Source organism: Furipterus horrens, unplaced genomic scaffold, assembly GCF_987537825.1.
Source record: "Furipterus horrens unplaced genomic scaffold, mFurHor1.1.pri manual_scaffold_6, whole genome shotgun sequence".
Lineage (NCBI taxonomy): Eukaryota > Metazoa > Chordata > Mammalia > Chiroptera > Furipteridae > Furipterus > Furipterus horrens.
The window spans coordinates 125,551,024-125,658,663 of record NW_028327176.1 but is presented as its reverse complement, the minus strand read 5'-3'; the positions used below and the strand labels follow the sequence as shown (position 1 = coordinate 125,658,663).

Here is a 107,640-nt window from a genome sequence, read left to right as displayed (position 1 = left end):
AGGTCGTTTGTAACATGATCATGGCAAGCGCTGTGGTAGGACAGCTGTTGGGTTTCGCGCGTGTGTAGGAACCTTTACCTGTAGCTGTCACTTGGTAGCTCCAAAGCCGTTAGAATCCTCGCATTTCCAGCTCTGGTTAGCCATCCGGCCTGCCAGCAAGAAAGCCCTTGGTTACCCAATGCATCTTTACATCCCTGCTGGCTACGTATTTCGGCTGCAGCAGAGCAAAAATGATTGCCTAATCGCCACCTTTGCACCATTGCTTCTAACACTGCCCTTAGAAGGAATTTACCATTCCACAAATCTCGTTGATCTCTTTGGGGCCTGATTTCAAAACTTCCATTTTCCTGAAAATACCGTCGCTGAATAACTTCACCCTAACTTTTTCTCTCTTTTTTTGTACATTCACTCCTTTGGTGATCTCCAGTCTTACACCTTTAAGTACCATCTATATACTAATGACTCCCACATTTATGTCTCCAGCTGAATTCTTTCTCCTGAATTCCAGATTCATGTACCCATTGCCCATTTAACATCTCCTCTTAACTGTCTCATTCCTATCTTAAACTCTTCTTACAAAGTCTTCTCTGTAAAGGACTATTTCATTGTTCCATTTTTAAGCCAAAAACCTTGGTGACATTCCTGACCCCCCCACATCTAATCCATAAGCACATTGTTGTCAGGTCTAAAGAAAGATTCCTAAAATTCTACCACCTCCACTGCTACCACCTGAGTCCCAGGCGTCTTCGTCAGTTATCTGGATTCCTGCCATAGCCTCCTGGTTGCTCTCCTTGCTTCTGTGGTTGCCTCACCTCAATTTATTCTCCATCACAGCAGAGTGATCTTAAATCATTATGCCACTCCTTCCTTCAAAACCCTTCAGAGCTACCTGCCTCATTCATAATGAAAGCCCAAAGCCCTTAAATGGTCTAGAGCTGCAATGTTCAACAAGATAGCTATTGAACACTTGAAATGTGGCTAGTGCACCCAAGGAAATAAATTAATTTAATTAAGGCAATTATTGGAAGACTTTTAATTATATTTGGAAGAATCCAGATATGTGAATCTACTTTTTTCAAACGTAAATTTTGTAAGTGCAGATTAAATACTTCTTAAGAAAACATTTGAGTTTGATATATAATGTAAGTATAAATGCATACTAGATTTTGAAGATCTAGTATGAAAAAGTAACAAAATGTATTATAATTTAAAAATATTGATTACAGTTTGAAATTGTATTTTTGATATATTGTATTAAATATATTATTAAAATTAATATCCTATCACAGAACAGAGGAGACTAAAGAGACATGACAACTAAATGCAATGTGCTATCATAGATTGGATCCTGGAACAGAAAGAGGAGAAAGAGGACATTAATGAAAAAAAGTAATGAAATCTAAATAATAAGTAACAGATTTAGATAACAACGATGTACCTGTGTAGGTTTCTTTGATGCTACCAACTAAGCTACTGAAGAGTGTACCAGTGTAGGTTTCTTAACTTTGACAAATTACCACAGCAATGTAAGATCTTAACAGTATGTAAAGTGAGTGAAGGGTGTACGCCAACTATGTACTATCTTGGCAACTTTTCTGTAAATAAAAACTATTCCAATTCTGGAATAGATTATAAAATTGTTTTAAAGCAGAGATCTCCAAATACTAACATGATTCATTAAGAACAACCCATATAGGAATTGCTGGATTACATGTTCATTCTATGTTCGCGTCTCTATTTTGAAGACATTGGTTTAGAGAATGAAAGCAAGAATGGAACAAATAAATTGTATAATTTCAGGGCAGCAGTAGGGCCCAGCTGAGATTAGCAATCCTGAATTTAAAGTGAAATGAGCCAGCATGTTGTGTTATTTTATTCTAGCCACATTCAGCTGCACAGCTGCAGGAACAGGGTGGATGGAGTGTTGGATATAACCATGATTTTGGGTAGGCATGCCAGCATGTTAAAGCAATAAAAAAAATGCAATGGAGTTGAGAAAAAAAAAAAAAAAAAGAACAACCCATATAGAAGATTTCATTTTGATTTTCTTCTAAAATTGGGGAGGGTCATAAATATAGAACATTTTAACTTTAGCAAAGAAAGTTATAGACTTTTACTGTTTTGTGGAAAAGAAGGGCATGTAATCTCTATACTGTTATGTGAGATGATTCTGCAACTCTATAGAGCATTATTCTCAAAGAACATTACTTAATGGTTTGAGGAAAACTTCAGGTTGACCCCCCCTAGTGGAAGGCCTCAGAACTCTGTCCTTGGTCTTACTTTAAACTACACATTTTATCTGAATGACAAACATGTAGAGATAAATGCTTGTTAATTTTGCACATACAGATTAAAGCAAGAAAGACAAATGTCAGAAGAGAATTAAGCCCCATTATTAACAATATGAAATTTGTAACGACAAATGTAAAATCACACAGGTCTATAAAAATAAAATTCTCAGATATAATACATAATTAGAGTCCAGCCAATTGGAGAAACATAGTCCCGATTTATCCTCTGGAAACAACAACAAAAACTGCACAAAGAAAGCAAGCATTTCCCAGCATTAGGTATCAGGCAGCACAGGAACATCTTTAAGAGTAGAGGAACAAATGAGTGAGCCCTGAAATGGTCTCTAGATTATTTCTTGAAGTGTAGGAAGGGGGAACCTAAGCATTGCATGGCATTCTCCCTAAGTTAAGGAGGTAGAGCTTAGGGTTTGGGATGGCGAACACAGCTAAGGCTCATGGGGCAAGGTACCAGAGAAAAGATAGCAACACAGAACTCTGGGAATCTACAGAGAAGCCCCTGAGGCTCCAACTGAACACCGATGACTACAGGTGTCTCAGGAAACTACCCCACCACCAGAGGAAACTACTAGCTGAAAGGATCAAAGGGAATAATCCCTAGAGGTCATAAAGGGCAACGACTATTTCTTGTTCCTCAGTAGAGCAACAAGCAAAGGACATCTGATACTGTCTCCGTAGTCAGGCAAAATTAAACTTAGACTAAAGAATGCACTAGTCCAGCCTAATAAAGCTTAAGAACAAGCCTTAAAAGGATCAACTGTTTCCACATAATTTAACTGCATTCCATAACAAGAATTTTTATAGAAATACAAGAAAATTCAACCAGGTCACATTCATAATGTCTGGAATCTAATTGAAAACATAACCATGTACAGTATTCTAAGGAGCAGGAAAATTAACTCAGAAAAATGAAAGAGAAAAAAAGTTGATTGAGATAGACTCAAAAATGGCACAGAAGACAGAAAGTGTAGGTACAGACACTAAACAGTAATTATAACTGTATTCCATATGTTCTAGAAGTGAGGAAAATGTGAACATGCTAAGGAGAGATGTGGAATATATGAGAAGACCCAAGATGAACATCTAGAGATGTAAAAAAAAAAATCAAAACTATAATGAAAAACATTGGGTAAGATTAACAGCAGATTAGACAAGGGAGAACAAAAATTCAAAAACTTGAAAACGTAGCAATAAAAACTGCAAAATGAAACAAAATAAAAAGACACACAAACCCTGACTGGTGTGGCTCAGTTGGTTGGGCATCATTCCTCAAAGCAAAAGATCTCTGGTCCATTCCCAGTCAGGGCACATGCCTGGGTTGTGGAATCGGTCCCTTGTAGGAGCATGTGTGAGAGGCAACCAGTTGATGTTTCTCACTTGCATCAAAGTTTCTCCTCTCTTTCTCCCTCCCTTAGCCTCTCTCTAAAAAAATAAAATAATAAATAAAATTTTAAAACACACACACAAAGTAAATAAAATGTCTATAAGCTATAGGACAACTTGAAGTGAACTAATGTAGAGGTAATTGGAGTTTTCAAAAGAAAGAAGGGAGACCTGAAGAATATATTTGTAGAAAAATAGGCCAAAATTTGTCCATTTTAGTGAAAACTATAAGTCAACATATTGAAGAAAAATAAACCTCAAACACAAGAGGCTTAATAAAATTTACTCCTAGGTGCATAATTAAATTGCTCAAAACTTGTAATAAAGAGAAAATCCTAACAAGCACCCAGAGAGAAAAAGATATATCACCTAAAAAGGAGCCAACATAAGGCTGACAGTAGAAACAATGTAAGCCCAGAGACCATGGAGAAATATCTTTAAAATACTGGGGGAAAAAATCAACCTAGAATTGTATACTCTGTGAAAATATCTTTTACTATGAAGGAAAAATAAGGATGTTTTTAGACATACAAAAACTGAAAAAATTGATTACAAATAGACTTGCATTACAAGAAATATTAAAGGATGTTCTTCAGGCAGAAAAATTCTGAATTCACATGAAAAAGAACACTGAAAGTGGTAAATATGTGGGTACACAAAGAGACATTTTTTAATTATAAAAATCTAAAATATAACTGATTAAAGTAAAAACAATACTAACAATGTATTGTCAAATTTATAACATACAGAAGTAAAACATATGACAATAATGGCACTAAGACAAGGAGGAAGGAATTGTGAGTTTATTATAAAGTGGTATATTACTTGTGTTAAGTTAAAAATGCATTCTGCAAACCCCCATTGCCTATTATAACCAGTAGTTATAAGTAGATTTTGGGCATTGGAAATATTACTATTCCAAAAGGAAATGTGCTGTAAATGTAAAATACACATCACAGTACAAAGACATAGTGTGAAAATAACGTTAAATTTATTATTAATATTTTAATACTGTTACAGGTTAAGAAAATAATAATTCAGGTATATAGAATTAAATAAAAAATTATATCAAAATTCATTTCACCTGTTCCTTTAGCTTCTTTTAAATGTGACTGTTAGAAAAATTATAAGTTACATATGTGGCTCACATTTTATATCTTGGATAGTGTTGTTTGTTAGAAACTGTAAAGCAACCACTAAAAGGAAAAAAACAAAACAAACAAAAAAAACCCCATAAAAACAAAGGTTATAGCAAATTATTGAAAGGAGGAATAATTAAAGTAGTCAATCCAAAATGAAGCAGAAAATTACAAACGAGGAAAAAAGAACAGATAAGGAAAACAGAAAAAATAGAAAATGATTAATTAAAATTCAGCTGTATCAATAATCACATTAGTTGTACATGATCAAAACATCTCCTGAAAAGGATAGAGATAGTTTTTGATCATCTAGGTAAATGATCTTTCATCTCTATTCTAGGATATTTTTTTGAATGTGCCCTCAGACATGGATCCAGATTGAAAACTTGTCAGAAGTGTGTCTGCTGGAAATCTACATCAAATGCTTTCAGGTCCAGTCTTAGCGCAAGTATTTAGATAACAGTGAAAATAGTCATTGTTTCTCTCTGATGATCAAGAGTAGTTTTTGATACATTACATAGCAATGGATGGAACACAAAATCTATTAAAATAGTCTTAGACAGTTCCAAGACCCCCAGTGGATGTCAGAAACCATGGATAATATTGAACCCTATATACACAATGTTTTTCCTATACATATATACCTATGATAAAGTTTAATTTACAAATTAAGCACAGTAAGAGATTAACAACTAATAATTAACTATGACAATATATTATAATAAAAGTTATGTGAATGTAGTCTCTCTCGAAATACCTTATTATACTGTACTCATCCTTCTTCTTGTGATGATTTCAGATGAAGAAATGCTTATGTATTAAGAAGTGAGGTGATGATGTAAGCACTGTGACTTATTGTTAGGCTGCTATTGACCTGACTACATGTTAGAAGGAGGATCATCTTCTTGGGGTGGTCCTGGATCATTGAACCATGACAAGGTCAATGGTTGAATGTCAGGAGCATATGGTGTCCATGGGCAAACTTGTCAAAAGTCAATGATTGGGGAAATTTAATATTTTTTGGCCTTGGTTGACTGCAGGTAACTGGAACAGTGGAAAAGGAAACCATGGATGGGGGGGACTACTGTAGTTAACAAAAGCAGCATCCTCCATCTGCAAGTATGGAAACCTCCACCTAGCTCTGAATGACCCATTAAATGTTAGTGGTATGCAAATTTTCCCAAGACTTCACAAGCCCGCAGGTGCATTCAGAGTCACCTGAAGACTGCTAAGATTTCAGGACCTATTCCCCCTATCTGCATAATGCTGGTCCTCAGCTCCTGAGTTGTTACCTTTGGTATTTTTGAGAGCCTCAGGGGGCTTCTTACATGTGATCAGAAACAAACCTAGCTTCAGTGGATATCACGTTTTTCCTCCAAGGATTGCCACTGCACCCCCAAGACCCTGTTCTTCCAAGCATCTCATTCTTCCACAAACCCTATTGTTACTCCACTGAGCACAAAGGACTTTACCACACTCTGCATGGTTCTTAAAAGTTCTCAGTTGTAAACCTTGGTTGTCTGTGGCAAATTGGGTTTACCTGTCTCTCCTTTATAACTCTCAATTGGAGAAGTTAAAAGCAATGCAGTATGTGTCTGTACCTAAATGTTTTAGGGAGTGTTTAGTAAATGCTCTTTCAGTTTTTTGCTTATATCCCTCACTTACTTAGGACTCAGACATGAATGTATGGGAGCAGACTGAGCAAAGCTATACTCAGAATCTCTTTTCTTCTCTGATGACTGAGGGTGTGTTACGGGGGAGCTCAGTGTACCTCCCTCCTTCCACCCTTAGGATGAGTTATCTCCCAGGAGACTCTAGAACCCCCTTCAACTTGACTTCTATCAGAGTATCTTATAATTTACCCCAATTGCGTATTAACCCAAGCAGGAGACAAAGCACAAGTTCTTTCTCAAAGGTTCTTCAGGCCCCAGGAAATTAAGCGGGCTTCACAAATTCGCAGACATACTTGGACGGGCCTGAACCTGCAGGAATTGCAGCCCAGACTCAAACTGAAACTTTGCTATCCTGATGCACAAGAAAATCTTCAAATTAACTCAGCAGTGACAAACCTTCAAATCACATAAGCCACTCCACACCCTTAGCAATAAAGGCAGCCAGCAGTGACAAAGGCCATGACGTGGCAGCAAAAACAATGGAAAGGCCACTAAAGGGAACACAGAAGCCGGTCACCACACAGGATATTCTGCCAAGGGCAGGAAGGAATTTGATCATTCAATGATTCTGCTAAAATTACTCCATGATACTCCTCAAACTGGGGATACAGGTTGCTTGTTAATATGTAGATATATAGACTGGAATGATATAAATAGCACTAGAATAGTTGCTATTTTGCATTATGGAATTGTGGTATTTTTCTAAATAAAGTTTAGTTTTTATAATTCCTTTATCTATTTCCACAATTAAAAGACAAGGAAAAAAAATGAAGGTTGTTATATATCTGTTAGCCTAACTATTCTAAGATCATCAGTGCAACAACAACTCTCATTCAAACCAAGAATTAATCATTAATTATCTCTAATTCCTTGTTCAGTTTGTGAATATATATGGTAAAAGCCACAACATAGGAATAGCAGAAGCTCAGTTCACAAATTTGTCATATTTGCCTATAATCTATAAATCACTTGAAATCCAACATCATGCCCCATTCTTATAGGCTGGTGGGAAATTCAATAATAATTGAGGTTCCACCTACCCAAGGCTGTATCTTGTGTCTTGTGTATCACTAAGACCTTAGAGGGCTTCAGTCATTGATCATTTGCTCAACAGGTTACTACTAGGATATTTCCAGGAGATTTCCTGCGTTGGTCCACATACAGGTTCCTGGAATCATCAGTAAGACTGATAGTATCTGTGCTGAAGGTGCAGCCTTCTGAGTGCCCCTAGAAAGAATCCAGCTCCTCTAGGAGTCTTGCCACTTTTTGCTTCTAAGGCAATGAAATACTAAGGGACTAGCCACCTACTTGAAATAAATAATTTTTTTAAAGGCAGTAGACATTAATTTGTAAAGAACATTTATAACAACTTAGTAACACAGAGCTGTGATAATAAACATAATAAGCAGTATTCTGAAATTCTAAAATAGTTTCTGCAGATTAAATATAAGACGTGGAATGGTTAAGTTCTTTTTCTACCATCTATCTATCATCTACCTACTTACATACCTATCTACCTACCTACCTACATACCTACCTATCTTATTTGGTCTTTTTTTCCCCCTCAGGAAAGTGCAAACACAGTCCCTCACTACCACAAATTATGCAGTCAAGTTTCTCAAATTTGGGGAAATTGCTAGGCCAGCGTAACCGGAGTGCAATGGGTAAGCCTCACCCTGGGAAAAGTACCTTCTTGATCATGGTATCTTCCATGCCAGCTAAGTATTATCTTATCCTATCTAAAATGACCTTTTGCTTGTGTCTCCCTTGAGGGGCCTGAATTAACTTGTTATGTGAATATATAAAGTAGTTCAAGACCTTTCTTCAGTTAGTTGAGAAAAAATTTTAAGACGTTTTATTATAATATTCCAGGTCTGGAAATTTCCTTCTTAATATTATTAAATGTGCATCTTTTAGTGATAGAAACAATGTCTTAACATTTTCAGATTGTTTTTTATTTTAAAGCTTCTTAAGGTTTTCATTGACTCAGAGCACACAGATATGGTGAGGTGTTCCTCTGGGGATAAAGTCACCCACCCACAGCCTCTTGCACAACCACATGTGCACACAGGTCTGATTAGAGTTCTGCTTGCCCCATGGACATCGAGGATAGTGACTGCGGCACCTGTCAGAGGCTCACTCCCTTCTTTATCTGATAGAGCAAGGTTCCGCAGGGAGTGTCCAGCAGCCAGACCAGTCCTGTTGGAATGGAACACACAGATGCCTTAGGGGTGAAGAAGAGCTGCAAGATACCTTTCCTCTAAAAACAGTCAACATGAGAAAACTAAGAGGCTCCGTCCTTATTAACTCTGTAGATGAGTGCAGGAAAGAGAGACAGGTGGAAGACAGCCTCTTGCACAACCACGTGTGCACACAGGTCTGATTAGAGTTCTGCTTGCCCCATGGACATCGAGGATAGTGACTGCGGCACCTGTCAGAGGCTCACTCCCTGCTTTATCTGATAGAGCAAGGTTCCGCAGGGAGTGTCCAGCAGCCAGACCAGTCCTGTTGGAATGGAACACACAGATGCCTTAGGGGTGAAGAAGAGCTGCAAGATACCTTTCCTCTAAAAACAGTCAACATGAGAAAACTAAGAGGCTCCGTCCTTATTAACTCTGTAGATGAGTGCAGGAAAGAGAGACAGGTGGAAGAAAAGCAAGCATTGATAAAATGGTAATGTTTATTTTGACAATATAGGTATCCTATATTGAAAATAAGTCATCTGATTTTTTTAAATGGGAGGAGATGGAAAGAGAAATAGGAATTCAAGGGGAAGAATATGACACTCATATTAGTGAGTGGAATCAATTAGTTTAAAAAGTTTCTCTGAACTAGTACTTTAATATTTAATAGTTGGTGATTTAAAATACGAATTGTAGTCATTTGGGAAAACTAGTACTTTAATATTTAATAGTTGGTGATTTAAAATACGAATTGTAGTCATTTGGGAAAGCAAGACAGGGGTGGGCAAAAGTAGGTTTACAGTTGTGAATACAGAAAAGTTTATTCTTATATTAGTTAATCATTGTATTGTTTATTTGTATTAAAACTATAAACTTACTTTTGCCCACCCCTATATATTTTACTATATAATCACATCAATTAACCCCATATCAATATGTTCATAGTAATAACAGCAATCAACCCTAACTTCCTTAAGGAATATCAAGAGTAAAACAAAAAATGATAGTTTTATATTTGTCAGTAACTTTACAATTTTTTTTTAACTTTAAAATTTTTGAAGTGCTTTCACTTAAATGGTCTCAGTTGATCCTCATATCAGTTTATGAGATAGGGCAGCATGATTTTTTAAAATCATTTTTGCAGGTAGGAGATTAAAGTTTAGAACAGTTTAGTGACTTGCCCTGGGTTTTATGTCTGGAAAGTAGCAACACTGAGACCAGAACTCTGGGCGTTTGTTTTTGAGTTCATTTTTATTTCTGACAGAATGGTAATTCATAGCTCTATAGTTTCTGTCACCAAAAATAGCCATTAATTTCCAGAGTTGAGTAAAATTTGTCTATGGTTAGGTATAATTCACAGTACTTATCCATATTGGATTGATATCTTTTGTTTTTGTTCTTTTTTCACGTGCCGTGAAAATAGTATGTGAATCCAGCTCAATAAACAACTCAGCTTGCAAGCATCCTTTGGGTTCTCCACAAGCTTTAATCCTCATGATAGTTTAGTTGGCAGATGGTTGAGTGGACCATTTGAAATCATCACTTCCACCTACTCCACCCTTTGACCCAGTTTCTACCAAAAGTTGGCACCACAGCTATTATATTGCATATATTGCAGAAGTGTTGAGTTTCCTTAAGCCTGTCTCAGCAATTTTCAACCAGGCTGTTTAACTCACTCTGAAAAGGGCAGAAGTAGAAAGATATATAGGAAAGGACATTATCAGATTCATTCTGTTCCCTACTCAATTCCCAGATCTATCCCTTTCCACCCAGGCTCAAGAGTAAACATGCAAATGGTTAGGCTGGAGATTCTTTTGGGTCACACAGACCTTGTGAGGGACATGTACATGTTGTCAGCTCTGAAGGATCCCCTGTAGTCATGAAAGCTCCACCTGTGAGGCTATTCCACAGAGAATGCCCTGCTTCACTCAGAACTTTCTGGTTACTCTGGGTCCCCTTCATGGACAGAAAAGGTCCACCTAACATTTGTTAGCTCCAGTCAAGAGTATAAATAGAAGCCCACATACCTTATGTCTGAATATATAAAGGTTAGAGGTCAGGCTAACAAGCTGTAAAATGAAATATGTCCTCTCCTCTTACTACAACAACAGTATGTCCATAATAGTGAAATGCATGCTTAAAGCTAAGGCTTGTTTGTTACCAAGAGTTAGCAAATATAAAAGGCATTTGAATTTAATTATTACTCTACATTTTAGGCATTTTTGTTGATGGCCCAGCAATGTTTGGATGAGTAATAACAAAGTGTATAATTTATGTTACTTATAAATTGATTGATTTCATGAATTTATTCTCTTTTTATTAGAAAAAAATCACTTATCACATTGTTCTAATTAAGATTTTTATATACTTTGTGCTCTACTGACTGTAAAGAGCTAAGGAACTAAAAATTACTTGTAACTGTATTTATTCAAAGAGTATATATTTGAATACATTTTCATCAAAAATTAAAATAAATATGAAACTTAAAATTATTTTACACATAACTTTACAAAAAGTTATTTTCTTCTAAAATATTCAAAACTACATATTAAAATCAAGTCAACATACAAATTCTAATTGATGCATATAAAGTTTTTAATCAGAATTATTTAAATAAAATTGAATCTTTAAATTCATGTTTTAGAAAAAATTAAATCTTATTAGACATTTTCATAAAAATAAAATTATCCACAACTTTAGTATTGAATTGTGCTAAATAATGAATAAGTATTGCACTTTATACATATTATATCTAGACCAGCACTGTCTAATAGAAATAGTGCAAGCTACATACTTATAACTTTTAATTTTTTTTACATTAAAAGTTCTTCTAAGGCCCTGGCTGCTGTGGCTCAGTGGATTGAGCGTCGGCCTGCGAGCTAAGTGTTGCTGATTCGATTTCCAGGAAGGGCACATTACTTGGTTGCACGTCAGGTCCCCAGTTGGGGGCGCAAGTGAGAGGCAACCACACAGTGATGTTTCTCTCCCTCTCTTTCTCCTTTCCCCTCTCTCTAAAAAAATAAATAAATAAACAACTAAATAAATAAATTATTTTTTAAAAAGTTCTTCTACATTAAAAAATTAAAAAGTAAATACTTTAAAAATTGTTAAAAATAATTTTAATAATATCTTTAATTTAATTTAACAAATTACAATATTATTCCAACATGTAATCAGTATAACAATAATTAATGAGGTCTTTTAGATTCATTTTTCATACTAAGTCTTCAAACTTTGGTGTATAGTTACACTTAGAGTACTTCTCAGTTGGAGTAGCTACATTTCATATGCCCGATAGCCACATGTAGCTATAGCTACCATAGACAGTGAGTATTCCTTGGTTGCCATGTACACTGTTACAAATACCACATTAATTGGTGAGGTCCTTCAGAAACACAAAGAGAAGCAAGAAAGTGGATGCTCCATTCTGGTGGGAATGATGTTAAGAGGAAGAACTTAACATGTTAATTAATTTGTCTTTCTCTTACCCAAGGACTTCTACCACTCTAATCCTCTGAAGCAGTATCCATCTCCAGTCTAGGCAGTGGCACAACCCACAAACCTTCATGGGTGCAGGTGTCCTTTGTTTCAATGGACATAGGACAAGAGGTTTAGAGAACTCCTTAGGCTCTTCTTGGGGCCTGAATGTGGTTAAAAACAACAGTGGATGTTAAAGGCTTATAGATCACTCTGTGCAGTGCTAAGCACTAGACAATGAGTTAACAGAGAGATCCAATGTGTTTGTTAATAAATTTATTTGTTGGTGTGTTTATGAAAATTGAAGATCAGAGGAGGGGCTGCTCTTGCCTGGTATGAGGGAGGTACTAGATAGAGCAGCCCTCCACCTAGCAAGGCTTCCCAGGAGCACATCAGAATAAAAAAGGACAAAGTCAGACCTGGGATTTCAGGATGTGCTAGATAAGGGACTGTGAAACCAGAATCACACTAGTCTCGGAGTGCTGAGAGTTATTGAAGTGTTTGGCAAGAGGATACTCATTGGTATATATTTTCCTCTGTGTAATGCTTCTTGAAGCATTGGCTTCAATATCAAGATTAAACTTGAAAAAAGCAACATCTTAATAAATAACTGCTCACACAGTTTCCAGGTATTGTGTTAGTCACCAATGGAACAGAAGCATGTGATTTTAGGTTGAGGAGAAATCAGAGCTAATCAAGGCCTTTGCATTTATGACTCTCATTTCCCCCAACTCTTTCTTCAGGGGTCACTTACTTGGTAAGACATTTTCTAACTATCTATCATATTTTAAAAATTAAAAATGGAATTGCCTTATGACAAGTGATTCCACTTTGGGGAATTTATCTGAAGAAACCCAAAACACTAATTTGAAAGAACATGAGCACCCCTATGTTCATTGCAGCATTATTTACAATCGCCAAGATATGGAAGCAGCCCAAGTGTCCATCAGTAGATGAGTGGATAAAACAACTATGGGACATTTACACAATGGAATACTACTCAGCTGTAAAAAAGAAGAGAAAAGAAAAGAAAAAGAACATTCTACCCTTTGCAGCAGCATGGATAAACCTGGAGAACACTATGCTAAGTGAAATAAGTTGGTGAGAGAAATACAAATACCATATTATTTTACTCATATGTGGAATCTAATGAACAAACTGAACTAACAAGCAAAATAGAGACAGACTCATAGATAGAAAGTGGGCTGCCATTCTGGAGGGGATGGTTAGGGGGCGGAGGGCTCAAGCAAAAAGGAAAAGGATTCATGAACACAGAAACAGTATGGTGATTTTGGGGGAAGGAGGGTATAAGGGGAATAAATAGTAATGGAAAAATATAATAAAAATATTATTATTGTAAAAAAATTAAAAAGTATCAAATCTCCAGGTACTTCACCCTCACCCCAACTCCTGCACTTCCTATTTGCCTGTCCTGCTTCATTTCTCTCCACAGCATTTTTCAACACCTTAAACAGTGCAGACTTTACTTTTATAGTTTTTCATATTCTCCACTAAAATCCTCCACAACAATGAGAATTATTGCCCAATTTGTTTACTGCTATATCCATAGACCTTAAAACAGGGCCTAATATAACAGAAGCTACTGAGTGAATATTTATTGAATGAATGAATCAATGAGGTATATTGTCATGGCCTAAGTAGCAATCACCCTTTACTTTTGCCAACTAAAACTGAAACCAGAAAACACCTGTGAAAATAGCATAAACCTCTAAAATAGTCAGAAACATGATAAAAATAAGGCAGTGGAGAGGCAAAATTGAAAGAATGTATTGGACTTGTAGTTAGAAATCATTTTCATCTTATCTAAGTCACTACCAAACTGCTTTGTGGGGAAGTCAATTTACTTGCCTAATTTTTAACCCCTATCAGTTCTATATCTTTGTTTTAAATTAAATTTATTGGGTGACATTGGTTAATAATGAAAATTATAATTATGCAAATTTCAGGTATTCAACTTTATAATACAACATTTGTATAATCCATTGTGTGCTCACCACCCCGCCACCCAAACTCTAGTCTTCTTCCATTACCATATATTTGACCTCCTTTACCCTATTTGTCCTCCCTCCACCCTTCTTCCTCTCTGGTAACATTATTTTGATATTTGTATCTATGAGTTTGTTTGCTTGTTTTCCATTTTTTTCTTTTTCTTTCTATGTTTTATTGATTATGCTGTTACAGTTGTCCCAATTTCTTTTCCTTTTGCCCCCCTCCACACAGCACCCTCCTCCCTCCAGCGGTCTCACCCCTCTCAGTCCATGTCCATGGGTCATATGTATAAGCTCTTCTCTACATCCCCTGTCCATTCTGCACCCTCCTACTATGCTTCTTAATCCCTGCACTATTTCCATCCTTCCCCCTACCTTCCCCCTCCCAGCTGACACCCTTCCACATGCTTCCCATACCTATGATTCTGTTCCCACTCTGGTTGTCTGCTTAGTTTGTTTTTATTTTTTAGCTTCTGTTGTTGATAGTTGTGATTTTGTTGTCATTTTAATGTTCATAGTTTTGATCTTTTTCTTAAATAAGTTGCTTTAACATTTCATATAATAATGGCTTGGTGAAGATGAACTCCTTCAGCTTTACTTTGTCTAGGAAGCACTTTCTCTGTCCTTCCATTCTAAACGATAGCTTTGCTGGATAGAGTAGTCTTGGTTGTAGGTCCTTGCTTTTCATCACTTTGAATATTTCCTGCCTGTCCCTTCCTGTCTGCAAAGTTTCTTTTGAGAAATTAGCTGGCAGTCTTATAGGTACCCCTTTGTAGGTAGTTTCCTTATTTTCTCTTGTTGCTTTTATGATTCTCTCTTTATCCTTAACCTTTGGCATTTTGACTATGATACAGCTTAATGTGGTCCTCCCTGGGTCTAGTTTGTTTGGAATTCTCTGTGCTTCCTGGACCCATATGTTCATTTCCTTCTCCAAATTAGAGAAGTTTCCCTTCATTATTTTTTCACATAATTTTTCAGTTTCTTGCTCTTCCTTTTCTCCTTCTGACACCCCTATGATTTGGATGTTAAACCTATCCCAGAGGCTTCTAAGCCTCTCCTTATTTTTTAAAATTTTTGTTCTCTCCTTCTGCACTGGTTGACTATTTATTTCTTCCTTATGTTCTAACTCATTGACTTGAACACTGGTTTCCTTTCCTTCATCTCTAATTTCATGTAAATTTTCCTTCATTTTCTTAGACTAGCCTTCACGTCTTCCCTATCATGATTAAATTTTTTCTGTCAAGCCTGTGAGCATCTTTATCACCAGAACTTTGAACTCTGCATCTGTTAGGTTGGCTATCTCTTTGTCTCTTAGGTTCGCTATCTTTTCATCACTTAGTTCTGTCACTGGAACCTTGATTTGCCTCTGCTTTTGGGCTGAACCTCTCTGTCTCCTCATCTTGACAGCTTTCTGTGTTTGCTTCTGTGTTGTTTTCATGTTTTGGCTATGGTTAATAATGCTGCTATAAACATAGGGGTACATATATCTTTATGAATAATTGTTTTCAAATACTTCAGGTGCATAACCAAAAGACAGATTGCTGGGTGATTTGGTAGCTCTAGTCTTAATTTTTTGAGGCATCCGCATACTGTTTTCCATTGTGACTACACCAATTTACATTCCCACCAGTGTGGGTTTCCTTCTCTCCACATCCTCTCCAACACTTGTTATTTCTTGTCTTATTGATAATAGCCATTCTAATAGATGTGAGGTAGCATCTCATTGTGGTTTTGACTTGAATTTCCCTTATAATTAGTGATATTGAGCATCTTTTCATATATCTGTTGGTGATCTGTATGTCTTCCCTGGGAAAGTGTCTATTTAGGTCCTCTGTTCATTTTTTAAACAGATTATTCTTTTTGTTGTTGAGTTGTATAATTTATTTATATATTTTGAATATTAGCCCCTTACCAGGGATATTGTTTGCAAATATCTTCTCTCATTTCGTTGGTTGCTTTTTTGTTTTGTTGATGGTTTCTTTTGTTCTGTAGAAGCTTTTTAGTTTGATATAGTCCCATTCACTTAGTTTTGCTTTTACTTCCCTTGCCATTGGGGTCAAGTTCATAAAATCCCCTCTGAGACCAAGGTTCATAAGTTTAGTGCCTATGTTTTCTTCTATGTATTTTATTGTTTCAGGGCTTATATTCAAGTTTTTAATCCATTTTGAATTAATGTTGTGTATAGTGTAGCAGTTTAGTTTCACTCTTTCCCATGTGACTTCTTAGTTTTCTAAACACTTTATTGAGGAGATATTCCTTTCCCCATATATTTTTGGCTCCTTTGTCAAAAATTAGTTGCACATATATGTGGACTTATTTCTCAGCTCTCAATTCTGTTCCATTGTTCTGTGTGTCTGTTTTTCTGTCTGCCAATACCATACTGTTTTGATTATTATAGTTCTATAGTGTAGTTTGAAGTCAGGGAGTATGATACCTTTGGCTTTGTTCTGGTTCCATGCATAAAGACAACATATTTTAAGAAAAACAAAAACCAAAAGCAAGTGTATACTGTTTTGCAAAGTTTTCATGTTCCAAACTGGCAGAAAGATATTATCTATAATTTCAATGGTGGAATCTCTTGCATATAAAATTTATGTTTTATCTAATATATATATTGGTTATAAATCCTGTTTAATTTTTGTAAAAGTGATCAAAATTTTAAATCTGAAATAAAGTATTTTTAAGTTAAAAAAGAAAGCATGTATAGGAAACATAGAAAAGAACCAGTTAGAAATGAAGAATACAATAACTGAAATGAAGAATATATTAGATGGAATAAACACCAGATTAGATAAAGCAGAGGATCCTATCACTGAGTTGGAAGACAAAGTAGCAGAACACCCATGTAGAACAGCAAGAAAAAAAAAGAATTAAAAAAATGAGGATAGTTTAAGGGACTCTATTGCAGACACTCAAGGCCTGGCAGGTTCAATCTGGACTCAGGCAGCTGTAAGAAAAGATGAGGAATGGAGGGGATTTCTGACATACCTTTATTCTGGGCACTGCGACACTCAGCATTCATACTTGCTTGCTCCTACCAGTTGGGGTCCCACCCTCCCTATATAATATGCATAGACAAAGCCACTGCTTGCCAAAATATGACATCATTGGTTATATAACATCAAGTGCTCTGCTCATGCAATTCTAATTATTATCTCTAAGCTGCTCATGCCTAGACATCCAAGTGAGGGAGACTGACTCACTCCATTTTTCCCACAGGGACCCACCTCTGGGACAACATCAAGAGTAATGGTCTTTGAATTGTAGCATACTCAGAAGGATGAGAAAGAGAAAGAGATAGAAAACCTATTGAAAGAATGAATGGCTAAAAACAGACTTTGTAAAGAAATCAGACATCCATGCCCAGGAAGTGCAGAGTCCAAAACAAAACGAACCTAAAGAGGCCCACACCAAGACACATCATAATTAAAATGCCAAAAGTTAAATCAACAAGTACTTTTTTTTACTTCAAAGTTGTAAACAAACAGAAACAAATAAACTTAACAAAAAAAGAATATTTTAATTTATAGGTTTGTTCTATATAAGTTTGTTAAGAATACTTTAATTGACTGGTCATTCCATGTAAAGAACTCAGTTAACCTACAGATGAGAAGGAGAATAAGGAGGTGGAAGTAATCATCTGGTCTCTGGGTTCACGCATGTATCTATATTTCCTCACTCCACAGCGTCGAGGCTGGGCTCAGCTGAGAGGCTGAGATAGCTGACCTCTCTTTCCATGAGGTCTTTCATTCCCAAAGAAGCCAGCTGAGCTTCTTCATGGAATCACAGCAGCAGTCTGAGGATTTGATGAGTGCAAGGCCAAGTCTAAGAGCATGAGCACATGGATATGGGAGGCACATTGTGATGACCTGGAATGCAAATGCTCCATTAAGTGTTGCTAATGCTTGATTTTTTTACTAAGTAGCCAAATATCTAGATACAAAGATACAGATTCTTTTAATGATGATGATTATTATTTTGACTTGGCAGTTACAGATATTTGTGGCAGTTCAGTAAACTGGGCTATTTGGTGAACTAAAGCTCCAATATGCAAACCCTAATCAAACATCTCTATCACATTGGCTGATGTCTTACAGGCCAAAGCTGACACATGGCCAAATCCAGAGTCAGTCTGAAAGGGGAGCCACAACGGCATGGATCCCAGGAGAAATGATTCATGGGGCATTAATGTGACAATCTGCCACAAGATCACTGAAATTCGTAATATATAACTATCATAAATAATTATTTAAATGGGAGCATATTTTGTCAATTAAAGATTTCAAACTCAATACATAGATCTTATTTTACATATATAGTATTTGCATTAAATATATTATTTCCATTTATTATCAATATTATTTTGTGTTTCATTGAATTCATAGATTTTTAAAAATAGTATTGCTTCTTTTTTTTTAATTGGTTCTGGATTTCATTAAATTTAACAATTAATTTAACAATATAATTATAACAATTATTGAGTCAAATGTTTTAGTATTTAAAATTTTTTTTCTTTAGTAAAGAAAGTTAGGGGATCAAGGGGAGGTTAATATGTTAAAACTATTTTTATGAATGAAGTCCTAATTTTAAAATATCATATCCTAAAACAAAAAACAACAAAACTCCAACTGAATATGCCACACAAAACACATCAATATACTAAATTGAGCTCAAGAGCTATCAGCTTGCAAACTCTGGTTCAAAATAAAAGTAAATGGTAAAATTAGTATTTTAACATAAGCCTAATTTTTACTCCGTGATAAGTGGTCCAGATAGGCTTTAAGATAGTTAGAATGCTAATGTTTTCTACCATCTGTCATTTTCAAAATAAAATCCTCAAACTAATTCAGGGGAAAAAAATGATCAGCCATACAGCAGACTGTTACAGAATTATATACATACTCATTAATGAAAAACTAAAATCAGTTTAATTTAGTTTTACAGCTAAAATGCTAATTAAGAAAATGTGAATGCAAGTCTTTTAGCCAGAATGATTTCAATTGATGCCAAATGATAAAAGTTGGCTAAATCAGGCCTGTTTTATGATTACTGATAATCACTTTGTGCAGGCAGAAATGGGATGTATAGGACCCTGCTACTCACAGTGTAGTCTGCAGACCAATAACATCAGCATTACCTAGGAACTTTTTAGAAATACAGAATCTTAGGCACCATGCCAGACATACAGAATTGGAATCTGAAATTTAACAAGATTCCCTGGGGCTTCTGTGCACATTAAAGCTTAAGAAGCTCTGACCTAGGATATGTTTCGGTTAGAAGATGCCTTTTTCAAGGCACGTGAAGGACATCGTCAGTGAACTCTTGACGGCAGAAGTGAAGGATGAGCACTTGAAGCAAGGCACTGACTCTGGCCTTCATGAGAACAGAGATGTTTGAATTGGCCATTAAGCCCCATGGAAATTTTGCTATGGATCCCATGCAAATATATTATCTTACAACTTCTCAAGCAGTTGAGAACTCTTTTCATATAAATGCCATTTTTCTGAGAGGACACAGAATCTCCCAGATATACTTGCTGCCTATACATTTTGCTGAAACTGACTCCCAAAACTTTCACCAGCACTTTGTTTTTTGACTCAACTTAACAGTTCCCCTGAAAGCCTTTCTGCTTGCCTCACTTCAGGAGGCACATGACATCAGTTTGTCCTGCTATTGGTCATGTTAACTGGATCATTTGATTAAGATATTCTCTGCCAAATTTCCATGGTAAAACTTCCTTTTCCCTTTGTAATTAATGTGACCTGTGGAGTAATGTTTCAGATTATGTGAGTATCTTGTTAATTTTAGCCAATAAGTTTCACTTTCATTGAAATTCTAGCCAGAATCAAGTGTTATGGTAAGAAAAAAAATGTGCCTTTTTTACTCTTATCATTCCTTCTACATTTATTGGTGAGCATTTGTATCAAAAGATACAAAGATGTTGCTCATTTACATTACTTTTATGGAAGCTGTGAAAATTTTGTTTGGCACCTTCTGATGTAAGCTACTTTCATTTATATCTAATCATCATGTAATCATGTAAAGTATGTGGTATAGGAAGCACTAAGATGGAAATACCAAAATACTGGGTATTGTGGCATTAGCTTCTTCTTTTCTTACTACCCACTTGCAGTTTCATAGGATACATGCCATTCCTGCTGCATGAGATCGATGAGAACAGATGCTTTAACATTTATACTACATCAGTACATATAAAGGATATTTCAGAATTTATACATTTCAAGCAATCACTGACTGGTTCTAGTGTTTTGTAGTCACAGTGTCTGCTTATTCTTTTTGACTTTGTTTTTATTCAACTTTTTAGCTCCCACTTCCCTGCTTAGAGGAAATGTCTACTCATTTGCCTCTGTAGTGCTACACACTTTTAAGTAAAATTCTTACATTTCAATTATAGTCAATAGAGATTTTTATCAATATCCATCACACACTATAATCAACTATTTCTTAGCTAATAAACTAGTAAAGCTCAATGCATTGTAAATAGCAACCTTCATGGTGGTTTGGCTTATTTATTTTTGTGAAATGGCTATCAGGAAAGTGGTAATTGGTAATTGGACAAGAGATAGGATACCTAATGTGCATATGTATAGGTAGGTGCCTGGGGGTTATACCCAGCCTCACCCTCAATCCTGCCAAATTAACAGGCCTGAAAGAGACTGAGACACATGCTTTCATCTATATTTTCTAGACAAAGCTATTATATCTACTTATCCCTCCATCCATTTATCCATCCAACCAATCATCTATCCATCCATCCATCCATCCGTCCATCCATCTATACTGAACATCTACTCATTTCCAGGCGTTGTGCTTAGTACCACATATACAAAGATGAATAAGACACAATCCCTACCCTTAAATAACTCATTACTGTCTGGGAACAAATCCTTCTTTAAGGCCATCTCTTTTTTTCTTTCCCAGTTTTTTCTTCCAAAACGTGAACCCTGCTTGCATTTTTCTCCTCAATGCTGGTGCAGATCAAAGCTCCTTTTGAGGACTGTTCTGGGGAGCTGACAACTACTGTGCAATGCCTCTTAGGGTCTCCTTTTAAGCCCACTTGTTAGAGGAACTGTATCTTTCTCTCACCTGCGGGTAAATCACTGACTGCAAAACATGACACAGGGAGAAGAAGGCAAAGTACAATATTTATCAGGAGGAGACAGTTAAAATTTCTGAAGAAAATTATATTCTCCTTTCTCAGTATAATATTAACGCAATATCTAATTGGAGATTAAAGAATAAAGCTCATCATCCTTCTTAAGAACAATAAAAATGATTAAAAATTTTAAGTTATCTAAATTAAATTTGTGGTGGCTAAATTTTTTATAATCCTTTTAAATTATCTTGGTATTGGGGGAAGTTTTTCAATATGAGAATAAACTTACAGATTACTCATAGACTAATCTACTATAGAGTGCTATAATTTTTCCCTATGGAAAGAAATAGCAATGGCTATTTCCTTTTTGTACATACAAAGTTAATTTTAGAACATTATGTATGGTTACTTAATTCAATTATTAATGATGAGAGATATGTCACAATATCTTTTTAAAAATCTTTTCAATTTCCAGTGAAGAACTTATCCTCTTTAAAATAAATGTACTGGTAATGAACAATTTCAGTGGTAAAAATGACATGTTTTAAATATACTTTAATATCCACTGTCTCATTTGGCCCACATAACAATGATATGAAATAAATAAGGGATGAATTGTCTTCATTTATTAGATAAGAAGAACCATAAAGACACTCGTGACTTGCCCATGCCCACACATGTTGCAGTCAGAGATAAAAACAGAACTGAGGTCTCTGATTCCTGGTCTGGGGTGCTTTCCACTATAACATACTGTCTCCCTAGTTGCTCTTAAAATCTATGATCTGTTGCAGACAAAATGCCAAGGGAAAATTCTATCAGTAAGCAACCTATTAGTTAGAATCTAATAAAACATGCTCAAAATATATTGCTCTCCTTCAATCTTATCCTTATTTATCCTAGATCATTCATTTATTCATACATCATACATATATACATAAATGCATACCACCAGAAATTTACCAAATCAAATTATTTTAGAATTTTGTGGATTTTGTGCCCAATATTAGTTCATGCCATCCTTTATATGGAAATCTTTTGTATCACTCTGGACCAAAATATTACTAGTAATACAAGAAATGTTGCTGAATCTAATTTGTTGTTGGCAAGTAAACATTGGGAGCTTGCTGATTTGTTAAGTTAGCTCTGCCAGATAGACGTTATTACTTACAGACTTGATTTAGTTTCTCAGTAAAGTGATCTCAGCAAGGCAGAAGGGCATAATATTTCTCTCACTTTCTACTTTGACTTTATAACCAGGGAGAACTTTATGATCATGTAAGTTCTAGTCACTGCCAAACCCCTGTAATTTAATTCTATATGCACTCTGGCCAGGTCATACTTTCCAATTTACAAAAAAATTTCCCCCAAAGAATACCCATTGGACCCAGATATAAAGTGACTGATGTCAATTATTTTAAAGTAAAAAGGTAAAAGTTATAGAGGGCAGCTTGTGTGGTGAGGAAATCACTTATGGTCTGATTTTCAAATAATGATGGGGTAGTGTCTGACATACACAGCAGAAACTCAATGAATGTTTGTTGACTGAACATAAGTTAGTTAATATTTATTCATGACATATATCTTTGTTATTACCTTTTCTAGTAAGCCACTGACATCCCCAGCCTAAGTTAGGAGATCATCCACTATACTTCTGCACTCCACTGCACTCTATTATACTTCTGTCTTAATTTGTCAGCAGTATTGTCATTGAGGTTCATATAATCATTATTGCTACATTCACTGAGTGCCAGAGTAACATATTTTCTGAAGTTATATAATAAGGAAAGTCATTTGTCATCAATCTCTATACTTTATTATATTCGTCTTCTTACTTATTTCTCTACTATACTGTCAATTCTTTGAGAATTATGTTTGAGTAACAGTTAGCTTTGAATAATAATAATAGCAGCAATCAACACTTATTTATTATTCATACTACTTTAATATGGTTGACCTCATTTAAGTTTCACAGGTTTATGCTGTAGATACTACTATAAACCTATTTTACTATAAAGTACATAGTAGTTATTTCTTTAAGATACATTTCTAGAATTGAAATTGCCACAACTGGTCATAACAATTTTTCATTTATTTACCTTTGATTTTAAAAATAATCTTTTTAAAGCAAAAATAAATTTAATAATTCAAAATGAGTCAAATATTTTAACCACAGCTCTTATGTTTACATTAATTGATTCTTAAAATATTTTATTTTATTTTATAGTTGTTCAATTACAGTTGTCCCAATTTTTCCCTTATTGCTCTCCCCTACTCCCACAGTCAATACCCACTCTGTTGTCCATGTCCATCGGTCCTTTATACTTGTTCCCTGAATAGACCTTCTCCTTATTTCTCCTGTATACCTCTTCCTCCACCCCTGGTCACTGTCAGTTTGTTCCTTACTTCCATGTCTCTGGTTCTATTTTGCTCATTTGTTTGTTTTGTTCATTAGGTTCCACTTATAGGTGAGATCATATGGCATTTGTATTTCACCATCTGACTCATTTCACTTAGCATAATATTCTCAGTTCTATCCATGTTGTCATGAAGGGCAAGATATCTTTCTTTCTGCTGCATAGTATTCCATTTGTAAATGTACCACAGTTTTTTGATCCACTCATTTACTGATGTGCAGTTATGCTGTTCCCAGCATTCAGCTATTGTAAGTAGCACTGCTATGAACAAGGGAGTGCATAGGTATTTTTGAATTGGAGTTTCAGGATTCTTAGGGTATAATTCCAGCAGTGGAATCACTCAGTTAAAAAGTAGTTCCATTTTAGTTTTTTGAGGAAACTCCATCTTTTTCTTTTTTAAAAAGATTTTATTAATTTTTTTTAGAGAGAGGGGATAGGAGGGAGAAAGAGTGGGAGGGAAATATTGATGTGCAAGAAAAACAGCGATTGGTTACCTCTTGCATGCACTCAACTGGGGGCCTGGCCCACAACCCAGGCATGTGTCCTGACTGGGAAGCGAACACACAACCTTTTGGTTCATGGGCCAGCTCTCAACCCACTGAACTAACCAACTAAGGCTTAAAAAAAAAAAATCTTTATTTTTAGAACAGTTTGAATTTAAATAAAAAATTACAAAGCGAATACAGAGTTCCCATACACCCCACACTCAGTTTCCCTTACTATTTTTTTTTTTTCATTTAAGACAGGGAATACTTTATTCAAACCCTTCAGAGAAGTGGACTAGCTGGGTCTGTAACAAAGCTTCATGTTTTAAAGCATAGGCCAGTAATTGTATGACTATACACTGCTACATACAAGTTACCTGATCAGACCACAACTTCTCGTGTTTGAAACAGAATAAGCTTCCCTGTAAAAGCAGCACCATTGACGTTTTAACTTTAGTATTCCTCTCCTTCAACAGAATCCACACCAACCTCCTCATAATCCTTTTCTAGGGCAGCCATGTCCTCACGGGCCTCAGAAAACTCTCCTTCCTCCATGCCCTCACCCACGTACCAGTGGACAAAAGCATGCTTGGCGTATATCAGTCAAACTTGTGATCCAGGCAAGCCCAGGCCTCAGCAATAGCTGTGGTGTTGCTCAGCATGCACACAGCTCGCTGTACTTTGGCCAGGTCTCCACCAGGCACCACAGTGGGAGGCTGGTAATTAATGCCAACTTTGAAGCCAGTGGGGCACCAGTCCACAAACTGGATGGTACGCTTGGTCTTAATAGTGGCAATGGCAGCATTGACATCTTTGGGAGCCACATCACCATGGTACAATAGGCAGCAAGCCATGTATTTACTGTGACGAGGGTCATATTTCACCATCTGGTTTGCTGGCTCAAAGCACGCATTGGTGATCTCTGCTACAGAAAGCTGTTCATGGTAGGCTTTCTCAGCAGAGATGACAGGGGCATATGTGGCAAGAGGGAAGTGGATGCGGGGATAGGGCACCAGGTTGTTCTGGAATTCAGTCAGGTCGACATTCAGGGCTCCATCAAACCTGAGGGAAGCAGTGAAGGAGGACACAATTTGACCTATCAACCTATTCATGTTAGTGTAGGTTGGGCGCTCAATATCGAAGTTTCTACGACAGATGTCATAGATGGCCTCATTGTCAACCATGAAGGCACAATCAGAGTGCTCCAGGGTGGTGTGGGTGGTGAGGATGGAGTTGTAGGGTTCAACTACAGCTGTGGAAACCTGGGGGGTTGGGGAAATGGAGAACTCCAGCTTGGACTTCTTGCCATAATCGACAGAGAGACGCTCCATCAGCAAGGAGGTGAACCCAGAACCGGTTCCCCCACCAAAGCTGTGGAAAACTAAGAAGCCCTGAAGACCTGTGCACTGGTCAGCCAGTTTCCGAATTCGGTCCAGGACAAGGTCAATGATCTCCTTGCCAATGGTGTAGTGTCCATGGGCATAGTTATTGGCAGCATCTTCCTTGCCTGTGATCAGCTGCTCAGGGTGGAAGAGCTGGCGGTAGGTACCAGTGCGAACTTCATCAATGACTGTGGGTTCCAGGTCTACAAACACTGCCCTGGGCACGTGCTTGCCAGCACCTGTCTCACTGAAGAAGGTGTTGAAGGAGTCATCTCCCCCCCCGCCAATGGTCTTGTCACTTGGCATCTGGCCATCAGGCTGGATGCCATGTTCTAGGCAGTAGAGCTCCCAGCAGGCATTGCCGATCTGGACACCAGCCTGGCCAACGTGGATGGAGATACATTCACGCATGGTTGCTGCTTTGCGGCTGCCTAATGGATGACGGAGAGGAAGAAGAGAGGTTGTTGCTTCTTACAGCGCGACTCTTGAGCGGTCGATGTAAGAGAACCTAGTTTCCCTTACTATTAACGTGTTTCATTAGTATGGTACCTTTGTCATGATTACTGAACTAATATTGATGCAGTACTTTATTCATACTTCCTTAGTTTTTACCTAATGCTCTTTCTGTTCCAGAATCCCATCTAGGATACTATATTGCTTTTAGTTTTCATCTCTTCTTCTTCCCTCCTTCTTTCCATCTACCAGTTTCCTTTTATTCCTCACAAATCCTGAGTCAGGTGTTGTGGCTCCTACTCTGCAGACAAGTAGACTGAACCACAGGTTAAGGCACTAGTTAAGGTCACACAATTAGGAAGAGACGAAACAGGGATTTAAACTGAAGTTCAAATTGGCTCTTAACCCTTAGCTCTTATATGCTCTGCTGGGCTTCCTGGAGACAACATCCTGCTCCTTACCCACAGGGTTGGAAGGCTTTCCAGAGGGCAGACAGCTGAGTACACCACTGTGCTCCTACCACACTGTGCTCCTCTTCATAATTTCAATTCATGTCAAACACACAGGCCCAGGGCCCTCCCGGGGCTATACACCACTTGGAGTGGTCTTCTGTGGTATTGAAGGTGGAACCAGCTGGCCCAGGGAAGGCTATCTGGATCACTTCAAGCACTTGCTGAGCCCTGGAACCGTTGGAGGGCAGGATGCCACTAGAGTGTTGCCAGAACTGGACCCGTGGATTGCTGCCAAGGGCTTCCACCAACCAGCCAGAGTATAGGTAATCTCCAAACTTTCCAAATATGGCAAAGCTCTGGGAGATGGCCCCTGCCTTTGATGTGAGTGTTACACTGCTGTTACAGGGTCCGTGGTGAACACAGTCACCCCTGACCACTTCCATCAGGTCAGGTAATTTCCTGATGAAGACCCCTTCCAGTTTGTAGTCATAGAGCTGGGGGCAGGCGTAGTTCAGCTGTCTGCCAATCTTTGAGAACTGGTCAAGGGAAAATTGGTCATGGATTACATGTGGGTGGTAAGGGAAAAATAAAGTGTCAGTGATGACTTTGGCATGGAAATAGAGAAATATGAAGGAAGAATAGATATAGGTTCTAATAGGCTGAGATCTGATGCCTGAAATTCAGCTACATCAAAGAAAAAGTATCATACAAGCTGTGAGATAGATGAGCTTGAAAGAAATATCTAATCTAGAGATATACATTTGATAGTTACAAACAGATGGCAACCAAGGCCAAAAGAATGGATCAAATAATTTAGGCAGGAAGTATAAGGAAAAGAAAAGATTATCTAAAGCAACCAGAAAGAACTAACATCAAAGGCCAGGAAGGAGGTGAGCTGGTGAAGAAGAATGAGAAAGAGGGACCAGATATAAAGGTGATGCTATAGAAGCCAATATTTTCCCTCAGTTGTTGCCTTTTAGTTTTGTCTATGGATTCTTCAGGGTCAAAACTGCTTCTCCAAGTTTTGAGGGAGGTCATTCATTTTTTTCTTTTTTTAATTAAAAAAAATAATTTATTTGTTTGTTTGTTTTATTTTTAGAGAAAGGGGAACAGAGAAAGAGAGGAAGAGAAATATCACTGTGTGGTTGCCTCTCACTCACGCCCCCAACTGGGGACCTGATGTGTAACCTAGTTATGTGCCTGACTGGGAATCAAACCAGCGACACTTGGCTCGCAGGCTGATGCTCAATCCAAGGTCATTCATTTTTGTGTAGTCATTCATTTCATTGGAGTGTCCCACTGCACAGCTGCTTGACCCAAAACATTGCAGTTCATTACTAGTAAATTACTTTAAATTCATTCATGTTTAGCCATTTTCCTTATGATATTCCCAGAATATCAGAATGGTTGGTGAAAGATAGCTTCTGGGATCAGCTAAATGCTGGCTTAGAACCTAGAGTTGGGTTTGTATATTAAGTCCTTGAAATTCAGCCAGTTTCTTGCCTTTATCATGGTGAATTAATTTTTTCTCAGGCCCCTTTTGTCTTCCCTTAAAATGAAACCAGACTGACCTTTAGTAATGGGAAGATAAGAGAAGGATGAAGAGGCTTTCTCCTTAATACTTTCCATTTGTTATCAGATTTTTTGGTTAAGATTTATGTAACAGGTGAAGACCAAGATTTTATAGAATGTAATAAATGAAGGAACTGAAAACTCAGACAAATATTCAGTTGAGAATCACAGAAATTTTCTTGGTGTAATCAAACCAGGAAGAATAAGCGAAGATACCACAGTTTGTCACTCTTAGACTATAGACTGGTTGTACATATTGGGTGACCCCAAAATAAGAACATTCAAATGCAAGATATTTGTAGTTAAGATTCTTGGGAAGGGAGTAGACTATGTTCCTAGAAGCATGGATCAGAACAGCCAGGGGTTATACATGTTGAAAAAGACCTCAAGACATTCTGGTACATAATTCTGATGGAGGTGGTGGGGGAGTCTAACTTATCTCCAGCCTCCAATATGCCCAAATTAAAAATTATTATAATAAATCCAATGAAAGACAAATAAACTGGGAATATATGTAACATATAGCAGACACTGTTAATAACTTCATTACACAAAATAACTTATAAATTGATAAGGAAAATAAATACAATAGTGTGCAAAGAATACAAATAGATAATTTTCAAAATAAAAACACTAAGATGCCAGAAGATGATAAACTGTTAAGCAATAATGAAATATAAATATTTGCCTATGAGATTGGTAATGATTACAAAGCATAATTAAATTCAGTAAGGAGAATTGGGAGTGGGAAAATAAGCACACTGTCATAGACTTTTGTATAATTGTGAATTGGTACAAGCATCATATATTAAAATTTTCAATTAAAACTTCCTGATACAGAAATTTCCCTTATAGAAATTCATGCCAAGAAAATAGACAAGTTCACAAAATTATGTGTACAGGGATATTAATGGCCAAATCAGTATACTAGCTCAAGTTAGAAATAATCTAAATGCCATATACATTGTATTAGATAAATAAATTATGGTATATCCATGTAATGGAATATTAAGTAGTTGGTATTCTTACATTAAAAAGTGCTCCCAATCTATTAAGTCTTTTAAAAGCAGACTGTAGCCCTGGCTGCTGTGTGGCTCAGTGGATTGAGCGTCGGCCTGCGAGCCAAGTGTCGCTGATTCGATTCCCAGTCAGGGCACATGACTAGGTTGCACATCAGGTCCCCAGTTGGGGGTGTGAGTGAGAGGCAACCACACAATGATGTTTCTCTCCCTCTCTTTCTCCTTTCCCCTCTCTCTAAAAATAAATAAACAAAAAAATTATAAAAAAATAAAATAAAATAAAAGCAGACTGTAGAATAGCATTGTAATAAATAATAATTTATGTAAAAAAAGTTTATATGAGCATGTAAAAATCTGTAAAATTATACTCTATTAAGAATAAAAACTACCACCTTACACTATAGACCAGAATAGACTCAAAATGGATAAAGGACTTAAATGTAAGTGATGATACCATAAAAGTGCTAGTGGAAAACATAGGCAGTAAAATTTTAGATATCCCACAAAGCAATATTTTCGCTGATATATCTTCTAGGGCAAGGGTAATACAGGAAAAAATTAAAAAATGGGACTACATCAAATTAAAAAGCTCCTGCACAGCTAAAGAAACCATCATCAAAATGAAAAGGGAATCAACCATATGGGAGAACATATTTGCCCATGACACATTGGACAAGGGGCTAATTTCCAAAATATATAAAGAACTCTTATGACTCAACACCAGGAAAACAAACAATCCAATTAAAAAATGGGAAAGGGACCTAAATAGACACTTCTCCAAGGAGGACATACAGAGGGCCCACAGACATATGAAAAGATGCTCAACATCACTAGTCATTGGAGAGATGCATATTAAAACCATAATGAGATAGCACTTCACACCTGTCAGAACAGCTATCATGAATAAATCAACGAACAACAGTGCTGGTGAGGATGTGGAGAAAGGGGAGCGCTTTTGCATTGTTGGTGGGAATGCAGACTGGTGCAGCCACTGTGGAAAGCAGTATGGAGATACTTCAAAAAAATTACAAATGGATCTGCTTTTTGACCCAGCGATCCCACTTCTGGAAATATATCAGAAGGAACCTAAAACACTAATTCGAAAGAACATTAACGCATCTATGTTCATAGCAGCTCTATTTACAATAGCCAAATGCTGGAAACAGCCTAAGTGTCCATCAGTAAATGAGTGGATCAAAAAACTGTGGTACATTTACACAATGGAATTCTATGCAGCAGAAAGAAAGAAGAAACTCCTACTTTTGGGGACAGCATGGATGGAACTGGAGACTATTATGCTAAGTGAAATAAGCCAGTCAGTGAAAGACAAATACCATATGATCTCACTAATAAGGGAAAACTAAGGAACAAAATAAACTAATGAACAAAGAAGAACCAGAGACATAGAAACATGAAATAGACTGACAGTAGTCAGAAGAGACGTGAAAGGGGGAAAATGGTGGAAAGAAGGGGAAGGGACTAGTCAAAGAACATGTATGAATGACCCATGGACATGGACAATGGTGTGGGGATTGACTGTGGAAGTGGGGAGTGGGCTGGGTGGAGGAGAGCAGAGAGGGGAAAATTGGGACAACTAATAAAATAACAATACAAAAAATTTTTTTTAAAAGATGAGATTATGGGAGATTTTCATTTCACTATATTGCCTGTTACTTTTTCAATACTCATGAACTATAAGAAGAATCTATACCCATTTGATGTAATAAAGGTAACAAAAAAGTAAGCATCATTTAAAAATTTAAATGAAAGATGGCTTAAGATAAAGATTGTAATTCCAAAATAGTTAAGAACCTAAATTATGTCATGGGTTCTACATATTTCTTTTATCTTTGTGGAGTGGAGGAAGAGGGGTGAGGGGAGTAAAACAAAACACTGGAACAAATAAACAGCAGATAGTATTACCAGTGATTTTCTCCATTTTCTGTAAGTATTATCCACTTAGCAAATTTTACTTCTCTAAGATTTAGAGTCTTTCTAAAGCTCTTTTATATCAGATTACTTCAACAGATTCTTAGGTTCATCTGTTTCTAAAAGCATAAATTGCTGACAATATTGAAAACATAGAAAGGTGAAAACATTAGGAAAAAATGGATAGTTTGATGTATGTTGTTAATTCTGTATGGGCTGTAAAGTATTAAAAAATGTTTGCTATTTTATATAAAATCATTTTTTATTATCATATCCTCTCCCTTGGTTTTCATAGATAACTGTGTCTTATTTATAGTCAATCCACAATAAAGAACTCTGTTCTCAAAAGTTTTGCAGATACTATGGAAGCTTATATTTGATTTGTCCTGTCACAACGTCTTGTTTAGATGGCTGTCACTCCAGGTGAATGGACATGCAGGTCTTCTTCCGTTTGCACAAACAGATAGGCTTTGGTATTTGGAAACCACGTGTGAATTGAATACTGCATTGTTAGTCTCCAGGCTGGGTAATAGCGCTCCAGAGTGGGCAAGTTCTAGGGCTCTAGATCTTAGGTTATGTTTGGATATGTCATAAGTGCTAATAAACATTCTACTCTTCCAGTTAGAGTGTGGAGATGTGCGGGCCACTCTTGACAGTTTTCATCACTTGTCTAGGATTTTTTTACATGTGACAGGCGCCCCCTAGTGAATAGTGGAACTTAAATTGGCTTCCACTATATACGAACCTGTTTTAAAATTTTCGTATTTATTAAACAAGATGCCGAAGTTTTGTGTGTGAATGAGGGTGAGGGTGGGATCTGTTCTACATTAAAAACATTCAGGATTTCACAAAATAGAAGTAGTAATCAATTTACTATGTAAAGTTCAAACTAATCTGAACTTTGCTAGATCATCAAAGTAGATGAATAAGATCATTGATCTTTACCATCTCTCCAAATGTGGAGACTTGGTCGTATTTTTTATATAGCTACTAGAATCTGATACACATAACTTGGGGCTTGAGACTTGAGAAACCATAATTTCAATCTCCAAAACTTTAATCTGGTAAATATATTTGATAAATTATATTCTATTTGGTTAATTTCAAGATTAGGATATTTAATGAAAACTGTGGTTGCTTAAATGATACAATAAACAGTTACTTCTCTTCCTAAAGCTCTTGCCACTTGTAACAGTCCTTATTATGTTCTGAAAAAACGTGTGTTATAAATTTGACATAATCATAAATATTATTTATAGCACTGAGTTAGGTCCTCTATGTGAAACCAAAAAAAGGTCTTATCCTCTAAGACGCTTCTAATGTAAAATAAAATCAAACAATATATAACCGAGTTAACTGGAAACTAAATCAAATAAACATAAAAGAAAATATTCACATTATTTTAACAGTGTCAAAAGAACAAAAGCAATCACACACTTGCCCCAGTGGCCTTTAAATGGAGCATCCTAACTAACAATTAGAGAAAAGGTTAAACAAAAAGTAGGTGACATGTTTAAATAACAAGTAGGTGAAAAGATTACTGGACTGTTCTCAAAGATCTTTCTTGATGTCAGAAACTATCAAATTATTAATTGTATGTAGTGTATTTTTGCTACTTTCCAGGGGTAGATTATCCTGTTGCTTCCCACCTTATTATCTAAACAAAATTTTAAAATAAATTACCTCTTCCTTGTTTGCCTAGATTGTCCTTTTAGATTCACCTCATTTTCTTCTGGTCCAAGCTGACTTCTCTAACTATAAGGCAGGCCTCTTTTGGTACTCCCTCTTCTCTGAACTCCTAATGGCCAAAATTAGCACAACTATATCTCTCCGATTATTCCACGTATATTAAAAGGCTCTACAGAACACGTGCAAGCATTCATTCAAATTACAGTTGACCCCAGAAAACTAGGTGAGGAGCGGGTGAGGGATTACGGACGCCGACCCATAGCCGAAAATTCACGTATTGACTCAAGTAGTCCATTCACACACGGGGATTTTACAGTGTTTTTATTAATCGGTTAATGGGCAGACCCCCTAAGTCCATTCTCCATCACTGTAGCTTCACCAGCTTAGAGGGAGAACTTGTGCATCCCCCTTACTCTGGTGGCAAGCACAGTCCGACAGGGGTGAAGGCAAGAGAACCCCAGGGAAGTCGAAGTGAATGACAGGGTAGGACCGATGCACCTCGCCAACCTCATCCTTCAGCACAAAACGCCCATTCTTCCCTCTCGTGTTTCTTAAGATGTATCCGGGGCGGATGCAAGGTCACCCGTGGGACAGCGGCGTACTCCTCCGCCGGGCCTGATGCCGGGGCGGGAGGCGGGGAAGAGGCACTGGGAGACTTGCGGGGGAAGGTGGCGACCTGCGAAGGGGGCAGAGCCGAGGGGGCCGGGGCGGGGCGGCGCGCGCCTGCGCCACCTGGCTGCCACCGCCCCCCACCGCTGCATCCCTTCACAAGAATCCCCGCGCGCGGGCGGGAGGAGGGGCGCGCCGGCCCCTCCGCCCCGCGCGCGCCCACGTGACGCCAGCCGAGGAGATTGGAGCGGCGACGGCAGGAAGCGGCAGACGGGTGCAGCGCGCGGCGCTCACTGCAGGAGCTCCCCCGCCTCCGCCTCCTGAGAGCCTGACTACCTTCTCCTCCGCCCGGCTGGTCGCCGCCGCTGCCGCCGCATCCGCGCTGCTGCGGCGCCCCGAGCAGGAGGAGAAGACGCGGCTGCACCGCCGCCGTTAGAGGGGGATCCCAGCTGCCGCTCGCTCCGTCCCTCGGCCGTTGCCTTCGAAGTCTACCCTCCCGCGGGGTCTCGGCTTTCTCCTCCCGCCGCCGCCCGATCCCGCCTACCGCCGCGATGGGGCTTCTGGACTCCGAGCAGGGCAGTGTGCTGAATGTGGTGTCCACGGCGCTCAACGACACGGTAGAGTTATACCGCTGGACCTGGTCCATCACAGGTAAAGCCGCTGGCTTCCCTATCCTCGCCCGGCCCTGCGGGAGGCACCAGCCCCCTGCGGCTGTTGGGATGCGGTGGATCGGAGGAGGTGCGGGGCGCGGGGACCGCTGTGGGGCACTGGTTAATCTGCTCCGAACGTTAGGGCCTCACCAACCCCCACCACCACCACCCCCGCCACGCTCGCAAGGTTTCCCTCTGAGCCTCTACCATCTCTCATCAGTTTCTCAGATGCAGAAGCTAACATATCAGGTGGAGCCTGTGCTGCTGAGGGCTCATCGTAGGAGCCTCCCTACCGTATATTCCCACATCTCCAGACTTCGTATGACAGTTCTAAATTATGTACAGCATTCTTTTTTAACATTTAGTAATATTCTGTATGGAGAGATGGTTCGGGCGGGGTTGGGGGTGGAGAACTCCAGTGGTAGCTGTCTTTTTGCTTCTTCGGCCTCCTGGTTGCTTTGACACAACCGGCTAATATTTTCTCTAGCTCATTCATCTATAGTATAATTTGGAAAGAAAAGCAAAAAGCCAATGTTTGGCTTCTTGAGCCTTAAAGAATGTTGTTTCGTGAGGCTATTTCAACAGCAAATATGAAATGATTGTCTGTAATGTCTTTGCGCAGTGCAGTGCAGTCAGGGAGAGGGGGAGGCTGAAACACTGGGAAAGAATAAGTCTTCAGGAACGGGGTCTCTACAGCAGCACCTAGAGGTTGTCCTAGAAGCCTACATATATATACAGTTTTCTTAAATCAGCAAACTTTTCCCTACGGTTGTTAGTTTATTTGACAGGATTGTCCATTGGTTGATTTATGCAGCTCTTCTAGCAGAAGCTATTGTGATGTTGTTTTTACATTTCACCATTTATTTTATCCAGTTATTTCAGTTGCTTTTGGTTTTAAGACATTTAAAAGTTGTGAAGTAAAAATTAACAGGATTTTAGAAATGATCTTCTGATTTAAATTTTTTAGTCCTTTTGCAGGGTTAAATTTTTTAAATGCATCCCAGCAGGGGAGGAAATTAACATTCCACATTATGACTCTGCCTTCCTAGAAACGATAATATATTCCTATAGTTTTTGTATTTGTTAGAATAAATGGGATCGTAGTTACAGCATGAATACAGTGCAATGCATGAAATATATGCTGTGGGGAATATGTGTTGTTGGAATTTTTTCTGGGTGAGATAAATGATTCTTTGACATTGATATAACTTCTTTTGAAAAGTGTGTTCTTTATCATGAATTCTGAAGTTTGACACTGAGAAGTAAGCTATTTAATTAGCCACTGCAATTGAAAAGGTTAAAAGTTTTTAATGGAGTTTTCGTTTTTAAGTCTTTCTTCTGAAGTTATGCTGTACCTACAAAAGCTGGGAAAGATGTATATACCCTTCCCTTCATCTCTGAAGTGATTTTGGTTTTTCAAACATTGCATCAGGGTTTCCCATTACACAATTGTGCAAAGCCAAACATCAGACAAGCTCTTCGGCAGGTAATTGTTGCATTCTGCATACTTTAAAGTTCAAACATTGTCAAGGTCCTCCCATCTCCATATAGCCAGAGCCACACCCAGGAGGTCTCATTCCTGTCTGTCATTCCCTTCCCACCTCTTAAGTCTCAGGGAGAATTGAGAGCAAAAAGAGATTATATGTTTGTATGATGGTTAATTCCTTCCTTATGATGTTTGTGTAAAAAATAGAAATGAAATAGGAAAATTTTTGCCTTATGTGAAAGCTTGCTCCTTGCATGTGAAGACATAAAATAATATTGTGGGCTAAGACTGAGACGTGAGCAGCTACTGGGACCAAGTGACCTCTCACTACCAAGTCAGAGGAAAGGTATTCATCCATTCCCTGGCTATCCACTTACGAAACCTGAGACTGCTTCCTTGCTTTCTGTAATCAGCTACCTAGTGTAGGTAGATGGTATTTCTTAACTAACTTTAGAGGCTTAGTGGGATATATAGCCTGTTCTACCTTGCTGCTGTGTAAGGAGGAGTATTTTTCAGATTCAGGCAGAACAGACAGGAAGCCTATGGTATCCCATTTCCTATCACTGCCTTCCTTGCTCTCCAGGTACCTTTTCTTTGACTCATTAACACTGATCCAATTCCAAGAAGATCTCTTCTCACTATAATTTTATGAAAATCTGGGCAAAGGAGTTTCAAAGTACAAAAGGAGCCTATTAGATGAGGCTGAAGAAGAAGTCAGTGAGTCAGATGTTTGGAAGTGGGGAGGATAAAAATGGGTGGAGAGAAAGATGGTCTTGAGAAATAGTGGTGACTGTTGTGAAAGGATGCAAATTATTCAGGGAGAGCTCTGTGCCCTTGAGAGCTTTCATCCCCAGAACTGGTTATCTGCTTCTGTCTTTCTGTTTTATTACTTCATTAAATATTTCTCTCCTCTGAGGTTTCTACTTAAGTGTAAATAACCTATATCCACTTTGGACTGTTATAATAGGAATAATACAGATTTGTAGAATATAGTTGATGATCCAAGAGATTTTTGTCTTAGGGCAGACAATTTGTGCAAAAGTACTGTTTTGAGCTGTTTTATCAAATTATGCTATTTAATGAAACATGTCCAAAGCAATGTATAAAAACTGGACTTTTCAACAGCACATATCTAGCAAATACAACATATGGTCCATAGTATATTAACACAGAACAATGTTACTTTTAGTGTATCAGTGACACTTTGTACATTGAACTGAAACTTTGAAAGAATTGCTGTTTTAAAGGAACAAAAACTTTTTTTACTTCCATATACTATTAGCTTTTAAAATATTTTAAACAAGTAAACTAATCTTGACTTATATAGGAAAGTATAGAGTGATGTGGGACTTTGCACTAATTGGTGGTATGAGAGTAGGTAGATACTCTGACGTCACTGTGTTATTTTTTTCTATTCTTTTTTTATGGATATATTAAAGTTATTAGGACTGGTATCCTAGACTCAGTGACTATCTAATCCAGAGATGTAAACTGATGACTCTAAATATCTCCCAATCTTTAACAACCCAAATTATCTACATCATCGTGTTCATTTATTATTTTAATAAATGCTTATTAGTAACCTTTTGTGTAACTGACATTTAGCATAAAAACACCTGGAGAGTTAATAGTCAGCCTTCCCACAATAAGACCAAATGTCTCCTGAATCACCATATTTCTTTTGGAATTCATGTTTTTAAAGTCATTGTTCATAGAGAATGTATGTGCATGCATGTGTATGTGTATGTGTATGTATGCATTGCTCTCCATTTGCAGATATAGTACCCAACATTTTGACAAAAACATTTGTGTTTACTTGTGAGTTTTAAGTTATAGCATAAAAGGCTAGCCTTGCTGGATCCTTAAATTCACTTTGGAGGGGGCAGAAGGCAGAGGGAGGTGAATGGTACAGGAGGAGGAAGAATGATGGTGAAGTTTGGAGGAGAGGCTTAAGTAATCATTCATTCTTTCCATGATTTATTTGTCATGTGCAGGCACAGTACTGAGCTCTGGGGAGAGAATGAGAACACTTGGTCATTACTTGCCCTCATGCAGTTTACATGTCTAGTGATCTGTCACTTAGGCCTAGCTGGGGCCTAGGAAAGGTTAGAAAAGTCCTTCTCTACTTTTCTCATCTCTCCTTATACCTGTACTATAGTCTTGAGTTGTGACAAGAATACTGAAACTCTGTTTTGGAATGCATTTAATCTTGTGAAGCTGCTGTGGATACTGTTGGAGAGTGCTTAGAAACTGGAAGTGTGTTTAAGGGCCAGTGAGTCATCTGGTTTGTCGAATAGGCTGGGCTAAAAGCAGGTCTGTTCCAGAGATTGCTAGGCCCCAAAGAAGCATGTGTCTTAAACATTGTACAGTATATTTACATTCATTTCATTATTATTTATCATAGTTAATGTACACATTTTTATTTATGTTATTGTCAAAAATAGGTTTTGTTGGTTGATTTGGATTAGCCTGGGAACCCAGCCACCATTTTCAGTGTTTCTCTGAGAAAAGGCATTCCAAGTTCTAGGCAGCTAATTAAAGACAAATTAGTGCAACATTACCAGTTCCTAACATGGGATTTCCCTTGGTCAATGTTTTCCATGAGGCTCTAGAGTTATCATTCTCTGATAACCAACCTGGAGCTTTTAAGAGGTGCACATCATTTAAGGGTTTTTTGTTTGTTTGTTTGTTTGCTTGTTTGGCTGGTTGATTGGCTCTTGTTTTTTTCTTCACCAGAGCCTGGTTTTTGGTGAAAGAGTCCTGGACTTTAGTAGCTGATGCTCTTGTCTATTTCCCCAACAGTATATAGTAGAAATCTTATCCCAGATGGAACTATAAGAAGTTAAAACAATGCCAATTCTAAAACTGGTGTCAGGACACAGTTTTATACAGTTTCTTTGGTTTAAAGAGAAAAGGTTTTAAGAATTACACAGACAGTTATCAGACAATGCTTTTGTGATCTTAAGAGCTGCAAAGAAGTTGGTCATCTTTTTAAAATTCAATTTTTTAAATTTTTTTCTCAAGTCATGATATTGTCATTAGTGGATGATTTATTATTAACATATTATTTTGGATTTGAGTCATTATTTTGAGTCACTTATTTTGAATTAAACATATGTTATCACACAGAGAAGAGTTGTGTAACAGAATTCGTCTTTTCTCATTTTGAATGGCTCTTTTTTTTTTTTTTTTCTTTTCATTATCAGGACATTTCACCCTAACAAATCAAGGTGCTATTGTTTTATTTTCCCATGGAAGGAGAATGTATTAGAATATATTTTTTTAAATCACATGGGTTTGGACTTTTAGAAAAGAGAAGTGAGTAAATACATGGCCTTTCAAAACCACTGTCCAAATTTTCTTTCTAACCTGGTTAGTCAGCCTTCCCCTGACCACAGACCTGCAACTCTAGCCAACTTGGGTAGCTCACCATTGAGTGAAATGTGTGTTTGTCCAACTGCCCTTTCCCAGCCTACCTCTACAGATGGCTTTTCACCAGAACCCCACACAGTTTCTGTCCTTTAGAAAGCCTTTGCTGGCCATGGTACCCTGAGACCTTCATTGCTTCATGTGATCCCATTGCCTTTAGCAATTACTCATACACTTTCTCATACCATTCTTTCTGTGACTCTATTTTCTTGAACTGTTTAAACCATTATTATTTACCTTTTCACATCTTTGTATTTTTCTCCCCAACACTAGGGAGTGACACATGTTGATTTCTAATAGTGAGATATTCTGGTTGCTATACACAAATAAAGTTTTGGATCACACTAAATCACAGAAGACATTTTTAATGATTTTTATCATAAGTTAGTCATAAATTCAATTAATGTTGACTAAATTTAATGAAGGAAGCAAACCATTAAATCATTTGTTAGCACAAAACAGTTAACTTTCAAGAGATATAAAATCAGACATAATTCTTCTTCCCTCTTCATTCCCTATGCAGCATTGTGTAGAGTGTGGAAGTGAGGAGGGCAGCATGGAATAGAACAGGAAGGAACACTGGACGGGATTTAAATGACCTACACTTTATTCCTGGATCTCCTGCTAATTAGCTTTGAGAGTTTGGGCAAGTCCATTTCCATTTCCAACCTCAACTTTATTCATCTGTAAATAGAGAGAGTTGAATTAGGTAATCTCTAAGTTCTCACCCAGTCTAAAATTCTGGTTATATATGTAACTTTTAAAAATTCTTTAAATACATAAAGCAATTTCAGATAAATATACATTGATCAATAATTCAAAAACCTCATTCTATGTAATAATTACAGTCTTTCCAACAAAACAGTTATCAGTGCTGCCCAAATAGTAAAAATAACAGATTCATATTTAGTTTTTTAAAATTTTCTCTTATATGCTTCATAAGAAATAAGTAAAGGAATAGAAAAACAAAAGGATACAGATATTTAAACTCTTGCTGTGACATAGCTTTGTGACAGCCCATAGTACTGCCTTAATACTGAATCTATTTAGTTATCTAGATAGTCCTTGAATAACCAAGAGTTAACTATTTTGTCAAAAGTAGTAGCAATAGCCCTGGCTGGTGTGGCTCAGTGGATTGAATGCTGGCCCGCTAACCAGAGGGTTGCTGGTTCAATTCCCAGCAGGGCACACGCCTGGGTCATGAGCCAGGTCCACAGTTGGGGCATTCAAGAGGCAACCACACATTGATATTTCTCTCCCTCTATTTTCCATCCCTTCCCATCTCCCTAAAAATAAATTTAAAAAATCTGTTTTAAAAAAAGTATTAACAGTAACATTAAAGAATAAGTTAATTATACATTATACACATAATGTATAAATTTATGCATTACATTTATTATGTAATATGAAACTGCTGAGGATGGCTTGGTAAATGGTTTTGGGCAAGTTATTTATGATTATTTGGGTCTCATATTTCTACTTGTACTGTGAGAGAGTTGAAACTGCATGATCTCTTAAGGACACTTGAATCTTCATATCTCCTAAAGCAATAGCTTCTATAGTTTAAACTTAACCTTTATATGTTTTTTACAAAAATGTAAAATTTTATCATGCATCATTATCTTTGCCATTTCTACTTTGAATTTGGAAGTGTGGTTTACAAAATTCCTAAAAATATGTAGGTCTTTGAATATGGAGAAAACAAAAGAAACTAAATGGCTTTGTTGTGAGTATGTTCCTTAACTAAAGGGTTAATTTTTAAAATCTTTTGTCATATACTTTTCTTCACAGACTATTTTCATTCTTAAACAAATACCTCAATATGGCAGTTTATTTGTATTACATTTTAATTAAAATATAAGTCTTGGAAGTTGAAATGCAAATGCATTAAATCATTGAAGGAATCAGTTACTTACTTTTAGATGTAATTCCATAAAGGCATTTGTGATTTTGAACTGGAATAGTCAAAAGAGCAAGCTTCTCTGTTCTCATTTTTATTTGTTTACCAAATGAAAACTTGGCCACAAGATATGTATTAAAGAATTTCTTACATTTTTACACACTCATGTTCATAGCAGCATTATTTATGATAGCCAGGAGGTGAAAGCAACCCAAATGTCCAGTGATGTGTGGATGGATAAACAAGATATGGTAAATACATACAATGGAATATTATTCAGCCTTAAAAGAAAGGAAATTCTGACACATGCTACAACATAAATGAACCTTGAGAACCTTATGCTAAGTAAAGTAAGCCAGGCACAAAAAGACACATACTGATAATTCCACTTACCTGAGGTCTCTAAAGTAGTATAAATCATAGGAACAGAAAGTAGACAGGGTTGCGAGGGGCCGGAGGGAGGAGGAGATGGGGAGTTGTTGTTTAATTGGTATAGAGTTTCAGTTTTACAAGAAGAAAAACGTTCTAGAGATTGGTTGTACAACAGTGTGAATATACTTAACACTATTGAACTATATACTTAAAAATTTTGTGTGTTTTTTAAATCACAATTAAAAATGAATTTAATATATTATGTAATTAATATGATAGCACCTGTAGAAATCTTTCTTCAGTGCTCAGTGGTAAATCAGTTGATTCTTTTATTTTTCAGCTTATAGTAAAATGGCTTTATACAGAGCAAGCATAGCTGTTGCCTTAACAAAAGTCCCAAGGGGCTATAAAGTAGCAGATAACAAGGAAGACAACTTTGCCTTTGTATTTTGCTTTCCAGTTTTACCAAGAACTTCGCAGCAACCCTGGGAGATAAGCCTGGCAGGCATTATTATTTCCATGTGTAAAGTCCTGAGAGTCATAGAAGCTCAGTAACTTGCAGATGAACACTATATTGGAAATAGGTCTAAATAGGCTGTTTTGTCTCCGCATCACACCAGCCAAGCAGGAAAGCAATAATCAGTCTTCTGACCTATGTATCTTCTCTTATTTTGCATAATTCTAACTACTACCTCATCTACATAGTATCGCTATTTAGAATATTAAATCTAAGCCAAGTCATAATACCACCAGAGATGATCTAAAGAAAGACATTTGAAATACTCAAAGTGACTGTAAAGGCTGTTGGATGAGATTAAGTTAAAAAGTGATATTTTGTAAAAATGTATATATTTATACCATATATGTGAATATATAGTATAATTTACATATAAAATATAAAAAGTATTTTGCTTGAGAAGATGAAGTTGACCTCTATATGATGGAATAACTAGTACCTTAAAAAGGTACTATGCCTGGGCAGGAAGAAGCCAGAGGAAACTCTGGTGGAGGTCCGTAGCGGTCCTGACGTGCAAATGGGTCGTCCGACCTAGGTATAGGGGCGAAAGACTAATCGAACCATCTAGTAGCTGGTTCCCTCCGAAGTTTCCCTCAGGATAGCTGGCGCTCTTGCGAAACCCACCCCGAACGCACGCAGTTCTATCCGGTCAAGCGAATGATTAGAGGTCTTGGGGCCGAAACGATCTCAACCTATTCTCAAACTTTCAATGGGTAAGAAGCCCGGCTCGCTGGCGTGGAGCCGGGCGTGAAATGCGAGTGCCTAGTGGGCCACTTTTGGTAAGCAGAACTGGCGCTGCGGGATGAACCGAACTTATGAAAGTGACTTATGAAAGTGTTTGCCAAATTTCATAATACAAGAAGTAGAAACTATTGTTAATTAGTAAAAACTGTCCCAATTTTTCAGCCACCCCTCTCAACCCCCCTGACTCCCTCAGACAATCCCCATACCATTGTCTCTGTCCATGGATCATGCATATATGTTCTTTGTGAGATTATAGTAGAGAAGAATGTCTCACAAAAAACATATATGCATGAATATATCTGCATATATATATATACATATATATATATACACACACATATATATTTCGCCCCGATCTCTTCTTGTACCACATCTTCCCCTTCCTTGACATTGTTTTCCCTTTCCCTATGAACTGGCTTTTATGAATATGTTATTAAAAAATTAAATCTATTGGGGTAGCATTGCTTAATAAGTTTCAAGTTACAGTTCTATAATACATCATCCATCATCTGTAGACTGCATTCTGTGCTCACCACCCGAAGTCTAATCTTCATCCTCTCCCTCCCTTACCTTCTTGTCATTTTTTTAAACCATGAATTTCTATATCATCTGCACATGGTGGGACTCACTGCTCTTTATTGATCTTCTACTATAGGACCACATGGACTAGAGAATGCTGTAGTATGCATTTTATACACTTTATTTAATGTTCATAGAATCCCTGTAAGGCAGGTAGTATTTAACCATCCTGTGTTGAAAAAATAGACTTTAAACTACACAGCTGGAAAGTTACAGAGCTGGGACTGAATCCTCTCCTTCCCATGTGAGTGACCTTCCCATACAGGAGTTCAACCAACAATACTACTTTATTGCCCAAAAGTAACTGTGAGCATTTATTGAATGCTTACTGAGTACCAGGCACTGTGTCCAGTGCTTTATATTTATTATCATATTTAAGTATCATTTTCTTTTGACCTAGGTACTATTATCCACATTTTCCAAGTGAGTAAACTGATTTTCCCTGAATTACCTATCTAGTACTAACTCTCCCAAATTAAACCTTAGAGTAATCAGCCTTCAGCTTGAATCACATATCGATTCACTCACCTCATCTATGTTATGTCTTTTCTCCTTTGCAGCCTCTAAATCCATCATTATTTATTTGCGTTTTAAGGGAATTATAATTCTTCTCACTTTCTACCTTATTACAATCTCTGCTCAGGCAAACTTGGAACCAAAATTCTTTTTTCTTCTGCTTTGTAACTCCTCCCTTTATTGTTTTAGGTTCTTTAGTGACTATTATACAACTGAGTTACAGGAAACATTTTTGCCCCCTTGCTCCAGCCCTGCACTAGACTGCTCTCACACCATTAGTCCCCTCATGCCTTCAGATACCACAGCTTACACTTGCCCTGCTGATGACAGTCTCCATTCCTTCCTGTCTGCCCATCACACTCTGACCTTTGTCATTCGGTAACCCAGTTTCTGCCTGCTCCACTTCTGCATTCTGCCAGAGCTGCCCTTTCCTTACATTCTTCAGGTGCTCTTCCAAGCTCAAACCACCATTTTCTTTCCTGTGCTCCCAGGGGATTAAAACAGAAATTTCCATGTTCGTCTCCCTGACTAAATAGGAAATGGTCCTGACTCTCATTCATCCACCAGTTTCAGAATCTGTACTTTTAGAGTGTATCTCGGGTCATTTCCAATCCCACTGTATCAGGTTTTGGAAGACCTTGTCTCCTCTGCTTCTGCCCTTTTCACCTCACTGATACCCAAGCTCGTGTTTTGGAGACTATATTAAGCATCATATTTTAGATTAGAACCTAGAAGAAGCCTTATGGTGTTATTTAGTTTATTCCTGTCTTAGAGATAAGATCTTACTCAAACTCTTCTTGACAACAGTTATCTACATTTTTTATTAAAAATTTATTTTAACAGAGGTTTGAGGCATCATTACAGAAATACATCTCTATAAGGGCTCTCTGACATTTACAATAAATGGAGGAATACATGAATACCTCCTTTTTTATTAAAAATTTATTTTAACAGAGGTTTGAGGCATCATTACAGAAATACATCTCTATAAGGGCTCTCTGACATTTACAATAAATGGAGGAATACATGAATACCTCCTTAAGAAAAAGACTGCAGTTTGTCTTCTAGGTGCGTTTAGTGCACAATGTGACATTAAGTAACCATTATTTGTGTGTAGTCAGTAAAGGCAAGTGGATTTTTTTTAATCCTCACCTGAAGATGTATTCATAGATTTTAGAGAGGGAGAGAGGGAGGGAAGAAGGGAGGAAGAAGGGGGGGGGGGAATATGAATGAATGTAAATGAACACACCATCAATTGGGGATCAAATTCGATGTCCAGGCATGTGCCCCAACCAGGAATTGAGCCCACAGCCTTTTGGTGTATGGGATGACACTCCAACCAACTGAGCACCTCCCGGGGCCAGGGCAGCAGATCGATTTTTAACACTTGCATATTAGCGATTAGTAGCCAGGTGTAAAAAAGATTGAGTTGATTAGTCACTGTTGGTTCTAACTTCCTAAAGAAGAATGAATAATTTTAGAAAATAATGTGTCACATATACTTCTTGATATCATAAATATACTCCCAATGCCACTCGATTTCTCTAACTGGTTGTCAGACTTGTGTTTTGCTTTTGTTTATGGTAGGCTAAATGGATGTAAATGTTAAAGAAAAAGAAGTGGCTGAGTTACTCAGATTCCAGGCAAAATTAATAAAATTTTTATGACTTGATTATATATTATATAAAGTAGGCAGGCCTACATTCTTAGCAGATTAGAGCAGTTCTTAGACTTTAATGTGTAAATCACTTGGGAATCATTAAAATACAGGTTCTGGCTTAGTAGGTCTGGAGGGAGGCCTGAGATTTTCTGCTAATAAGCTTACAGGAGGTGCTTTTCTGCTGGTGTGTGGACCACACTGAATAGCAAGGCAATGGAGTATTCCTAATATTTTTCATAATCTGCTATTCTGTACTACTGTGGAAAAGGAGGAATTTTAAAATGTTCTCAGCTATTGATTTTAGAATAGAGTTAAGAAAACCAAACAATGGTATGGATTTTTATGGTACATTTAGTTGTGTTTTTTTTTTTTTTTTTTTTTTACCCCAACAGGGACTGTGCATCTTTTAGAATCTATTGATCAATAACTGTTGCTCATTTTGGCCGAGTCAAAGGGCAGTTTAGAAATGTCCCAAATGCCTGTTCTCATATTAGCAATAGCCAAAATAGTAATAATTTATTTTCTAGATACTTTGTGACCTTCAATCAGCCTGCTGGTCCTCAGCCATTTGCTTGGTGCGTCCACCATGCACGCCTTTGTGGCTGTGGAGACAATGGACAGCCACTGCCCAGTCTGGTGTGGGACACAGACAGACAGTTACAGGACAGTTGCATGATGTGACAGAGATAATCACAGTGTGCTTTAAAAGTTTGAAAAAAATTCATATTTAATACTTTCAAGTACAAAAAGAGTTAATGTTGGAGGAGTTTCCTACAGAGGGTTTTCAATTTGAACCTCAAAGCAACTCTGTGATTTGGGTCATCTTATTATTGCCCCCATCTTACATAAGAGGAAATGGTGGCTCAGAGAGTTTCAGGTTCACCATCATTGAACTAGAAAATGACTGACAAAGCTGGAATCCAGTGTTCTTATATCAGGCTCTGTTCCTTGCCCCATGCCATACTCGTCCTGCTCCCCTCGACTTCCCAAATCCTCACACAATGAAGAGTATTTCCCCCTATAACCTTGTGCTCTTTCTTGTTACATCTAGGAATTTGGATATTCTAAAAATTAAAAATTTTATTAATTTTTTTAGATGGGAGATGATGAACAGCTTAAACTATCTGGGGAAGAAAGTTCATGATGACTGGTAGAAATCCTGAGTTCTAAAAAGCTTTAAAAGATAACAGCCTTTCAAAAAAAAAAAAAAAGAGGAAGTCTATTAGATATTTAAGGAGCTTGCTTTAATATACATAGTGATAATTTGTTGTGAAAATTAGTTAGTTATTTGTATATAAATAGAGGTTTCTAAAGGACTTGGATTACTTCAAAACTATTGGATGAATTACAACTATTTTATTATTTACTACATCTGGTTTACATTTTCTTTAAAACAAGGTGTTTGGGGAAAAAGCCTCTCTAAATAATTCAAAGTTCAGAGTTAGATTTGCTATGTATTTTTTCTCCTGAGCAAATATAAAGTGTTCTGTCTTTTCAGTTTAAACTCTTCCCCTAAGATTTGTTATTGATGATATATATATATATATATTTTAATTTTTTTAATTGGGTTTAACTCTCTGGCTTGAAAGAGAAGAAGATTTAGCTTGGATTATTGTCAATAATAATGATTATTGTCAACATTTATTGAGCTCTTACTCTATGTCAGACACTGTCCATATTTTATTTCTGCAAACAACTCCCTGCTTATCATCCGTAAGGCCAGAGAGACTAAGTAACTTGTTCAGGTTATTCAGCTGGTAAATGAAGTCAGTAGGGTTCTAATGCTGGTGGTATGACTTGAGAGTCCATATTCAGAACCTAGAGAACTCCTCCAAATGAGGAAGAAAAGGCCTAGAAGACATCAAAGGGCTTGACTTTTAATGGGAGGGACTCAGATTACTCCTGACATAAGATACATTTGTGTGAAGATTTGGAGTGGACAGGAAATAGGAATTAGCAGGAGGAATGACTTTGTGGCATCCAGATATGCTAGGAACTTTCACATTTAATCAGCACCCATCAACTCTCTGACATAATAGTTCCTCACTAAAAAGAAAAGAACAGTTGATTCTTTATCTGTAGTATGTGTTGCCTACCTCCATCGTTTTGGAAACATCTTACTCTCTTGGTCTCCGTGATGTCATTTTCTCTTTTCCTTACTCTCTGGCTGCCTTGCTGCCCTTTCTTTTTCTATCTTCCCTTAAGTGTTCCCCAGGGTTCAGTTCTTGCTTGTTGTATTCTCTCATTCTGTGTGCTCTTCCCCTTGTGACCTAAACCTCTGATATGATTTTCATTGCCAGAGACTCCTCTGTGTCTGCGATCCTAACAATCCTCTGCAGCTGAGAACCTGCTGGGTACCTCCACCTAGATGTCCCACAAATACTTCAAACACAGATGTTTAAAAACTCACCTGATCAATCTTCCAGATCTGTTCTTCTTCCTTTATGCTCTGTCCTGGATCATAACTTCACCATCTGTGCCACCAGCAAAGCCAGAAATCTGGGAGTAATCCTGAACTTTTCTTTCATTCTCAGCTCTTACATCTGTATTAGTTACCAAGTCTGTAGGTTTTAGTCTTATAACTTTCATATCTGCCCATATTTTCCATCACCAGTTCAGCCTCCTGAATCCAGGTTTCCATCCTTTCTTGCAGTATAGTGGTTCACAAGCCTGGCTGCCCATCAGAATCACCAGGGACACTTTCAGATCATAGTGTTGGGTCCCACCCACAGAGATTTTATTCAGTAAATCTGGGGTGGATCTAGGAACCTGTTTTTTAACAAGAAGATGATTCTTATGTGGGCAGTGTAGCAACAGACAGATGTATGAGAACCACTGATGCAGCTGGTTTCTCTGCCTCTTGACATATCCTCTTTAGTCCATCTCTCACTGCCTCCACCATGATCTTTTAAAAGTCAAGTGTGACCCCCTATTTTTAACCAGTTAAGTATCTCCCCATTACCTATAGGATAAATTCCAGCCTTTTTAGCCTAGTTTGTAAGACTCCCCCAGGTCCGATCTGACCTATAAATCTTTAGTAATTTCCCACCATCTTTCTTTGTATAGATCCTCTATTTCAGGCCTGCTTGGTGGCTAAAAATGTTTAATTTTTTGTTTTGGGGCTATTTATACATACGGTTTTATCTGCAAGAAGACCTCCCTCCTTATCTGCTTGACAAATTCCTCTTTTATTCTTCAAGAAACAATTCAAATGTTTGCTCTTGAAGTTCACCTTGTCTCCTCTTTCCTGTCCCAACTTTTTTCTTAAGACTAGCCTCTGATATTGTGCTCATTATCCTGCAAAGCAATACATTTTTCATGGGTGTCTTCTCTTTTAATATATAATGAGTATTGAGAGGTCAGGGACCAGAAAACTTCCCCCAAGTCACTTAGAGGTGGAGAGTCTGACTTGAAGGTCTGTTCTATCTAACATGATATGGGATTTTAAGAAACAAATCAGATTAGGAGTAAAAATCTATTGGTGGATCATGGACACAGACAGCACTATGGTGATTACCAGAGGGAAAGGGGGGTGGGGGCAGGTGGAAGAGGGCAAACAGGAGATAAATGGTGATGGAAGGGATCTAGACTTTTGATGGTGAGTGCACAATGCAGTGTGTGGATGATGTGTTGTAGAATTGTACACTTGAAATCTATGTAATTTTATTGACTAATGTAATCCTAATAAATTCAATTTAGAAAAACCTGTTGGTGGAGGGTTGTTCAAGGGAAACCCCACTTTAGATGGACAATTTTTCTTCCTCTTTCTTTTAAAGATTTTATTTATTTATAGAGAAAGAGGAAGGAAGAGAGAAATAGAGGGAGAAAAATATCAGCGTGGTTGGTTCTCATGGGCCCCCAATAGGGGACCTGGCCCACAACCCAGGCATGTGCACTGACCAGGAATTGAACCAGTGACCCTTTGGTTCGAAGGCCGGCACGCAATCCACTGAGCCGCACCAGCCAGGACTCTTCCCATTTTTAATAAGGTATAATTTACACATAATAACATTAACTCTAATTTTTAGTGAATAGTTTGTAATTTTTGACACACATTCAGTTGTATAAGCATTACATACCTTTAATACAGGTGAAATTGTATGATTGCTGACCAAATTAATGTTTGAAACAGAATGTTCGAAATGGAAACTATTCCCAAGAAAGAGTTAACCCTAAAGGGTCTGGAAGGGTTAAAGTAATCTGTCTTGGTAATTCTTATTATTAAAATAAAGTCTCTTGCTCCTGAACTTGATTTGCTTTATTTAATATTTAGCTTTAGGCTTCCTTGAATTTAAAACTATGATAGGGAACTCATTACCAAAAATGAGAAAAACAAACAAACAAAAAACAGATCTTTCTACTTACAGAAAAAAAGACCCAGTAAGAATTTTCTGAATTTAAGTGTAACTTAGCTCCCTAAAACCTCTCATTGGTTCTAAGTCTACACTCCAAAAATAGAGAATAAATTAATATTTCTTTAGGTCTTTTAGCACATGCCAAGGTCTTTTTCTTTTTTCCAGGCTAGACATTCTTCATTCTTTCCCACCACTCTTGTCATGGCTTCCAAAGCTTTCATGATCCTAGACCAGGTCTGCCAGACGCAGCCCCTAAGGAAGTGTGAGACTTGGTTTGTTTATCTCTTGTTTTTCTTTCTTTCTTTTTTTTTTTCTGCTAAAGGAATTTTGTAGGTGTTTTATTTTCTTGCCTTTGAATTCTGTCTTAAAATACCACTTGTACCTATGGTTTAGGAAGAAATTGGGAAATTTTCTCCCTTAAGATGAATGGACATAGTGACTGAATGGTACTGAAATAGCTAGCTGCCAGGAGACATGGGCTCTTGCTCTACCTTCTTGGGCAAGTCTCTTGACCTCTCTGAATCTCATTTTTAAGATAAAGAGATCATTTTTAAATCTAAAACTCTACACCTCTAGTTTAGATAAAGGTTTCCATGCAACATGAAAGACTTGAAATTATTAATAAATAGGTTCAAAATAAGAGCAAAATCACTAAGACATGAATGCGTAAACATATTAATACACCTATTAATAGCATAAAATGTAAAAATAAGACGAACAGCCCTGGCTGGTGTGGTTCAGTTGGGTTGGAGCATCATCCCATGGACCAAAAGGTCATGGGTTTGATACCCAGTCAGGGCACGTGCCTGCGTTTTAGGTTGCATGTCCAGTCAGGGTGCATGCAAGGGGCAGCTGAGCAATGTTTCTCTCTCACATCAGTGTTTCTCTCCCTCTCTTCCTCCATCCCTTCACCCCTCTCTAAAATCAATAAGCATGTCCTCCGGTAAGAATTAAAAAAATAAAAAGACAAACAATATGACAAAGTGACTAGTCAGTTTATATTTGTGCCATATTGATCCCCTCTAAAAAAGCTTTATAAATAGAGAATTCCCAAAATGTTACATAAAAGCCATTTGAATCTTGATACTCTGATGACAGAATTTGACTCTAGTGGTGGCAGGAAGGGCAGGGTTTTTTAAGAGAATTTTTTCTTCTTTTTTCCCCTAATAAAATTCATGGTCTGGAACCCCACCTATAACTGTAAGATTAGGATATTTCCAACAAACTAGAAATATATTTCTTTTATTAAAATATGCATAATCTATTGTACATTTGGATTCAGTGTAACTTAACTGACTAGGGCACTTAATTTATCTTTAAAATATGTTATTCAAAAAATAACCCTCATAAAAGGACGATTAGACTTATGGTTACCAGAGTGGAGAGTGAGAGAAGGGAGAAGCAGAGGAAGGTGGTCAAAAGGTACAAACTTCTAGTTATAAGAAACATAAATACAGGGATGTAATATATAGCAGGATGACTAGAGCCAACACTGTTTTATGATATATAGGAAAGTTAAGAGAGTAAATCCAAAGACTTCTCATCACAAGGAGTATTTTTTTTGCTTTTTTATTCTTTTTATTAAATCTGTATGAGGAGATGGATGTTAGCTATACTTATTGTATTAATCATTTCACAATATATGTAAATCAAACCATTATGCTGTATTCCTTATACAGTGATATATGTTTGTTATTTCTCAATAAAACTTGTGGGAAAAGCAAAGAAAGGGCAAGCAAATGCACACATCTTTCTTAGAAGAAAGGCAACTTATAAAAAAATTATTTGAGTTAATGAAAAGCTGGATAATTCACTATCTTAAGGTAATATAAATTATATAAAGCTTCAGTACTCATGATTTTCCTTGACTGTTCTAATTGCTTATTTATTTATTTATTTATTTTTGGTTCAGGAACCTATGAGAAATGGTGATATTGTGATGCACAGTCCTTTTTAGTGGAAAAAGGAGCATATAAAAGAAGCATAGGATATTTGAATGTTGTCAGAGCACTAAAGGAAATATTAATGCAAGTAAATTCAGAAAGACACAAGTAACTACAAAGACATGGAGAAATTTCATGGAAATACAGTAGTCCTTCTATATCGTGGTTCACTTATTGTGGCCTCACTGTATCGCAAGTGTTTTTAAATACTATATTTAATTATTTATCGCAGAATTTTCGCTATATCACGGGATTTTGCAGTACTGTATACGTATGTTGTTAAAGTTACGTAGGTTTAAGGGTGTAGAATATGTTTTAAAACATAAGTAGTGCTTATAAAAGTGTGGAGAGGTTCATAAGGGAGTGGGAAAGGTTAATAAAGGACTGGGAATGGTTTATAAGTGTGTGGGAAGGGTTTATAAAGCCTTAAAATATATATAAATACTAAAATAAAAGTAAGGTTCCTACTTTGCGGATTTTCACCTATCGCGGGGGTGTGGGGTCTAGAACGTAATACCCGCGATAAGGGAGGGAGTACTGTGTCATAGGATGGGAATTGTTATGCTGTGTTCAGGTTGCTGACAACCACTACAACTTCCATAATAATCACTGGAGGTGGAATTTTTGAGAGCTGGAATGGCTCATTTGAGAAGAATCTGGTGTGAAATGTGGCCTTTTATAGGCTGGAAACAGGGTTTGTTAAGTGGTTGTTGCATGAATGCATGACTTGCATTGTTGGGAAAAGAGGGGCATTGCCTTTTTTTCACTGGAGAAAGCAGTGCATTAAAGACATTGAGCCTTATAGAGCACACATGTACTCGCTAAATACTGGGTTGAAGTGCTGTTGATTTGAGCTTAAAGTTGTATGTCAACAAAAAGGGGGATCTGGAAAGAGCTGTAGGAAAGTTGCTGTACACTGAAGAAATCTTGAATATTAGTAAATGTACATTTGGATTTCCCTGAAGGGATAGAGAATAAAGGACTAGTATGAAAAAAATCCACTCCACATTTATTCATCAAATAAATGCTTAGGCACCTGGATAGGCCTTGCAATATAGAAATGAAAGACTGAGCCCCTGCTTTCAGGGCGATTACATTTTAAAGCAGGGGCACTGGACAGTGGTGACATGGGCAGGTGCTCTGGCAGTACAAAATAGGTCCTCTGATCAGTGAAAATTGCCCATTTCCTTGATCCAGTTTTTCTCACCTTCAATTCCATTCTTTCTTCTAATTATTATTTTATAAAGTAACAATTGTCAGAAGTTAAAAAAAAAAAAACTTAAGGGATCACCTAGTTTCTTGGTACTCAAAATGTGGTCCATGGAATATTAAGCATAGCATCAGTTAGCGCTTTCCAGAAAGGACAGAATCTTCCTAAAAAATGGGCTAGACTCCAGACCTACTGAGTCAGAACCTGCATATTAACATTCCTCCTCCACCCCCAGGTGATTCTTTTTCTCCTTAAAGTTGGAGAGGCACTAATCTAGTTCACCTCTCTATCAGGTTTTTAGATGAAGAAGATGAAGACATGGTGCCCCATGCACAGAGCTGGCATTAAAGCTCTGTTTACTGATAAAGTCTTGCATGATTTCTCTGGTATCTGTTCTGTCTATTCCTCTCCATCTTTTTCCTCTTCTGTTGGCCTCTGTAAATGTTTCATATTGTCAGATCTTCAGCTTCCCTCTCTCTCTCTGTTCTCACTTTAATTTTTTCTGTTGAAGGAGAGAATAGTACAGGTAACCCACACTATACATCAAAGAGCAAATTTTTATTTATTCTTGTTTTCAGGGAAATTTTTGGACCTATTTCTCCAGTTTTTATTTACTTGCTGCTCAGAACTTCCTTTGAAGTCAGTAGGAATTCTGTGTGTGGTAAGAATAAGTAACCTGTGATGTCAGAAGTTAAAATCTCTTTACAGATGAATTTATCTTCCCTCTTTATTACATGGATTATCCCTTAAAGGAGTCCCTTTGCTCTTTGTATCAATCTCATGGAAAACACAGTACCTACCCTTAAGTCTGTGTATAGAAATAGCACACCACAGCAACCCTTTAGTTATCTGAAGTAGAGCAGAGCTTTAAGGTTTAGGGGTCTGTATTAAATTTTTTATCTATAATGTAGAAAAACAAAGATCTAAGTAGATAAATACCCCCATGTTTTAAGGGGGGCTTTTGCATAGAAGGATATGGTTATAGAAGGATAACATGACAACATTAAAGAAAAGGGAACAATCACTGAGAGGACCATAGTGGCACAATGCCTTCAAGCAAAAAGCCACTCCCCTCCCTTTTACTTGCTCTCCTATCTTTTTAAGTATTTTAGTTTATTTTAACTCTGAAATACGTTTTGACTTAAGTGATAGAACCATAAATGAATAGATAGATAGTAGGTCTCCTATAAACTATGAAATAAAATCAGTTTTTCTTGTTCTCATGTGTGTTTTCCTTTCAGGTTGCTATTCCACGATTCTAACAGCTCTGATTTTATAGAAACCATAGTTATTATGTCACATCTTGACTTTGGAGGCTATGTGATTAACTATTAACTATTAACTATTGTTCTACCTGTGTTTAATGTCTTGGATCTGCTTTCTACTGACAGTATATAGAAACAGATTATTTTTAAGTGAAGTATTTTGAGATGTAATTATCCAATCCAGAGCTATTTTACATATATAGTTTTAGAAAAATGGACAGTTTAAATAGAGGACATTGTAATAAGCAAGTAAATTAAATTTATTTTAGTTACGTTTAGGAACTGGCTAAAAGGGTAGGACCTTTTTTTTTTTTTGACTATTTTAGAAGTATGTAATATTCCTGAAAATAGAACATAGAAATGTTCTGCCTTACCAAGAACAAACTAGACATTAGTTCACAACCTTTTAAATGCTGTTTAGTTTTTAGAAATATAAAATTTAATTTCAATATCTTTTTATAATGTGTTAGAAAATTAAATTTTTGTTAACCCCATATTTCATTTTCATGCTTCTCTTAGAAATGTTTTACTTGTGACAGAACTATTATAAAATTGATTCATTTTTGCATATTTAAATATTAAGGACATTTTATTCATTTTAAGTAAAATGTTGCATTTTATATGTATATATTTATACATATGTAAGGTAAATGATTTATAGCTTTAGAGAAAAGCACATAAATTGGTATATTCATGGGTAAAACAACTTATGTTCTCAAGGAAAAAAAAATTACTTGAATATTATAATTATCATTTAAATAAATTACAGAACTGTGATGATCTCCAACTTAATCCTCCACATATAACTGTACTTTTGTCTTCAGTATCCAGAATATCCCAGAAAATTGCTTTCATTGCTCCACACTTCAGTTTACTAATTCTTCCCTGTTTTAGATGTAGGAGGGAGCAGCTTCCAAACTGCACTGATGAATTTCACATGTTTAATATGGAGGACAAGTTTCTCTGTAAAATACCTACTGTCTTCTGCCTGTGCAGTCTTTCATTATTTATCCTAAATTTGTTCCACATTTTTAGTGAGCTTTATTTCTTGTCTTTGTTCTCTAGGTTCTCTATAAAACAATGTTTGCCATATGTAATGAAACTTTATTTTCAAAAGCTGCTCACAAGAATTGGTCTTGTTTCTTTGGGTTTCACAGCATGTATTTTTGTTGGGATTCAAAGGACAGTAACCTGTATTTGATCAAATTAGGAAAACAAATTTGAAACATAATTCCTACTAAGTTCATTTTGTAAGACATTTGTTGTTTAATGAATTTTATATTACTTTGCTTTCTCTAGATAAACGTGTGGCAAATTGGCCTTTAATGCAGTCTCCATGGCCTACGCTCTGCATCAGTTCCCTGTACCTCCTGTTCGTGTGGCTGGGCCCCAAGTGGATGAAGTCCCGAGAGCCCTTCCAGATGCGCCTTGTGCTCATTTTCTACAATTTTGGGATGGTTTTGCTCAATCTTTTTATCTTCAGAGAGGTAGGTTTACTGAACTCACTTTATAATTTCCCAGGGTTATTGGAAATTAAAAAATGAAAACAGAAAAAAATCATCATTGTGACGTTGTACCCCAATATAGCTGTTAGTTACTCTAAAGGTAAATTTTATATTATTGACATTTTTCATTTTTGGATAACAAAAATATAAAACATACATAAGGTACAGGACAAGTGTTTAAAATGGAATTTTGAAGCAGACAGACTGGATTCTAAAAAACCCCTTATGAGCTGTTCTGACATTGTAAGTTATTTAATTTTTCTGAGACTCATTTCCCCATAAAATGGAGAAAATACCTACCTTCTAGGGTATCAGAGATAAAAATGAGATAATTTTTGCATGGTGCTTACCGCGTATTAAACATGTAATAAATAGTTGCATATATTTATTTATAATTTTTACTTGGCAGTTTCAGGTTTGTAAGTGATCAAAATATCAATTTCAAATTAAATCCTATTTTATATTGTCATTGTATTTTGGATTGGAGGTAAAATGAGTTAACTGTTGTACAACTATTGCTACTAATCACTGTATACTTTTCTGGGCACCAGCAAATTTCCATGACATTTTGAAGAGAAATTCTAGAGGCTAGATTGACACAGCTATTTTTTTAAGAGTGAAAGGAATTTGTTTCCCAGAAGACTTTTCATTAACATTCTGTATGAATGCAGAAAATTGGTCTGGTGATGCTAGGAAAAGAAGTAGTACTCTTCTTAAAACAAATTATTTTCTTTAATTGACAACCTAGGCTACAGACTCTCAACTTATTTAATTTATTTGATACTTTTACCTCATTTGTTAGATACAAACAACGCTGGATCAAGAATAGAAATCAGTGCAACTCTTAGATCTGAGTCATGGTCAATGAGAATTTCTCTTAATATTATGAAGTGGATAGAATTAATGTTTTAGTTCAAAAATTTTATGTTATTTTTAATTTAGATTTCAATTTTAGAATAAGCCCACACAGTAAATTTTAAAAATTTTAACACATTAAATGTTTAATGCATTCAAAATTTTAAAGACAATACTGCTTTTAAAATAATTTCAAAGATTGCATATTGTATTTAGTGTTTTTAAATGCTGTATCTATTAAAACTCTACTCCAAATATTATTCTTTTTTTTTTTTCCAGTTATTCCTGGGATCATATAATGCAGGCTATAGCTATATTTGCCAGAGTGTGGATTATTCTGATAATGTTAATGAAGTCAGAGTAAGTACATTAAAAATACTCTATGTCAGTCTAAGTCCCCAGTCTGTGAAAAACATACTTTTATATAGTGGTGAAAGTATAGTGGATTGTTTTGAGTCTGTAAAGCTGTGCTTTTTTTTTTAAGTACATAATTTAAAATCTGTTTTCATACCTTCAGTGTCTTTCATTTCATAGTGTGAGAGTGAATTTGTGTTGGATTACTAGAATGTAGTACTTTAAAAAAAAAGTTCCATGTAAAGATATTTTAGATTTTGGTTGTTTTTGGTCAAGAATAGAAATGCATGAAGAGACTAATTCTTTGTTAAGGAAGTCTGAGAAAAAACAAATGTTTTATAAACTATGTAATGTTTAGTAAGTTAAATATAGCACAGTTTGTATAGGTATAGAGTCAGTTTTTATTATATTTGCAAAAAAAATAAACCAATAGTAATAGAATGCTATCAAAATTTACTTTCCAGTCACCTACATTAGTAAAATTGCCATTTTACTCAAGTGGAAGAATCAATAAATCATCTCGTTTTATTAAGTATTTATTGAACTACTCTTGTGTACTGTGGTTTATATGAAAATTATGTATACATAAAACATAAATAAACATGTTATGTTTTATGTTACATGTAATATATGTAACAATAATATAATATGTAGTAGCTTCCCTTGGAATAAAAAGCTTTTTGCTATTGGGGTTGAATATAAATAGCAGTATTCATCAAGACTCAAGATCAAATTGCTTTAATGTATTTACCACAATATGTCTGTCTTCATTTTCCTGTTAGAAGACTTCTGTGCTGATGAAAAATATCATCCTTTTGGTTGTCATATTTGTTTTATTCATTTTCTATATGTGCACTGAACACCAATCAAATGCAGATAGTGTGAGACACTGGGGACCAGGTGAAAAGACCGAAGATTCCGGCCTTTGTGGAGCTGACCTTCTAGTGAAGGGTGGGAGAAGCAGACAGTAGTCATGGAAATAAATGACTGACAAGAAAATAAAACCTGTGATGTGACTGAGAGAGAATGAGTACTTTATTTAAATTTGTTGATTAGGAAAAGATTTTTGTTGCAAATAACCGTGTTGTTAGAGAATGTCCTCAGCAGAGATCGGACTTCTGTGGTCTTGCGTGGTTTGGGCGAGAGGAAAAGGAAGAAATGTTTAGCTTGCTTCCTTTTAGGAGTGCACTTAGGAAAACCTATTGGGTGAAACAATACTAACATTTCTAGGGTAAGGGTTTAAAACTACTACTCTGGTCATTGCAAACCTACCCTCCTGGCATGCATAAAAAGTTAGTACACAGTACTTAAAAAAATTAGCTATTGTAAGAATTGTAATCTAGGAGGGGGAAGAACCAGGGATTCCCAACAGATTGCGTTTGAAATATTCCTCTCTCTCTCTTCTGCTTTTAATATTAGATGTTATAGGATAAATAATTTACTCAGAGATTTGTTTTGGTATTTGTTGTTATGTAGTCAAGAAGTATCACTTTTCACTTCAGTGTAACTCTTCAAAGATACCTAATGCAGTTTACAAATGAAAGATAGGAATTACTTATTACTTATTACTAATTTAGAAGCTCAGATTGGGGTGGGGGTAAAGACATTATCTCTTACCTTCTAGATAAAGTTTACTATATCAGAGTGATTATTTTAAAATACTAACATAATAATGACAATTAAATATTGTGTTGCTGTTAGTAGTTAACTATTTCAAGCCTATTTTCAACCAATTTTATCATTTTAAACAGTATTATTACTCAAGAAAATTCAGTAAATAATTTTCAACCTGTAAATACAAGACTATTTTCTCTTTGGCCCTCACTCTATATAATTTTGTTTTTCAAAAGAAAACAAACAGAAAAACAAACAAAAACTTATGGCATTTACAGGGATAAAATGAGAAAGGGAACTGTGAACTCTAAAACATCAATGACTTTATGAGTAAATCTGTCAAACCCCCGACACACAAAGGTTTATTCAGTTATGTACTGCCGCCTTTGTTATGTATATATAGGACACATGTCATAGAAAATATTTGATGTAAAAAAGTTGAGTTTAGGTTATTATTATAGAATTCTTGTAAAATATTTTAAAACATATATGCAGAAGTCACCTCACTGGATCCTTGGATCCTTAATCTAAGCATGTGTAGTAATCTTCCCGTACCATCTGGTGTCTTAATTCAAGCTCAGGAAAGAAAACACTTATTAATGTAAGTAGGTGTATATTTATGACCTAGGAAATATTTGTTGTTTCTTTTTGTTTATTTCAATCTATCATATGAAAGATCCCACTGGCTAATACAAACTACTGTGGTTAGGTGCTTTGTTGGACGTGTTAAAGTGAGAGAGACAGACACTGACAGAGACCAGTTGCTACCCATTAACATCCTTGCAGGAACATCTGAGGTATAATATAGGGTAAGCATGAACAACTGAAGTACATTTACAAAATAAATACCTCAGTTTCTCTACCAAATTGAAAAACATAGCAGTGTGAATGTGTTTACAGGTCTCTGTTCAGCAGGTTGGTGCTATAGGGATCCAGCTATGTAACATGAAATATTTTCTATGTTGTTGCTACAGAGTAGATATATGTTTGGACTCTTGTCCTTCCCATTTTTCCCCATGAATAGGTAATTAGATTTCACACAAACTTAGGCAAAAGTGATTTTGTGCCTCATGCATTTTGTGCAGTGAAAATTATTTAGGACTTACACATAATGAATAGGAAACCATACGATGGTATTCTGGTGTTTATAACATCCTTTTTCTTTCTTTTTACAGATAGCTGCTGCTCTGTGGTGGTACTTTGTATCTAAAGGAGTTGAATATTTGGACACGGTATTTTTTATCCTAAGGAAGAAAAACAACCAAGTTTCTTTCCTTCATGTATATCATCACTGTACAATGTTTACATTGTGGTGGATTGGAATTAAGTGGGTTGCAGGAGGGCAAGGTGAGCATTTTCAGGAACATATCTGTATGTATTATATTATGAAGTGTGTTGGGTAGAAAGAAATGAGAACCTGGGGATTTGAGTTGGTCTATAATTTAACTTGTTTTATGATTATTTCTGTGTTAATTTCATTTTAAAGAAATTTGAAGAAAGTAAAGCTTTAGCGTTTTGTTTGTGACTACTTTAACACCTTAAAATTTGCCCCAGAGATGAGCATAAAGTAATTCTAAAGGCAGACAATAGTATTTTGATGAGGGACAGTTCTAGGGTTTCTGATCCAAAGGATACCAAGACATATCTTCTCAGTCTGAAAGTTTCATCTTCAGTCCAAGGCCACAGCCTGCTCCAGCTCAAAGATGATTTACGTATTTGAGCTAGAAATAGACCATTTCTCTGATGGGGACTCATGGTACAAGTCATTATAGTACAGTTCACTTTGCTACTTTCCATTTAAAATTCTTTAGAAGCCAAGGAAGTAAGTATTCTTTTTGTAGATGTGTATCACACATCTAAAGGCAATAATGAGACATTTATAATTTTACTTAACCATTACATGTACCATGATTTTTTTCCCCAAGAATAATAGAATGAAAAGTAGTACAGACAATAGTTCTTTATTAGGGCCTACTTAGTCTACTAGAGTATCCCATTTAAAAGCTCACTACTTTGAAATTCCCTCACGTTTGAAGAACATACTTTTATATATATTAAAAGCCTGAATCTAAACTTTAAAAATTTCTAGCATGATCTGAAGAGAAGGCTTTCCAGTTGTGTTACAACTTTTATTCCTAATCTTCACTCAAGATTAAGTATTAGAAAAGAATGTGAACTCGTTTATTTCATGTCCGAATGGTTCATTGCCTAATAAAACTTTCTGTATCTTGTAATTTCCTCTGTTTCTCTAAAGCATTTTTTGGAGCCCAAATGAATTCCTTCATCCACGTGATTATGTACTCATACTATGGGTTAACTGCATTTGGCCCATGGATTCAGAAATATCTTTGGTGGAAACGATACCTGACCATGTTGCAGCTGGTGAGTTAAATGTGTCTAAAGTTTCTGCTGGTGCAGACAATCTTTAGCACATACCCTAGTAGGACTTCATATAGTATTTGGGTGCTTCAGAGCTAGGCACTATCCCAGTAATGAAACTGGAAACCCAAAACCAACCCGGTAGCTATTCTTCAAGCCTTGGAATTTATTATAATTTGCTTTAATCATAGTATGTACACAATTTTATCAGTGGAATCTCATTTGGAAATATTATTCATCTCTGCTTTAAGTTGCAAAACAGATGACTAACCAAACAGGAAACACAGCTTTTGGGGAATGCTGGGTGTGAAAGATTAATTTACAACCAAAATGCTACAGGAAGCTTCCTTCAGTTTTTGTGTAAGCTGTGATAAAGTTTGTGTAATTCATTTCACTTAGTAATTAGTAAATGGTCTCAAGAAAATAAAGAGATGACAAGAATCGCATGAACTATTGATATCTATTTTGTTGGAACCTGCACCTCACTCCTTGAGTGATGCCATACTCAGTCACACTCACATACACACAACACACCCTTTTTCGGTGATGCAGATTCTAAGAACCATTGTGAAATAAAAAGTTCTTAAAATCTGAATTTTTCCATGGAAAATTTTAAAAGTTTTTAGTGTAATATAAATTTGGGGCTTACCTGGAATAAATTATTTTAATAATATTTGATATAATGATACCTATAATACTATATTTAAAAAGGAAACCACAATTGTCCGTTCCAGATAGGATGCTAATTTTATGAAGGGTGATATATTTCCAACCCAGAAGTTCTTACTTCTGTAGGTCAATCTTGTAAAAACTTAGCACTTGTTAACACCATGAAACTTTTAACTTTTATTTTGAGAACCATTCACTTATTGATATATTAGAATTTAAACTGATTTCCCTCATCTTAATAAAAAGCATCTTAATTTTGGCTTTTCTTGTTTTAAAAATTCTTCAAGTTGAAAGTGATTCTTTTTTTAAAAAAGATTTTATTCATTTATTTTTAGAGAGAGGGGAAGGGAGGGAGAAAGAGAGGGAGAGAAACATTAATGTGTGGTTGCCTCTTGCATGCCCCCAACTGGGGACCTGGCCTGCAATCCAGGCATGTGCCCTAACTGGGAATCAAACTGGCGACCTTTCAGTTCGCAGGCTGGCACTCAATCCACTGAACCACACCAGCCAGGGTGAGAGTGATTCTCTCTTTTCACATTTATTCTCAACTACCTACTAAATTTCACCAAAGAGCTTAGTTTTTAAAGGATAGTGTTAATTCAAATGCCTGTAACCTGTTATTTTGTAAGAAGTTTATTTTTTAAAGTATATATACCAGCTTGCTGACAGTTTTGTGGAAAGAAAACGATTTTGCCCTGACCGGAATATCTCAGTTGATTGAGCATTATCCCACAAAGTAAAGAGTCACTGGTTTAATTCTCAGGCAGGGCAGATGCTTGGGTTACGGGCCCATCCTTGTTGGGGTGCTTGTGAGAGGCACCGACCAATGTTTCTCTCTCACACATCAATGTTTCTCTCCCTTTCTTTTTCCTTCCCTACCCACTCTCTAAAAATAAGTAAATAAAATCTTTTTTTAAAAAAAGGAAGAAATCACTAAAATGTGGGAGCCACTGATATTTCCTTTCATTAAATAGTGTTACTCAGCATTATCCAACAGATATTCATTGAGTCTGCACACAGTGCCAGAGACTCAGGAATCATCATAGCAACATAGGGTCCTGCCTTTGGAGTTACATACTAATGGAAAGATGGGTGATCCAGAAGTCACCAAATGCAAAAGACAATTTCAGAATGCTATAATTCTTAAAAAGAAAAACCCCCACCCCACACAAAAACAATTTGGTTAATGAAATTGAGATGGCAGGTGGGGGAGGTACTTTAGTTCTAGTCACCAGGAAGCTTTGCTGAGGAGATGGCATTGCAGCAACTACCTGACTGAGAAGGAGCTCGGCATGGGGGCCAGAGAACTGTTCAGCTTTGCACAGTGTGGCAAAATTTGGGCCTGTATTAGCTATAGAGAAGATTCTGAAGTTGTTTACTATTTACTATTTACCATGCATTGTTTCTGTTTTTCAGGTTCAGTTCTTTGTGACCATTGGGCACACAACACTGTCTCTCTACACTGACTGCCCCTTCCCGAAGTGGATGCACTGGGCTCTGATTGCCTATGCGATCAGCTTCATCTTTCTCTTTCTCAACTTCTATGTTCGGACATACAATGAGCCTAAGAAATCAAAAACTGGAAAAACAGCTGTGAATGGTGTTTCAGCCAATGGTGTGAACAAATCAGAAAAACTGGTGATAGAAAATGGAAAAAAGCAGAAAAATGGAAAAGCAAAAGGAGAATAAATTGAACTGGGCCTTAACTGTTGCTGACAGTGAGGAATTTCCCATTTCATATAAAATTTCAGGGAGAACAGAAGCAAATGAGGGCTTGGGGGTGGGGAGAAAAAGGCAAATGTGCTCCTGTGTATTAGTGACTTTTAGATGGAGTAAAGTGTTAAATACCATACCCCAATGTTTTATTTATGACGTTTTTATTTTAAACATTTTTTATTAGCTTTGATGTTGTCTAGACCAAAGCAATTATTATGTGACTTTGGAGGCTCTCCTCTGTTCACATCCGTTTGTCTAATGCATGAGATTTTTCATGTATCTTACATGCAGTTATTCTTCAGTCTGATGATCACAGAAACATGGTCTTTATGAGTTTTTTGGCTAAATTACTAATTACCTATGGATTAAAATCAGTTACCTTACCTTTTTCTGGTCCAAAGCTAGAAATGCAGATCCTTTAAAATTTGCACATTTGAATTCATTTGCTGACTGGAATGGTCGAATCTCTCTACCACTAGTCTGAAATACCCTTTTGATTGTAATTAAATTTTAAAAATATGATGATCTCTGTAGACTTTTAGAGGCTTGATGATGATGGTGTTGGTGAAAAAAAGAATTACAATAAAATCCTGTGTAGTGACCCAAAGGTCACCATGACTTGTGGCACAAATCACTGTGGGAAACAGTTTTTGTGATGAAAAAGCAGCCTTTCAATACTTGTATTACTATCAGAAATATTTTATGCAAATTAAGATTAATGTCTGATTAGAACGTGAAACAACTCATGTCTTTATTAGGAACATCATAAAATAGTTACATTAATGTGCTGTTAGGAGACAGTATGTTGATTTTTATCAGACTTCTAATGTTTTGATTTCTGGCTGTTAACCAATTTTTCATATGTGGAAATATACCTACCTCTTCTGTTGGAAAGAACATTTAAAATTAAATAAATTTTAATTAAAAAATCAAGGAGTCCTCTAATGTAGATTTTAATATTAACTTTATTAACTATTGAATCCACTATGGGTTGTTGTTGTCTTTTTGCTTTATTACAAATGGCATACACCAAACTTTTCTGTGAAGCTATTCTCTTTCAATGTGTTTAATTTTGGAGTGATATTTTCCTTGTAACAGAGTTGCAAGATCTTATTTATTAGCTAGTTATGAAGTGTAAACCCATTTTGGTGCAATATTCTTGACTCCTTGGTGCTAAAGATCATTAAATTCAGTGCTTGATTGTTACAAGATATTGATTGTTAAGACACAAAATGAATAACAGTAAGAGGAGTCAGAACCAGAAGGTTAAATTTGCTATTTACAAATGAAGTATTTCATGTAATTTAAATGAACAACTGGAGAGTGTCTTGTTACACAGATTAAAATGTTAGGGGTGTTGCACAGGCATCATTATGGGAAGAGAAAATATGACCAATATAAAAAGCATGAATATTTCTATATATCTCAAGATGTCAAAACTGCATGTAGAGGATGTATACTGTTTGTACAAACCAACTATTTCAGAATATTTGTAAACTATAAAATATTTACTGTGCATTAAAATTACACACTTTCTCCCCAAAGGCATGAAGTCATGAGAATTACAGAAAATTTGCAACACATAATAGTTTGGTCTAAGAGGATTCAACATCTATGTTTTTGCTATTCAGTATGTAATGACTAGAGATTTGTAAATCTTTGTGAACATTCTGTACTGGTTCCCCAGAGCTATTCATTCCCTACTACCTGATTTCAGCAAAATAAATATATTACTACTGTGGGGAAAATTATATTTTTGTTCATCAGTTTATTATAATATAAATTGTTCACTAGATGCCTATTTATTCAATTCAGTTGTTATTCTAATTCTGCTGCCCATTTCTAATGCAGAAAAGAAATGAAATTAGAACTTACGTATCTATTAATTTCTGGTAAAACTTATTTTTTTATGGTAGCATTGTTTTAATTTAAAAATTTGTTACCTTTGGAAGAGCTTTTGGATCCAGACACAAAACATACTTTCTTCTAAATTATTTTTACATTTGTCATTTCAAATGTAAGCTTTAACACTCTTTTAATTCTGTGCTTTTTTTTTTCTGTGCCAAAAATAAAGTGGGGGATCTTTTGTGTTCTTATGTTTAAATCATTCGGTTCTCACTATACCTTAAGGTTCTTTATCATAGATGATTTTAGGATGTGATAAATATAACCTTTTCTAGTAGCTTTCAGAATATCTCTACCATCACTCTTAAGATGCATGCCTCATACCTAAAAATCAGTGGATTGCTCTGCTTTTTTGGTAAAACTTTGTCACTACAGAAATGTTTTCTTACATAGAAAGCAGGGGTTTTATTAAGATGCATGCCTCATACCTAAAAATCAGTGGATTGCTCTGCTTTTTTGGTAAAACTTTGTCACTACAGAAATGTTTTCTTACATAGAAAGCAGGGGTTTTATTAAATGTTTGCAATGAGTTGGAATACCTGAGGCATGAAACCGTGCATTTTCCAGTAGAGTCGATGATGGTAGCTCTTTGTTTTTCTCTTTTCTGTCTTACTCTTGACTCTGTTTTGCTGATGGGCACTGACTGATGACTCGTTTCAGTATTAGCATTATTAATTTAGTCATTCTCTTTTTCTCTCTTTCCACACACTGCCTAGGCTTTCAAAAGCATTTTCATATAAATTACTCAAATTTTAGAATCTTGCCATGTTTTGTAGTTTATTGGGAATATTTTAATTTACAGTTTGTTTCATATTTATAACTAAGTTACCTTATCAATAAGAAAGAACCTAGAAGTGAAAGTGATTTTTGCTGTCTTATCCATTTGATAATGTAATAATTTAGGCGTTAGGTGCTGACTGTTGGTTCTGAACATTTGAATCTCACCTTCATTAAAATGCGACATCAAGCTGAGCTGTTCACACTCTGTCAGCTCTTTCCTCATGATAGCCTTAATCCTGGCCAGCTGCATTCGTAGCTGTTCTTATTGAGATGCAGATGTATGGGATGTAAAGTGGGGGCTCAGCACAGACCCCAGGCACTAAGATTTAGGATGCTGCTGGATGGTAAATAGGTCTGCAGAGTTTACAGGCACCATGATGCTGAGCTACATACATAGGAGCCCAGCATCTGAGCAGTAACCATAAAACCAGTGTAATGAGATTGGTCACCTGCCACTCTGCACGGAAGCAGTTTTGACAAAGTACCCTTGGAGAATAAGTCCTTAATAGTGTACTTTGGAATTCATGCTTAATCTTAGGTATTTCAGGCAGATGACATCTGAACCAGAAGTATAGTTGTGAAAAGGAAGAGAACTAAAAACATTCTTTGTTTCAAAACTTTTCAAGTCATGTAAGTATTAGAAGTTGGTTTTCCTAATATAAAGTATGGAGGGAAGGCACAGCTTTTAATTTTATTATTATTTTAAGATTTTATATTTAGAGAGCAGGAAGGGAGGGAGAGAAACATCAATGTGTGGTTGCTTCTCTCGTGCCCCCAACTGCAGCCCAGGCATGTGCGCTCACTGGGAATCGAACCAGTGACCCTTTGGTTCACAGGCTAATTTTATTATTTTTTAAGGTAGGATGGAACATAACTATGTTCCTGAAGGGGATTCAGAGATTAAATTTGAAATTCTAATTGATATATAGAACCACTACCAGATGAAGACAGATTCCTAGAATATATCACTAAAAGCATTGTGACTTATGAAGAAGGTGGTCAAAACTATCTTTAGATGATTAATTAGTAGGAATTTTTGGTAGGCACGGGATAATCTGGATTACCCCTTAGAATTCTTTTAGACCTACAGGTCTAGGTTTTGCTATATTCTTTGAGAAATTAAACTTTTTTTTTTTTTTTTACCAGTTTAAAAAGTCCAGATTTTAGGTCTTCTTTTTTCTTTGTCTTCTTCATTTTTCCATATTAAGTCATGTTTACATATTTACATGTGAAATTTTTTTCCTTGTTACCTTCATTGCTTGTGATCCATCTGGTCTTAAATAGAAAAATTTAACTAGAAGTTTATTTTTCCATACTTATAGGTGAGGTTTTCCCAGGAAATGTGTCCTTAAAATATGTCCTTTGAGAATATATATCGGCAGCCATCCGTCTCGAGAGACGATGGTGTAGCTTCTTAAGAGTCTATCTGCACCGCCGAGAATGGTTGTGCAGTCCGACTCGGGAGTGACACAGTATCTGTCTCCTCCCGTGTTGAATTGACATCTTGCGATGACGCTGGAGTGTCCTCTCCAGTGAAGCTGAAGCTACAGAGCCTGGGCAGGGTGATATGGAGGGTCTGCTGTTGCCCATGCAGCAGACCCCCCCCTCTCTTCGCAGCTGAAGGGTCCAAGGGAAAGACGGAGTCAATACAGCTTGGCTTCAGGTGCGCCACAGGAGTTGCCGGTGTTGACTACAACGTCAAACCGCCTTAGGGACTCCGGCTCCGGATTTTCTGTCGGGGTTTACTCCCTTAGCCTTTCCCCTGAAGAGGTATGCCGCAAGGCAGCGGAGGTTTTTTGGAGTCAGAGTTTTCCTTCTCTGATGTGCCCTGACTGGAAGATCGAACCAGCGACACTTAGCTCGCAGGCCGACGCTCAATCCACTGAGCCAAACCAGCCAGGGTTCCTTTGAGAATAAGAACATGCTAAAACACATCACTTGATCTCTATCTACCTAATTATAATAATCTAATATAGCTGTTGGAAGGTTACAGAGTAATTGAATGTGTCACAGAATATGTCCAAATTAAAAGCCATTCTAAAACTAAAAATTTGGGTAGGTTTAAATAGTACAGCCATTTCTAAAAAGATAGGGTCTCGAAATTCCTGGGTATTTCCCAATTTAAATATAAGACTGAGTTAAGAGTATTTTGCAATCCATATACATAGCTGGTATAATCTTTGTCAGTCCCCAGGTATGTTTGAATCCCTTTTTTACAATTTTAGAGAAGCCAGTTAGGTTGCTTTTTTTCTCGCTTTAAAATTTTTTCTTTGAATTCGGCATGGGGAAAAAGGAAAACCTCCAGTTGAAATTTTTTCTTTGTCATCCCTTATCCATTATATTTAAAATAAGTTTCTCCTCCCCGTGAGGAAGCTATCTTAAGAACCTGTCTTTCAAGAATAGTGATTACCTAGCTATTTGGTAATGAAAGGGTGGGTAGATTATGAGTCTTTCATGGTAGGTAGCATTATGTTAGTGACAGTCACACCTCACCTTTGAATGTGACTTGTGTTCTAGTTAATCTGGAATCAAATACATTTACATTTTTAAATTATTATTTTCTTTTTAATATATCTTATTGTTTATGCTATTACAGTTGTCCACAATTTTTCACTTTGTTCCCCTCCACCCAGCCTTGGCCCCCACTCCCTCAGAAATCCCCAAGTGTTGCCGATGTCCATGGGTCATGCATATATGTTCTTTGGTTACTCTATTTCCTATGCTGTACTTTATATCCCCATGACTATTTTGTAACAACCAATTTATATTTCTTAATCTGTTTATCTTTTTCACCCATCTCCCTGACCCCCCTCCCATCTGGCAACCATTGAAACATTCTCTGTATCTATAATTTTGTTTCTGTTCTTCTTATTTCTTTTGTTGTTTTCTTTTAGATTCAGTTATTGATAGATACGTATTTATTGCCATTTTATTATTCATAATTTTGATCTTCTTCATTGATCACCTTTGTAGGCAACTAACTCCTTTTCCCTTGCTGCATTTAATATTCTTTGTATTTAACCTCTGGCATATTAATTACGATGTATCTTGGAGTGGAACTCTTTGGGTCCATCTTGTTGGGACTCTGTGTTTCCTGGACTTGTATATCTATTTCCTTCACCAAATCAGGGAAGTTTTCTGTCATTATTTTTTCAAATAGATTTCCAATTCCTTGCTCTTTCTCTTCTCCTTCTAGCACCCATATGATGTGAATGTTGGAATGCTTGAAGTTGTTCCAGAAGCTCCTCACATTATCCTCATTTTTCTAAATTCTTTTTCCTTCTTGCTGTTTTGAATGGTTGTTTTTGCTTTCTTATATTCTAAGTTGCTGATTTGATTCTCAGCTTCATCCACTCTACTGTTGATTCCCTGTAAATTGTTCTTTATTTCAATTAGTATATCCTTTTTTTCTGATTGTGTCCTTTAAACACTGTTGAGGTATTCACTAGGTTCTTTTAAGTATCCTGTAGCCAGTGTTTTGAACTCTGCATCTGATAAGATTGTTTTTTCCATTTTGTTTAGTTCTTTTTCTGGAGTTTTGTTGTGTTCTTTCATTTGGGCCATGTTTCTTTGTCTCCTCATTTTGGCAGCCTCCCTGTGTTTGTTTCTATGTATTAAGTAGAGCTACTACATTATCCAGGCTTGATAAAGTGGCTTAATGTAGTAGGTGTCCTGTAGGGTCCAGTGAAACAGCTTCCCAAATTACCCAAGCTGGGTGTTCAAGGTGTACCCACTGTGTGGACTGTGTACACCCTCCTGTAGTAGTTGAGCCTTGATTGCTATTGGCATGTCCAAGGTCAGCCACCACCTGTGTTCTGTCTGGGGTCACATAGCATTAGCTACAAAGCAATCTGCAGTTGGCTACTACTTGTGTTGGGCTTGGAGGTGCCCAGGAGAGGCCAAGCTGTGAATCAAGGCTAGCTGCTTCTATTGTGGGACCTGGAGCAACTTAATGAGAAGTATGGTGCTCACTGAAGCCAGACGCTGCTTGTTTAAGGAGAATTTAGGAAAATCTGAAGCATGGGCCAAGATAAGCCACTCATATGGAAAAGCCACTGGAAACAGCTTGGGTGGCCTGAGAGTTGGGTGGGGCAAGGCCTCAGGGCATCACCAGGTGGGGTCAACAATGTGAGCCAGGTTAATAGAGTCTCAGATATGGCTCCCTCCTACTGGCTCTGTGGTTCTGAGTGGGGAGGGCTCAGAAAAGGGGCACTGGCCTCTGCAAGCACTTGTGTCTGAGAGAAAGATGCCCCCTAGTTCTTGATCCAATGGCAGACAATTCAGTTCCTCCCCATATGCCTCTTATGCCTTTCAATCTCCTGCCCCAGTGCTGGAGCTCAGGAGTGAGTCCAAGTAAGTCTGTGTGCGGTCCCTTTAAGAACTGCCTGGGACTCTAGCAGTTTGTCTTCCACAGCCTCAATCCTCACTGGTTTTCACAGCCAGAAATTATGTAGATTTATCTTCCAGTCACTGGACCCCCAGGCTGGGAGTCCTTGTGTGGGGCTGGGACCCCTCACTTCTGAGATATCCCTCCCTATTTTTATCTGCCACACATGGGTGTGTGACCAGCCTGTTCTGTGTCTCTACCCTTCCTATCAGTCTTGATGTGGTTTCTTCTTTAATTCTGTATTTGTAAGACTTCTATTCAGCTCAATTTCTAATGGTTCTGAATGCTGGTTGTTCTATAATTTAGTGATAATATTGATGTGATTGTGCAAGGAGGGTGTGAGCCGTGTTTACCTTTGCTGCCATCTTGACCGGAAGCCTGACAACATTTACATGTAATAAGCATGTTATATAGTTAGGGTTTATAAGCTATACATATACATTTGGATTTCAAATATTTTCTGAGTTCAGTTATTATAGTGAAAATTTAATAAATATATATGGTCATAAAAGAACTGCTCAACAAAGCTATATTTATTCAATGACATTTAAGTGTTCTCATTATGCTCAAATTATTGCTGTCATTATTACATACTTGTAACAGTGATATCTGGTCTTATTTTTAGAAAGAAAAGGAATATGAGAGTTCATTAGGCAAAAAAGCAGCCAGATGAATTTGGGGAACAAATTTCTAACTTCTTTAGAGTGAGTTTTGGCATTCACATTCTATAGTCTACCATAAATATTAACCACTTCAGAAAACCACCTTTAGGCTATTGTGCTAGATATTTATTGGCTCTACAAATCTACTCCTATCCCCTTGATACATTCTCTCTCCTTTCCTCCCTGGTATTGTAGCATCTGGGGGACTAAAAATTAAATTTCTCAGATTCCTTCACAAATATAAGTTTTGTTAGTGTGAGGCACTTAGGAAATTTTGGGAAGGCAAAAAGGAAGTAGATGCCATTTTTCTCTAGTAATGTAATTATATAAATGAGCTTCTTACATATATGTGTTAAGAACAGCTGAACTACCTATTCCACTATCTTGGCAACAGTTTTGTGAATGCAGGCAGTGGTAATTGTAATTGATAGCAGTCATGGCAGGTGTGGTTGTATGAATTTGAAGCCAAAGACTAGGGGTGGCTTTGACTTTCATTCCTATGAGTTACCATAATCTTATAAGCATCTAATTCTTTGTGTCAAGGCTTTTTCTACTTGAAATACCTTGAGTAATATCTATTTCATACAGAGAACCTAATCTAAGTATTCAGCACCAAAATTTGATCAGGAAATAGACTTCCAAAGATAAAAATATGGAATTAGCTATCTGACCTAGTTGAGTGATAATTTCATGGCCAGTGGGAAATGTGGTATTGTTTTCCATGAAGCAAATAGTTGTGAATTTTCACCTACAATTACCTAGAATGAGATAGAGTAGTCCCCTCCTTATCAGTGGGAATATAATCCAAGGTCCCCAGTAAATGCCTGAAACCAAGGATAATACTGAACCCCATACATACTATGATAAAGTTTAATTTATAAATTAGACACAATAAGAGATTAACAATAACTAATAATAAAATAGAACAATTACAACAATTTACTGTAATAAAATTTAAGTTATATGAATGTTTCTCACCCCCCCACCCCACCCCTGCCCAGTAACTTTTATATTTTGCATTCCAATCTTATTCCTGAATCTCTGTAACCAGTCCTTACTAATAATCGGGCAATAAATGGCTTGGTATCATTTGTTTCAGGGGATCCCTTGCTGGAATCTTCCTATAGGCTGAATGCATTCTTGCTCAATACTTTTTCATCAATAGGAACACATTTTCTGTTCATGCCTTTTTCATCTTAAGTAAATACTTATCGTGCACCGTGCCTGTAACTTTTGCAGTTTGAGGTGCTACAGCAAAATTAGCACAAGTTTCTTGTTCCTTCTTCACAATTTTACAGAGGGACAATTTGTTCTTGCTGTAGATTTTCACAACCTCAGCATGATTTTTTTTTTCTTCAGTCAAGAACTTTCACCCTTTTACTTAAAGGAAGCACTATAAGGCTTCTCTGTAGCATATTTGAATTGCTAACATCACTACTCTTGCACTTTGGGGTCATTATTTAAAAAAAAAATGAAAACATAAAATAGCACCAACACTGTTTATTATCCTATCGTTTTGTATGTCCAAAGTTTAAAATAGGTGGAACTACAGGGCTACGTTCCTCCCGGAGACTCTGGGGGCAGGGGTGGGGTGGGGAGGGGACCTGTCTCCTTGCCTTTTTCAGCAGCTAGAGGCTGCGTACATTATTAAATAAAATAAAGGTTACTTGAACACAAACATCGAGACACCATGGTGATCCATCTGATAACTGGGAAACGCTGCTAAGTGATTAAAGAGCAGGGGGTGTACAGTGTGGAGACATTGGACAAAGTGATTATTCACATCCAGGGAGGGAAGAAGTGAGACACTGTAAGATTTTATCATGCTGCTCAGCATGGTGAGCAATTTAAAATTTATGAATTTTTTATTTCTGATATTTTTCATTTACAATTTTTGGATCGTGGTTGACAATAGGTAACAAGCCACTGAAAGTGAAGTCATGGATAATGGGGACCACTGTAGCTACTGAAACTAAAGCCTTTGACAGAACAAGTGGCCGCTGCATTGTAATGTGGTGGAAATAAGGAATAGAAGGACTTGAGGGAGATGGCCGCTACTGATGGCCCTGCAGAGCTTATAGAAACAGAATTAGCTCATATTTGAAATTCTTGGCTACCCTCAGAGGCCCTATTATATCTCATAGCTACAGATCTGAAATGTTTTAAAACAAAATCCAAAGTTTGATCCAAAGTGGGTTGCAAAATTACAACTTAAGTTCATAGCCTCAATAGTTTCCTAAGTGAAAGTTGTGCTTTCATTGGGAAAGGATGGGACCCAAAGAATTGAAATGGGGACATTTGTGCAGTCTTGGATGAATCTGAGAACCGACTCTCTAAATACCATTGACTATCCCTGGCCATAAAAGCAGCCCTCCTCCCTTGTCAGGTGACATTAGTTCTTTGCTGCTTGAGGTCCTGTAATGACTTCAATGGAGGAAGCTACCTTCCAAAGGGATGCTGATCTTCCTTATGCCTGCTTCCTACTCTTTCAATATCGTTAGATCTCTAAGGAGGATTAGATCAATCAAAGCATGCCCAAGGGACAAGTACAAAATCTACCCTGGGAGGAGATAGCTTAGAATTATTGAATTTGGCCAATTTTCACCTATAGAAATAGAGTCTAGGCATAAAGTCTAAGAGTGTTACAAAAAAAAAGAAAAGCATAAAGAAACATATCTTTATATTGGACTGAGATTATTAATATTGGTGCACTTACCAGAAATTCTTAATTTGTGGACATATCTTAACAGTGAGGAGTAGCTTTAATGATTAGTCAGTTGCCTTAATATTATAAATTCATTGCGATAATGTGGAGGGCGGAATCCAAAGGCTTAGGGAATTAGCAATGTTGGAGACGATTTATCATGTGCAACTCACTTGACCAACTCCTCACTGTGTTTGAGAAATATATTGGTCATCTGTCCTTGAAAAGCTCTGTAGCAGATATTTTCTGTAGGCTGAGGAGTCTAGAGCAATTTTTTCTCTGTCTTCTTAGGTTTTAACTGAGACTTGTAAATTAAACTGACATAAGACAGAGTAACAGGAAAAAAGATGATAACCTTTATTGGTGTTAATATTTTAAATTTAACATGCATGGGGACTTCATGGGGAAAAAACAACAACAACATGAAAAGCCCAAAGAAATGGTTAGACTCAGGGACTTATATATCATTTTAACAAAAGGCAACAAATTATGGAGGAATAACTAGACAAAGAAAAGCATTGGGCTTCTAGGGCTGATAAAATTGTGACTCAGAAGCATATGGAAGAAACTAATGGTAGATCAGGGTTTTTTCACAACGTTTGTTTACACAGCCTCATTTTAGGGTCATCTCCATTTCCATTGATTCTTCTTTTTCTGATATAGGAGAGGGGAAGAGCTTCATAAGGAAAATTTATGCCCTGCTCTTAGGCAGATAGAGGGAGGGCAGAGGGCTCTTCTTGTGTCTCCTTTTTCTCAATTGCCTTCAACTCAAAATAATTGTTATGTCGAAATGACATATTTTGATTCTCTTCAGAATGACGAGGGAGAAAGGGTGCTGTCTCTGAAATGGGTTCCCTGACCACAGTAGGAATGATGGTATTACAGATTGCCAGAGGCCAAATGGCAGCACTTAAAATGACAGAGACAGACTGGACATGGTTACAGTAATGAGCAGCAGTCAGAGTGGTTATTAGAAGGATTAGTCCTTAAGGATTTATGGTGGTGCCTAGACTATGATGATGTCCCTAGGACCAAAATAGATATGCCACCTACTAAAGTCCTACTTGATCTGTTTATCTGACTCTGAAGTTAATGAAGACAGGCCTGGCTTAAGTCAACACAATAAGGGCACACAGTCCCTCACCTATTTCTATAACTGAATCAGTTCATAGACCAGAGCTTCTTAAATAAGGGGATGTTGGGTTCCCTTGAGGAAATTTTCTGTGATGGTGTCACAGAATATACTATATATTCTCTTTCTGCTTTTACCAAAAGGAAAGAGAAGTAAGTGAAATTTGGGGGAATTACTGGAACACTGATCTGATGCTGACCATTAGGCACCCCAATTGCCCTTGTGGTCACTTTCAAAATCGGTGCTTATGGAGACCAAATGATAAATGCAGTTTTGACCTGAGTCCATTGCACAGTGGGCCCACTGGGTCCCCGAACCCACCCTCTCTGATTTCTGAATGAAGAGTTGGATTAGACATACTGAGCCTCCACATTGGTTCCTTATCTCATGAAATGAGGGCTGATGCGGTATGAAGGCCCAAGTCAAAGCTCCTAAAATATCCTCTCCTTGAAACAGTAGACCAAACATAATGTCACATTTCTGGGTGATTGTCAGAGGTTCATGTCAGCTTGAAAGGCATGAAAGATTCAGGGGTGATATTTTTCATCAAATACCTGCTTAACTCGGCTGTTTGACCTGAGCAGAAATCAGAGTCTTGGAAGGTGACAGTGGATTAGCATGTACTTAATCGTGTAACTCCAAGTTTAAGAGCAATTCCAGATGCTGTCAATTAACTGAAGCAAGTCAACATAATTTTGGCATCTGATATTCAGCTATCAATCTCTTAAACTTATTTTTCCTCCTTTACAATAAAGAGATTGCAGAAGTAGTTTCTTTCACCTGTATGCCTTCACAGTCTTACTTCAGGACAGTGCCAATTTTACAGTATTCTGTAATAATATAGGACGCTTATTTGTCTTATCATGCCATAAAACATCGGTATGGTCCATTATACTGATTGGATGTGGTCAGTTGGAGGTAGCAATAAGTACCATAGATCCCTTGGGAAAGAACAATGTGTGCCAAAGAGTGGGAGGGAAAAATGATGTAAATTTCAGAACTATGATATAAATAAAATTTTGGGCAGTCCAGTGGTCTGTGGCAGGTTGTGGGTTTTTTTTTCTTTTTTGAAAGACACTTCCTACACTTTTCACCCATCACTATTAAAAAGGTGAATGATTGGTAAGTCTTATTGAACTTTCAAAACAACATATGTACAGTTGAGTGTGTTACTCTGACCACTTATCAAATAAACCCATAAGGCTGCCAGTTTTGAATGGGACCAGAGTAAGAAAAGGCTTTGTTACTACTATGGACTACAGTGCAAATTACTCTGTTACTTTAACATTATGATCCAACAGATCAAATGGTGCTTGACGTGTCTGGCAGAAAGCAAATTTATAGGGGACTCTGGCAAGCCTTGATTTAGAATTACAGAGCAGTGGTCTAGGATTTTAGAGCAAAGCCACAGGCTACTTTCCAAATAAGTTATTCTTTTAAGAAACGGATTCTGGATTGCTTCTGGATCTGGTAGAAATTTGTGTTCTGACCATGGAATAGCACATGATTGCAAGCTGAGCTGCCTGTCATGGGCTGGGTTTTATCTGATCATGCCTTGAACTAGGGTATCCATAGCAGCGCTCTTTCATCAAGTGGAAGATTATGAAGGCATAGGCAAGAGGCAAGAGCAGTGCCCCAGACTACCATTTCCACACTTCTGCTGCATTGCCACTTCTCCCTCAACCCACATGTTTGACCTCTTGAAATTTCCTATGGTATGTTGTTGGCTGGTTATGTTTGTGCACCTCTGATTGATTTCACCTTGTTTTGTGCCCTAGGATACTGACCTACTTGGGCACTGCATCACCTTGGCTTCCCTACCAGATGACTTCAAATTGGGTTTAATCAATAGTAGATTAACAGGTGAATGGCTAGAGTGGATAGGACATCTCTTGGATGCTCTCTCCCTACTTTGATGTTGCATCTCTGAACCTAGCTACCTCCCTCCATAACCACAACCCCTACTGGGAAACCTCTTATTCATAGTTTTAATTCTCTTTGCACTCCAGAAACACTGTTTTCTTCTCTTATGTCTTCACTTCTAGAGATGATAATAGCATCACACTCTTGCTAGTATCTGGCTACCTCACCATCCCCTGTTCCTTTAATTTTACCTACATCTATACAAGCAATCTTTTCATTAAAGGCTCTTCATTCAAACCATCTGGAATACATTTTTTAATTTATACTGGGATGCTGATCGAGAAAGTGAAAGAAAATAATTGATCCTGGTTTACAAACTATTTCACATAATATGCAAGCACAGCTAGAAATGGACTGTGGCAGCATTATAGCTTCCCTTAGGAGTGGCCCTGAAAACTATGTGGAAGGAAAATCCTCTGCATGAAAGGACTTTGGGCCACAGATCCAGTTGCCTGCTTTTATTGGGAGTTGATAATGGTTTGGCCAGATGTTCCAGGATTCAGAAGGAGTAAAGTTGAGAATTGGTGACAAGAGGTTCTTAGAATCTTTGGATGTGACATTATTTGTGTTCCATGTGCTTACCAAAGGCACCCACTGTAGAAGAGGCTTTTAATGAACAGAGGGACAGGGTGACCCATTTTATAGGTGTTAATTAGCCTGTTTTCCTAGCCACCCCATGTTTGCTCAATGGGCTCATCAACAAAATGAGCAAGATGGAATGTAATGGGCTGAATAGTGGCCCCAAAGATATAAGAGCTTATTTTCTCACATATTGATGTTTCTCTCCCTTTCCCTTCCTTTCTTGTTTTGGGTGAGAATTAAAAATGTTAACCATACTATTTATGGTTTTATGACTAGTTGCAGGAATAAATCTGAGATAGTTTTGCATATATTTCTTGCTTTATGTTGCTTAACCAAAAAATTTCCCCTCTTTTTTTTCTATTCCTACTTGATATAAAGCATATTAATGATGGTAAAATTTATAATTTATTCTTTCATTTAAAGGCTATCAAGGTGAAATTATAACTGAACTAGAAGATAAATAAACAATATCACTAGAGGCAGTGAATAGACTTTGGATCTACTCTTTTAGGGGAGTGTGAGCAGGTTTTTATTTATATGAGGGACAATTGTATTATGCAAGATTAGGAACATACTGTTTTTGCTCTGGTTTTTGTTTGGAAGTTAAACATGTGCCGAAGATTATGAACATGGGGTAGCTACACAGCAGATTGTGCCTGATATTGTCTGTTGGCATGTGATATCCACTTCCATTCCTTTTTATCCCCCTCCCATATCGCGTATTTCATGGCTTAGAGTGCTAAAAGATATATTTCCAGACTTTCTTGAGGCTAGAGTCCTATATCTGGTTTATATCATGCCAATGAAATATACTGGAGTGAATGAATTTTTTGGAGGCAGAAAGCAGCCAAAACAGCTCTGATGAACTTAACATTGATAGCAGCTGGCTCCCATGTCCCATCATTTATCATCAGCTTCATTAGTGTGGAGCTGCTGTGATGTCATCGATGGTGGTACCAATGGCTAAGGCAGTTTCCTGACCTCTGAATCCCAGCCACAGTAGTGGTTTCTTGGATTACAAAATATAGTGGTGGTCCCTTGACTTCTGTTCCTCTAGGCTTACACCATCAAGCAATTAAAAAAAAAAACTTTCCTATTTGAAAACACTAGTTTCTGTTTCAAAACACTGGTTTCTGCTTCTTGCATAGACCCTTGAATAGTACAGATAAATATTAAGAAAATTCATATGCACCTAAACTAAGTACACTATGATATAAAATATGATATCCTAAGAATGCAACAGCAATAAAATTGTATATGGCTCTAGCATTTTAATATGGTCATTCTTATCTTTGATATGCCCTTTTCCCTTCCTGTGCCCAAGCATTTTTCTAACTAAATATTGAATAAGTATTTGAAGAGGTACCAAATAATAGGCCCAACTTGGGCACTCACATGTCTCAGCACAACCCTGATTCGTAGAACCCTAGTGCCTTATTTTGGGGATTTCTTTAAGAGCCAAAGACAAGGTCTTGGATGCAGATAGTTTGAGAGTTGACCCCAGGAAGCTGAAGTAAAAGTCTGAGGAGAGTAAGAAAGGGAAAGAGGGAAAGCCAATAAAGGGCATTTTTAGGCTGGTTAGTTAACACCAGGAGCAACTAAAGTATAGGGTGGGACAAAAGTAAGTTTACAGTTGTTCGTATGGAAAGTAATACAATATTAACAGATATTAACACAAGAATAAACTCTGTGTTTTGCATAATCACAACTGTAAAACTACTTTTGCTCTACCCTGAACAATTCTGTTGGAAACTCTTTAGTAGTATCTGGAGGATAGGAGAGTCAAGCATCAATCTATAGATTTCTCTCTCTTGTTAGTTACCCTGGGGAATAGTAATTGTATCTGCACCTTCCCCCAGACTTCTGGGATTTGCCCATTCTTAGGCTAAGCAGCTCAGAGACAGAAGGCAAAGAGAAGCAGCAAAAATGGTTTTGGAATGGGACACTGCCAGTTTTTATGGAACTGTTCATTAAAGCACTGAAATGAGAGGTAGGCTGAGGGAATGCGTTTCTGAGCAACAAACTCTTCTTTATTTGACTTGACTCTTAAGAACCTTGTTTTAAAAAAAAAATCAGTCTCTGTTTATAGTATAATCTCTAGTATGTATACCTGTTTAAACTATTCTTCAGGCACAAAATGTACTGTGTAGTCTACAGGTTTTATTGGGTTTTTTCTCTTTTTTTTTTTGGTTTTTCTTGAGTGATACAGGTGGTGTTATGATTAGCTGGTTCCTTAGAGAATTTTTATAACTCTAATTCAGTGATTTTCAACCTTTTTCACCTTATGGCACACATAAACGAATTACTAAAATTCTCTAGCAAACCAAAAAATATTTTATTTTTTGCGAATCTAACAAAAATACATGTATAATTTTGATTCTGTCACATGGATGGCTATGGTCATGTTGGTTGTTAACATTTTATTTAACAGTCTAAGGGAAAAGAGATCAGTGCCCCTGACTAAATAGTCAGGTATTGCGCGTTTTAAATATTCTTGTGGCACACTAGTTGAAAATCACTGCTCTAATTCATTGCTTGTTTAGGGTGCTGCTCTGATAGGAGTGAAAACTTAAAAATTTCTAGGATATAAATGTACACATACAAAAATTAAAAAGTATGCAATATCTTATAATGGAAATCAGCAGTCCCCCACTCCATTCCTCTCCAGCTTCATTTTTGTTCTCCAGAAGCAACCATTTTAATTGTTTCTAGGTTGATTTCTTCTGGTAGTCTTTGATTTGTAGTTCTAAATATTTCCTATCTTCCAGTAGTCTCTTAGTTATATTTATAAATAATAAATAATTGTTTCCTGCTGTTTTTAGATTTGTCAACTGGAGGCAATGAGTTTCTACTATTATAGATGAGAATACAGCTCAGTTACACCACACCCACCTTGCTCAAGTCTAAATGATATACTTGCACCTCTACTTTGTTTTTCATGACTTATAGAAAGTGTCTTTTAACTCACACCTTGTAAGATGTAAATATAAATGCCCCTATATATTTTCTTCCTCTCCATTTCTCCTTTCAGTGTGTATTCTGTGTCTATATTTTTAATTTTATGCTATTGATAGTGATAATATTTACATTTTATTATTTTATCATAATTGTCTTCTGTGTTTTGCTTTCAGGATTATTCTGAAAGTTGAAAATTTAGTAAAAGGCATTTACATTATTTAGAGTATATAAATTCTGTGATCTTTAGACCCAAGTACTGTATCTTTTTTTTTTTTTTTTTTGAGAAAGGGGCAAGTTCCAGGAGTTTTTATTTCTGATGATGGCCAAATATCACTGCTTTTTGTCCTGTGGTTCTTCATTTCCTCAGCATTTAGTGTGTTTTATTTTAAAGCTACAGTACTACACATTTGCTTATATTACAAATGCAATCCATCGTGAATAAATAAATGAATTATCTTTTAACACCCTCACCCCCATGTTCCTCTAAATAGAAAAATGTGCTAAATGTCTGTAGTTTAATTGGCCATAGTTGTCCCACCTGTGCTTTTATCAACAGTCTGTGACTTGATATTCTGAGAACCTTTCTTGAATTCCAGCTCTCTCTGTTAGAGAGCCCTATTGATACTGTTGATAGTCTCCAAAAGGTGAAGATGGTAACTGGACTGAAGGCAACCTGGAGAGATCTTCAGCAAACTGTGGACCACTGGGAAATTGTGCAGAGGCAAATCTTGTCAATAAGATACCAGTTCCTTCAATTAAAATTAGAAGAATGCCACCACCCATCATGGCTGACCCAACCGTGGCCACTGGTCCATTTTTTGTGGCCATGATGGCTCCTGTTAAGGCTCCTCTCATGATGAAGTTCCAGAGGTCCTCCTTCCCTCTGACTTGAACCATGTTGCAGCTGATCATGGAAAACAGACCTCCCCAGACTACAAAGCTACCCAGTTTTAATAGATGTCAAACTCCCTCTTAGTCTGTGGTTTACTCCTACTGAAGAATTGTGAAAACCTTGGATTGCTTGAAAGATACCACCTATGGTACACATCAAAAAGGCCACGCCACAGTCATCCACAACCTGCTAGGGGCAGGACTCGAATGGGTACTCTTTCCTCTTGACTCTAGAGAGCAGGTAAGGCCTGGCAAGCCCCAACTTCTGTGTTTTGATCACATTTCTTTCTTTCTTTCTTTCTTTTTTTTTTTTTTTTTTTTTTGGACAGCTTTTTACTTTTCTTATACTTCCGGATTGCCTTTTGTTTTTTTTGAATTTATTCTCTATTGCTCAATGTTTCAAGTATACTATGAAATCTATAAATCTCCTCTCTTCCTAAATATCTCACTTTTGGGGGTTATGCAAAATGTGTTGCTCTCTACATTTTGTACAGCTGTCATTCTAGCAATTCCCTTCATTTTTCATAGGGATTGAAACTGCTGCTTCTTAGGTTGATATCCTCCTCTTCCTTGGTTCACTCTCTCATTTTTCTGGGTTATATCCTTTCATAAGACAAGTTACATTGGTGATATATTTTCAGAGTACTTACATCACTTAGACTGTCTATCCATGTGCTTAATAATTTGACTGAGTACAACTAATAGTTTTTTAGGAAAAGTTGAATTTCAGTTGGAATTTTATTTCTGTGTTAGTGATATGTTTTACCTTGTCTGACAGCATTCTTAGGTTTCTAAAATTTCACAATGATTTGTGTAGGTATTGTCATTTTTCATGCATTCTTCTATACACCCGAAAATCTCTGTAATTTTTAAATTGTCCTTATTTCAGTGAAGAAAAATTCTCTTCTATTTTTCCTACAATTCCTTCCTTTTTTATCTTCTATAGTTATCAACCACATTTTAAATTTCTAAGGATGTTATATTATCTGATTGTTTATTTTGCCAATAGCATCTTATTTTTGTTTTATGAGTGTAACATCCTCTCAAATATTTCTAACTATCTTAGAATATTTTTCCAAATTATTTTTGTTCCCTGAATTACCTTTGTTTGCTTTAGGTTCAAATTTGTAGTGTATCTATCTTGGTCTTCCAGTCTCAGAGCTGTGCAATTCATGCTTGCCATTCATATTTGAACATAACACAAGCCAAAGGCTGATCTGGAGCTGTGTGCCTTTGGCAGAGTGTGTAATCTGTTAAGCTGTACTCTACTGTGAGCAGGCAAGAAGCTGGCTGTCATGCTGGGGTCCTCTCAATGCCAGAACGAGAATGAGAAGGACTGTAATTTGAGGCACTAACAACTACATTATCTGCCTTAGTTCTCACCATAATTTTTTTCAAGAAACTTTCCTTTATTTCAGTGAAGGTGCAAGAAGTGAAAGTTAGTCTTGTAATGCTATGAGTTTTGTGCATGAAAGTCATAGAAGGTAATGAGGGTTTTTGTTGTTTCATACACAAGTTTTCCAACCCCCCTTTTTGAACTCAACTTCTCATGTCCAGCTTCCACCAGTATGGCATTTTCTGGGTGTTAAGTAGGGAAAGCTGGCTCCTTTCTCCACAACAGCTACCTCTGCATGTGACTAAGTGACAGCATTCTCTGCTTTGCCTCATGCTTTCCATTTTCCAGAAAATTACTGAAATCTCTCACCTGCTCTGGTCCCTTCCTATTCTCCCTGTTATTGTGGGGTTATATATTTTACTAATCTTTTTTTAAGTATTTTTATTGATTATGCTATTATAGTTGTCCCATTTTTCCCCCTTTCCCCCATCTGCTTGGTACCCCCCTTTCCCTCCAGCAGTCCCATCCCCCCTTAGTTCCTGTCCATGGGTCATGCATATAAGTTTTTTGGCTTCACCCTTTCCTATATTATTCTTGACATACCCCTGTCCATTTTGTACCAACCAACTACACTTCTTAATCCCTGCACCTTTCCCCCCATTCTCCCCCTTCCCCCTCCCAGCTGATAATTCTCCAAATGATCCCATCCCTATGATTCTGTTCCTGTTCTAGTTGTTTGCTTAGTTTGTTTTTATTTTTTAGATTCAGTTGTTGATAGTTGTGAGTTTGTTGGTATTTTAATGTTCATAGTTTTGATCTTCTTTTTCTTAAATGTGTCCATTTAACATGTTATATAATAAGGGCTTGTTGATGATGAACTCCTTCAGCTTTACTTGTCTGGGAAGGACTTTTTCTGCCCTTCTATTCTAAATGATAGCTTTGTTGGATAGAGTAATCTGGGTTGTAGGTCCTTGCTTTTCATCACTTTGAATACCTATTACCAGTCTTTTCTTGTCTGAAAAATTTCTTTCAAGAAATTAGCTGACAGTCTTACGGGAACTCATTTGTAGGTAACTCTTCTTTTCTCTTGCTGCTTTTTGTCTCTTTGTCATTTTAATTATGATGTGTCTTGGTGTGGTTCTCTTTGGGTCCATCTTGTTTGGGACTCTCTGTGCTTCCTGGATTTGTATGTCTATTTCCTTTGCCAAATTAGGAAAGTTTTCTTTAATTATTTTTTCAAATAAATTTTCAATTTCTTGCTCTTCCTCTTCTCCTTCTGGCTCGCTATAATTCAAATGTTGGCACTTTTGGAGGTGTCCCAGAGTCTTCTCATTCTCTCCTTTAAAAAAAAAATTGTTTCTTCATTCTGTTCTGGTCTAATCTTTATTTCTTTCTTACATTCCAAATCATTGATTTGAATGCTAGCTTCCTTCCCTTCACTGTTGGTTTCCTGTGGACTTTTCTTTATTTCACTCAGGGTAGCCTTCATTTCTTCCTTTATGCTTTTGTTATATTAATTGAATTCTCTGAGCATCCTGATCACCAGTGTTTTGAACTCTGCATCTGATAGGCTGGCTATCGCTATTATGTTTAGTTCTTTTCTGGGATTTTGTTCTGTTCTTTCATTTGGGCCATGTTTTTTTGTCTCCTCATTTTGCCAGCCTCCCTCTGTTTGTTTCTGTGTATTAGGTAGAGCTGTGTTGACTCTCTGTCTTAGTGTACCTGTTAAAGTTGTATGGGGTGGAGCCTTAGGTATTTTCCAGGGCGGGGCAAGCCCCTGCACCGTTGTGGCTCTGTATGTGGGGGAGCCATCAGAGAGGGAACAATGCTTCTGTATGTCTGCTGGAGGCTTGCCCAGCACACACCCCATTTCCAGTCACTTCACCCCCTTTCCATATGCAACTGACTTTTGCACTCTTCTGGCTTTTGCCCTAGTGGTGGTTTCCAGAGTGGGTGGGTTCGTGTACATTCTAGGACCATTTGGGCCTTTTAAACAGACTCTCCTGAAAGACTGGTAGTTTCTTCTGCTGTCCCACCCCTTTGGTTTTTACAGCTGAAAGCTATGAGGCTTTATATTCCCAGCACAGGAACACTGGTCTGCTCGGTTTGGTCTGGGGCTGGGAACATTCATTCCCAAGGTATCCTTTCCCAATTTTTATCCACCACACATGAATGTGTGACTGCCTTTTCTGCTGGCTGCAGCCTTACCACTGCTCCATCACCACTGTTGCCTTGTTGCCTCCACATAGCTAACTCTCCTCCCCAGCTCCCCAGCTTTGCTCCTCCTATCTGTCTGGATGAATATGGCTTCTTTAAATCATTGGTTGTTGGACTTCCATGCACTTTGATATTCTGGCAGTTCTGGGTGTTTTTTGTTTTAAAGTTAGTTGTGATCCTTCTATGGTTGCACAAGGAGGTGAAGCATGTCTACCTATGCCTGTATCTTGACCAGAAGTCTCTCTTTTACTAATCATTTACTATCTTTTAAATAGAGCCCTGAGAAAAATATAAAATAAATAGGTGATCTTGCTCTCCCTTTTTGAGTGAGAGGTCACTTGAGTTAGAGGTCACTTGAAAACATTCTTGAAGCAAATGTGGATTTCAAAATTAAGCTTTGCCACTGATATAATCTTGAACAACTTACTTAATCTTTCTAAATCTATTTTTTATCTGTAAAATGCATATAATATCTAAATCAAATAGTAAATATATGAGAATTAAGTAGAAAAATGTATATGGACATACCTTATTTTGTTGAGCTTTGTTTTATCACCCTTCAAAGATATGTTTTTTTACAGCTTGAATTCAAGACCCTCCACCAGCAAAAAGGTTACAACTGTCTTTAGTGTGGTGGTCTGGAACCGAACTAAAATATCTCCGAGTTATGCCCATACAAAGTATTTGTTACAGTGCCTAGCAGCTAGATATGGCTTAATGGGAATTCTTTGCATTTGTTTCTTGGCATCTCCTTACAAATTCATTATTCCTCAAATCTGGTGAAATTTTCTTATTTTTATTCTTATTTTGTGGTAGTAACAGGGAGGGTCAGGTAGTTTGCATGGTTGTTATTCTTTCTACAGTCATAAAAAGAGAGTTAATGCCCTAGGCTTTTTTCCAACTGCAAGTGATCAATGTTTTGCTTTTATGTTCATCTTCAGAAAGTTATCTTCCCCTTTAAGAAACAAACTACTTATTTAAGACAATTTATGGTTTTCTTCTTGTTTTCTATTCACACCTTAAAGCCTATTTTTAAAATGGTTTTGCTATTCAATATATTTAGAAAATTGCAGAGCTTTTATTGTGAATTGATTGCATTAAACATTATTAATATACCATAATACACTGTGTATATTAATTGCTTATAAATTATTCAGTGCATTGTTACTTATATAGCATAGCTAGCATAGCAATGATGCTCTGAATTTGGGGGCCTCTTGGAAAATATTCATAATGAGATGCAAATAATAACATCTCTAGTGCAGAGGGAAACTTTCCAATTGAAGCATTATTGGCATAGTAATTGTATTATGCTGTCCTGATATTGCTGATTGTGGATTATGTTACTATAATTTAAATTCAGGCAAAAAGAAATTACTATGATCTCCTAATCAGGTACCGAAGGACTTAAACATTTATTTAATAACAATAGATTTTTAAAACTTTCTATATTAGCTCTTATTGTTTTATATTAGGAATAATTTGCACTTGTTATAAGACAAAGTTAGAATGCTCTGGTTAGAATAGCAGGAGAGATAATCAGATTAAGGACTCATGATCAGGCACTGTGACAATAATAGAAATCAGTGACCTTAAATCGAGAGGGGCCTGCAATGGATCCCTGGATTAAGAAACATTACTAATACCATGACAACTCTATATACATCTATAAATATCTTACAGTTTGAATACAAGTGTAATTACAAATAAAACTACTATAAGCATCCATGTGCAGATTGTTGTGTGCATATAAGTTTCCAACTCCTTTTGGTAAATACCTAGGTGCAAGTTGCTGGATTGTGTGGTAGGAGTATGTTTGCTTTTGTAAAGAAAACACCAAACTGTTCCCCAAAGTGGCTATACCATGTTGTATTCCTGTGAGCAACGACTGAAAGTTCCTGTTGCTCCATATCCTTGCCAGCATTTGATGTTGGTTTTGGATATGGGCCATTGTTGTTTTAATTTGCAGTTCCCTAATGACATATAATGTGAAACATCTTTTCATATCCTTATTTGTCATCTGTATATTTCTCTTTGGTGAGGTATTTGTTCAGGTCTTTTGCCCACTTTTAAAATCAGGTGTTTATTTCCCTATTGCTGAGTTTTAAGTATTTTGTGTATTTTGCATAGCAGATATGTCTTTTCCTAAAATTTTCTTTCGGTCTGAAGAAAGTCTTGTTTTCTGTCTTGACAAATTATATATTTGGATTAAGTAATTTATTATACTTTAGGGCACACAATCTGGACAGAGATAAATTGTGATTTTATAAATAAATTCTTATATTCCTAGCCAATGTGGCTCAGTTGGTTGGACATCGTCCCACAAACTGAAAGGTCTCAGGTTCAATTCCAGGTCAAGGCATATGCCTAGGTTGTGAATTTGGTCCTGGCCAGAGTGCATATGAAAGGCAGGTAATTGATGTTTCTCTCTCACATTGATGCTTCTCTCCCTCTTTTTCTCCCTCCCTTATCTTCTCTCTAAAGTCAGTAATCATGTCCTCAGGTGAGGCTTAATAAATACGTACATACATATATACATACATACATAGTTATAGACTATTATTAAGGCAATACCACTTCTCAGAACAATCAGTCACAAACATTTGAAGTTAATCATTTACATTTCTCACATATACAATTAGTTTCATTTAGATACTGTTGAATAAATCACCACTGTTTAATGCCATTAGTGTACTATAGACTGAACATGGAAAGGGTAAGGAGGAATTATTTTTTCAATGAGAAACTGAGGTAGCTTAGTTCATCCATATTTTATTTTATTTTACTTATATGTGTATCTAAAATTCACATCAGTTTTCCCACTTCTCTATCATAATTGAGTGGTCAACTATCACCTGCTATGGAGTTCACAGTGTCACATGGCCACCTCAATTTAGGACAGAGATTTGCCTTCATTATACACTGAACTGGGAGCCTATTTTAGGGAGTAGCCTCAGGGACAAGTAATAACCATATCATATGCAACTAGGAGAAAGGTCTGTTTTTCCTAGTCATGGAATTAATAGGACCTAATAGGACTTCTTACAACTGTGGTGTGCAATATTAACTAGTTACTAGTAAGGGGAAAGGGACTAGAGTGACATGGAGAAGACTAAAACACTTAAGGCATGTATGCAGGTCATAAATTAATATATTACTTTGATTTTTTTCTGGAAGTTTTATAAATATATGTAAATTAAATCTTGATCTGAAAGTTTCATTAATTTATATACAGTAGACCCTTGAGTAATACGGGTTTGAATTCTGTGGGTCCACTTATAAGAGGATTTTTTTCAATAAATACTGTGAATGTATTTTCTTTTCCTTATGATTTTCTTAACATTTTATTTTTCTCTAGCTTATTTTATTATAAGAATATAGTATATAATACATATAACATAAAAATATGTGTTAATCAACTGTTTATGTTATTGGTAAGGCTTCCCATCAACAGTAGGCTATTAGTAGTTAAGTTTTAGGGGACTCAGAAGTTATGTACAGATTTTTGACTGGGCAGGGGTGCCATGCCCCTAACCCCCACTTTATTCAAGGAGCAACTGCATACAAAATTATGGTGTAAGTGCTTCTTAAGATATCTAGATGTGGCTATGGAATTGTACTACTAACTGAAATGATCTTTTCAAAGACTTAATTTTAAGCATCTTCAGTGATGATTAAATTTATAACAACTTATAAAGGTTATGAAGGTTGTTTCAAAGGTTAAAATTGCTGGAACGGTATATTACATAGAAGGAAACATAGGTACTAATCTCATGGACCTTGGTCTTGGAGAAGATTTTATGAATCTGACCCCAAAGGCAAGGGTCATAAAATCAAGAATAAATGAATGGAACTATATCCAACTAAAAAGCTTCTGTACAGCAAAAGAAATCATCAACCAAACTAAAAGGCAACAACTGAACGAGAGATGATATTTGCACACAAGATCTCCAACAAGGGGTTAATATCCAAAACATATAAAGAACTCATACAACTGAACACCAAACAAACAAATCAATCAGTTAAAAAATGGGCAGAGGACCTAAACAGACACCTCTCCCAAGAAGACATACAAATGACCAACAAATATATGAATAGATGCTCAACTTCACTATGTATTAGGGAAATACAAATCAAAACTACAATGAGATACTGCTTCACACCTGTTAGAATGGCTAATATAAACATGATAAGTAATAAGTGTTTGAGAGGTTGTGGAGACAAAGGAACTCTCATTCACTGCTGGTAGAAATGTAAACTGATACAGCCACTATGGAAAACAGTATGCAGGTTCCTCAAAAAATTAAGAATAAAGTAACCATATGATCCAGCAACACTTCTTCTGGGTATCTACCAAAAAAGAACCTTGAAAACATTTATTTGCAAAGAGATATTCATCCCTATGTTCATTACAACACTATTCATGGTGGCCAAGAGATAGAAACAACCAAAGTGTCCTTCAATAAAAGAACGAATAAAGAAGATGTGGTACATGTATACAATGGTATACTACTCAGTCATAAGAAAAAATAAAATACTGCCATTTGCAACAACATGGATGGACCTCGAGAGTATTATGCTAAGTAAAATAAGCCAGAAAAAAGCTAAGAACCATATGATTTCTCTCATATGTGGGATATAAAACTGAAACAGCCAACAGTATGGTGGTGACCAGAGGTGGGGGGGGAGGGGGTGAAGTAGTAAAAGGTAAAGGGAACCAAATAGACGGTGATAGAAGATGGTTTGACTTTGGGTGGTGGCCACACAATACAGTATACAGATCATGTATCATAGAAATCTACATTTGAAACCTATATAATCTTATTAACCAATGTCACTTCAATAAATTAAATAAAAAATAAAGTGAAGGTTAAAATATAACATTTTATGCAAACTTCACCCTTTTATATTTGAATTTTGAGTCAGAGGTTTCCTAATTGTACCCACAATTTATACAAACATTTGGAAGACAATGGTATAATTCTGGAAACAAAATGTTTTCTTGTTAAAAAGTAGAGTGCTTATATCAGAAACTAGATAATAAAAAGAGAGCTTTGCCTATCATTTTTATGGTAATTATACTTTTATATTCTCAGGTTACTGTTGAATATACTCACTTGACAAATATTTAATGAATTCTTTCTATGTACCAATTACTGTGCTAACATCTGTAAGATAATAATATACATTCCAATCTGGTATACCAATGACTTGTAAAGATGGGCAAAGAAAAAGTAATTATATTATAAAAGGTGTTAAAATTGAGGTCTAGACAAAGGTGGGAGAGAGAACTAGAACCACTTTATAAAAATTTGCTTCTAATTTGTAAATAGCTTTTTGGAGAATAATAATTTTGTGTGTGGACATGCACAATTTGCATTTAACATTAATAGTAGCTATGCCATCTTAGATGGGACACGAATTAGAAATTTTTAATACAATGTAAACAGAGCATACTACTTCTCTATTCTGATTGAAGAATTCATTGGCTGAAACATGTGCTTTGGAAACATAAATCTGAGACGATATCTAATTTAAAAATCATGGTATTTTGGCTATGTATATAAAAAGTTATCAGGATACAAACTAAAAAAATTTGACCAAAATTTTTATAGCTAGCCTGAGACTGAACTAGAATCCAAACTTCCTCTTTCCTAGACTGTATTGTCATCTTTACAATTAGGAGCCATTAGTATATGCAAAAAAGATAAATAAAATAGAAAACTCAAAGAATAGGTAATTGGTTGGCTTGTTTCATATTTACTGGAAATGAGGTTTTGGTTTAATATAAGAACATGGTACAATTTAAAAGAACATTTAGATATCAGTACAGTGGATTTTTACTACTAGTTATAAATTACTAGAGTTAATGTTGCAGAAATGAGATTGCTGATATGGTGCTGGAGAGTGCACTGAATTTTAATCCATATCCCCTAGTTGCAGTAACATGGTCAAATGACAATATATCACTTGAACAGCAATTTTCAACCTGTGTATCACAAGAATTTTTAAAACATGTGATACCTGACTATTTACTCAAGAGCACTGACATCTTTTCCCGTAGTTTGTCAAATTTTAAAAAATGACAACAGTAGCTGTCCAGTGTGAATAAATCAAAATTACACCTTTCTTTTTGTTAGATTGGCAAAAAATATATTTTTTGGTTTGCTGAAGAATTTTAATAATTAGTTTATGTGTGCCATGAGATGAAAAAGGTTGAAAATCACTGCAGTAGAAGAAAAATCATAATGAATGGTCATGAACAGTAAGGACTTTTAAAAACGTGTTAAAAATAAGAGCTATTTGAGACCAAGTTGAGTCAGATCATGTTGTAATTATTAATTTATGTAATAGTAATCAATTAGGTGTTTACTATTCATAAAAAATGATGACAATTTGCCTTGCTACATAAGTTTGAATTCATTGCTACTAGTGTAAGTTGTTACTACGTGAATGTTCTGTAGGCATAGAGATATTACATAATACACCAAACATCTCCCAGTTATTGTTAGGTTGTGTTTAAAAAATTCATCGATCATTCATTTGTTTGGTTCTTTAGCTGAGACAATGTCAACAAGTATTAAACCTCAGGCATACCCACAGGATCTATTGAAGTTATAGTTCATCTGGAATAAAAAGATGTACTTGAAATGTAATTATCTGGTATATCAATACTTATCTTGGAAAGGGCCATTACCAGCTGCTCTAACAGTTCAGAGCAGGACCACCAAAGGTCAAGGGCTGGGTATTGGGGACAGTGAGGTACGGAGGAAACAGGCCAACAGGAAATAAACACTCCCTAAGTTATAACCTCCAAGCCTTCTATTGATGGAAAGTTCCTTAATGGCTAAAACAGTATCTTATTTGACTTTCAATAGATGTTTTAAGACTAGGGTTTGGCAAAAGCAGGCATTTAAAGTAGCTGTTGTGCCACAAGGTAGTGAAACCAGTTGCCCAGCACTGATGAATACCTGAGGTTCTGCCCCTTAAACATAATAGGTGTGACTGCTCTACCTAAGACACAGAGGCAAACACAGGAGGCTGTCAAGTTGAGGAGACAGAGAAATATGCTCCCCAAAAGAAGGAGCAGATCAAGGGAGAACAAAGTGAGGAGGAGATAGCCAACCTAACAGATGCAGAGCTCACTAGTGATAACGATACTCAGATTGAGTACAGCAAATGCATAAGGGAAGAAGTAAAGGCTACACTAAGTGAAATGAAGAAAAATCCACATGAAACCAATAATGAAAGGAAGGAAGTTTGGGTTCAAATCAATGACTTAGAACATAGGAAGAAATAAACAGTCAACCAGTGCACAATGAAGAAACAAGAATTAAAAATAATGAGGAGAGGCTTAGAAACCTCTGGGACAATGTTAAACGTACCAACATTTGAATCATAAGGGTGCCAGGAGAAGAGGAAGAGCAAGAAATTGAACACTTATTTGAAAAAATAATAAAGGAAAACTTCCTTGATTTGGAAAAAGGAAATAGGCATATAAATCCAGGAAGCACAGAGCATCCCAAACAAGCAAGACCCAAGAGGACCACACCAGGACACATCATAATTAAAATGACAAAGGTTAAAGGCAAAGAGAGAATCTTAAAAACAACAAGAGAAAAGAAGAGAGTTACCTACAAAGGGGTTCCCATAAGACTGTCAGCTGATTTCTCAAAATAGACTTTGCAGGCAAGAAGGGATTGGCAAGAAGTACTCAAAGTGTTGGAAAGCAAGGACCTACAACCAAGATTACTCTATCCAGCAAAGCTATCATTTAGAATGGAAGGGCAGATAAAGGGATTCCCAGACAAAGTAAAGCTAAAGGAGTTTATTGTCTCAAGCCACTATTATATGGTATGTAAAGGGACACATTTAAGAAAAAGAAGATAAAAACTATGAACATTAAAATGAAAACAAACTCACAACTATAAACAACTGAATCTAAAAAACAAAAACAAACTAAGCAAACAAGCAGAATGGGAACAGAACCATAGGCATGGAGTTCATATGCAGGGTTATCAGCAGGGAGGGGAAAGGGGGAAAATGGGGGAAAGGTAAAGAGATCAAGAAGCATAACTGGTAGGTACAAAATAGACAGGGGGACATTAAGAATAGTAAAGTAAATTGAGAAGCCAAAGAACTTATATGCATGACCCATGGACATGAACTAAGGGGAGAGGAATTGCTGGAGGGAATGGAGGTACTGGGTGGAGGGGCATAAAGGGGGAAAAAATCGGGACAACTGTAAAAGCATAATCAACAAAATATACTTTAAAAATAAATAAAATGGCTGCTGTGGTTTGTCTAGTAGTGGATAAAATCATTAATATACAATTCATCCCAGGAGTAAATTCATAGCTTGGATTGCATCCATGGAGTAAAAGCAAAAAAAGCAATGTTCCATTTTCAGAAAGTTTCAGATCTTGTAAATAAAATCAACATTCCCTGAAACATCATGAAGAGTTTGTAAACATTAAGTAACTATTATTACCTCTACTGATTGAACACCTGCTATGGTCCACTCAACACTGCCTCTCTACTCTGCCTATCCAAGCAATTTCATATTAGCCTCATTATTTTACCAGTATCTTATTTTAAAAATATCCTCAGTTAAATAAAATTTGCTTTCATATTAAATATTTATTGTACATCTTCATAAAAGATGCTGTCCTAGGGAGTAGACATGTTTAGCCAGTAAAACTCAAAAATATTGATTCAGACGTGTTTAGGTGAAAGTAAGAAAAATTGCAATTAATAGTAACCTAAATAAATAGCTTACTTTATGTTTCCTAATAATCAGAAGTCTAGAAGCAGAGAGTACAGATTTGATGCAATAGCCATTTTTAGCAGGTTGAAAGTGTAATTTACATAATTCTTTAAATAATTATCCTTTTTTCTCTACTGATCTCATTGCTATTCAAAAATTTTGACACTTTGCTCATCATGTATTTTTTGAATTATGATTTTTGAAAGCTTATTGCCTTAAAATATTAATCTCAATTACTGATTTTTTTGTATCCTCATAAATTTTGTCCCTGAGGCAAAGGCCTCACTTGCCTTACCCTAGTCCTGACCCTGCTTATTCCAGTCATTATAATAATCTTTGTAAAACATGTACATTCATTAATTTTTTAACCTACCCCTTGAATTACTTTTGAATGTCCTGATGCTTCAGAACATGGGAAGAGTTTTAGAAACGAAAACAAACTGGCATTTGTGTTTTCAACTATTGGAAATAAAGTAGAAGGGCCCAACCTTCTTTAAGTTGTTGGGAACTGGTGTGTCATAAAATGCAGCTGCATGGAACGGGGCTATTTACAAAAGCCTGGTTCTTGGCCCTGACTTCACCCTTTGAGCCAATGAGTAAGTCACAAATCCTCTCTTGGCCTCAGTTTCTTCACTCCTAAAATGAAGGTAATAATATCTGCCTTCTTCATTCCTCAGAATGGCAATAAAGATCTAATGAGATCAAAGGCACAAAAAGACTTTTCAAACTGTAAAGATATGAAAGAGCTTTGTAAACTGTAAAGCACCCCTTGAGAAGGTGAGCTGGGGACAGTGCAGGAGGGGAGACCCCAAAAACCTGGAATTATCTTCAGGAGGCCAGGCCCCTTGTAGTACAGATTTCCCTATTAGGTGAGTGTTCTAGGAACCCATCTGTTTCAGTGTACCAGCTGGCATTACTGTGAGACACTGTGTTTTACTTCAGTGGATTTTTTAAAATTATATTTTATTGATTATGCTGTTACAGTTGTCCCAATTTTTTTTCCTTTTTCTCCCCTCCACCCAGTACCTCCTTTCCCTCCATCAATCCCACCCACCTTAGTTCATGTCCATGGGTCCTGCCTGTATGTTCTTCAGGTTTTCCCTTTCCTATACTCTTCTTAACACCCCCCTATTTTGTACCTACCAATTATGCTTCTTAGTCCCTGCCCCATTTCCCCATTTCTCTCCCTTGCCCCTCCCGGAATTTTTCTTTTAAGACTTTCAACGCATTTGCCCATTTCATGATGGGTGATTTACAAGCACACCTGCCCACACTGCACTGAGTGTTTAGCATTTTTTCACCAAAAACAGCATGACCCCTGTGTGCCCCATGCTCCCTCCTCACCCAATCTCACCCCAAGTGAAATTTTTGTTGTTTCCCTGGATGAAAAATGTCCTCAAATGGAAATGTTTTGCCGATGTGGAAAAGGTGAAACAAAAAATGGCAGAAGCACAAAAAGGCATTAAAATTGACAAGTTCAAGAACTGTTTTGAGCAGTGGAAAAAATATCTATTATTACATCAAATGGAGAGTACTTTGAAGGTGACTGAAGTTTAAACATGTAAAAATAAATACACAATTTTTAATAAATAAATTTCATTTTGGGAGGTTCCCCCTCATAAGAATGAACAACTGAAGAAACAGAGTCATAGGATGAGGGCCGTAATCCAGGCCAGCCCTCTCATTTGGACAGCAGGTAAGTGAGGACCTCAGACAGATAGGTACAACAGTGCCGAAGATGGGCCAGGACACAGGGTTTCTGAGCCTGGTCCAGGTCCTGGGCTCTTCCTTTTACTCTAATGATGGTCTCAAAGACATCAGATTCAAGGTATAGTCAGGACAGGTCCTTCTAGAAAAGGAGGCAAAGGTTCCTGTCCTTGGTGAAAGAAAAAAGTACTAGGTGCACAGGGAGAGGAAAGAGATGGGAGATTGAGAAGATCTGTTTCTGAGGTGTGGATAATTTCGACTGGGACTAGCAAAACTGGCTCCCGTTGTGAGGTGTGGCCACACAGACAAACCACAATGAGTTAGACTGACCAGGTTTTCTCATTCTGGTTCGTTTTGCCTGCGGTACATAGACAGTAGTTTAACAAAGAGGCAAAGATGAAAACAGGAAAACCATGATGTAATAATTAGTCATTTATGTTTACAAATAAACTATCTCTGAAAATTACCTTAAAATGGTATGGCTCTTATTATAATAAAAATTATTTTAGAAACTACAGAAAATCACCTGGGTGAGGATCCATTTGAGGTGGGGAGCAGGGTAATAAACAAAATTCCGTTTCTAAATTTCTTCATTCTCATGAAATTAAAAATTTTGCTAAGCTCCGCCCAATTCCTCATTGCTATATCTGACTCATCAGCTTAATTATTAGCTTTTACATAGTAAGAACCACATGCATTTTAATGGTATAACAAGCGAGAGAGTTTTTATTGACATTGACCCTAGGTGGAAAAAATTATGAAAGGTAAGAGTATGAGAACCGAATTTGATTTACTAATTTTGTCTCACAGCACACAAATAAATGGTTCAAAGGTCAAAGATAAATGACATCACATCGCTATTATGAGCAATGATTTCCAAGAGAACAATATTACCTACATTCTTCTTTTCTAAATCATTCCTAAAATGTCCTTGTTCCTTGAAAGTATAACATTCCCAAAAGCATTCAAACTATTTTCTGTTTAACATAAACATTGAGCTTGTTTGGGCTGGACTCCACCCAAAAGACATATTCAATTCTAGTGGCCTATTTGAAGTAATTATGCTAAACCACCAGCAATGTCAAATTTCCTAAAGCCTGGCTACTCATCATGACAATGTTAGGACTCCTACATGAATTATTTTGTCACAGATTAATAGCCACTGCTCTTCATTCCTGGAAAGGGTGGATGCACCCCATTTGAAGTGTTAGGATCTTACTTCTGCAGCAAATGGCTCATTTTCTCTTTGATATTTAAAAGAGGTGTATGCAGCTTTTGCAGTCATAAGATGAGAATTTTTAAAGGTGATGATATTGCAGGAAACACTCACACAAGACTGTTTTAATAGTAACGTTTTCTGAAGAGATGGATTCACTTGGCTGCTATGGTCCCATATAAAATGTGGATAGGGGATTTCCCAGTGAAATGGACAACCTGTTTTACTTCCTCAGTGCTTGGGCACCTAATACAAGAAAATTGTCCTCTGTGAATAAATAAAGACACAATACAGTATTGTTGACCATAGTAATCTTTACATGCCTGAATGAGGAAGAAAGGAGGAGGGGAAGATAAAACAAACTAGGTGAAATGGAAAGATAATCCTGATTACCCAGTCCAATGCTGCGTTTAAATTTTGTTTAAAAGAATTTTTAGCTTCTCCATTCATATGAGACAGGAAGTACAAAATTTTATCCCTTAAAGAAATATGGAATTATGCCTCTATGACCTCCATGCTGTCTTTTCCCAGCTCTACTTTTCCCCTTTTTTGAGCCTAACATTCAAACCCCACACACCTGTTGCTTTGTCGTCGTCGGCGGCAGCCGTCCGTCTCGAGAGACGATGGTGTAGCTTCTTAAGAGTCTATCTGCACCACCGAGAATGGCTGTGCAGTCCGACTCGGGAGTGACACAGTATCTGTCTCCTCCCGTGTTGAATCGACATCTTGTGATGACGCTGGAGTGTCCTCTCCAGTGAAGCTGAAGCTACAGAGCCTGGGCAGGGTGATATGGAGGGTCTGCTGTTGCCCATGCAGCAGACCCCCCCACCTGTTGCTTATCTAAAGTGAATATTGGCCCAGTTAACAGAAACCTAAGCTGAGTTACAAAGGTGGGAATAGGTTAGAGCAGTGATCATCAAACTTTAGCATGTGTAAGAGTGACCTGGACAGATTGTTGAACACAGATGTGGGGCATTACCCCCAGAGAGTGATTCAGTGTAGGTCTGGATGCAGCCCATGAATTTGCATTTTTGACAAGTCTCCAGGTGATGTTGATGCTTTCAGTCAGTAAATTACACTTTAAGTAGTAGGCGGTTAAAGACCAGAGGACTTTACCATAACTTACACAGATTTAGTCATTTCCAATTTATCATTTCCCCTTACCATCATTCCATGATTACCTTTCAAATCTTTTAGGGGGAACTAGTTGTGATGTAGAGAATCAGGTATTCATTAGGGAGTGCAGTGTTGCTACCGAGGATATAAATCAAAAGGAGGGAAAAGGTCACTGGATCAGGTCAAGTCTGACCAGGTATCTGGTGTAAGAGAGTTAGAGAAAAGCTGATTTAATTATTATGGCTTTACGATGTTTAATGTTATGTAGCGTAAATCCCTCTTATTAACTCTTTAAAAAATATATTGGGGGGTGGGAGGGGTGGAAGTGGAAGAGGGTATGGTGGGGATAAACAGTAATGATAAAAATACAATAGAAAACTATTAAAAAATTTATTTCAAGACATATATATATATAATATATATATGTTCCTCTTTGCTTACTTACCATGTTATCATGTAAATTGCAGTATTCAGTTTTTTATTATATCTATTTTTTAAACAAGATGCAATCATTATTGGCAATTTCTATTTTAGCCTCAAATTTATGAGTCATTTTAGATCTCTACAAATAGCTGTTTTATACTAGTGTTAAATATTTTGCTATTAATTTCAGATTTTTAAAATTCTAATCAGAGGATGTGGTCAGAACAACTTGTATGCATTGTAAAATTGCTACGATATTTCAAAGTGGTGTATTTTCTCTAGTGTTTAAAATTAAATATTCAATCATATTTTAATTATATTATCCAAATTTTAAAAATTCTTAATTATCATTTATTTATTATCTTTTAATTTGGTTTAGTGTTTGTAGTTGTTGAATTTTATTTTATCTCTTTTGGTTTTGCTACCTCTTCTTTCTTGACTTTTCTTCACACATCCTGTAATGTTTAATCATTATATTTATTTTTAGTATGTATTATGGAAATGAAATTTACTTAGATTTGGTATTTTGATTTAATCTGAAAGCTTTTTATTTTTGATAAAATATTTTAATCCATTTATGTTTATTATCAATTATGAAAAATGTAAAAGTTGATATTTATTGTTCATTTTTATAATTTCTGTATTTTATATTTTCTTGCTAATCTATTTCCCCTGCTCTTTTAAATACTATTTTATTATATTCAAATTCTAATACAATATGGGCAAAAGTAGGTTTATAATTGTGAGTATGTAAAACCGGTGTTAATAAAGTTGTTGTAATTATCTTAGCTTGAATGTTCTTTTCCATATGAACAACTGTAAACCTACTTTTGCCCACCCCTATAGTGTGAAAACTGTGCTGTAAATTTTATTTTATTATTGATTAGCTTCCAATTTTTAAGACCCTAATACCTAATTGCCCTTATTTTACTCAAGTTTTTAACTTCAAGTATGAGACATAGTTAATTTGTCCTTTAGTTTAAAAAAAAAAATAGGTTTAGCATACTTTGACCCATTTAAAATACTCTTACTGTCACTTACTACTTTTCAGTATTTGTTACTACTATCCTGGATTTTAGACCTCAGTTGTTATTAAGGCTCTCTCCTACAAACTACTTTTCCCACTATCAATTAAATCTTTTCAATATATCACAACAATATTTTATCCTTCACACTGTACTTAACAGGGTTTGTTGACCACCTTGGATCTTGTATACAATGAGTACCACATTCTTTAGTTTATTTTAATTCATATCACAGTAGACTAAAAAACATCTCTGAGTATTTTTTTTCAATAAGCCTATAGGTGTTGATAGAATTTTTAAAAGCCCCTATATACTTATATCTTAAATTATCTGTTACCCTCACTATACAACAGCAGACCCTCCATATCACCCTGCCCAGGCTCTGTAGCTTCAGCTTCACTAGAGAGGACCCTCCAGCGTCATCGCAAGATGTCAATTCAACACGGGAGGAGACAGATACCGTGTCACTCCCGAGTCGGACTGCACAACCATTCTTGGCGGTGCAGATAGACTCTTAAGAAGCTACACCATCGTCTCTCGAGACGGACGGCTGCCGACGACGACGACGATTAAGTATAAAATTTTTGGATCACACCTTTTCCTCTTAATACTGTGAGTGCTGTTTCCTTTCTCTTGTATTTATTTCATCATTACAGAAGAGAAACCTGAGAGTAAATGAATATTTATATTATTGTCCCTGAAATTTAGAAAGTCCACCAGATTATAGCAAGCAGTTTATCACTTAGTTAATATTTCTTTTATTTGGTGAGTTTTTTAAACATGTTGACTTTCAGTTTTAATTCAGGATAGTTTTCTTTAATTATGTCTTTGGTTTCCTCTCTTCTCTTTTTCTGACATTTCAGATAAAAAGATTAGATTTCTAGGATCTGTTCTCTTTGCAATAATCCAGTGTGGTGAAAAAGTGGGTGGTAATACAGATAAAACAAAACTGACAATAGGTTGTTTAAGATGGTGCTGGGTACAAGGGATTTCATAATGCTTCTCTCACTACATTTGCAATGTTTAAATTTTTCCATAATTAAAAGCTTAAAAAGAATAGGTCTGTGTTAACACAAGAACCAGGGTAGGTCTCTGCTTTCCTTGTATTATTGAGCTTATTTTCCATTCATATTCTAAAAATATGTGTATGTGGGTGACTTTTCTTGTACACAGGCGGTATCACCCACATTGCAGACATAAGACTTTGAATTCTTGTCATGCTGCTCTTCCCAAAGCATGGCTGAAAGAAGTGAATTCTTGTCCTACCCAACGCCCCAAGACCATCAGCTATCACTAACCACCCACTTTCTTCTTTCTTTCCTGTCTTATTAAAATATATTTGTTTCACCTTTACTCTCTCTGACTCCCTCAGCTTTCTCTAGTTGTGGTACTTGATTTAGTTCTCGGTCTACTTTTTCTCTACACACCTTTAATTGTTGATCTTCCCAGTGCCACGGTTTCAGCTATCATTTTATTCATTCACTTGGTATTTAACCCTGTTTTGGCCATTTGACTTGGGATCTACTTTTATTTATTAAGTTTAAAGAGTATTAATTTGTTCATTTATTTTCCAAATATTTTTAAATCTTTCACTATGCACTAGGTACTAGGCTGAATGCAGAAGGTAGAGAACCAAATAAATTATAATCCTTTTCTTAAAAATTTCACAATAATGTGCTAAATGTTCCTCAGTCTGTTTCTCAAGCTCTAATCTCTTCCCTCAAACCTAGATAGATGCAATTTCCAGCTGGATGGTTTGATAACTCTTCAAAGCTAGCACATCAAAAAACAATCTAACTTTGCCCCTACCCATGTTTTTCTCGTCATTTCTGTAGGTGGCTTCAGCGCTCCAGCACTGAATTATCTTCCTTCTTTTCTCTACCTTTCCAGCCTTAATTGTGATCCCTCTCCTATGCATACTTACTGTATGCTTTAGTCAATAGCTATGTCCTAAACACACGCCACTCTCTTCCCAGCCATCCAAGATCAAAAGGCTTTACTCTTAAAAATCCTTCTTGATATTTATTCTGGTAAAAGGGTGCACATTGTAACAATATTGACTTTTATTTAGCAACTTCTATTCCTATTTTACATGCATTTTCTTAATGAATCTTTCATGTACGGCTATCTGAGGAGGATGTGTTATTTAATTTTATATGTGTTGTGTATAAGACACTGGAGCAGGTACTTTTATAAGCATTGTCTTATTTAATCCTCACATACCCCCCCCCCCGGGAGAAGGTATTAATGTCGCCTCTATTGTACAAATGGGAAAGTAAAGACTCAGTAGTACATGGATATCCATGAACACACAGTGGCTGCAGTGACGAGTTTGAATCTCACATTCAAGTCTGTCTGACCAGAGCCCATGCTTTTAGCCCCATACTCTTGTGTTCTGACTCATTATCAAAATACTGAAAAATAGGTTAACCCAATTAAATAACTAGAAGAATATAACAGAAAGCACTAGTATCTGTGTCCACTTAATATTTATGGCTGCATTCCCAGCTCCTAGCACAGGGCCTAGGATGTACAAAGGGTTTAAGAAATCCTTGCTGAACAGAAATTGGATTGAATGACAGTGAAGAGCCTTTTAAGGGAAGAATAGAAACAGTGGAGCTAACCTGAAGAAAAGCACCAATTAAACAACATAGTCTCTTCACTGAAAGCATGTGAAGAAAAATCACATCACTCCTCGGAATTTCTGGAATGATTTCGAGACCTACTTGTTTCACCATGTCATCACTTCCCTGTTGAGTTAGAGAACCAGTTGCCACGGCTGGCTGTCATCATCTCTACTCTTTGTTGCTGCTCTATTATTACACATCGAAGTTGCAGCAGGTGTGAATCAGGCCTAGTTACGCAACCTTGAGTTTACTGGAGGAGAATTGCCTGTTAGTCATTATGTCAACTATTCACCTGCCCAATGATTAGATTTAATCTTAGATATTTGAGCAGGTGACATGTCAACAACATAGGCAGAGGCTTTATAAGTAAAATTATAAAAAGAAGACGGAAAAATCACTTTTCTAGGTAACCTATTCAATTGCAAGAGAGACAAATTACTAATGTTGTAACACCATCAAGGGCAAGTGCATAAGTGTATTTAGATGCGTTTCTTACATCAAGATAAGATAATAAGTATGTGTGCAGTGGGTGATGATTAAATAAGGAAATAGTAATTATTCAAGAGTATGAATGGTGCGAATAGCCAAGGAGGGATAGAATTGAGTGACCCAAGAATCAAATAATTAGGAAAAACAGAAGGTGATAATATTAAACCTAGCCAATATCCATGTGATTCAACAAAATGGGATTCCCAAGAACTACTTGGAAGTTGAGGGTGTAGCACAGCTTCTTTACTTGCTTTCTAAGCATTTTGGACTCCTCATGACTGATGCTAACCAAGGAATATGCTGCTGACACCATTCCCATTCATGTGCCCATTAATATAAACATGAGTGTGCATGGTGATTCTTTTCATAGTGGGAACATCTGCAAAATGTCCTATTTTTACTTATTGACTTAATTTTACCCAGACTTTTTCTTAATAAGATTTGAAAATCATTGTATTTGTGGAACTCACATCTTCAGTGGGGCTATGCTACAAATTGCTAAATGCCAGTGAATGACATAGAAAACACCATCAGGACTTCCACATATCAATATTACTAACTAGAAACACAACAGTTCAATCACAAAGTGCCTTAACTTTTCCTTTTCCAATATAATTACATGAGAATAATGATAAAAATATTTACTAGAAAATTCTCTTAAGAATGGAGCCTAAGTGATTTTCAGAATTGGGAAGAGTAATGAACATTAAAGTCAGATTCCCTAAGTTTCCAGTGTGCGATGCTTGCTAAAAATGCAGATTCCAGGCCCCTTTTCAGATCTAGATCTAAATGCTCAGGGGGTGAGGCCTGGAAATGTATGCATTTTAAAAACTAAGAAAGATTTTTGGAACCACGGCCCTATCTTTTGTTATGTTAGAACCCTAGGTCTAGAGAGGAATAAGCCCATGAGACCCAGGCTGCAGGGCTCTGAGTTCCAGCAGAGGAAGGGCAGGGACATTCACCTCCTTCCCACTGCTTCTTTGACCCTTCCACGTTTTCCTTTGATGCTTGCCTTTTGATTTCTAGCATACATTTCCTAATTATTTGATCTTACTTCTAGGCATACAAATGGCTTCCTCAGGCACTCAAATGCCAATGCCATGTCAGGAAGAGATGAATAAGACAGATGTGGGTTTGCATCCTACCACTCTCTGTATGACCTTGGCCAAGTTATTTTACCTCGTTAACCTGCCCTTTCCATGCCTGTAAAAATCTAGACAATAATGACAACCTCCCTGTGTTACTGTGTAGTAAACCCTATGTTGAACTTCTAACTTTCAATATGATAGTATTTGGAGAGGGGGGCCTTTGGGAGGTAATTAGATTTGGATGAACTCATGAGAGTGGAGCCCCCATTATGGGATTAGTGCCTTGGTAAGGAAATGAAGACAATAAAGCTCTTTCTCTCTCCTTTATGTGAGAATACTGCAAGAAGGCAGTCATCTATAAGCCAGGAAGAGGGCCCTCACCAAGAACCCAATCCTACTGGGACCCTGATCTGACTCCCAGCCTCCGTAACTGTGAGAAATAAAATGTCTGTTCTTTAAGCCACCCACTCTATGCTAATTTTATTGTAGCAGCCTGTGCTAATATACCATGAAGAGCACATGAGGTAACAAGAGATAGTACTTGGCATGTATTAGTTCCTCAGTAATTATTATTTTCTTTCTTATAAGTTCTAAAAAAGGTGAGTAGTTGATGTCTCAATTTCCTGTCCAAATACCTACCACCCTTCTCTGTGAGATGACAGAACAGGGTTCACATGGGTACAAGGAGGTGGAGGTCCAGCATATGTGTGTGGCAGGGCTTCAAGAGACAATATGGTTAAAAGAGGGCAATTTCTAGGGGATTCACCTTGAAAATACAAAGCAAGATGTTTGCTTTTGCTTAGAGTCTGTGCTCTTTAAGTGGTTTGAAGGATACTGATAGAGACTAAAGGTCACTTTGCCCCCAATCATCCCTTAGTACTGCCACTGATGGTAGAGGCCCTTAATACCAGAGTTATGCCATTAAATTCTCTACCTGTCTTGCCTTGACCCATTGAAACCAATGAGTGTGCTCCATGACAGGTAACTTCGGTGTGGAAATAGTTGTGATAGATACAGTTTCATTAATTCATTCATTCACACATTCACTCATTTAATAAGCAATCATGGAACACCTATCTTAAAGAAGCTGTTCTACAAGGAACTTAGGGTATAATCTGGGAGACACCTCTGGATTCTAGAACCTGCGCTCTGGCTCCATTCCACTACCCTAGATATTATGCTTTTTTCAAGAAACACTGTAAGCCATGTACTGTAAATCAATCTGATATCAGTACTTTAGTGCTGGTCCCAATTTTAGCCATCAATTAAGAGTGGAAGTGAAATTCTAAGACCCAATTCTACAGTCACTGCTGAGGGTAAGTACTTCAGCCAGCTTCTCCTATCCTGAGGAAGTAGTCATTCTTTGACAGTAAGAATCAGTTTCTTCTTTAATTCAAAGTCACTATTGTATTACATTGTCAATTCACTTAAACATATTTATTTGGTACCAGATACAGTACAGGAGACAGATAGCATCTTCCCCTTCCCAATCTTGCTGTGTAAGTGAATACTACTTGACAAATCATTTGGGTTGGTGAGAGAAGGACTTGGATTTCTGTTCAGGATGAGATGACAACATCTATCAGCCCATCATTAGCAGTGGAGCGCAGCCTGAGGTTAGACATCAAATGTCAACTTAGGTTGTTCTAGAGAGAGCACTTTTCCATTGTACTTTTAACTGAAACAAGGGAAGCTCCATTGCTGTTACTGGGAACAGAGCCCCTTTCCTGTGTTAGGGTCCTGGGGAAAATGGAATTAGGTTTAGCTGATTCTTAACTCAGCAGGCCCTTTCCCCAGCTCAGGAAATGCCCCCAAGCGTGTGGTCTCAGACTATCCTTCCCCAGATTCAGACCAGTTCCTTCCCCGCTGCTCAGACACTCGGCAGGCCCCTGGAAGCCACTTGAGGGAGTTGAGCACTTGGGACAGCAGCTGTGGCAATCAGGGTCCCAGGGCCCCCCATCCAGGCTTGGCTCAGTGGTCACTCAGGTGTAAATGCCCTGGAAAACAGAGGTAAATCAAAGGTGAGGTTTCCAGATAAAATACAGGACCCTAGTTAAATCTGAATTTCAGATAAACTACAAAAACAAATATTAAATCAGATATAATTTATCTGAAATTCAGATTTAACTGGGTGCCTTGTACTTTCCTTTGCTAAATCTAGCAACTCTGACCAAAGACCAGAGGGACTCCAGGAAGACTGTAAGCTCTTGTAGGATATGGGAGAGAGAGAAAAAAGACAGTTTTTACTATTTACCCATTACTTGAATGTAGGAAAATTTTTCTATTTTTTACATCGGAAGAGGTTATTCTATTCACAGTCGGCAAAAAAAAGCAGTGATACAGCCTGTGGCCTTAGCAAGGAGAGGCATGAGGGGTGGTCCTCTACCTTAAAACACCTCCTCCACTATCTTCTCCAAGGCCAAATACACCATTAAAGTGATTCTTATGTTCAGGAGTTTCTTCTCCTGGTGTAAATATCTTCTTAAGAGAACATCTTAGCTCAGGCTACTTTACCAAAATACTACAGACTAGGGGCTTAAACAACAGACATTGACTTCTCACAGTTCTGGAGGCTGGAAGTCAGAGATCAGGGCTGGATTCTTGGTGAGGGTCCTCTCCCTGGATTGCAGATGGCCGCCTTCTTGTTGTGTCCTCACATGGAGGAGGCAGCCGTCCGTCTCGAGAGATGATGGTGTAGCTTCTTAAGAGTCTATCTGCACCGCCGAGAATGGCTGTGCAGTCCGACTCGGGAGTGACACGGTATCTGTCTCCTCCCGTGTTAAATTGACATCTTGCGATGATACTGGAGTGTCCTCTCCAGTGAAGCTGAAGCTACAGAGCCTGGGCAGGGTGATATGGAGGGTCTGTTGTTGCCCATGCAGCAGACCCCCCTCTCTTCGCAGCTGAAGGGTCCAAGGGAAAGACGGAGTCAATACAGCTTGGCTTCAGGTGCGCCGCAGGAGTTGCCGGTGTTGACTACAACGTCAAACCGCCTTAGGGACTCCGGCTCCGGATTTTCTGTTGGGGTTTACTCCCTTAGCCTTTCCCCTAAAGAGGTATGCCGCAAGGCAGCGGAGGTTTTTTGGAGTCAGAGTTTTCCTTCTCTGATGGAGGAGGAAGAGTGTTGTATTCTCCACAACCCCTTATAATGGCGCCAGTCCCATTGCGGGTGCTTCACTCTCATGATCACATCTGAACCCAGTCACCTCCAAGTACCATCACATCGGGAATAGGCTTCAATATATGAATTTGGGGAGGACACAAACATTCAATCTGTAGCAGAAGAGAGCATAAGCTTTGTCAGTGAACAATCCCCAGAAAGGTTGGTTGGCAGCTTGTGGGAAACCAGTTCCAGACCAGAAAAAGAAATAGATTAAAAGCCCAGAGTGTCAGGCAATAGGCAAAGGAGGAAATGAGACATCAAGACCAAAAAGAGGACCTCAGAAGATGGGAGCCAGGGTAACAACTGCTACATTTCTAGTTAACAATATCATCCAGAACAGGAACCCTTTGGAGGGTACATTTAGAATCTGAATAGGTGGTTCATATCAAGTTAAAAGAGTGGCCTTTGAGCATCTAAAATGCACGACCATGATTGCTATTCATTGGCAGTAATAATATTCTCAGATTGAATAAACTCAATCAACATCAAGGAGCATTTTTATTTCTCCTGGTAATAGGAACAAAGTTCTAATGTCCTTTGCATCCTAAATAAAGTTGAAAGTAATCACAAGGGTCTCACCATTACTCAGATGCCTCTCCAAGCTTTTCATCTTGTGTGCTTTTCCTCTTCAGAGTTGACAAACGTAAATGCAACACTGAGAAGGTTCTTAGAACACACCTCTTTATACGACTTTCAAAAGGAAGCATTCCTCCTTTGATTCCTCCCCCGCTCCAAGGTCAATATCAAATGAAGAATTCCTAATTGCTGAGAGATGCTGCTTTAACACTGAGAAGGCATTTAAATGACTGACTTTGAAGATGCAGCACTATCCTGCAATCTTGGAAGCAGAGGATTTTTTAAACAAAATCTATGCTGATGACGTTAATATCAAAATAAATCAGCAGGGGGCACAATTTCTTCACAATATGGTAGGCTTTATTTATTTCTTAGGAAGAAAAATGCCTAAACTGTTTCTTTGTGCTGTTTTTAATCCATGTTATCTGGCAACCCAAATATCAAAATATCATGCACATATTCATTTTCCACAGAGAAAGGCAAACTAAGCCAGCCGAAAGAGGTTGACACACTTACTGACAGTGCCCTGCTAATGATATCATTTCTGCCTCAATAATTCTTTATTTTTTAAAAATAAATAATCATAGGGTGGGCATGTCCAGGACCATAAATGCAAACACAAAGTGGAATCTATTGCCCATATTTCTTTAAAGTTTCTCCCTAGAAACTCCCAGACTGATTGTGACGCCCATTTTCTGGGCCTCTAGAAAATTAGTAGGAAGATTTTATCTATTGATTTAATCAAGAATTGTGGCAGTTATTTGCAGGGGTGTGTTTTGTAGTTGTCTTGCACATCTTGAAACAGTCTATGCATTCATAATACTTCTAAGCCAGATTTGTTGTATTCTTTTTTTGATTTGCTAAAAGGGAATGAAAATCAATGCTTTTCTATTATTCCCACATGTGTGACATGGAATGATCTGGCAATGCTCAACTGTCAACTCCTGCATTTGT

The 107,640-nt window shown here is 36.9% G+C and overlaps 1 protein-coding gene, 1 non-coding gene and 3 pseudogenes across 2 annotated transcripts; 1 reads left to right on the top strand and 4 right to left on the bottom strand.

Annotated features, from left to right (window-relative positions):
* Positions 1 to 8,067: 8,067 nt before the first annotated feature.
* Positions 8,068 to 8,230, bottom strand: LOC150007379 (U1 spliceosomal RNA). The gene has a single exon (XR_016512219.1). It is a non-coding gene; the product is annotated as a U1 spliceosomal RNA (small nuclear RNA).
* A 16,385-nt stretch (positions 8,231 to 24,615) lies between these two features.
* Positions 24,616 to 26,068, bottom strand: LOC150007378 (tubulin alpha-1A chain-like; annotated as a pseudogene).
* A 364-nt stretch (positions 26,069 to 26,432) lies between these two features.
* On the bottom strand, positions 26,433 to 33,197 carry LOC150007377 (deoxyribonuclease-2-alpha pseudogene; annotated as a pseudogene).
* Positions 33,198 to 33,559: 362 nt separating this feature from the next.
* ELOVL4 (ELOVL fatty acid elongase 4) lies at positions 33,560 to 64,763 on the top strand. The gene is made up of 6 exons (XM_090282691.1): positions 33,560 to 33,945; positions 55,220 to 55,407; positions 56,560 to 56,640; positions 59,424 to 59,595; positions 60,503 to 60,630; positions 62,713 to 64,763. The coding sequence occupies exons 1-6, from the start codon at positions 33,846 to 33,848 to the stop codon at positions 62,983 to 62,985; spliced, it is 942 nt and encodes a 313-aa protein (XP_090138817.1). The 5' UTR covers positions 33,560 to 33,845; the 3' UTR covers positions 62,986 to 64,763.
* Positions 64,764 to 80,660: 15,897 nt separating this feature from the next.
* LOC150007375 (mitochondrial import inner membrane translocase subunit Tim17-A pseudogene) lies at positions 80,661 to 84,241 on the bottom strand (annotated as a pseudogene).
* Positions 84,242 to 107,640: the final 23,399 nt, after the last annotated feature.

Excerpts from the sequence above, each read along its gene's own strand:
- ELOVL4 (XM_090282691.1), top strand. The coding sequence starts at position 33,846 with ATGGGGCTTCTGGACTCCGAGCAGGGCAGTGTGCTGAATGTGGTGTCC. Across the intron at positions 33,946-55,219 it reads CTGGACCTGGTCCATCACAG|ATAAACGTGTGGCAAATTGG; the intron begins GTAAAGCCGCTG and ends TGCTTTCTCTAG. Across the intron at positions 59,596-60,502 it reads GTGGGTTGCAGGAGGGCAAG|CATTTTTTGGAGCCCAAATG; the intron begins GTGAGCATTTTC and ends GTTTCTCTAAAG.